This window comes from Pongo pygmaeus, chromosome 2 (assembly GCF_028885625.2).
Source record: "Pongo pygmaeus isolate AG05252 chromosome 2, NHGRI_mPonPyg2-v2.0_pri, whole genome shotgun sequence".
Taxonomy (NCBI): domain Eukaryota; kingdom Metazoa; phylum Chordata; class Mammalia; order Primates; family Hominidae; genus Pongo; species Pongo pygmaeus.
Genome location: NC_085930.1, coordinates 120,703,048 through 120,847,226, shown reverse-complemented (window position 1 = coordinate 120,847,226; position 144,179 = coordinate 120,703,048). Strand labels below are relative to the sequence as shown.

Genomic DNA, 144,179 nt, shown 5'->3' with positions numbered 1-144,179 from the left:
TTTCCACTTCAGGTTGTGTGTTGCTGTCTTGCTGTAGGGGACTTGGACTTGGAGACGAGAGCGAATAAGTTAGCGGGTGGGCGTGGTGGCTCATGGCTGCAATCCCAGCACTTTGGGAGGCCAAGGTGGGCCAGTCACTTGAGATCAGGAGTTTGAGACCTGCCTGGACAACATAGTGAAACCCCATCTGTACTAAAAGTACAAAAATTAGCCAGTGTGCCTGCAATCCCAGATACTCTGGAGGCCGAGGCATGACAATCGCTCGAACCTGGGAGGTGGAGGTTGCAGTGAGCTGAGATCATGCCACTGCACTTCAGCCTGGGTGCAGAGTGACTGAGACTCTGTTACCAAAAAAAAAAAAAAAAGAATAAAAAAGAAGTTAGGGATGGGCCAATTCCTAGGCAGTCTTTCCTTAGACAATCTCTGTGAGGTGGGCTATGATCTGCCAAATCCTAGCTCTGCATTCTTTTGTTAGTTTGAGCATGTTACTTTTCTCTTTTAGCCTTAGTTTTCTCTTCTGTAAAACATACTTCAGAGGGATTGGAAAAAAAAAAAAAAAAAGATGATGAATGCAAAGCACCTGTGTTCCTAGGTCATAGATAAAGGAAAGTTTTGGATATGCCCAATCAGAGTCTGCCTCTCTTTTCCTGGTAGAGCTGTTTATTTTATTCATTTAATCATAGTGAGATAGAAACTTTAGGGCACCAAAAGACAAAGGCTGGTCAAAGGGGCTTTACTGCCCCTTCATTTCCATCACAGGCTGTACCAAGCAATGGTGAGGTGCAATCCAAGTGACTTCCATATCTCTGCCTCAGGATGGGTCTTTCATTTCCTCAAAGTCAGTCAGAGCTCCCCTTATTCCAAAGTTGGAGAGAATATTCCCTCAGGACAGGAATGTAGAACCTCTGGTGACATCCAAACAAAACCCTCTTAGAATACCCAAAAGAAAGTTTCTTCCCATTAAGCAAAAGAACCACAGAAAGAAAGCCAGCATGATTTCTATTTTTTTTTTTTTTTTTTTGAGATGGAGTCTTGCTCTGTCACCCAGGCGGGAGTGCCATGGTGTGATCTTGGCTCACTGCAACCTCCGCCTTCAAGGTTCAAGCGATTTTCCTACCTCAGCCTCCCGAGTAGCTGGGATTACAGGCATGCACCACCAGGCCTGGCTAATTTTTGTATTTTTAGTAGAGACAGGCTTTCACCATGTTGGCCAGGCTGGTCTCGAACTCTTGACTTCAGGTGATCCGCCTGCCTCGGCCTCCCAAAGTACTAGGATTATAGGTGTGAGCCACCGCACCCGACCAGCCAGCATGATTTCTAAACAAAGATGGGTTTAACTGTAAATTTTCAGACATTAGACTCATGTCTTTCTTGTTGCAACATACCTAGCCTAGGTGTAATTTGCTCAGAAACAATAGAAGTGGGTTTGCTTTGGGGGTGATGTAGATGTTTTGGAATGAGATAGAAGGGTGGATTGCACAATATTGTGAATATACTAAATGCTACTGAATTGCACATTTAAAAATGGTTCATTTTATATTATGTGAATTTTACCTCAACAACAATAACAACAAGAGTGATAGGAACTAGTCCAGCCAATATCTGTCCCACAGTAGGTTCTCAAATTCTATTGAATAAGTAAATTAATTTCATCTGCTTCTCATGAGAAGGAAAAATACAGGGTGAAGCCAAAGGGTCTTTAGACCTTTAGGGAGATTATTTGCAAGAAACTCTTGTAACAATTTGGAACGATTTCTGTTGAAATAGTTGCCTATTTTGTGCCAAGCAGAATGCTAGTTTATGGAACTAATAAAGGGATAAAGAAGTAAGTTCTGCCACTCATGGAATTCACAATCTGATAAAGGAAACACAGACGCAGGATTAACTAGACTGCAAGCAAGACAAGTATGATAATAGAGCCACAAGAAAGATTCTTTGGGACTCCAGAGGAAGGATAAGTTGATTAAATTTCAAATTCTCATAATATGATTAGCTTTTGAAGTAGACCTTGTAGGAGAGGCATGATTTTGATGAAGGGAAGGGAGAAAGGACTCCCTAGGCTGATGAAATAGCATCTGAAAAGGCAGAGTGGTGTTAAGAGAGCACTGTGTGGTCAGGGTTGTAGTTAAAGTGCATGGGAGTCGGGCAGTGGAGCAAAGTAGGGAAAGGTGAGACCAAAGAAAAGTACAGACCTAAGAGGCAGCAGCCTTGAGTTATGGACTGAGTCAGCTGCCATCCTTCTCTGGGCTTGAGACTGTCAGGGGGTTAAGGGGCGCTGTCCACACACCCACCAGTTCAGGACTGAAGCACTCACTGTACTAGTCATCAGGAATGTTGGCCCTGATAGCTCTCAGCTGGTCTCCCTTCATGAATCGTCCTCCCTGGGGGCAGCTCATATTCAGTGACTGGATAATGAGAAGATACAAGCACTTGCCCCTTGCCTAGATTTGGGATAACTCTGAAGGGCCATTGCTACTCCAGAGCTCCCATAAGATTAGCTGAGGCCTCTGTTGCAACTTTGTTGCAGTTCAACTTTTCCCACTGTCCAATCTGCCTTCTTTCTTCCTTTCTGGTTTTTTTTTTTTTTTTTTTTTTTTTTTTTTTTTTTTTGAGATAGAGTTTTGCTCTTGTTGCCCAGGCTGGAGTGCAGTGGTATGATCTTGGCTCACTGCAACCTCTGCCTCCTGGGTTCAAGCGATTCTCCTGTATCAGCCTCCTGAGTAGCTGGGATTACAGGTGCCCGCCACTAAGCCTGGCTAATTTTTTGGTATTTTTCAGTAGAGATGGGGTTTCACCATGTTGGCCAGGCTGGTCTCAAACTTCTGACCTCAGGTGATCTGCCTGCCTTGGCCTCCCAAAGTGCTGGGATTACAGGTGTGAGCCACCACACTCGACCCCAGTCTGCTTTGTTTATGTCCTTACAGGTGTGGTTTCCAAGAGGACTCCCTACTAAATCTCCTGCATGCTAATCTCAGAGCCTCAGAGCAAGCTTCCAGAATCCCAATCTAAAAGAAGGACTTTCTGATCACACTGGGGACAAATGAGCACCTAACATAAATGGAAACTGACCTAGGAGCGGGAAAATGAGGAGACATAATCTTTGCATCAGGGATGTGCTTCATTCATTGCCTTCTAACCATCAACCTCACTTAACAGTTGGCTCCTCTATTTTCCTTTAGTCAGTCTCACTTTGGCCCCATAATTTGCCTGTCTCAAGCCCTGAGGCATCTTTTCCTACACACCTTATTCCTGTTATCGTTACAGCCCATCTCTACCCTTGGTCATGCCACAACAACCTGTCATTCTATATCCTGTACCCTACATCCAGTCAGAGATTGTCCACTCCATCTCCAGCCTTTCTTGACTTAAATGAACCAGACATAAACTCCACCCACTTTTTGTGGTCATAATATTTTACCCCTTGAAACCTTACAATAGCTCCAAATTCCCCTTTCAGAAAATCAGAAATCCAAGTGCTTTTATATATTGACACTCATTTTACCCTCTTCTTAAAGTAGATAAGGTTGATTTTATTACTCCAAGAAATTAAGGTTCAGGAGAAACAATATTTTAATCATGAATTAGACTCACTCCACCAAAAATACCCACCACCTAACTGCCTAGTAAAATGGCTAGCACAAAGCTCAATTATTTTTTACTGAAAGAGTGGATTTCCTTATCTCTTAATCAAGTACTCTACACTGGCAATTTAAGTTTCTATTTAACTACACAAAGTTCACTAGTCCTATCTCCAAAATCCCCGTTGTGTTTCTAATAAGACTTTATGTGAGCAAGTTCAAAGATTGACTGAATTGTTCCAGAAATACTGGTGGGCTTTAGGTCAAAAATTACTTTATTAAGACTTTTCATATTGAACATAACTGCCAAAGTCTGCATTTTCACCTTTTCTGAGAAATTGTGAAACAGCAGCAAGAAGAATGAATTTTAAAGCCCCCAAACTCCATTTGCACCAGACTTGGAGACAGAGATCATTTTCAGACTCCAAAATACCTGGATGGTCTGCCCAAAGCAGCTGAGATCAGGCGAAACCTGTGTGGGAAAGGGTGAAGTGCAGAGTGGTAAGAGATGCAGCAGGGACAGACGTCAGCAACACGCCAAAGGCATTTCCTGAGCAGAGGGTGCACAGTGCGGTGCAGGAAGAGAGGTGATCAACACTTGGGTCAGAAGTTCTCCTGGCCCCAGTTTGGTTCAGAGAAGCAGAGGAGGCAAGTCTGCCAAATTTCAAATTTGCAGGAGGCAGACAGTCTGTCTCTGTGGCAGCAGAAAAGAAGAGAGCCATTGGGCTGTGAAGACAGCTAGCCTGGAAAACTGCTGCCATCGCCTTCCTCCTAGGCAGAAACACAAACATAAGCACATTAAACAATGCAAAGACAAATACTAAGAAAAATGACACCATTGACTGTAATCTGGAGAAGAATACTACAGAAATATAGGAAAATACAGAAAAGATTTCATTATCATGATAAAATATGTCTATCTCAGCTGAAAAGGCATCATGGGCCACTCCAGAGGCATTCCAGCTAGCTAAAAATAGGAAAGAATGCCTGTGATCACCACTTCTATGTAACATTGCCTTGGAGGTACCAGCTCCACAAGATAAGGGGAATAAGGTAGAGGTATAGAAAGTGGCAGTGGCTCATGCCTGTAATCCCGGTACTTTGGGAGACCAAGGCAGGCGGATCACTGGAGGTCAGGGGTTTGAGACCAGCCTGGCCACCATGGTGAAACCCCGTCTACTAAAAATACAAAAATTAGCTGGGCATGGTGGTGCATGCGGGTAGTCCCAGCTACTTAGGAGGCCAAGGTAGCAGAATCGCTTAAACCCGGGAGGCGGAGGTTGCAATGAGCTGAGGTCGCGTCATTGCACTTCAGCCTGGGCGACAGAGTGAGACTACATATTAAAAAAAAAAAAAGAGAGTCTGAGAAGCTGTCACAGCCCAGGGGAGCCTAAGGAGACAACTACATGTCATTAGTTCTGGATCAGAAAAAGGACATTAGCTAAACATTAAGGAAACATGAATAAAGAATGGACATTAGTTAATAATAATGTATCAATATTGGTTCAGTAAGTATAACAAATGTAGCTTTCTAATGTATGGTGTTAATAACAGGGGAAATGTGATGTGCAGTAAATGGGAACTTTCTGTGCCATCTTCACCAGTTTTTTGGAAATCTAAAACTGTTCTAAAATACAAAGTTTATTTAAAAAATTGGAAAGGGGAAGGGAAAATATCTCTAGTTCCAATAATACTGTTGAATAATTGGAACACCCAAGAGAATTACCTGAAAAACTATTATTAGCAATAAGATAATTATGCAAGTTAATAAGGGAAGATGTTAATACATCAAACACAATTACATTTATATTTACAAATAACAATCAGAAGATGTGGGATAACAGACCCACATTATGAAAGAGAATAGAAATAAATAATAATTAAAATATATATTATCTATACATAGCATGAAATAGATAGAAAATATATGGGAACAGCTTAGTCTAAAACACTATTACAGCACTAGGCCAGAAAAGGCCTTATACAAACAAGCTCAATGGTATAAAAAACACCAGTTCTTTTCAGTTCAATTATTAAATACAATGTTATTCTTCAAGACATATTAATAAACTTTTATAAATTACATACACTGATTTAAAAGCTTACGTAAGAATGAACGACAACAAAAAATAGCCAGGACCACTCTGAAAAAGAAGAGCAATGAGGATATGCATATTATAAATTAATATGTATGTTAAATTAATTAGCTAATTAAAATATACAGCAATGTTGCAGAAAGTCAAGTGAAACAGAATGGGAAATCTAGTTTAGTATGAGATCAAAATACACATGAGAATTTAGTGCATATTAAAGATGGCAACTTTAATCAAAGGAGGAATACAATAAACTATTTATTCAGAAGTGGGCCAAATGTATTGGCATCTGGAAAAAAAATTAAGCTTGATTCATATGTCACACTATACATGGTTAAATTCCAAACAGAAAAAAATATTTAAATGTAAAAACTGGAAAAATAAAAGTTCTAAAAGAAAACATGGGACAATTTCTTCACAATTTGTGCATCAGGCAAAGCCTTTCTAAAAATAACTCAAAATTCAGAAGCCATAAAGGAAAAGATTAATAAATTCAACTGTGTGAATTAAAAATATGCATGACAAAAACATCCCTAAAGAAAAAGTCAAAAGACAAATGACAAACAGGGTCATCTGATTGCAGTTAAATGCAATTGAACTTTTTTCAAATTACCAAGTGGCACATGGATGTTTGTTACATTATTCTTGGTACTTTTCTATATGGTTGAAATGCTTAATAATAAGTAAATTAACATATACTCATACTATGAAATATGGTGCTATTAAAAAGAATAACTTTCAGCTATATACCTATACCATTCACAAATGTCCATAATATCTTAACTGCATTTTGAAAACCTGGAAGTATAAACCCCAAACCGTTAGCCATTTTATAGAGGAAAAAATTACGCTTTGTATGTTCTAGGCTTCTTTATTTCTTTAAGCAAACATGCATTACTTTCATAATCTGCCAAAGCAATAGCAATATTTCCATTTTAGGAAAAAAAGGAGAACTTTATGATGATGGAGAACTGACTAAAATAAACCACACAGAGATATTCTAGAATATAGGGCTCCCAGGTGACTTGAGCACGTGGATGTCATCCTGATGTAACACCTGCCCACAGAGATGGGCAGTGCTTTGAAGAAGATGCTGACGTCAGTCCTGAGGATGAATAGCTGAGTTTATGGTATGAAACAGGTACAAGATAGCATGCCTGCAGAATGTTTGAATTCTTTTGATCATGCTTGATATAAACAGATTATCATTGGAGGCCAGCAGGCAGGAAAAAGATCTACGCCGAGACTAGACTGTACAACCACCTCTCCATGGTTACCTTGGTTAGGGAGCTTCCTCCTAATTGTTTTGATGTCACAAGAAAAATGTCACACACAAATAAAGTGAACGACGGTTCACATGGAGCATTGTGTGGTCTAGTTGGGCTCCTCTTCATGGAATGACCAGGGAAGAATTTGAGGGAGTTTGTGCAGTGGACAAAGGGTAAATATATGAGAGAATGGATTTGAGTTGTAAATACAAGAGCTGTTTCTAATCTGAGTCCTTAAGAACTTCTTGAGGGTTACAGATCTATTCATTCTATTACTAGAAAGACTTCCAATTAAGGTGCAGTAAAAAGTTCACAGTTTGGGGATCTTCCTGTTTTCCAAAACTAATTGAAATGTGATAGACAATATATAACAACAGAAGTCTGATTGATGTCTGGGTACAAATGCCATTTTGAAAAACTGTTAGACAACTCTGTGTAAAGTTGAACATATACCTATTTTATGATCCAATAATTCTACACGTAGGTATTGATCCAAGAGAAATGAAAACTTTGGTCCATAAAAACGACTTGTTCAAGAATGTTGGTAACATCACACTTGATATGATTTGGCTGTGTCCCCACCCAAATCTCATCTTGAATTGTAGCTCCCAAAATCCCCATGTGTCATGGGAGGGACCCAGTGGGAGGTACTTTGAATCATGAGGTTAGGTTTTTCCCATGCTGTTCTTGTGATAGTGAATAAGTCTCATGAGATCTGATGGTTCTATAAAGGGCAGTTCCCTGCACACGCTCCCTTGCCTGCTGTCATGTAAGATGTGCCTTTGCTCCTTTTCCACCTTCCACCATGATTGTGAGGCCTCCCTAGCCATGTGGAACTCTAAGTCTGTGAAACCTCTTTCCTTTATAAATTACCCAGTCTCAGGTATAAACTTATTAGCAGCATGAGAACAGACTAATACAGTAAATTGGTACCAGGTAGTGGAGCACTGCTGTAAAGATACCTGAAAATGTGGAAGCGACTTTGGAAGTGGGTAACATGCAGAGGTTGGAACAGTTTGGAGGGCTCAGAAGAAGACAGGAAGATGTGGGAAAGTTTGGAACTTCCTGGAGACTTGTTGAATGGCTTAGACCAAAATGCTGATAGTGATATGGACAATAAAGCCCAGATTCAGGTGGTCTCAGATGGAAATGAGGAAGTTCTTGGGGACTGGAGCAAATGTGACTCTTGTTATACTTTAGCAAAGAGACTGGTGGCATTTTGCTCCTGGCCTAGAGATCTATGGAACATTGAACTTGAGAGAGATGATTTAGGGTATCTGGTGGAAGACATTTCCGAGCGGCAAAGTGTTCAAGAGGAAGCAGAGAATAAAAATTTGGAAAATTTGCAGACTGATGATGTAATAGAAAAGAAAAAAAAACATTTTCTGGGAAGAGCTCCAAGCCTGCTGCAGAAATTTGCTATGTAACAAGAAGCTGAATATTCTTCACTAAGATAATGTGGAAAATGTCTTCAGGGGATATCAGAGACCTTTGTGTCAGCCCCTGCCATTACAGGCCTGGAGGCCTAGGAGGGAAAAATGGTTTCCTGGGCCAGGTCCAGGGCCCCCTTGCAGTGTACAGCTTAAGGACTTGGTGCCCTGTGTCCCAGCCACTCCAGCCATGGCTAAAAGGGGCCAAGGCATAGCTCGGGCTGTGGCTTCAGAGAGTGCAAGCCCCAATCCTTGGCAGGCTCCATGTTGTGTTGAGACTGCAGGTGCACAGAAGTCAAGAATTGAGGTTTGGGAACCTCTGCCTAGATTTCAGAGGATGTATGGAAATGCTGGGATGTTCAGGCAGAAGTTTGCTGCAGTAGTGAGGCCCTCATGGAGAATTTCTGCAGTGCAGAAGGGAAGGTGGGGTTGGAGCCCCTACACAAAGTGTCCACTGGTGTATTGCCTAGTGGAGTTGTGAGAAGAGGGCCACTGTCCTCCAGACCCTAGAATGGTAGATCCACCAACAGCTTGCACTGTGTACTTGAAAAAACTGCAGACACTCAGTGCCAGCCCGTTAAACCAGCTGGGAGGGGGCTATACCCTGCAAAGCCACAGGGGCGGAGCTTCCCAAGGCTGTAGGAGCCCACCTCTTGCATCACCATGACCTGGATGTGAGACATGGAGTTAAAGGAGATCATTTTGGAACTTTAAGATTTAATGACGGCCTTATTGGAGCCTGTAGCCCCTTTGTTTTGGCCAATTTCTCCCATTTGGAACAGCTGTATTTACCCAATGCCTGTACCCCCATTGTATCTAGGAAGTAAGTAACTCGCTTCTGATTTTACAGGCCCATAGGTAAGAAGGGAGTTGCCTTGTTTCAGATGAGACTTTGGACTTTTGCATTAATGATGGAATGAGTTAAAACTTTAGGGGACTGTTGAAAAGGCATGATTGGCTTTGAAATGGAAGGACATGAGATTTGGGAAGGGCTGGGGCAGAATGATATGGTTTGGCTGTGTCCCCACCCAAATCTCATCTTGAATTGTAGCTCCCATAATCCCCATGTGTCTTGGGAGGGACCTGGTGGGAGGTAATTGAATCATGGTGGTGGGTTTTCCCATGCTGTTCTCATGATAGTGAAAAAGTCTCACAAGATCTGATGGTTTTATAAAGGACAGTTCCCCTGCATACGCTGTCTTGCCTGCTGCCATGTTAAGACGTGCCTTTGCTCCTCCTTGCCTGCTGCCATGATTGTGAGGCCTCCCCAGCCATGTGGAACTGTGAGTCCATTAGACTTCTTTCCTTTATAAATTACCCAGTCTCTGGTATGTCCTTATTAGCAGCATGAGAATGAACTAATACAATACTTAATGGTGCAAGATGGACTGCTTTCTCCCCAGGATCAGGAACAAGACTAGGATGTCTGCTTTTCCATTTCTACTCATATTGTATTGGAAGTTCTTATCAGGAAAAAATCAGCAAGAAAAAGAAATAAAAGGGATCTAGATTGAAAAGGAAGAAGCAAAATTATCTTTTTGTAGATGATGTGATCTTATATGCAGAAAATTCTAAGAAATCCACTATAAAACTATTAGAGCTAATAAATGAGTTCAGCAGGTTGCAGGATACAAGATCAACATACAAAAAACAATTGCATCTACTTTGGGAGGCCAAGACAGGAAGATCACCTGAGGTCAGGAGTTAGAGACCAGCCTGGCCAACATGGTGAAACCTCATCTCTACTAAAAATACAAAAATTAGCCAGGCATGGTGGTGTGTGCCTATAATCCCAGCTACTAGGGAGGCTGAGGCAGGAGAGTTGCTTGAACCTGGGAGGTGGAGGTTCAAGATGGTATATGAATTATATATCTCCCTCTACCCACAAAATGCTTAAAAGGTAACTTAACTCTTTGTTTGGGGCTTAGTCCTTTGGATGTTAATCCGACTGGGCTGGTGCACCTAAATAATTAATAAATATCCTCCTGAACCCCATCGGTCTCTCTGATTCCTTAAAATCCTGCTACATTTCTGGGAGCTCACCCACGAATGGAGACAACAGATTTACTGTCTCCTTTGTCTGCGGAACTAGAGCTTCAGGGCCGGGGGAGACCTGGCATCCAAGGTGCACCACGGGGGAGGTTCACCTGGACGGAAACCAGCTCTCCCTGCATCCCAGCACCCTGCCTGGTAGCACAACGGAACCGGGGATGGGGCTGCAGGACAATACCAGCTCTTCAGGAACCGTGGTAAGGAGCAAGGGCCCAAGGCAGGGAAGCCTGTCCCATAAGGACAAAGGGGAGCTTGATCACCTCCCGGGGAATGACCACTAATCCAACTCAGAGCGGCTGGGGGCGCCAGGAGTGGCTTTCCAATTTGGATGAACCTCGTGTCCCCACTAACAAAGTGAAAGTGGCTACCAAGGTGTACATTAACCGAGATCAGGAGGCAAAGAAGGAGGCTGATTGGAAGTTTAAGAAAGGTTAATTTACTAGCAGCAGCACTTACGGGAAGAGAAGCTGGCTTTGCAAGGAGGCATGGACATGGGCGTGAATGTAGTCGTGGAAAAGGCTGGTCTGGACAGGAGTTTAAAAACCAGCAGAGGCCACAGAGAGATTAATGTGCACGGTGCAAAAGGAAAGGACATTGGAAGGATAAATGTCAAAAGAATAAGGAGAATGGTCAAGGCCATGGTATGAAAAACAACACTGGCCAAGGGCCACTGCACCCAGGAGAAACCCAAGACCCCCTGCACCTGCTGTGGAAGGCAGGGTATAAAGTGTCAAGAAAAAAAAGCTCAAATCTGCTCTAAAAGTGTCCAGCATTTAAGCTTTTATATAAGCCAAGAGAAAAGATGGCTTAGCAGTGAACAAAAGCAGGCTGTTTGTGCACTTCCTAGTCCAACCACCTGGCGTCAAATAAGAGAGTTCCTAAGGGCAGCAAAGTTCTGCTGCATTTTGATCCCAAATTTCTTGTTCATGGCTAAGCCATTATACGAAGCCACAAAGAAGAGGAAAGAAGGAGCCCCTCCTCTAGGAGGCCAACCAGGAGAAGGCTTTTAAAGAAATCAAAGAAGCCTTGACTCAGGCCCCAGCTTTAGGACTGCCAGATCTAACTAACTAAGCTTTTCTTCTTGTATGTCCACGAACGAAAGGGAGGCCATAGAGGTTCTAACTCAAGTCATAAAGTCATGGCATCACCCAGTGACATACTTATCCAGGCAATTAGATTCTATGGCACTTGGATGGCCTCCCTGTTTTAAAGCACTAGCTGCCACTGCCCTACTGGCACGGGCAGCTAATACACTGACTTTAAAAACTATGAATACCCTAAACCTTAGCTCCTCAAGTCAGTTCCAGGAGGCCCCCTTCATTGCTGTGTGGATGTGGTAGACAAAGTGTTCTCAAGCCGGAGAGATTTGACGCATCGGCCCCTTGGAGACCTGGACATTGAATATTTTACTGATGGAAGCAGTTTCATACTAAAGGGAGTCCGTCGTGCTGGGTATGCAGTGGTGACTTTGGACTCAGTAGTAGAGGTGCAGTCTGCCTACAGAAACTTCTGCTTAGAAAGCAGAGCTAATAGCTCTGAAAAGAGCTCTCTGGCTAGCAAAAGGCCAAAAGACAAATATTTACACAGATTCCAAATATGCTTCTGCCACTTTGCATGTTCATGAGGCTATTTATAAAGAAAAAAAGACTTTTAACTGCTGGAAGTAAAGAAAGTAACAAGGAAGAAAGTCAATGGCTCTTAAATGCTGTATGGGCCCCAAAAGAGGTGGCAGTGATGCACTGCAAGGGGCACCAAAAAGCAAGAACACTAAAGGCTAAAGAAAGTAGAAAGGCAGACAAAGAGGCAAAGCAGGCTGCAATGACAACTCCACCTTCTAAAGAGAAAGCCTTAGCTATGCCTCTCCTCCCGGAGATTCCCCTCCCAGAGATCCCAAGCCCCACTCCAAATAAAAAGGCTTGGTTTGCCCAGGAAAATAACTACATTGAAGGAGGATGGTAAAAATTCTCCAGTGGGAGGCTAGCCATACCTGAAATGGTGGCCCCCAGATTTGTAAAAGAGTTCCAGCAAGGAACTCACATGGAAAAAACAGCACTAAAGACATTATTAAGGCATCATTTCCATGTGCCATGACTCACTGCTATTACTCGAGCCATTTGTAAACAGTGTTTAACTTGCACTCAGAACAATCCACAACAAGAGCCTACTTGGCCCCCAGGAGTTCAGGAAACAGGAGCCATGCCCTGTGAAAAACTGCTTATGGACTTCACCGAATTGCCCTGAGAGAGAGGCTATCAGTACATGCTGGTGTTCATTTGCACCTTTTCAGGATAGGTCGAGGCCTTCCCCACCTGGTCAGAGAAGGCACTAGAGGTGACCAAGGTGTTAAGAGACATTATTCCCAGATTTGGACTGCCTCTAACTCTAAGATCAGACAATGAACCAACATTTGTGGCTGAAATAGTTCAAGACTTAACTCGACTATTAAAAATAAAGTGGAAATTACATACAGCCTACAGGCTGCAAAGCTCAGGTAAAGTGGAGTGCATGAACCGAACACTCAAACAGCTGCTGAAGAAATTTTGTCAAGAAACTCACGGTGGAATCAAGGTCTTGCCCATGGTCCTCCTCCGAGTCAGGTGCACCCTCACCTAACAAACTGGGTATTTGCCCTATGAGATTTTGTTCGGCCGGCCACCCCCCATTATAAGTCAGATTAAAGGTAATCTCTGTAGACTAGAAAAACTAACTTTAAAAAGGCAAATGCAGGCTTTAAGTAAGGCCATGCAAAAGATGCATGGTTAGGTATGGAAAAGAATGCCTATAAGTCTAACAGACCCATATACGCTTTCAAACCTAGGGACTTTGTTTAGGTTGAAAAATGGAATCCAACCACTCTAGAACCCATATAGGATAGGCCCCGTATTGTGATCATGTCTACTCCCACTGCTGTTCAAGTTGCAGGTGTCACACGTTGGATTCACCATAGCCGGCTGAAACCAGTGGCAGCAGTGACTCCCGATGACAACCAGTGGATTAGCCAGTAAGACCCAAATCGCCCCACCCTAATAGTCCTACAGTGAAACCTAACCACCGGTAAGAAGGACAACTGCCCTGCTCTGACCACACTGGATGCTAAGGTCTTACTCTAAGCTCTTACCCTATGAATTCTGGTTTGAGGTTCATATTAAATCGGAGAGAGAAAAAGAAAGAGAGTTTATAGCTCAAACCAAATAATCCCCTCCCTCCTATAAAGGGCCTATTTCCTTGTACTTTGATGCCTGCCATGCCACGTATGTTCATAATCATAAAAAACCAGAAGCAATCTGCAATGGTTTGACACAAGAGAGGCTTAGCAGCAACAGTGCTAAACATCTGTATGGAGAACCACAAATCAGATGCCCAGACTGTAACATTCAGTGGTCTACGCTAACACAGCTCCAACATTTATATTCAGGAAGGACTGCTCTACTAAGTAGTATGTCAACCAAACCAGATTGTAAGACAAGGACATGCAATCCTTTAGATTTTACTATATTAAAGCCAGAGCTACCTTTTTGGTCTATAGGACAGACAGCACTACTATGAGTTGATAGACAAGGAGCAGGCCTTGGAGTTCCACTACTAATTTTCAAAAAGACTAGAAGGACTCAAATGCATCCAACCCTGCAATTCCGGGTCCATAAGTCATTCTATGAGCATTTTAATCAGCCAGTGCCCGAGCTTCCTCCATCAACCAAAAACTTATTTGCTCAGCTAGCTGAAAACATAGCTGGCAGCTTAGGAATTTCCTCATGCTATGTATGTGGAGGAACTAATATGGGGAACCAGTGGCCGTGGGAGGCAAAGGAATTAATGCCACAAGATCACTTCACTTCGCCTAACCCTGCCAGTAAGCCAACAGCCTCCGCCAGTGTTTGGTTGTTAGAAGCCTCCATAATTGGAAAGTACTATATCGCCTGATGGGAAAAGGCTTTCACAGAGGCAGTAGGAGAAACAACCTGCCTAGGGCAACAGTATTATGATGAGACTAAAAACAAAACTCTATGGAGAAACGCGCAGAACGACTCCTACTTACCAGATCCAAACGCTTTCTCTTGATTCTCTACTCTAAGCCACTCTTGGCATCAGCTAGAGGCTGCAACTGCTTGGAAGGCACCCTCTGGCCTATATTGGATCTGTGGAACACGGGCATATCGGCAACTGCTGGCTAAATGGACAGGAGCATGTGTGTTAAAAACAATCAAGCCATCCTTCTTTCTAATTCCTCTAAGGCAAGAGAAACTCTTAAGATATCCAGTTTATGATAAAAATAAAAGAAAAACTAGAAGAAGCATAATCACAAAAATAGACACAAATATCAGAAAGAATATGGACATAGGAAACTGGAAAAATAATGAATGGCCTCCTGAAAGAATCATTAAATACTATGGGCCAGCTACCTGGGTGCAAGACAGGTCATGGGGGTACCGTACCCCCATCTATATGCTCAACCACATCATAAGGTTGCAGGCAGTCCTTGAAATCATAACCAATGAAACATCAAAGGCACTAGATTTATTGGCAATCCAAGCAACACAAATGAGGAATGCTATATATCAAAATAGGCTGACTTTAGATTACCTCTTAGCCTCGGAAGGAGGAGTATGTGGAAAATTTAATTTAACCAACTGTTGCCTAGAAATCGATGATAATGGCCGAGTTGTCATGGAAATCACAGCTAGAATGTGCAAGTTAGCCCATGTTCCAGTTCAGACTTGGTCCAGATGGTCCCCAGATTCCTTGTATGAAGGATGGTTCTCAGCCTTTGGAGGATTCAAAACCCTCATTAGTGGGTTCTTGCTTATTCTTGGCACCTCCTTCATCCTCCCTTGCCTTTTACCCTTGTTTATTAGTAGTATTCAGTCAACTATGGAGGCAATAAGTAGCCTGACACACTACCGCACAGTTGATGACATTAACCAGATATCAGCCACTGCTGTTTAGAAGAAGAAGCTCAGCTCCATGAGGAGGTGACAAATAATGGTGCTTTCTATTAGCACCTCTGTTATAAAAAGCACCAAAGGGGGGAACAGAACAGGAATTAAGAGAAATTAAAGAGTGTGTAAGCAGAAACTCAGCTGTATGTAAGAAAACCCAATTCCCCCTAAGAAAGAGAAAGAGCTGGAGTCCTTAAAAACTGCCTGTTTTTCTGTGGCTAGTGAGCCTTATCTCTCCTCCCTTCCCAGGCATTGTGAAGACCCTGTTTCCCTGGCTGTGCAGCTGCAAGGTCACTAGACAGATAAACTCAAGTCGCAAAACATGTTTTTCCTTGAAAAGTAAGAAATGATGTAATGCATGTCTCAGTTGAATAACTGTCTTTGTTTCTCACTTCTGTAGTATGCTTCCCCCTGCACAGATCTCCCCTCACCCATGAAATGCTTAAAGGTAACTTAACTCTTTGTTCGGGGCTCAGTCCCTTGGATGTTAATCCGACTGGGCCGGTGTGCAAAAATAATTAAGAAATATCCTCTTGAACCCCATTGGTCTCTCTGATTCCTTAAAATCCTGCTACAATAGAGTGCAAGGGAACACTCTGGATGATGGAAATTCTCTTATTGGATGTGGGTGACCTCTGTGTGTGTGTATATATATATTTGGTTAGTGCAAACATAATTGCATTTTTTTTTTGAGAAGGAGTCTCACTTTGTTGCCCAGGCTGGTATGCAGTGGTGCAATCTTGGCTCACTGCAACCTCCAACTCCTGGTTTCAAGCGATTCTCATGCCTCAGCCTCCCCAGTAGCTAGGATTACAGGTGCATGCTACCACATCCAGCTAATTTTTCTATTTTTTAGTAGAGATGGGGTTTTGCCACATTCAAGACCAGGCTGGTCTTGAACTCCTGACCTCAAGTGATCTGCCCGCCTCAGCCTCCCAAAGTGCCGGGATTACAGGCATGAGCCACCACGCCTGGCCTAATTGCAGTTTTGGCCATTACTTTCAATGGCCAAAACCACAATTATGTTTGCACCAACCTAATATAAATTTATCAAAACTCATTGTAATATACACTTACAAGTCTACATGTTTTATGGTATGTAAATTGTACATCAATGAAAAATAAATACTATTTCAAACAAACAAATAGGATTAAGCATCTTTGAGGACAAGAATTAGGGAATAGAAGCAAAGTGTTGAGCAAAGCTGAGGTTGTAAGTCCTCTGGGTTTTGGCACCTGAAGCAAGCAGCAGCTGCCAGGAGCTCAGATCCTGCTCCTGAGTAACTCTGCTCCATCTAATATGGGGAGGGAGGCTGCAGTCAGAGGCTAGGGCAAGGCAGAGCTACTCCTCATCTGCAAAGAGACAAAGAAACTGCTGGTTGGCAGCTGTAGGCCTTGTTAGGCTGGAGGATAAACACAAACTCATGACTAAGATTTGAAGCAACCCCTAAGCTCACTGCTCAACAACTAGAACTGTGGTATGCCCAAACCATTACAGGATGTGAGATTCAAACCACTAACAGAAGACCTGATTTTGGATTGCAACTCTAGGCTGCTAACTAGAAGGAGTCTTAGACTGGGTTCCTGAGAAGCAGAACCTGAGGCAGGGATTCTAGCGCCAGTGATTTATTGGAGGTGCTTCCTGGAGAGGGGGAGGGAGGGAAAGAAATAGGACCAGGAAGGGGAAGAAGCTAAATAAGAATGTGCTCTGTATTAGGGTTCTCCAGAGAATCAGAACTAATATGATATATATCTATATCCATATCTATATCTATATCATTAATCTGTCTGTATCTATATCCATATCTATAGCTGTGTCTATATTATCTATCTATAGCCATAAATTTATAAATATCAAAAAAATTTGCTTACATGATTATGGAATCTGAAATGTTCCAAGGTCTGCAGTTGCCAAGCTGGAGATACAGGAGAGCTGAGGATGTGGTTCCAGCCTCAGTCCAAAGGCCTAAGGACCAGCAGAGCCTACGGTGTAAGTCCAAAAGCTGGCCATCTTGAGACCCTAAAAGAGTTGATGTTTCCATTAAGAGTCTGAAGGCAGGAAAAGACTGATGTCCCAGCTCAAGTCAGTCAGGCAGGGGGAGTCCCCTCTTACTCATGAAAGGGTCTATTCAGACCCTCAATTAATTGGATGAGACCCACCCACATTAGGGTGGGTGATCTGCTTCACTCAATTTACTAATTTAAATGTTAGTGCCATCCAGATACACCCACACAGACACACCCAGAATGCTGTTTGACCAAATGTCTGGGCACCGTGTAACCTAGTCAAGTTGGCACATAAAATTAACCATCACAAGTTCCCTGCTGGAGTCTAGCCCTAGCTTGATCTCATGGAGGTTTTGGAGCATGAATTACGTGACAGAATGAATCCCACTTTGAGGCAAAGGGTGTCACCTCTTTATTTTTATTTTTGAGACGGGGTCTCACTCTGTCACTCAGGCTGGAGTGCAGTGGCACAATCATGGCTCATTGCAGCCTCAACCTCCCAAGCTCAAGTGCTCCTCCCACCTCAGCCTCCTGAATAGGTGACACTACAGGCATACACCACCATGCCCATATAATTTTTAAATTTTAATTTGCAGAGATGGGGTCTCACTATGTTGCCCAGGCTGGTTTCAAACTCCTGGGCTCAAATGATCCTCTCACCTTGACCTCCCAAAGTGCTGGGATTACAGGGGCATGAGGTACTGCCCCTGGCTGGGTCTGGCCTTTTTTTATCCATATGTCAGTGAGGCATCTTCCCATTAAACAAATAGTTCTCTGGGGGAAGGGAGCAACCAACCCTCACAGCAGTTAGGGGAGTTGTGCACAAGCAGATATAGGTTTTTCTGGTAGGACATCAACAATACCCAGTACAGGGGCAACTTCAAAATTTCTATACAAAAATGGATTAGTAGAAAAGGAGAGAAAGAGGGAAAGAGAGAGAGACTGCGAGAGAAAGAGCAACAAATATTTACAAACAAATAGAAAATCTCTCATTTAAAATGAGTGTGCACACCACAGTTCCATAGCCCAAGGAAGAAATATAATTCTAAAACAATGAATGAGATCAACAATCCAAACAGCATCTCACCTGAGATGAAATCACCGTAATAGGATAGTGTGGAAAGTACTTTTAAATAAATATGCTGATCTATCTGGAGGAGAATAAAGTAACACCCACTAAGAAAGAACAAAAGACTGTAAAACATTTGCTGACACCAGGGAGGTGGCTCCTGCCCAATGGTGTTAGGAGAGAGAAACATGGGTGTCAAAGGTAAACTTCCTTCTAGAACTGAACTTCATTTTTATTTTCAGACCTCATTTCCCCCAGAAGGCAGGGGCTTAATCTCAGTCAATTCAGCATTTCACCCATCCCCCCTTTCCTCAGCAATATCTGGTGTTGCAATTTTGCAAGTGTGACTCTGGTCTTTGTGATTTGCTGATGTCAGCTCCTCCCTGTAACTGCATCCTGTCTGGGCCTCAACCATCCATCCATGAAGTCACCTGCTAAGTTGATCCATTCCCACATACTGGGCCATGTCTCACTCAGATCCCTTGGCACTCCTTTTGGGACGTGGGAAATGCTCCATTTTCTCTTGCTCTTCTCAGTGGCCTCAGAAGACTTACTGGAACTATCGAGGCCTTTTCTGCTTCCTGCTGCTCAAGCTGGTGTGGGAAACCATCCTACTCTTTCCCCTCCATGGCTGGTTCATGAGAACTCTTGCAGGCTGCCTTGGTCCACATGCAGACACAACCCACACTGTGTTGCGTCTGCCCTTGCACTGTGATGGGGAACTCAGGGATCTTGCTTCCTCCCCAAGCTTGACATTGGAAACGTGGCCCCAAAGGCCTATTTTCTCACATCCCAAAACCTGAGTGAGGATTTTATTGTGCTTCCTTATCACAAGGGCTTGGCCATGGGAGGCAGCAGTGCCAGGACTCTTCTCCGGGAAGCTCCCAACTCTTCTGCTTCCTTTCTGACTCCTCTCTCCCTCCCCCTTAGCCCGTGGAAGCCTCATGCTTCTTAGGGCCCCTTCCTCAGAAGCTGGACGTGGAGAAGAAAGGCAAGGATGTGTCATTTCAGGAATATAGATGGGACAGGTTTAATTTTAAAATTATTAGAAATTCAGAGGTGGGGGTGGACAAAGAAGAGAAGAGTGAAGACAAAAGGATGATCAAGAAAATGGATGGTGGTAGAATATCTTTTACAAACTGGGATACTTGATAGTCAATACTATTGAGCTTGTGCTGTGACACTGTAGACCGCACCTCCTCCTCCATCTCTTTAATGCTTCTGTCAAGTTTTTACACATTAAAGAGGCCTGATGTGGATAAGCTTTTTGTGAAATTCAAGGGACTCTGTTTCACATTTGAGTCAAGATACTGCAAAAGAATGTGTAGGATGGTGAGATCGTTCATGAACTGAATGGATTCAGTGGAGGCAGAGGCAGAATGTCAAGACCGAGGAAACCATGAGAAAGTGAGCCTTCCAGGGGTTCACAGAAATTGTGGGAAGGTCTTAAAGACAAACCTTATCTAGATTTTTCTTTTTTTGAGACAGAGTCTTGCTCTGTAACCCAGGCTGGAGTGCAGTGGTGCAATCTCGGCTCACTGCAATCTCCACTTCCAGGTTCAAGCAATTCTCCTACCTCAGCCTCCCTAGTAGCTGGGATTACAGGGGCCCACCACCACACCTGGCTAATTTTTGTATTTTTAGTAGAGATGAGGTTTCTCACCATGTCGGCCAGGCTGGTCTCAAACTCCTGACCTCAAGTGATCCACCTGCCTCGGCCTCCAAAAGTGCTGGGATTACAGGCGTGAGCCACTGTGCCTGGCCAAATCTTATCTAGATTTTTAAAGCAAAGGGGCACCTCAGCTGACATCTGTGTTAGACATGCTGAAAGGAAACATGTAGACTCTCTCTCAGTCTGTGAATGGAGCATTGGAAGCCTTGACTGAGGACCTACTATGGGCTAGATGTGCTGTCCTTGGTACCATGAATATGAGAATTAAAATCCTATGCCACTTGTCATGAAGGCTCCCTCAGTCAGTGGTAAACAAAGAACTATAATATTGTAAGCTAAGCGCCATAGAGAGGGATGTCATCCGAGAAGATTGACAGCCTCTGCACTGACACCGTTCAGGGGAAACTAGCTCTTGGCAGGCATGGGAGAGTTTACTATCTGTTCTATTCATGTCCTCTTCTGCCCCCAAAGCCCACAGAATTTTTTGCCAACATGGTCCTAATCCTTATGTCTGAATTTCTGACACAGTGCCATGGATATTTACACGCCCTTTGCCTAATTAAAGCAGGGGCATTTCTCTTCTCTTTTGGTTATTGTTATTATCGCTAACCATTGTTTAGTGATCACGGGACTATACACTGCAGAAGGTAGGTGATGACCACGTTATGATACTGTGGTTAAGCTGATGGGAGAGTAGAGGTAAAGTATGAAGAAAAGGTGTCACCAGGACAGGAAAATACCCATTATCTCAAAAACGTTTGGGTGAGAGAACTGTCTTAATGTCCACAGTTGGGGTGAAAAACAACAGGCTCCTTTTGGAGGGGGGCATTTGCCATAAACAAACTGATTGTGAGATTCTTAGCACATTCGGCATGAAGATAAAAGAGAGTTAGGAGACATTTTCTTTAAGTGAGAGTTGCAAAGAACAATCCATCCTCACCCTTTCCCACAGAAACAGCATCAAAATTAAAAAACAAAAAAACAAATTTCCTGTTTCAATTGTTGAAGAGGGAGAGAAGCTCTTAGATCGTGGACTCCTGCAGCAGAGGGATTCATGGGACTCTGATACAATAGGAGTTTCGTAACAGACGGCAAAAAGTCCACGCCTGCTTTCTTCCCTTTCCTTCAACGGTTGAACAAACCCAAGGCAGAATAATCTTTGCAACAATTCGGCAGAGAGAGGCAGCTGTGCCTGATGGAGGCCTTGCTTGGCCAACGGAAGTAACATTACATGTGATAGATCTGAGATGGTGGTGAGAGGGAAGGGAAAGGAGAAGGGGAAAGAAAGAAGTAGAAGAGAAAAGGCTAGCCTTGAACCCTGGTTTTCTTTTCTTTTTCTTTCTTTCTTTTTTTTTTTTTTTTGAGACAGAGTCTCTCTGTCGCCCAGGCTGGAGTGCAGTGGCATGATCTTGGCTCACTGCAACCTCCACGTCTCGGTTCAGGTGATTCTCCTGCCTCAGCTTCCCGAGTAGCTGGGATTACAGGTGCCCACCACTACACCCGGCTAATTTGTGTGTGTGTGTGTGTGTGTGTTTAGTAGAGACAAGATTTCTTTTTTTTTTTTTTTTTTTTCTGAGATGGAGTTTTGCTCTTGAAGCCCAGGCTGGAGGGCAACGGCGCAATCTTGGCTCACCGCAACCTCCGCCTCCTGGGTTCAAGCCATTCTCCTGCCTCAGCCTCCCGAGTAGCTGGGATTACAGGCATGTGCCACCATGACCGGCTAATTTTGTATTTTTAGTAGAGATGGGGTTTCTCCATGTTGGTCAGCCTAGTCTCGAACTCCCAACCTCAGGTGATCCACCTGCCTCGGCCTCCCAAAGTGCTGGGATTACAGTCACATTCATTGTTTCAGAGAGTGGATCCAGACTTTCCTAATAAAGAAAGATTTCTTTAGCTCTTAGGCTAAAATACTTACAGAGGTGAGGAAACACTTTTCATCCCTGAGTTTATCAACTTACTAGTCTTTGAAAATAAAAAACTGTTGACTTTGTTGATGTTCTCTATTGAATACGTATTTTTCTATTTCATTAATTTCTGCTTTTACATGTATTACATGTATTTCTTTCTTCCACATTAAAAAAATTCTTTTGGTGTTTTTTCTTTTTCTTTCATAAGAAAGTGTAGAATTTTGTTGTCAAAAAGGCACACTTGGCCGGGAGTGGCAGCTTACACCTGTAATCCCAGCACTTCGGGAGGCCAAGATGGGAGGATTTCTTGTGAATAAGACTTTGAGACCAGCCTGGGCAACATAGTGAGACCCTGTCTCTACAAAAAATAAAAAATTAGCTGGGCAAGGTGGCATGTGCCTGTTGTCCCTGCTACTTAGGAGGCTGAAGTGGGAGGATGGCTGGAGCCCAGGGGGTCAAGGCTGCAGTGAGTTGTGATGGTGCCACTGCACTCCAGCCTGGGTGACATAGTGAGACTCTGTCTCAAAAAAAAAAAAAAAAAAGAAAAGAAAAGGAATCTTTTAAGAGTTTAAATTTTTTCTCTGAAAAAAATTAATTAAAAATTTTAATTGACACATAATAATTGTACATATTTATGGGTACAATGTGATGTTTCAATATATGCATACTTTGTGTAATGATCAAATCAGTATAGTTAGCATATCCATCACCTCAACATTTATCTTTTTTTAGTGAAAACTCAAAATCCTTTCTTCTAGCTATTTTGAAATATTCAATACATTATTGTTAACTATAGTCACCCTACTGTGCAATAAGGACATTAGCACTATTCCTCCTAAATAATTTTAACTTTGAAACTGTTAATCAGCTCTTTCCATTCCCTCCTTACTTAAATTTTTTTTAAAATACAAGATCTTGCTATGTTGTTCAGGCTGGCCTGGAATTCCTGGCCTCAAGTAATCCTTGCATCTTGGCTTCCTGAGTAACTGGAATTACAGGCATGAGCCACCACACTGGGCCCTCCTTACTTCTTGAAGATGTTTTGCTCATTAAATTTCAGACTTTCTTCTCTAATAAACACATTAAAGGCTATAACTTTCCCTCTAAATATAGCGTTAGCTGTATCTCACCAGTTTTGATATGTAATGCTTTCTATATTCCTCAGCTCAAACTATATCCTAAAATCCTTAATTTAAAACCATCAGCTTTGGGAGGCCGAGGTGGGTGGATCACAAGGTCAGGAGTTCGAGACCAGCCTGGCCAGCATGGTGAACCCCTGTCTCTACTAAAAATACAAAAATTAGCCAGGCATGGTGGCATGTGCTTGTAATCCCAGCTACTTGGGAGGCTGAGGTAGGAGAATTGCTTGAACCCAGGAGGTGGAGGTTGCAGTGAGCCAAGATCACGCCACTGCACTCCAGACTGGGCGACAGAGTGAGACTCCCTCTCAAAAAAAAAAAAAAAAAAAAAAAAAACAACCAAACAAACAAAAAACAAAAAAACCATCAGGTCTAGGCGCAGTGGCTCACGCCCCTAATCCCAGCACTTTGGGAGGCTGAGGCAAGTGGATCACTTGAAGTCAGGAGTTCGAGACCAGCCTGGGCAACATGGTGAAATCCCATCTCTACTAAAAATACAAAAATTAGCTGGGCATGCTGGCACACACCTGTAATCCTAGCTACCTGGGAGACTGAGGAAGGAGAATTACATGAACCCAGGAGGCAGAGGTTGCAGTGAGCCGAGATCGTGTCACTGCACTCCAGCCTGGGCGACAAAGCGAGACTCCGTCTCAAAAAAAAAAAAAAAAAAAAAAAAAAAATCTGGGCCGGGCGTGGTGGCTCACTACTGTAATCCAACACTTTGGGAGGTGGAGGTGGGCGGATCATGAGGTCAGGAGTTTGACACCAGCCTAGCCAACACAGTGACACCCCATCTCTACTAAAAATACAAAAATTAGCTGAGTGTGGTGGCATACGCCTGTAGTCCCAGCTACTCGGGAGGCTGAGGCAGAATCACTTGAATCCGGGAGGTGGAGGTTGCAGTGAGCCGAGACCGCGCCATTGCACTCCAGCCTGGGTGACAGAGTGAGACTCCATCTCAAAAAAAAAAAAAAAAAAAGAAAAAGAAAAAGAAAAAAAGAAAAGGTCTTCTGTATCTCTTTTTACGTTGGATATTTTGCCTGATACTGACCGGGCACGGTGACTCACATCTGTAACCCCAGCACTTTGGGAGGCCGATATGGGTAGATCACTTGAGACCAGGAATTCAAGACCGGCCTGGCCAACATGAGGAAACCCCGTTTCAACTAAAAATACAAAAATTGGCCAGGCGTCACGGTGCATGCCTGTAATCCCAGCTACTCGGGGAGCTGAGGCAGAGAATCTCTTGAACCTGGGAGGCGGAGTCTGCAGTGAGCTGAGATTGCGCCACTGCACTCCAGCCTGGGAGACAGAGCAAGACTCCATCTCAAAAAAAAAAAAAAAGAAAAGATATTTTGCCTGATACTAACAAAGTTACATCAGTTTGTTTTTTGGTTTGTATTTGCATGGTATACTTGTTTCCATCTTTTTACTTTCAACCTCTTGGTATTTATATGTTTTCAAACTGATTTCTAGTAGACAACACATAGTTTATTAAGGACGTAGTCTGACAATCTCGATCTTTTAACTATTGCATATACCCTATTTTATATTAATGTGGCTTCTGATAGTCCTGTATACATCTTATTTCAGCCAGGTGCGGTGGCTCACGCCTGTAATCCCAGCACTTTGGGAGGCTGAGGTGGGTGGATCAACTGAGGTTGGGAGTTTGAGACCAGCCTGACCAACATAGAGAAACCCCGTCTCTACTAAACATACAAAATTAGCCAGGCATGGTGGCGCATGCCTGTAATCACAGCTCCTTGGGAGGCTGAGGCAGGAGAATCTCTTGAACCCGGGAGGTGGAGGTTGTGGTGAGCCGAGATGAGACGATTGCACTCCAGCCTGGGCAACAAGAGTGAAACTCAGTCTCCAAAAAAAAAAAAAACTTATTTCATAGATTATATTTATACTACCTGTTGCAGGTTTCTTTTTCTCTCATTCGTTGCCTTTTTGGGGGAGTATATTTAATTTTCAAAGTTTAAAATTAACCAATTACCTTTGCCCTTATTACAGACATTACCAAAACAAAGACAAAAACAAAAACAAACAACGACAACAAAAAACCCCAAAGACAAACAACAAAAGTAGAAATTTTAACGCTATTGCTATTGTTCCTGTCTTATAATTCTTGTTTTTACAAGTTGTAATTTACACAATTACAATGTTATATTGTAATTCAATCTTATGAGGTCCAATAACCATTTTTACTGCATGTCATGAATTTAATATTTGTTTACATTTATACACAGGTTTACCACTCTGTTTGCTTTTCAATCTTTTTTACATCCTAGAACTTTCCAGAATCATCTTCTTTCTGACTGAGGTACATACTTTAGTGTACCCTTCAGTGAGAGTCTCTGTTTATGTTTATCATAAAATGTCTTTATTTTGCCAACATTCTTGAGGGAGAATTTTCATTGGATATAGAATTCTAGGTCAGCATTTGTTTCCTTTCAGTATATTGAATATATCATTGTATTATCTTTGGTCTTCTGCTTTTACTCTTGAGAAATCCTCTTTGAGTCTACTGCCACTCCCTTGAAGTGGCAGTAGACTATCCTCTGGCTGCTTTTAAGATGCTTCTATTTGTTGCTGGTGTTCTTCAATTTTACTTTGACATGTCTAGGTGTGAACTTCAGTTTAAATGTTTGGTATTTGTTGGGCTTCTTGAATTTATGGACTGGTGTCTTAAACACTGATTCTAGAAAATCCTCATCCATTATTTCTTCAAATACTACCTCTACTTCATCTTATCTTCTCCTTCTGGAATTCAGATTAAGCACATGTTTAATCATTTCACTTTATCCTCTGGGTCTCTAAACCTTTCTCTCATGTTTTCCTTTTTGTTTGTTTTCTATGCTACATTCTACATCATTTCTTCTGATCTACATTCCACTTACTGATTCTCTCTTCTACTGTGTCTAACCAATTCCCAAACCCATATGTTGTGTTTTAAAATTTGGTTATTTTGCAGTTCCAAAAGTGCTATTTTGTTCTTTTGCAAATCTGTGATGCTTCCTTGTAGTTTTCTCTTCTTGTAGATATTTTCAAGGTTGTTTTATTTAAGTATTGTAGGAATGTTTATTTTAAAATATGTCTCATAATTTCAATATCTGAGGCCTATGTGGATTTGTTTCTATGGTCTTATGTTGCTTTGTTCCATTGTGCCTTTGATTATATTTGGCTGGGGCTACCCTTTGACCTTGAAAACAATAATAATAATAATTCTTATTATTTTTGAGATAGGGTCTCACTCTGTTGCCCAGGCTGGAATGCAGTGGTGCAATCATGGCTCACTACAGCCTTGACCCCCTGAGTTCAAGTAATCCTCCTACCTCAGCCACCTGAGTAGCTGGGACTACAGATGCACCACCACCAAGCCCAGCTAATTTAAAAATTTTTTTTTTTGTACAGACAGGGTCTCCCTATGTTGCCCAGGCTGGTCTTGAACTCCATGGCTGAAGTAATCCTCCCACCTCAGCCTCCCAAAGTGCTGGGATTACAGGCCTGAGCTGCCACTCCTAGCCTGACGTTGAATATTATTTGAGAGGATTTCCCAAGTTTAGGATAAATATACCCTTATTCCAAGATAATTTTGAGTTTGCTTCTGTCAGATATGTAGCCACAATATTAGTTCTGTATAATGCTCTAATTAATCACCTTAAGTTTATTGGACTAATCCTGTGACACAAATTTAGAACATAAGTCCACAGTAGGGCTAGCCTGTGCTTACAGCCTATCAGGGATGGGTTGTTAGTTATTCCTGCCTTGCTCAGCATCAAGGTGCTTGTCCCTACACCCCCCTGAGAATTCAGAGGGGTTCCTCTGAGGGGAATTCAAGGGCATTGCTCAGGGGGGAATTCAAGGGGTTTGCTTTCCATCTGTTATACTCCTACCCTGACAAGTGCATCCCCCAGCTAGAGCCACTCAGCTTAATGTGGGTCAGCTTCCTATTAGACTTCTCAACTTTGGTAAACCCTTCCAAACAGAGTTTTTAGTTTTGTACTTATTTTACTTTGGATAATAAAATGCAAAAGTGGCTGGGTGTGGTGGGTCATGCCTATAATACCAGCACTTTGTGGGGCTGAGGCAGGAGGATCACCTGAGCCCAGAAATTTGAGACCAGCCTGGGCAACGTAGTGAGACCAAGTTTCCATTTAAAATTTTAAAAATTAGCCTGGTATTGCTGGGCGCGGTGGCTCACGCCTGTAATCCCAGTACTTTGGGAGGCCAAGGCAGGTGGATCATGAGGTCAGGAGTTTGAGACCACCCTGGCTAACATAGTGAAACCCCGTCTCTACTAAAAATACAGAAATTAGCTGGGCGTGGTGGCACGTGCCTGTAGTCCCAGCTACTCAGGAGGCTGAGGCAGGAGAATCACTTTAACCTGAGAGGCGGAGGTTGTGGTGAGCTGAGATCGTGCCACTGCACTCCAGCCTAGGTGACAGAGCGAGACTCTGTCTCAAAAAAAAAAAAAAAAAAAAAAAAATTAGCCTGGTGTAGTGGCCTGCATCTGTGGTCCCAGCTATTTGGGAGGCTGAGGCAGGAGAACTGCTTGAGCCCAGGAGGTTGAGGCTGCAGTGAGCTGTGTTCATGCCACTGCACTCCAGCCTGGGTGACAGAGTGAAACTCTGTCTCAAAAAAAAAAAAAGCAGAAGTGTCTCTGAATGATTTATTTATCTCTTTCTTACTATTACATCAGCTTTTTAATGCTGTACGACGGAGGATTTGTCAGTTTTTTTGTGTTTGTATAAATTTTCTTCATGTATTTTATTTTATGCATCTGCATGTTTAGAATTGATGTATCTTTATATTTTTATTATTATTATTTTTTGAGATGGAGTCTCGCTCTGTCGCCCAGGCTGGAGTGTAGTGGTGCAATCTCAACTCATTGCAACCTCTGCCTCCCAGGTTCAAGCGATTCTCCTGCCTCAGCCTCCCAAGTAGCTGGGATTACAGGTGCCTGTCACCACTCCCAGCTAATTTTTTGGATTTTTAGTAGAGACAGGGTGTCACCATGTGGGTCAGGCTGGTCTCGAACTCCTGACCTCAAGTGATCTGCCTGCTTTGGCCTCCCAAAGGGCTAGGATTACAGGTGTGAGCCACTATGCCCGGCCTATGTTTTTAATTTTATGATGTACCTTTATATATATTTTATTTTATACATATGTGTGTTTAGTATTGATGTGTCTTCTTAATAAATTGGAATTCTATCACTTTTGTGATAACTCTGTCTATATATATTTTTTGAGATGGAGTCTCACTCTGTTACGCAGATTTCAGTGCAGTGGCATGATCTCAGCTCACTGCAGCCTCCACCTCCCAGCTTCAAGCGATTGTCATACCTCAGCCTCCCAAGTAGCTGGGCTGGGACTACAGGCGTGCAACACCATGTCTGGCTAATTTTTGTATTTTTAGTAGAGACAGAGTTTCCCCATGTTGGCCAGGCTGGTCTTGAACTCCTGACCTCAGGTGATCCAGCTGCCTTTTCCTCCCAAAGTGCTGGGATTACAGGTGTGAGCCACCGCGCCTGGACAACTCTCTATTTTTAATGATGCTTTAAAAATTAAAATGTGTTTGTTTTTCTGTTATCACTTGCAAGTGGAGCTTTAAGTTAGTGTCTGATTTTCCATGTTCCCTTTTGCCCGCTTTGGCAATTATGGAAGCAGTGCCTCAGGCGGTAGCTGCTCTGTCGGCTGCTCCTGCTCATCGTTCAGGTCTCAGTTTGGAGACCTGTAGCAGATGCTGCTGATGCCCATCCAAATTTCCTTTATGGACTGGGTCCCAGAATGAAAACACTGGGCAATAGAGACCCCAATTGATTGGCAAAGGACATGTAGTAAGGATAAGAAATAAATCTTTTTGTTTTAAGCTACTAAGGTTTGGGTGTTGCTTGTTATGTAACATAACTTAGCTTATATTGACCAATACAGAAATATTGGGCAAATACTTCAAAAATATTTTCCTTCTTACACAATCATACAAGACCCTTCACATTGAGCTCCCTGATATTATTGCAGCCCCATGTGTTCTCAACACTGCCCATCCCCGTCACCTATGTTGCTGTGAATGGTCTTGCTCTCTCTTAGTTCTGGCCATCTGCATAGAGTGTTTCTCTTTTTTTTTTTTGAGATGGAGTCTCACTCTGTCTCCCAGGCTGGAGTACAGTGGCATGATCTCGGCTCACTGCAACCTCTGCCTCCCGGGTTCAAGTGACACTCCTGCCTCAGCCTCCCAAGTAGCTGGGATTACAGGTGTGTGCCATCACACCCAGCTAATTTTTGTGTTTTTAGTAGAGACAGGGTTTCACCATGTTGGTCAGGCTGGTCACGAACTCCTGACCTCAGATGATCCGCTCGCCTTCGCCTCCCAAACTGCTGGGATTACAGCCATGAGCCACTGCTGTAATAGACTGTTTCTTTAACCTAGAATACTCTTCCCCTACTGTTCACCTGACCAACTATTGCTCATCACTCAAGTCTCAGTTTAGAGACCGATAGCAGATGCTGATGATACCCACCCAAATTTCCTTTATGGACTGGTGTACCCAGTCCCCAGCTACTGTGAGCATTGGCTGCTAATAGCACACAGATGCCCTCTTCTCTTTTTTTATGGCCAACTCCCTACTACTTCCCCACAGTACAACTAGTCCTCCCCTCCCACCAGTGGCAGCCTGCAGCCAATGGCTGGCTGACATGGATGGAAGGTTAAAAGACTGGCCCTCTTGACTCAAGGTGCATCCAACTTTGTGGTGAAATTAATGTGTGTGAGTTTCTCTGGAACTAGCAGCCTGATCTGACCTAGGCTAGATACATGAGGGAGCCAAGCCAACGTCAGTGGAGCCTGTTCCAGACCAGAAGAACCACACAGCAGAATCATGAACTAAACAGTTGGTTTAAGCTGAAAATAGTTTCCTTGCTTACCTTTACTCTCTTGCCCTGCACCCTTCCCTCACTCCCTTTCTCCTTAGAGCATCCCCTCTGTAAACCACGTGGACACAAAGCCCTGTCTTTGGCTCTGCAGTAAGACAGAATGCCTGGCTACCCAGGCCTGGATTGTGAATCCCTCTTGTGCTGCTCTACCACTCTGTACTGTCTCTCACTACGGTGCCCATGAGACTGCATTGAACTGTCTATTTACTTATCTCTCCTACTAACTAAACCTTTGGAAGGCATAGGTCATGTTTTTATTATTATTGCTATTGATAGTATCTCAATACTCTTTTAAAAAGAGACTGAGAGATGGGGTGATAAAGTGGTTATCATTTTATTCTCAATGCCTAGCATGTATTAGGTACACCTTAATAGTTGAATGAATGAATGAGTGAAAGTTGTCCTGGATTTAACAAAGAGATGCAGGCTACAAGCATTTTTGTAGAGAATATTGGAGCTTAATAACATTTCCATAAAGAATGGATCTTAGAGGCTGGGTACAGTGGCTCATGCCTGTAATCCCAGGATTTTGGGAGGCTGAGGCAGGTGTATCATTTGAGGTCAGGAGTTTGAAACCACCTGACTAACATGGTGAAACCCCATCTGTACTAAAAAATACAGCACAATTAGCTGGGTGTGGTGGCGCATGCCTGAGTCCCAGCTACTTGAGAGGCTGAGGCAGGAGAATTGCTTGAACCCAGGAGGCGGAGGTTGCAGTGAGCCAAGATTACATCATTGCACTACAGTCTGGGTGACAGAACAAGACTCCATCTCAAAAAAAAAAAAGGATCTTACAGACTTTTAAGGTGCAAAGACCGAGGACTTAAGTGATAGGCTCACTGAAATGAAGAAGGGGAAATTTCAATGTATAAAAAACATGGGAGCAGAAAATGGCAAAATTGGTCACTAAGAGAAAGAGGAAGAGTTGGGACCAACGTGTTGTCGAAGTGTCCTGCTCAGTGAGGAGGGACTGAAAGTTCAGTTCACACCTGCTGTATGGTATTCACATTCTACATATGTTACTATTCAGATAACATGGGCACTGAGGTTTTATATCAGAGTGAAGAGTTGGCTGCTTTCAAAAGCATTGCTCTATCTGAATTCTTGAGATGGGTGGCTCCTTCCTAGCTATTAAGAGGCAAAATTCTCGTGCCCAGAGTGGAAAGAAAACCAGACAGTTAATCTCAGTCTCTTTTCTCTATCCTCCACTTCTGTCTCCTCAACAATCAGAATTCCATTTTTTACCAGGTTGGCTTCTGTAGAGTTTGCAATGAACTGAGATGAATCTGCAGTGACTTCAGGACAGGATCTGGAATATGTATTTCAATAATATCTTCCTGTTATCAGCCTATCAGGCAATCACAGAAGCTTTTAATAGAAAGCTAGATAAAACTAGTCCTCCACCTAACAACTGTTTTTTCTACAAGCTCTTTTTTTCTTGTAGATATTTAGTACTGCAAAAATCCCATCTAGTGGAAGGCCTTGGCATGGTAAGGTTTGGTTCCAGGTAATCACAATTTTGGAGTACAAAACCATGAAAGACTTATCAAGATCACTGGGGTGGGGGTGGGGTGCTGGCAGCAGCACAGTGAACTCTGGTCCACTACAAATAAACTCTTCAGAGAGTTTCTTGAGTATTTTACCATATTTGTTCTTTGGACTTTGCAAATGGCTTGTTGATATCTGCCGATCATGGCGACAGTGGACAGATGAACCCAGTTGCCCACCAGGGACGTTGTGATGTTCTTAGCATCAGAAGGCCTCAGGTTGATGTCAGTCTGTGGTGCTTCTCTGCCCTCTCTCATGTCTCCTCAGCCCCTGTTTCACCTCAAGGAAGAGCTCCCCTCCAGAGAAAAACCGAGAGTCATCATTTGCCTGCTCAACTATGAATAAAGTTCCACGTACGTTCTCTCTGCTCACTTCTTTCAGAGGCACTTCCGGCTCACGAAACTCTTCAGCTAAGTTCCTGGGGAATTTGCTGAGTGTCAAAACACGAATTAAACCAGAAGAGATATGATAGTGGGTTTTCTCTGAGAGGGATGCCCAGCCTTGTGAACAAGCCATCTTCCAGTGTGGAGGATTGCTTGCTCCCTGACCTGTGTCCACTGGAGACCCACATATACCAGGCATTCTGCTCACCAGAGACACACACAAGACTTATGGGTCAATCACCAAAACCTGGGGCCACAGCTCAGACCTGATCTGTCATATCAGACAAGGCTGAAATATTGTTCTTCTATGTTGTGAGTTTTCTCAAATACAATACAAAACTTTCTCCTTGCAGCTCAATCAAGGCAATCTGCATAGTGACAAGAGTGTGGGATTTGGAGGCAAGAGACTTGGGTCTGAGTTTCAGGCCCCTGATTTTGTGTAAATCACAATTCTTCCTACCTCTTGATTTTCCTAAACTGTAAACTGAGCTGCATTCCACCCGCCCTATTTCTTCAAAAGGTTCTTATAAAGACTGAATGAGATACTGTATGCAAAAATAGCACATTAAAACCACTTTATGAATGTTATTATTCTTATTAAGCACCATCAAAGTTGAAGACATGAACCTAGGAACTTCAGAGGACAAAAGATGTGTGAAAATAACCAATTTTTCAGGATACTACCATCTGGTTGGAGATAGCTCTGATCCCTGCGTCTCTCCTGCCTCATCTCTGTTCATTCCAACCCCAGTCAGATTGAGGTACATGTCACCAATTTCTGGAATTCTCCATTGTCTCTCCAGACCCTGGATCTCTGCAGATGCTGCCTCCCTCTGAGAAACACTTTCTGCTCTACTCATGCCTATCTTTTCTCCTTCTTCTCTTATTATTCACCTGGCTCAACTCCAGGAAGCCTGCCCTGACCAGTCTCTGTTCCACATCAAGTCTAAGACTGGATTCAGCATGCTCACAGCACTCTGATCTTAACCCTGTCATTGTCTACCCCTCACAATGCTACATTGTTCATTAATAGATGATCTGTGCGCTCCCTGAGGGGCAAGAAATGTGTCCTACACAGTGGCATGGGGTTTAGAGTAAGTATTGAATGAATGTCTATTGGGTAAATGAAAAAACAAAACAAAACCCACCTACTAAAATAGTTAAATGCTGAGGGGCTTATCCATCACACTAGAAGGGATATGCCCTGAAATCCTGGGGACTCCTCACTGGGCACTTCTTGGGACACTTCCTGATTTCAAAGGCCCCAGAAAAGAGGTCAGGTGGTCCACGACAGTCAAAGCACTCTGGTAGAAAGATCCTATTGTGGTCGGGCGCGGTGGCTCACGCCTGTAATCCCAGCACTTTGGAAGGCTGAGGCGGGCAGATCACGAGGTCAGGAGATCGAGACCATCCTGGCTAACATGGTGAAACCGCATCTCTACTAAAAAATACAAAAAATTAGCTGGGCGTGGTGGCGGGCGCCTGTAGTCCCAGTTACTTGGGAGGCTGAGGCAGGAGAATGGCGTGAACCCGGGAGGTGGAGCTTGCAGTGAGCCGAGATCGCGCCACTGCACTCCAGCCTGGGCGACAGAGTGAGACTCTGTCTAAAAATAAAAATAATAATAATAATAATAATAATCGTATTGCTTAGTAAAAATTAAAGAAAGTTGAAGTAAATTGGACAGACTGCACCTCTTGATCAGAAATCAAATCAAAAGATTTCACCCAAAGATAAGAAACAAAGAAGCCACACTGAGCTTTGTGTGCAGTGCCCATCATCTCATACCTCCATAAACTCTGACTGGTGGGGGGTTCACACAGTGGATTTCCTGCCTGTGTCCAGTTAATTCCCCTCAGTTAATATCTGGTGAGACCACCGGGGGCCTGGCAATTTGCAAAAGAGACAAAGGGATCCAATTCACTAAACACAGGCTAAATGAACCACTTAGCCAATGGCCTCCTGCTCCTTACCAGTGGGGCCTTGGACCTCAATTCATGCTTGCTGGGCTTTCAGACCTTTAGTGGAATGGACAGAAATACACAAATTGGAGTGTGCTACAACATAGCACTGGATGCACATGTGATGATTTCTTAAAAATGGCCACAAATTCTTTGTCATTTCTCCCATCCAAGGATGGGGATCTGTGTTTCCTCCCCTTGAATCTGGGTTATGACTGCTTTGACCAGTAGAGTACAGTGGACTGATGCTATGTGACTTCTGCATCTAGGCCTTAAACGGCCATGCAACTTCCACCTGCTTCTGTTGCAATGTTCACTCTCTGGAAGCTCCCTTCTGGAACATGCCATCAGAACCCGGCTACTGTGTTACAAGAAGCCCAAGTCACATGGAAAGACCACTTGTAGATGCTCTGTTTACTGTCCTAAGTGACCTTAAACTTTAAGTTGTCCCGGCCCAAATACCAGGCAAGTGAGTGAAGGAATTGCCAGATGGTTCTGGTACCCAGCAGAAGCCCCAGCGTCACAGAACAAAGACAAGCCATCCTTGCTGGGCTGTCCAAATTCCTGATCCATAGAATCATGTGCATAACAAAATAGTTGCTTCATGCCACTTAAGCAGACTTACTGGTTTATTATGCAGCAACAGACAACAACACACATTGCAACACATGATGATGAGAAATGCCCTGTGGGCAAGGAATTCAATATGTTGGCACTGGAAAGTTGCTTACGTTTTGAGAATAAGCCAACAGAATCTTCAAGGAATCAGAGCACTGAAGAAGTCCACACTGGGGCCTTTAAGTCCAAACCCTGGATGTCGAGTCTTTTCCGTAGGCTCACGCTGCCCTCCAGCAGTCTCTGGTTAAAGCTGGAGAGGCTTGGTGAATGATGCCCCTTCACCTTTTCTACAGGACCTCTTCCTCCCCTTCGGGTCTGGTCTGTGTCGTGTTTTATACTAGACTGTCTCCTTCACCTTTGTGTCCTCAGCCAAGCACAGTGGCTGGTCAGGAGGAGAACAAGTTGTCGAACTGAACACAAAGGGATGCAGGGAAAGGATAGAGCATCCTAGGTGTCATTTCTTCCCTCTTGTCCCCCAGGTTTCCAGATGATCAGTTACCTGCTTCTGTGGTGGAATATGATAGGAAAGACTCAAACTAGCATTTAGTAAGCAGCTGCTACATGGCAAATGCTATACAAGGTACTTTTATGATGACCTCATTTAATTTTAAAACCCCACAAGGTGGGCACCACATTTAGGAGAATAAGAAATTTAGACTTACACAATTCCCTTGCCCGAGACCATGCTGATGGAAAGTGATGGAGCAGGAATGTGACTCTGGGTTTCTGTCCTCAAAGCCTGTCCTGTTGTATCTTAGGAGACAGTGCTGCTGGTTTGGGAGTTTGGAGGAATGAAGCTGGTGGGAGGCCTGCTCACATGTGGGAAAGCCCCTTGTGGTGCAAACAGAGCAACTGTCTGGTGAGGAATCAGTTCAGAATCTTCACCGGGCATTCACAGACAACCAGAAAGCTGCTGGGCATCCACTTCTAACAAATGTCAGGGCCAGTGGGCTGAAGGGCAAGGGACACCTGGGGAAGTATTGCTCAGTCAGACCAAGAGCAGGGGCTAGGCCAAAACCCAGAAACCACCTGGCCCCACTGTCTGGACATCGGGGCGATTTTCCTTGCAGCCCATGTGCTGATGGTCCACACCGGCTGTGTGTGCTACCACAGACCAGTCAGGATCCCTCAGACTGACTAAAAAGGTGATTTCAGAAAATGACTTCTTTTTCATAAAGGAGAGAAATAAAGACCACATGAGATCATTTCCTATTTGTGTCATTTGACAGAAGACATATTTCTTTTTGGGGAAACAATGAAAAAAAACCCCACCTCGGATTAGCACTAAACAATTTCATTCTGAATAAACTGGATTTGCTGAGAAACAAAGATAAACAGACTGACAATGACAGATAAAGAAAGTAGGTAGTGTAAGGTGGAGAAGGGAAGAGAGAGAGGACAGGAGGGATGATAAATCTGCAAATTTTAAGTGTAATTCTTTCTTTTTTGAGACAGGGTCTGGCCCTGCCACCCAGGCTAGAGTGCAGTGGTGTGATCTCAGCTCACTGCAACCTCTGCCTCCCGGGCTCAAGTGATCCTCCTACCTCAGCCTCTTGAGTAGCTAGGACTACAGGCATGCACCACCACATCCAGCTAATTTTTTTTTTTTTTTTTTTGAGATGGTGTCTCACTCTTGTCGCCCGGGCTGGAGTGCAGTGGTGCAATCTCAGCTCACTGCAGCCTCCGCCTCCCACTTTCAGGTGATTCTCCTGCCTCAGCCTCCTGAGTAGCTGGGATTACAGGTGCCTGCCACCATGCCCGGCTAATTTTTGTATTTTTTAGTAGATATGGGGTTTCACCATGTTGGCCAGGCTGGTCTCAAACTCCTGACCTCAGGTGATCCACCTGCCTCGGCCCAAAGTGCTTGGATTGCAGGTGTGAGTCACCGCACCTGGCCTAATTTTTGTATTTTTAGTACAGATGAGGTCTTGCCATATTACCCAGCCTAGTCTCGAATTCCTGGGCTCAAGCCATCCACCCACCTCGGCCTCCCAAAGTGCTGGGATTACAGGTCTAAGGGTAATTTTGCCTCTTCTTCATTATTCACTGTCTTCAAAAAAGATATTCTGAAATTGTTTAACAGTTCCTTAAACAGTTCAATATAAATTACTATATGACTAAACAATCCCACTCATGGGCATCTATCCAAGGGAAATGAAAACGGATGACTACACAAATAACTGTATATGGATGTTCATATCGGCACTCTTCATAATAGTCAAAACTGGAAACCATTCAAATGCCCATCAGCTGGCAAATGGATAAACAAAATGTGGTACATCCATACAATGGAATGTCATTCAGCAACACACAGGAACACATTCCTGAACATGCTACAACATGGAACAAACCTCACAGTATGCTGAGAGAGATCAGACACAAATGACTGTATATTGTGAGGCTGGGCACAGTGGCTGAAAGATAAATTTAATATAAAAGGTTTAGATAGTAGGTAATAAAAGTACTCCCCTTATTATTTTCCAAAGGTAGCATCCATAGAGAGAGTTACATTTTCAATCAATTCATGGACAGATCTGAAATAAGGTTATTGAGAGAAATCAAGAATGACTGAAGGCACATCTTATTTTAGGAAGAACATTGTAGCAGGCAAAATGTGTGCCCATGAGAGGCAGTATACAGCTGGATGGGTTGAGGGGAGTCCAGAGTCCAGGTGGCACTCTCTATGTATTAAGATTCTGTTTTCCGGCCAGGCGCAGCGGCTCATGCCTGTAATCCCAGCGATTTGGGAGGCCCAGGTGGGTGGATAACCTGAGGTCAGGAGTTTGAGACCAGCCTGGCCAACACGGCAAAACCCCGTCTCTGCTAAAAATACGAAAATTAGCTGGGCACGGTGATGCACGCCTGTAATCCCAGCTACTCTGGAGGCTGAGGCAGGAGAATCGCTTGAACCCAGGAGGCAAAGGTTGCAGTGAGCCAAGATCATGCCACTGCACTCCAGCCTGGGTGACAGAGCAAGATCTGTTTCAAAAAAAAAAAAAAAAAGATTCTGTTTTCCAAAAACATCCTGGGTAAAGGGTGGCAGAGTGCTGTAGGTGGGAAAACCCATCCAAATTCCCTCACATTGGTAAGACAAAACTCTCTGGCTTTGGAGGGAGGTAGGCCAGGTTTGAAATCAACTCTGCCTCTCGCCAAAGTTTTAAATATTTTCAATTGTAAAATGGACTTATTGCTATTTGACCTTACAGTGTAGTTCTGAAGACTGAATGAGTGAAATATAAGGCAAGTGTACACGCTGATGAGGCGACCACACTCCACTGCTCGTGCCTTCTGGAGATTCTCTGCTTGTCTCTAGGGCAGGGGAACTGCAATTCACCAATGTACATATGCTTTAAAGGAGCCATTTCACATTTCTTTCCAAAGCTTATCACTGTTTGGCCATGGCTCTTGAGTATCATTTTATGTTTTTGGTAACTGTGCAGCGGAGGAGTAATGAAACGAGGGTATGGGTCCGTGTAGCACCTCCTTCGCCCTGTGATCTGCCCGAACATCAAATGGTGCAGAACATCTAGAAAAAGGTACTGTGGAAAAACGTCCTTAACTAAGTTCCAGTGTTTGTTTCAGCTCATCTATGCCACCTGCAGCTGGCTCAACCAGTGTTTAAAGACTCACTGTTCAATCTCAGATATTTATTATTTGTGCCTATGACAGAGGGAAAAATATACCATCAAGAAAACATTACAGATTGACATAAAAAAAACTTTCCTTTCTCCCTCCTTAAAAAACAAAACAAAACTACAGGGCTGGGTGCAGTGGTTCATAACTGTAATCCCAGAACTTTGGGAGGTCAAGGCAGGAGGATCACTTGAAACCAGGAATTCAAGGCTGCAATGAGCTACAATCATGCCATTGCACTTCAGCCTGGGCAACAGAGCAAGACTCAGCCTCAAAAAAAAAAAAAAAAATTACATATTCTCGGTATATAATTAAAAATACAGATAAGAAAAAGCAAGCAATCTCTCAAATACTTACCATCCAGATATAATTATATGAACATTTTTGAGTTATTCCTAACCTTTCTTATGCAACACAAGCATGTATTAATATTTATGTATGCAATGTGTACCCGGACACTAGAGCCAGACTACCTGGGCTCAAACCCTGTCTTGCCACGTACATCTGTGAGATCTGGTAAACCGGCAGATGACAGTATATTCCTCAGTGTTCTTGTGAGGGGCAAGTGAGTTAAACATAAACTCAGAACGGTGCATGGTGTAGAACAAATCCTCAACAAACGAGAGCTACTGTTCCATGTCAGGACAGGAATATCAGAAACACCACGTCCTTTCCTAGCTGTGCACATACACAGCACACACGCACGTGCATGCCTGACTACTGACATATGTATAGGCCTGTACTGTGTGAATATGTGAAGTTCTTAAGTTGAAACACACAAAATGGGATCCAATTTAAGGTAATCTGTTTTTTCATGCATCAAACAATTTGCATATAAGTATAGATCTCTCACCATCTTAGTGGCTAAAATACTATGCTTCTATATAGATACACCATACTATGTACACTGTGCAACTGTTAATCATTTAGATTGTTTGCATAATTGTTTTGAGCTGTATTTATAGGTTACCTAGTCCAAAAGCAAGTCAAATAACGATCAGAAAAGCAGCAGTCCACAGATCAAACCAAGACTATTTTCCATCCTTTTGAACTTCGAGTTAGTGAAGTGGTTTATTCAGCCCACTCAAGTCTAGTTATGATTTAAGTCAGACCATATAATTTAATACCTGCACATTCAAAACAGTGATATCATCATTTGAGTATAAATTTTATTTAACGAAAAGGCAACATGATTCTTCCAAAATAAAAATCACTACCACCTTTAAAGCTTCCATTCCAGCCCTGCAGATATGTATGCACGTTACTGTGCTGTCAGCCCCTCACACATTCCAGGTGGTCCCTGAAGGTGGGGCTTTGGCACTGCAGGGATGCAGGGAGACCTCGGGTGAAAATGTACATCCTAAATTCCTTTTCCAGTTCCACATTCCAATCAGTGAAATGTGGCATGACAGGGAGGATCTGTGTAGAATCCCTCAAAGACACAGGCTTTCATCATCATACATGGTCCAGCCATGAATCTTTGTTTTTTTGGGGGGGTGAGGGCATGAGTCTTTTTTCAACAGGTTTGGAGGGATGATCGTAGGTCACAGATGAGCCAATAACTGGCCTGTCCACGAATGTCACAGCACATAGTTCTGGATCATCACTGCTGCAGGGTGCCTGCTCCAGTTCCAGCATGGTGATGGTGTTTGGGGCCGAGGTCATCAGGATGTGCTGGGGCACAAACAAGGTCAACTGAGGGCCCCGGGCTGGCCAATAGCGGCCAAGGTTAAAGCCATTAATCCAGACCTGGCCCTGGAGAGAGAGAGACAGAAAACCATCAACCCCAGATGCACCGAAAGCCCTGGGGAAGGTGGGGGCCCTGATGCAGGGCAGGCCAGCAGCAATGGAGGAAAGAAATGCCCCCAGAAAGGCGAGGCTGACAGCCAGGCCCACGTCAGCCTTGGTTTTAGCTTCTTGCTGGGATAACTGGCCAAGGTGGGAAGAAGGTGGATGGGGGATAACAAAAACCTGCCCCAAAGACCCACTCCTGCTTCAGGAAAATACAGGTTTGGTCCCTCTGACGGGCTTCAGTGGCCACAGATGTTGGTACCAGAGAACAGTGTGGAAATTTCTGAATTTCATCCTGGTTCCCAGGTGCTGCCTGTACCCACAGACCAGCCTCTCCCTGACTTTTCTGTACACAGAAGACAACTGCTGAACTGCTTCCTTAAATAGATGTTTTCCTTCTTTGTTCTCCTTTCCCAGAGGCAGGACTTGACCTCACTATCTGCTGGTACACCTGGTGAACACAGGGAACAGAGGACTCCAGGGCCTGCATCCTGAGGTCAGACAGGTACCAGGAGTGGTCCCCAAAACAACCCCTCAAGAGGGATAGGGGGTTTGGGTGAGGGAGAGGAAGAGGTTTATCCAGTTGGGTGTCTATATTACTGCTATGTTTTAAGGACTCTTACAGGAACCCTCAGAGTTAGGGTGTGGACTCCATGTTTGGTTCAGGAGCAGAGGTGATGCTATGGGCTGCATAAACAATTTTTTTAGTAGGGGAAGCTGCTTCCCATAACAAAACTGAAAGTGGAGGATAAACTCCTAAGAAACAGGGACCATGTTTAGGTCTATTTACACAACCTCTCTGTATGTGCTAAAATTTGCTCAAAGGGGCTGAGTGCAGTGGTTCACGCCTGTAATCCCAGCACTTTGGGAGGCCAAGGCAGGCAGGTCACCTGAGGTCAGGAGTTCGAGACCAGCCTGGCCAACATGGTGAAACCCCCGTCTTTACTAAAAATACAAAAATTAGCCAGGTGTGGTGGCACATGCCTGTAATCCCAGTTACTCAGGAGGCTGAGGCAAGAGAATCACTTGAACCCAGGGAGGCAGAAGTTGCAATGAGCTGAGATTGCGCCACTGCACTCTAGCCTGGGCAGTGACAGAGCAAGACTCTGTCTCAAAAAAAAAAAAAAAAAAAAAAAAGATTTGCTCAAAGCTCAGAGGCTAGGATCAACAGCTGGCTGAATAGATGGACCATTCTATTACAAAGAAAGAAAGTGAAGAAGGGGAGATCACATACACGCAAAAGAAAGAGAAAATCTGGGAGAAGAAAGGAAAACATAAAGGGAGAAGGAAGAGGAAAGAGGAATGGAAGAAGGGAGGGAGGCAGGAAAGAAACTGTGACCTACAATGGCCCAGATATCCTAGGAGACAGCCTGGAGGAGGCCCAACCATGGCTGACACCTGCTGAGCCCTAATCCTCACCATGTTCTGCAACACAACTCTGCTGCTCACTCCAGGGCTCCTCAGTCTTCTTAAGTTTGGGTATTTTTCAGCCTCCAAGTGTCCCCTTTACTTTAGATCCTTCTGAATTTCCTACCTGGGTTCATATCTGTGTCCTGCCACTTACTACCTGTCTGATCTTGGGCTGGTCTCAACTCAATTTTTCATACCAGTCATTGGGGACAATGATGATGAAGGAACAGTGTGTGGCCTGTAAGTGGTAGCACTCCTTACATGATTAAAGTGAAAAGATGTTGGTGTTCACATGTCTACAAAAGAAGGGGGTCTGTGATTAAGAACCACCTGTCTGTTGGATTAAGTCATTTAGAAAGAGGACGACAGTTTTGCAGTTCTCAGAACTATTTCACTCTTGTTTTTACCCTGGGATATGTTATCTCATTCCATCCTAAAAGGTATATACAATGACAGCTTTACCAGGTTTTTATCAGCTTAAAATCTGCCGGTGCCTTGTTTTTGCAGTATTAGAGAACAGTAGCACTTTACTTTTGCGGTCAAGGGGGAAGACAGAGAAGTGGGAGGGCATTACGAGCAGCACCCGAGGAATGGCACGCACCACACAGGCTTCATGCTACGGTGAGGACACAGGCCAAGCCAACTCCTGACCAAATAGGAGGTGAACAAAGTGGAGGTTTGGTCCTTTCTCAAACCTCAAGTTCCATTTCATAAGCATCCAAGAGACGGGCCCTCACGTGCCGGGTGGACTGTGCACCTGGTAGGTAAGCTGGGAATTGTTTTCCCTGGATCCCCTTCCCTGGATGGTTCTGGGTTAGCATTGGTCAGAAGTGGCCCTTGCTTGAGATTGGGAGGGTGGAGAGAAGCAGCAGCCATTGCTCTGGGGAGTTTATCGTGCAGTGGTGCAATCCTGGCTCGCTGCAGCCTCCACCTCACAAGTTCAAGAGCTTCTTGTTCCTCTGCCTCCTGAGTAGCTGGGAATACAGGCATGTACCACCATGCCCAGCTAATTTTTGTATTTTTGGTAGAGATGGGGTTTTGCCATGTTGCCCAGGCTGGTCTCCAACTCCTGGCCTCAAGAGATCCACCCACCTCGGCCTCCCAAAGTGTTGGGATTACAGGCGTGAGCCACCACGCCTGGCCTTTTTCTTTTTCTTTTTTTCCTTTCTGAGGCAAGATCTCACTCCAGACACCCAGGCTAGAATGCAGTGGCACCATCACGACTCACTGTAGCGTCAACCTCCCACCTTAGCCTCCCACATAGCTGGGACTGCGGGCATGCTCCACCATGCCTGGCTAATTTTCGTATTTTTTTAGAGATGAGGTTTCGCCATGTTGTCCAGGCTGGTCTCAAACTTCTGGTCTCAAGTGATCCTCCCACATCAGCCTCCCAAAGTGCTGGGATTACAGGCGTGAGCCACCTCGCCTGGCCATGCACATGTTTCTTACAGGAGGGGAATGCTAGGAATGGAATTGCTGGGTCATAGGATATGCATGTGTCCAACTTTAGTGATACTATAAAGAGTAGCTATTTTTAAAAAAAGTGTGAAGGAGGAATTGAATTTTCACATTTAATTAATTTAAACTTAACCATATGTGGTTAAAAATGAACATTCTTGTAAAGAATATTATACAAGGCCAGGTGTGGTGGCTCATGCCTATAATCCCAGTACTTTGGGAAGCGAAGGTGGGCAAATCACTTGGCGTCAGGAGTTCGAGACCAGCCTGGCCAGTATGGTGAAACCCTGTCTCTACTAAAAAGCCAGGCATGGTGGTGGGTGCCTGTAATCCCAGCTACTCAGGAGGCTGAGGCAGGGGAATCGCTTGAACCTGGAAGGTGGAGGTTGCAGTGAGCTGAGATTGCGCCACTGCACTCCAGCCTGGATGATACAGCAAGACTCAGTTAAAAAAAAAAAACAACAAAACAAACAGAAAAAACCCCAACAATATTATACAAGAAGCTACTGAACTGGACTACAGAGCTAAGGTATGGTGAGATCCTAGTGACTTCATTATTAGACCATCATCCTTCCATTTCTCTCTATCCTCACAGTCTGACTTCCAGAGCAAGTCATAAATCAATGTTGTCTTAGACTGCTGCAGCCTCCTCACAGTCTCTTGACTTTATTAACTCTAGAATCTAGGCTCTGCATAGCTGCCAAAGTGAAAATCGGATTCTTTTCACACATTACTGTTTCGAACCTCCTTCCTGTGGTCCACAGCCCATACATTCCTCCTTTCCTCCTTGTGTCTGCCGCACTCCCCCTTGCTTACTCCACTCTCCACTACTTTTCGTTCTTTCCTTCTCTTTCTTCTTCTTCTTCTTCTTCTTCCTCTCTCTCTTCTCTTCTCCTCTCCTCTTCTCCTTCTCCTACTTCTCTTCTCCTTCTCTTCTCCTCCTTCCTCTCTTCTCTATTCTCTCTTCTCTCTCTCTCTCTCTCTCACATCTTGCTACATTGCCCAGGTTGGACTCCAGTCGCTATTCACAGGCACAATACAGCCTCAAACTCCTGCCCTCAAGCGATCCTTCTGCCTCAGCTTCCCGAGAAGCTGGATCTTCAGATGTGTATCACCACACACAGCTCCCCAATTACTTTCAGTTAGTTTTGCTTGGGCATCAGCTCTTCCCCATGTGCAAACACTACTCACCTCAACCTGAAGCCTTCTCATCACTCAGGCAGGGTCACGATCCTCTTCCTTAATGCTGGGCTTTCCATTCCAAGTCACTCACTATCCTTTAATTTTTTCTTTTTCTTCTAGTTATTATCATGATTTGAAATTCATATCTTTTGTTTGATGACTAGTTTATGAGCTATTTCCAGCTATAACACAGGCTGTAAGAAGGGAAAGGCTTTGTCCATTTTGTTTGAGGCGAGATTCTCCGCATGCAGGAGAGTGATATTCAATATACACTTAGTAGCACTCATGGCTGCTGCTACTTGTTGATAATTCTGCCAAGAAAAGATTCGCTGAAGAGGTGACATGAAGCCCTTCTGAAAGAATTCTTCACGTTCCTCTGCTCCCAGTTTAAGAGCTTTAAAGAATATTGTTCACTAAAAGAAAAACATTTGCCTTCCCTCCTTGATTAGAACCAATGAAAAACACTTTAATATAATTTAACTTTAAAAATTCTATTTAAAAATATATACATTGATTTTTATTTCTCTTAAAAAGTTACGCTTTTGCAATTATTTTTGGTGGGGAGGTATGCACGTGTTGCTGAATATGATCTAAAAGTAGATACACTCTTAATGAAGTCAGCCCCATGGGGACCAAGCAGTGGTTTCTGGGGCTTCCTAAGGCAGTCTCAGTTAAAACAGTTCCATGACAAAGTGACTTTCTCTGACCACGGCTTGACCCTGGCAGACTCTCCACCCTTTGCTGTAATCACCAAGGCAATAATAATAGTTTCATAAATGTGAGGTTCCTGGAAATGCCTGACCTACTTTTTTGTTGATCAGACAGATACATGTGTTTGTCTGTCTGTTTTAAACTATCTGGATAAATGGAATTTAAAACAAAAGTCTCCCTCCCTCCCTCCCTCCCTCCCTTCCTTCCATCCTTCCTTCCTTCCTTCCTTCCTTCCTTCCTTCCTTCCTTTTGAGGCAGGGTCTCACTCTGTCATTCAGACTAGACTGCAGCCGCACTATCATAGTTCATTGCAGCCTCGAATTCTTGGGCTTAAGCAATCCTCCTGTGTCAGCCTCTCGAGTAGCTGGGACTATAGGTGTGAAACTATCGGGGGGAGGTATGCACGTGTTGTTGTTAGCCATCATGGCCAGCTAACTTAAAAACCATTTTTAAAAATAGACATAGAATCTCACTATGTTGCCTAGGCTTGTCTCAAACTCCTGGCCTCAAGTGATCCTCCTGCTTTCACCTCCCAAAATGTTGGGATTACAGGTGTGAGCCTCTGTGCCTGGTCTCACTACTGTTTTAAGTTGTAGTTTAAAATTTTCCAAAAATTTTTGGGAGCTCCTTTAAAAGCAACAATAAGCTCAGGGTGAATGCTGCCTTTGTCACACTCTGAAAGAAAACATTTAGACACTTGCAGGACTTAAAATGGAAAAGACAAAGGTCCAGTTCCCAAGGTTAAAGGCTCTTACACACCGAACTCATGAATCACTGTGATGCTCCCCTGGGAGAAAGAGAAGAAAAAGAGGAGAATTGAAAAGAAAAAAAGGTAAAAGCCTCTTACAAGGCTTGCTTAGAAATAAGAGGTTAAATAGATCTCAATGAAATACACAGAAGATTAATTCTCCCCTTCCTTCAGAACCCCAAAAGGCTCTGCAGCTGACGCAAATCATACTTTTTTGCTTCCTCCTCAGTCTTAAAGTAATAAAGTTAAATAACTTTATGGTTTCTCTATATTTTGGGACAGGTCCAAATAGAACTGAAGCCATCAAATACACAAAATAATAGCATAAAAGATAAATCATTTCTCATCAAATCCCAAATAAAAATTCTTTTTCCTTCTCAACTTCCAACAGTTCCACCATTGCTAGACCTTTTTAATATAATAGCTTACCTAACAACAGTCATCAAACCACCTCACATATCTGGAACCAAGCTAGGAACTGATAAGCAAAAACTACTGCCTCATGTCATATTTGTTATAAAGTTCACAACCTAAAAATTGAAGAAGACCTTCTTTCACTTCTAGCCTATTTACCCATTTAGAAAAGTTCTAACAAGTTTTGTTGCTAAATTAACATAATATTTGTTGAGAGAAGTCTGATGGTCTAGTTTCAAAGTTCACGGGACTTGTGCAACTGGAAACAGTGAATTAGACGGAAATAGTAGGTCTTGTAGGAGGTAAGCATAACTGCAAATTAGACAAAAAAGAAGTTTAACAAGCATAGCAAATTTAGGATGAAAGTAGGGTCCAATAGTGTTAAGACCTGTGGGATATTGAAAAGATGGCCCCAATTCTTAGTGGGTCCCTCTATCAAGAAGTAGAATCTGTCTGGGCATGGTGGCTCACTCCTGTAATCCCAGCACTTTGGGAGGCCAAGGTGGGTGGATCACCTGAGGTCAGGAGTTCCAGACCACCCTGGCCTACATGGTGAAACCCCATCTCTACTAAAAATACAAAAATCAGCCAGGTGTGGTGGCATGCGCCTGTAATCCCAGCTACTCAGGAGGCTGAGGCAGGAGAATCGCTTGAACCTGGGAGGCGGAGGTTGCAATGAGCTGAGATGGTGTCACTGCACTCCAGCTTGGGCAACAGAGTGACACTCCATTTCAAAAAAAAAAAAAAAAGCGGGGGGGGTAGAACATGTTTCTCCATTCCTTGGATCTGGCTGGTCTAGTGACATATTTTGGCCAAACAACATGGAAGAAGCGACATGTGAATCCTGACTTTGGCCTTAAGGAGCCTTGTGCATTTGCATTCTTTCTTTGAACCATGCTCAGTCGCCATGTGAACAAGCCTAGGCTAGCTTGCTGGATGATGAAAGAGAGATGGTCTCATCTTCTCTGTTGCCTCAGCTGACAGATGGCTAACACCCAGGTGGTCATGCCCAGCTGAGACCAGCAAAACCACCACTTGGTCTGCCAATACTCAAAATCGTGAACTAAATAAACTGTTGTCGTTTTAATCCACTAAGTTTTGGGTGGCTCGTTATGCAGCAGAAGCTAACTGATACACATCTCCATGGTCAGAAGGTGCCTAAGCATGCTACTTTTCAGGAAAGTGAGTGACGTTTAAAAACTCAATTTAAAAATAATAGAGCCATCCACTACTTAGTCAGTTCCACTTTCACTGATCAATCACCAAATCCCATTGGGGCTTCCTCAGCCATGTCTGTGCCTTTCTCAGGATTGCTGAGAACAGCTGGGTGAGAAGACACCTGTGAGCACTCAGTACAATGGACAGCACATGGTAAGCTCTCAGATGTGGCTGGTACTATTACTATTTCCTGAAGCTGGACCGCCCTCCCTCCCTACTGCCACACTCAAGTCCAGCTCTGTTCCTTCTCTCTGGACCACTTCTCCAGCAGAAGAGTAGCTTTCAGGGGTAACAGGGAGAGAGTTCTGTTTTATACCTATCAGGCTGGAAGTGCCCATGAGACCCCCAAAGGTGGGCTCCAGAGCCTCGTAAGAGATGAGCTGGAAAAGGAAATGTAAGCATGTCCAGCACATCTGTGAGGACAATCCCCAAAAGTGTAAGAAGAGAGCCCAGGACCAAGTCCTGAGGACTGCAACATAGAAGCTGAGAGAGAAGCCTGAGAAGGAACAAAGAGAGGGAAGAAAACCAGGAGAAGTTTGGGCACGCAAGTCAGAAGAAGCAATCCTCCCACCTCTCACCGAGTAGCTGGGACTGCAGGTGCCATCATGCCCCTATAACCATCCTATAGTTATCTAGGGGCTCCATCCTAAGTCACCTCATTCGCATAAACCCAGGTGGGATTGAAAAAGGCTAGTTACAAATAACAAAAGACACTCCTACCACTCAGAAAATTCCAAGGGTTTTAGGGCCCTGGAACCAGGGACAAAGACCAAATATATTTCTTACTATACTATTCCCTTGAAAAATATCAATCCCTCTGCACAAAATGTCCTTCCCACTAGGAAGACCAGACCTTTCCCAGCAATCTTAAGCACTTATAATTTCCTCCCCTCCAAGGCCCAACTGCATGGTTTACATATCTCTTACAGACTCTTATAATCCTCTTGGGCTCTGTCTATACCTCTATCTCTCCAAATGGATTGAGACCAAGTGACTAACATTGACAAGGTTTTAAAAGTTTTACATACTGTTTTCTGGCATAATCATGTCTCGGTGCAGCCTTGATTTGCTGGGCTCAAGCAATCCTCCCATCTCCCACCAAGTAGCTGGGACTACAGGTGCATGCCACCAGGCCCAGCTAATTAAAAAATTTTTTTTGTAGAGATGAGGTCTTATTAAGTTGCCTAGGCTGGTCTCAAACCCCTGAGCTCAAGTGATCCTACCACCTCGGTCTCCCAAAGGGCTAGGATTACAGGTGTGAGCCATCGCGTCAGACAGGAAATTTCAAAAGCAAGATGCAATAAATAGTTAAAAGAAGGAATTTCTTTCAACCGTTTATTATACATTGTTTTATTTCATAATTATTTTACATCTTGAAGGTGGGATAATTCATCTTTAAAATACAGAATTACTTTTGATCAGTATTCTATTTTGATTCTCGACTCTTCAAAGCATAATTTTGGTTAAGGAAAAATGGACACTATCCCACTCACTACCATACTCTGTCATGCACCTAAACCTACCACAAAATGTTAAAGGCTGGAAGGCTGCATAGGATATTGACAGGAGACTTATCCACACCCAGCTGAAAGAGAGAGAAATAGCACAAGCACTGCTGCAGTGGCAGAACATGACATTTCAGGTTTGGCATATAGCAGGGGTCCCCAAACCCCAGGCCACAGACTGGTCCGCCGCCTGTTAGGAACCGGGTCGCACAGTGAGAGGCGAGCGAGCATTACTGCCTGAGCGCCACCTCCTGTCAGATCGGCAGCAGCATTAGATTCTCATAGGAGCAGGAACCCTATTGTGAACTGCACACGCAAGGGATGTAGGCTGTGCACTCCTTATGAGAATCTAACTAATGCCTGATGATCTGAGGTGGAACAGTTTCATCCCAAAACCATTCCCACTCCCCCACCCCCTGCCACACAGTCCATGGAAAAAGTGTCTTCCACGAAACTAGTCCCGATATCAACAAGGTTGGGGACCACTGGCATACAGGACACATCGTGGAAAGCACTGGAGAACGCTTCCTATCTAATGGACTTTCTAGTCAGATAAGAACTCAGTGAGGTCAAAGCGTTGCCCTGTGTCAAGCAGAACATGCCTGACCCCTTTCTACTGAAGTCCCAGTTGATATTCATTCACATCTGGCATTAACCAGAAAGCCACATCCGACTCAAGTAAAGCCAGTGTAAACAAAAGTGATTTTTTAATCTTATGAATCGCCCTTATCAGTGACTTTGCTCTCTAAATTAAGGTAGTTTCTTTACAGCAAAATGAATAGGAAGAGCATAGAGTCCTGTGCCAGGGCCTTTGACAAGGGCCTGTCCTGATGAAGGATGTGGGAGTTAGTGCACAGCCTTAGGAACAGCTGGGGCTTCAGGGATCATTTTGTCCATCCCTACACCACAACTGCCAGCTCCCTGCATTCAAACCATGTGCTAACGTGCTCATTCTTTCAAATGTCAGAGCTTAGCACTCAGTGTGGGAGTGAGATCTGCCTGTTCTAAGGTGGTTGATCATTTAGAAGCCCCAGAGCTGGCCTGGGACTGTCCTCAGCAGCAGGGACCACTGTGCACCAGAAAACAGAAACCACATTGGTTCTGTGTTAGGTAGGATGTGTATGTACCCTTGGACCTTCAAACGCATTCACTCCAAAGTCCACAAACTTCTTGGATGGGCCTTGTGTGTGTGGAACTTTATTGACATAGAATTCATATACCATACAGTTCAGCAGTCTTTAGTACACTACAGAGCTGCACAACCATTACCAAAGTCAATTACAGAACATTTCATCACTCCATTAAGAAGCCCTGTACCCTTTAACATTCTCTTCCCATCCAACCAAAACTCTCTTTTCCCTGCTCTAGGCAATCACAGATCTTCCTGTCTACATGAATTTGCCTGTTCTGGACATTTCATGTAAATGGAATCATGCAACATACAGTCCTTTGTGACTGGCGTCTTTCAATAGCCTAATGTTTTCAAAATTCTTCCATGTTGTAACATGTATCAATACTTCATTTCTTTTTATTGCTGAATCATATTCCATTGTATGGATGTACTACATTTCATTTATTCATTCCTCAGCTGATGGACATTTGGGCTGTTTCCACCTTTTGGCAATTATGGATAATGGTGCAATGAACACTTGTGTACAAGTTTTTGAGTGGACATATGAATTAGATGGGCTTTTGGGGGTCTGGACCCTTTGACACATTCACAAATACTGTGTGGAGATGTACTTTCAAGCCTGGAGATGCAGAGCATTCATCAGACTGACCAAATAAGTAAAGAGCCCCAGCCTAGATAATGAGTAGGAGTTCCTCACTGGTTCTCAATGCCGCCTGCTTTTTCACATGGGCCTTCAAGACACGCCTGGGGCTCAGGTACGTGTGCCACTGAGCACTTCTGTACCTCGTACAAGTTACTTAGCTCTCTAAGCCTCCAGCTACTCATCTGCAAACTGCAGATAAGGATCCATGTACCAGAGGTGCCTCTTTTGATGGCTACGGAGATAGTGTCTATAAAGTGTTGAGCAGAACACCTGGGTCAGTAACTCTTGCATGTGACACCTTTAAGACTTGGCCAAGATGAACCTCTCTCTGACCTCCAACACATCCCACACTTTTCCACTGGTCTCTACTGCATTAGGAGGGGAGAAAAAGAGGGATCGAGGGAACAAGAACATGCTTGCTAGCTAAAGGGGGAAGATCCAGAGAGGGCTTTGTGTTTAGGTCCTAGAGCTCCTAGTTACCACTTTTTGGCTGAAAAATGGGACTCGGCAGAAAGATGGAGAGGCTGACAAAATGCAGGTAGAGGAAATATGAGAACAGGGTCTTGCCCTGAAGGAAGAAGGTGGGGAGGAGATTCAGAATTCAGACTTCCTCCTAAATACCACTGGGCAGGAAATGAGGGTGGAGGCAGAGAGATAAGTCTGACAGGAAGCTGAGGGAACAAAGGAGTTACACCTGATAGCAGTCAAGAAGGATGAGGTCTTCAGTGGAGAGGGTGGAGAGTCAGGTGGCTTAAGGAGGGTGGTGAAGGTTGAAAAGGCCAGTGGGGGAAAGGAGCAGAGAGAGACCAAGGACTGCTGGGCAAACCTGAGGGCTTCTGGAGGCTGGCAGCAATGAGGGGATGGTAGCCACAATGAATGCGCTGAGAAGTCCCTTAGCTGTGCTCAGTGACTGGTGAACCAGCAGAGACACCAGTAGTGGATCCATTCTACATGGAGGAGGAATGAAGGAGGCAGAGTAGAAGGGCAAAGGGGCAAGGGGCAGGTGGACTGATGACTCTTAAAAAAAGATCATGGTGGCCGGGCGCAGTGGCTCACGCCTGTAATCCCAGCACTTTGGGAGGCCGAGGCGGGCAGATCACCTGACATCAGGAGTTTGAGACTGGCCTGACCAACATGGAGAAACCCCGTCTCTACTAAAAATACAAAATTAGCCAGGCGTGGTGGTACATGCCTGTAATCCCAGCTACTCGGGAGGCTGAGGCAGGAGAATCGCTTGAACCTGGGAGGCGGAGGTTGTAGTGAGCCAAGATTGTGCCACTGTACTCCAGCCTGGGCAACAAGAAGGAAACTCAATCTTAAAAAATAAATAAATAAATAAATAAGATTGTGGTAAGGCCTAGGCTTGGTAGAGGAAGAACTGCGGCCTTAATGGTGGAATGTTTCAGGTCATTAATAAGATTTAAGGCCGGGTGCAGTGGTTCACGCCTGTAATCCCAGCACTTTGGGAGGCCGAGGCAGGCGGACCATGAGGTCAGGAGTTCAAGACCAGCCTGGCCAACACGGTGAAACCCCGTCTCTACTAAAAACACAAAAATCAGCCAAGTGTGGTGGCAGGTGCCTGTAATCCCAGCTACTCGAAAGGCTGAGGCAGGAGGATCACTTGAACCCAGGAGGCGGAGGTTGCAGTGAGCCGAGATTGTGCCATTGCATTTCAGCCTGGGTGACAAGAGCAAGACTCTGTCTCAAAAAAATAAAAAAAAAGATTTAAGAGCAAGGTTGGTAGGCATGAGAGTTTGGTGCATAGAAACATGCAGCCAGAGAGAGGATATTAAAGCCTAAAATTCCAAAGGTATGTTCACCAAGATATATGCCTGTGCTGGGCCATAAAACAAGTCTAAATATATTTAAGAAGACTGTGCAGCCATCATTCAAGTTAGTTTCAGAGCATGTCCATCAGCTCCAAAAGAAACCCCATGCCCACTAAACAGTCACTCTCCATTCTCACCCTCAGCCCTAGGCAACCAGTAACCTACTGTCTCTATGGATTCACCTTTTCTGAACATTTCATATAAATGGAGTCATACAATATGTAGCCTTTTAGTTTTGGCTTCTTTTACTTAGCATAATATTTTTCCGATTCATCTGGGTTGTGGCATGTTATCAGTACTCCGTTCCTTTTTACTGAGGAATCGTATGGATATACATGCTTTCTCCACTTGTCAGGTGATAGACATCTGAATTAATTCCAACTTACAGTTACTATAATACTGCTATAAACACTTGCATGTAAGTTTTTATGTGAACATGTTTTCCTTTCTCTTGTGTATATACCTAGGAGCGGAATTGCTGGGTTCTATGGTAATTTATGTTTAGCCCTTGAAGAAATTGCCAAACTATGCTCCCAAATGTACCTTCTTATCTTTCTACCAGCAATGTGGGAAGATTCCCTTTCCCCCATGTCCTTTCCAACATTGCCTATTGTCCCTCTTACTATTTAGCCATCCTGGTGAGTGTGAAGTAGTATTTCATTTTGGTTTTGACTTGCATTTCCCAAATGATTAATAATGTCGAGCATTAATCAGCCACTAATTTTAGTTTATAATAGACATTTTACCAAAGAAGGTATACAAATGCAAATGTACTTAGCCATCTTATACCTTCTTTGGTAAAACATCTATTCAAGTTCTTTGCTCATTTTGTGACTGGGCTGTTTGTCTATTATTGAATTGTAAGAATTCTTCACATATTCTAGATATAAGTCCTTTGTTAGATACATGATTTGAAAATTATTTTTCTCCCAGTGTGTGGCTTGGATTCTCATTTTCCTAATAATGCTTTATGAAGAACAAATATTTTTAATTCTGATAAAGTCCAATTTATCAATTTTTGTTCTTTAAGGATAATGCCTTAGGTGTCAAATCTAAGAAGTCTTTGCCTAACCCAAGATCATGGAGATTTCTCTCCCTAGAGAGAAATTTTAGAAGTTTTATAGAGGAATTAAGTTACAAATTAATAATTACAAGATATTTTTACAAACCCAAAATATGTGGAAATTAAACAGCATACTTTTTTTGTTTGTTTGTTTTTGTTTTGTTTTTGAGACAGAGTCTCGCTTTGTCACCCAGGCTGGAGTGCAGTGGCACGCTCTTGGCTCACTGCAGCCTCTGCCTTCCGGGTTCGAGAGATTCTCCCACCTCAGTCTCCCAAGCAGCTGAGATTACAGTTACCCACCACCACGCCTGGCTAATTTTTGTATTTTTAGTAGAGATGGGGTTCTGCCATGTTGGCCAGGCTGGTGTTGAACTCCTGGCCTCAGGTGATCCACCCACCTCAGCCTCCCAAATGCTGGGATTTACAGGCATGAGCCACCACGCCCAGTAAAACATACTTTTTAATAATCTATGGTTCAAAGAAGAAATCATATGGGAAAGTAGAAAATATTTCTAACAGGCTGGCTGTGGTGGCTCACGCTTGTAATCCTAGCACTTATCGAGGCCAAGGTGGGTGGATCATTTGAGGTCAGGAGTCCGAGATCAGCCTGGCCAACATGATGAAACCCCGTCTCCAATAAAAATTAAAAAAAAATTAGCCAGGAATGGTGGTGCGTGCCTGTAGTCCCCGCTACTCTGGAGGCTGAGGCAGGAGAATCGCTTGAGCCCGGGAGGCGGAGGTTGCAGTGAGCAGAGATCACACCACTGTACTCCGGCCTAGGTGACAGAGTCCATCTCAAAAAAAAAAAAAAGAAAATATTTCAAACAGAATAATGAAAATACGTTTCAATACATTTTAAACAAGCAATACATAAATAAATAAAAGGGCATTTTATTAAACACACACCATGTACATCTTTTGCCTTCTCCTCCTCCAGCTATTAACATAATTTTCTCCTCTTCTTCAGAGTTAAATTTCTCAAAAAGAATGTTTATATTCAAGTATTCCTGTTTGTATTCCTTACCCTGCTCTTCTCTACAGAATGCAATCTGGCTGGGAGATGCTTCACTCCACTGGAACAAGGCTTATTGATTCCCAAGGGCCTTCTTGCTTCTAAAACCACCGAAGTGCTTCTGTCTTTATCTTATTTGTCCTCTTGGCAGCACAAATGCTGGTTTTCTTCCTACTTGTTTGGTCTCTCCTCTTCACTCTTCATCATGTTTTTGTCCCTCAAAGATCAGCCTTAGGTCCTCTTTTCTTTCCTCTACATCCTCTCTCCTTGAAGGACCTCATCCAGCCCATGTTTTCAACAATCATCTATACAACAATGATCTTCTACATAATCCCTGCCCTGAATTCCCAGCCTATAGATCCAACAACCCTCCTCCAATACTGTCTTTCCCAGCCATTCTCCAAGGCCTCTGCTATGGTCTGAATGTTTGTGTCCACCCAAAACTCATCTGTTAAAATTCTAGCCCCCATGGTGATGGGTTAGGAGGCGGGGCCCCCTTTGGGAGGTGATTAGGTCATGAAGGTGGAGCCCTCATGAATGAAATTAGTGTTCTTATAAAACAGACCCAAGAGAGCTCCTTTGCCCCTTCAGCCATGTAAGGACATACAGGGTGCTGTCTATGATGAAATAGACTCTCACCAGACAGCAAATCTACTGGTGCCCTGATCTTGAAGACTTCCTAGCCTCCAGAACTGTGAGAAATAAATGCCTGTTGTTTATAAGCCACCCAGCTTATGGTATTTTGTTATAGCAGCCCAAATAGACTAAGGCAGCTTTTCAAACACAATTGGTCTAAATTCAAACTCATGACCCCCCTCTCTAAGCCCAAGTCCCCTTCTGAAGCTGCTTCTTTCAGCAAATGGTACCATTCTGCCCAGCTGCAAGCTTGAGACCTGAGTCATCCGAGACATATCCCTCTCCCCAAACCCTCCTGTCCAATCCATTGTCACAATTTATTGATCCAACTTCAAACATCTCTCAAATAGTTGATGTCATCTCCATCTTAGATACCACCATCCCAGTTTCTCAATGAGACTATGGTCCAGCCTCCTAGATGGTTTCCTCGAATCTGTTAAGTGTCCTAACCCAAACCATTCTGTACAATGGGGTCAGAGGAGCTTGTCAGATCACAGTCTTACCATGTCACTCTCCTGCTTCAATGGCTCTCAACACAAAGACAAAACTTTAACGTGGCCTATAAGGCCTGTCCCAATCTAGTCTCTACCTACTTTCCACACTTGACATTTTCCCCTCCAACCCCATGGCCTTTGCACATGCTGTCCCCTCTCCCAGGAACACGCTTTCTTCCCTTCTTGCCGTGTTAATTCTTACTCACCCTTCATATCTCTGACAAGCATCACTATCTTAGGGAAGGCTTCCCTGACCTCCCTGACAAGGCCAAATGCCCCAATTATTATCAACCCCATAGCCCTTCTTAGCATCCATCACAGCTATGGTTTTACTTTTTAATATGAGTCTGCCTCTCCCACTAGACTGAAAGTTCCATGAGGGAAAGGACCATGTTTGGTTTTATTCATGATTGTATCCTTAGTGCCTGGCACACACCTTGGGCACATAGTGGCCACAGAATGACAAGTGTGTTGAATGAGTGATGGTAAGGTGATCTAGGATGAAAAGAGGACATGAGGGAAGGAGAAGGCGGTGAAGGAAGATATGCCAATGTCTTCAAACAACAAGGGGGAGTGACTGGGAAGTGAAATGGATGAGGAAGAGTGGAGGAGCAGACAGATCATGGCAGGAGCCCCAGGGGTGTGGGGCTGGATGCAGGTGGGGATATTCTGGGAGCACTGGGCTTGAAATAAATGAAAACCAGACTGACTCTCCCAGAGGGATCCACCACTTTGTCCAGACTGGATTGTCCTCAAGATAAAGAGAAAGCACCCCTATAATCAGTATCAAAAGGGGTCATGATTCTTCTTGGAGGAGGCAGGATGGTGTCATTCACTACAGGAAGCCAATGACAAGGGGGCAGATGGCAGCACCTCCAAGCTGGCCACTGAATCCCTGAAGATCTGCCACAATCCGCCTCCTGAAGAACGTCTGAAACGCCACACTCAAAACCATCACACGATATCTCACTAACGGCTCTTTGTGATTCTTTCTCAGACACTAACAACCAAAAGTTTAGGCCTGAATTCAAACCCTTCCCATGAAGACACGTACCTTGGTCCATCCAGGAAACTGGATAAAGGTGTCCTGGGGCAAGTCTGGGATCCCACTGGGAATGGAGAAGTTCCCCACATAAAAGGCCGGGAGCGTGTAGTTGGATGAGCTGTGGGCCCAGGCTTCATCATGGTGGCCACTGTCACGGTGTCCCCAGCCCCCCAGGTGGCTGCGCACTGCATCCTCAGTGTCCAGTGGAAAGATCGTCCAGTCCGTGAGGATATTGGAACTGAGGGTCAGGTTAGAAACCAAACCCTGCAAAGGAGAAACAGAGCACAGTGAGCTGGGGAGGGAAGGAAAAAGCCTTCACATGTCTCTGCATTCCAGGGAAATGGGAAAAGCAAACCAGGATACAAAACACCAACAGGAAATGAACCTCAAAATATGTGTACATCGAAGTAACACAGATCTAACTGGAGGTTGAATTACAAATCCTTGGGAAGAGATATATTCCCCGAACTATAGCTTTCTCCTTTGCAGGTCATGATGTCTCTACAAAAGGCCCAGAGTTTCTGATTCTACAGAAAGGGCATTGAGCTGCTAGAGTGATTGATCCCAAATTCCCAAATTTTCAGAGTTTGGCTGAGAGCCACTGCTAGAATAGAGAAAGATGGGCACCAAGAAAGATGGGCCAGGCGTGGTGGCTCATGCCTGTAATCCCAGCACTTTGAGAGGCCAAGGCAGGCAGAACACTTGAGGTTAGGAGTTCAAGACCAACCTGGCCAACATGGTGAAACCCCATCTTTACTAAAAATACAAAAATTAGCTGGGTGTGGTGGCAGGTGCCTGTAATCCCAGATACTCAGGAGGCTGAGGCATGAGAATCGCTTGAACCTGGCAGGTGGAGGTTGCAATGAGCTGAGATCGTGCCACTGCACTCCAGCCTGGGTGTTAGAGCGACATTCTGTCTCAAAACAAAAAGGGATCCAGTCTCTACAAAACATACAGAAATTGGCCTAGCGTGGTGGCGTGCACCTATAGTCCCAAGTACTTGGGAGGCTGAGAAGGGAGGATTGCTTGAGCCCAGGAGACAGAGGTTGCAGTAAGCCAAGATTGTGCCACTGCACTCCAGGCTGGGTGACAGTGAGATCCTGTCTCAAGATGGAATCTGGGGACAGAAGGAACGAGTGAGTGGGGGATACAAAGGAATAGTCATCCCACTGCGGATGGAGCAGGCAGGATGGATGCAGCCAGGAGCAAATATTGGCCTTGAGCACCTCAGCCGTCATCACAGGGAGGACCACACCCGAGTCACTCACCTGTTATGAGGTGAGTGATAAGTGAGATAACATACATGAGAATACTGTGATACCTTAAGAGGATAGGAAGGTAATGATGACGATGGCAAACCTCAGACCTGAATTCAGAAGCTGCTCTATTTGTTCCACACAGGCCAGGGCTGGGCTGTCAAGGCTCAGCTAACTTCCCCTTCCCTGGCTTGTATGTGGGGAACTTCCCCATTCCCAGTGGCATCCCAGATACCAAGTCTCGACTGCCCATTTAGTAATTTGATAAATATTAACCAGATGGCTGTATGTCAGGCTCTTTGACAGGTGCTGGGGACCCAGAGACTACACAACAGAGTCGAGTCACTCCCATGGGTCAGTGTGGCCTGTGAGAGCCAGGCAGGAGGCCACGAAGTCCACCCTGAGCACAAGAACTATGAGAGAGACATTTATAATGGAGGCAAAGGTGGCCTGCACACAGCTATTCCCTAAGTTCCCTAAGACGTAATTGCCTGATCTCAAGATGGTCAGGAAATAGCCCCAGACACCTGTCCTGTCCTAGCCTGGGTGGTGCCATCGTTCCCTTGATGAGGCATTCTCTCCTCTCGCGGAGGTTGCGCTCCCTGAGAGAAGCCTGTCTCTTGACACCTTTGCATTCCCCAAAGCACCTGGTGGGGCATCTCGCGGAGTGGGAGCTTAACAAATGCTTGCTGAATAATGCTCTAAAAATATGTGTTAGAAAAACTTATTTGGGCTACACATCTGGACACAGGAGTAATCAACAGAGGTGAGAGCCAGTGCCCCAAGGGAAGAGGCTTCCTACAAGTGAAGAGTTTGCCATGGACTAACCATCCAAACCCATAGAACAGGGCAGAGCAGAGGCTCAGCTGGCTTTACTGACAAAGGAGTGCCTTCAGTGAGCTTGGTGGTCTTTTAAAGCAGAGGAAGAGCATGGTGGAGGGGCTTCCTCTTTCTGTTTCTTTCTATAGGATGACCAAACTCAAACACAGGGGAAAGGTTCTGTTTGCAAAGCTCAACTTTCTCATCACCTACAGAGGAAAACAGCTCTGCAAAATAGCTCAACTACTTCTTTTTTTTTGAGACAAGGTCTTGACTAGAGTGCAATGGCACCCAGACTAGAGTGCAATGGCATGATCATAGGTCATTTTAATCTCCAACTTCTGGGCTCAAGCAATCCTCCTGCCTCAGCCTCCTGAGTAGCTGAGACCACAGGTGCACGTCACCACACCTGGCTAAGTTTTTAATTTTTTGTAGAGGTCTATTTTACCCAGGCTGGTCTTGAACTCCTGGCCTCAAGTGATCCTCCTGCCTTGGCTTCCCAAAGTGCTGAGATTACAGGTGTGAGCCACCACACTGGGCTTCAACTTCTAAGCTGTCACCCCTCGAACCTTAGTCTTGACAGTGTGGTTTGTCCTACCTTAAAATCATTGATATATGCACCATAGTTCACACGTCCCATGTTCTCTACCAGAAGGTCCAGAGTGGCTCCAGCTTTCCCTGTTATGTTCAGAGTGATCACATTGTTTCGCTCAAGGACTCCCTGGGGGATCTGTGGGGTTCAAGACCAAATGACAATTGAATTGAGGGTAAGAAGGTCTGCAAGGAGAGGCAGCATGCTCAGTTAATTTAGCACTCATTTTCTTGCCTTGAAGTGTCACCAGACTTGGAAAGAAATGCTTTGATAGCATCTTAGCCCAAGTTACCGGCCAGGTCGGAAAGTTCCCCCAATCACTGCTTCCTAAACAGGAAAACTGCCAGACACAGCTCAGAGCACGGAATGGTCTAAGCTGGTTTCCTTTGCCCTGGAATGTTTTACTGCCATCTACTTTTAGTGGAAAGAGGAGGGAGGCAAAATTCCAGGGGAGGGTTCTTACTGGAGGAGCTGCTTCGTGTTCTGACAGCACAAAAGTCACTCACAAAAAATTGCTTCTGAACAACATGGAGAGATAAGACAAAATCAGATAAACGAGATAAAATCAGAGAGTTAGGTGGAGTATTCTCACCTCAAAATACTTGACATGATGCATTAACCACGAAAATTATATAACAGAATGAGGAAAAACAACAGGTATTTTATCAGCAACATATTCCTAACTTTTTAAAAGGCTGGACTTTAAAAATTGACCTTACAATGATCATAATTCACTAAGACAACACCCAAGTTAGAAGCGAAGAAACAGTCACCATCAATAGAGCAGAATGTCTTAGTAATCTGCTCCCACTGAAATGAAAGCTGTTGATTATAAGAGAATGGGAAATATTTTAACATCTTCTGAACAAATTTTCTTGGTGAAGAAAATCTTTTCCTGTGTTCCTTCCTGTGACCATTTTGGTGAGAGGACTGGAAGTCCCGAAATGCATCTGCTTTTGTTATGAAACATGGTTCTTTGTGCACTTCAGTAATAGTTGTCATGAGCAGTCCTTCAGAATATAATTTCTCATGTAGGATAAAGGCACGAAGTTCAACAAACTTTGTACAGTGGTAGGTACAAAATTGAATTGGAAACGGACCCCACCCTTACGGAGCAAAGAAGGCACAGGAACATCAGTCAGAGAAGGGCGGCCTTGACTGGGGAGACCCAGAAGGCTTCTGAGAGGGTGGGGCATCAAGCACAGCCCTCTGGGTTAAGATGGTGGGTAGGGTGGATTCCAGCAAATGGCACATGCATGAGGCCTCACAGCAAGCAAGAGGCACAGCTAAGGGTCACCAAGAAGAGGGGTGGAGCCTAGTGTGGTGGCTCACGCCTGTAATCCCAGCAATTTGGGAGGCTGAGGCAGGAGGATCACTTGAGCTCAGGAGTTCAAGACCAGCCTGGGCAACATAGTGGGACCCTGTCTCTACAAAAAAATCAAAACATTAGCCAGGCATGGTGGTGCATCCCTGTAGTCTCAGCTACTTGGGAGGTCGAGGTAGGAGGATCACTTGAGCCTGGGGGGTTGAGGCTGCAGTGAGCTGTGATTGCACCACTGCACTCCAGGCTGGGCAACAGAGCAAAACCCTGTCTCAAAAAAAAAAAAAAAAAAAAAAAGATGATGGGTAGAGCCTGAGGTTGAAGAGGTGAGCAAAGACCCCAAATGCTGTGTTAACAAGTGCAGGCTGCTCATCCCCACCCTCACTGGGACAAAACGCACAGTTCAGAGACAATTCTTACCCCATCCACAGCAACATATGCTCGATCGTGGACTCCATTGAAGGGTGAAGAGAGAGGTGCTGGGTTGCTGCAATCTTGAGGAAGTGTTGTCCGGTACAGCACAAACCCATAATGCTGGTTAGAAAAGGATTTAAGAAAAATACATCACTATTGCCATTCATTTAGAGAACTTGGTTACCCTAGACATGTACGAAAGCGATGTTCTGCAAACCATAAGGAATGAAAATCTTCCTCCACCTCCAGAAAAAATTAAATTTGAAAAAGGAAACTGGCTTAAATTTTTAGGTCATTGAATATCCACCATAATAGCAAACTGCAAGGAACCACAAACAGTGTCTTATCAAGCATCCCTTTCCCATAAGAGGAACTTGGACGCTGAATGGGTTAAGTCTCTTGCCCAGGGTCATACAGGGGATTATATCATACATAGCAAAAGTTATGGATGTTAGCTCCAAAAACAAAACTAAGTAAAACCAACAAAAAAACAAGGTAAACAAACAGCAAAGCCAAGAGATGAAGTTCTGCTCAGCAAAACTGTCTCCAAGTTCTTGGGCTAAATCTGCTTTAACATACAAAACAAAAGGCAATGAGCTGGGTGCAGTGGCATGCACCTGTAGTCTCAGCTACTTGGGGGGCTGAACTGGGAGGATCTCTTGAGCCCAGGAGTTTGAGGCTAGTCTGGGCAACATAGCAAGACCCCATCTCTAATAATAATAATAATAATAATAATAATAATAACAACAAAGTCCATCAGAACTGTTTTAAGTGGAGGAACGGGGGAAAGAAACAGTTAAGAGACTAGATTGTAACCGACCACTAAGTCAGAAAATATTTTTAGATGCTGACATCCCTGGTCCAAAAGGAAAGCCTCAAACAATCAGCCTCAGCAGTAACGGAATTATTCATAGATTATAGTTATTGACATAATAATCCACAGAATTATAGTTATTGACTTTGCTTATTTACTTCCTGCTGTGGACATTATTAGCAGGGCTGAGCTGGGACAAAATCCTCAGTTATGGAAGAGAATGCAAATAGTGGTCCAGCATGGAACAGAGAAAAGGTTCCCTACTTCTAGGGCCCAGAAAGAAAGAAAGTAAACTTCAGGCAAGTGGAAAGGTGACTGGGAGTAGCTGAGGAGAGCATTAATCCACTTTCCTGTGTTGCAGGAATGAGCTGAGCACAAGAAATGCTACTAAGACCACACAAATCTTCGAGCACAAGAACACCTCCCACCTAGACTCCACATCTCCATCTCCTTCTTGTTCATTTACTTACTTATTTTGAAAACTAGCTAAAGTGGTAACTTTCCTCAAGGGCTGAGGAAAGCTTTGTCAAGGGCTTCCAGAAGGACGGGTAGAAGCTGTGACGCTCCCCAGGCAGGTGTGGCTGAGGCTCAGGGGATCTCTGCAGAGACAGTAGGCTGAGCCCCACTCCCTGAAGTCTGTGCCCTTTGGGGTTTTTTGCTGGAAATAGATATTCGGTGGACTTGCCCCAGATCTGAAATAGCCAGGGCCCAGGAAGCCCCACCCAATCTGAGAGCACTACCTTGGCCAAAGATCAGAAAGCAGAAGGGGTCTGAGAAAGAACAATGGCTGCACGTGTTCATATAGTAACCTGGAACTCCCTCTCCAGGCTACACGTGCTCTAGGATCATTGTCTGAAGTGCTCAACAGCCCTGCTAAGCGCAGGTAAGTTCCATTTATAGATGTGGGTGCTAGGACTGCAGAGTACCCTATACGACATTCATGAAACAGTGAATGTGTGTGTGGTGGGGGGACTTAATTATTCATTTTATTGTAAAATAGAATTGTTGGAATAAAATCACAGGTGTAAAAATAGCAACTGACAGCAAACTTCACTAAACTAAGATTAGATATGCTGTTATTATTTTGCCTTACTGTTCAGACTCCTTCCAGAAGGTGGTCGCCACAGAAAATCAGAAAGGAGGACGTGGATAACCTTCCATTTCAAAACACAGGGCTGAGATCCTAAGTGATGAAGCTTAACATTGCAGTGAAGGGACAAGCTGGTCTCACAGGCATCCTGCTATCATTCCCTGAGAAGGACATATCACTTTTGTTGTGTTCATGTCCAAAATGTTTTACTGAATCTAATTAGTGAGGCAAAGTCTACAAACACCCCAACCTTTTCAAAAATGTCCATGTCATGAGAGAGAGACTTAGGAGCAGTTTCAGACGGAAGAACACTAAGGAGAATATAATTAAAGGCAATGTGTGATTATGGATTGGAAACTGGATTGAGAAAAGATTAAGCTGTAAAGGACGTTATTGCAATGACCAGGGACACTTGACTATAGAATTTATATTAGATAATAGGATTGCATCAATATTAAATTTCTTATGTGCGATCATTGTATTGTGGTCCTGCAGGATAATGTTCTTTTTCTTAAAAGATGTATGCTGCAGTATTCAAATGTGGAGTGACATGGTGCTGACAACTCAAATGGTTAGAAAAAGAAAAGCAGTTGACTACATACACAGAGAGAAAAAGGCAATTAAAGCACTGTTAACAATCGGTGAATCTAGGTAAAAAGCATATGGGTGTTTATTGTACTATTCTTGCAACTTTTTTTGGATTTAAAATTTTCCAAAACAAAATGCTGGGAAAAACTTTAAAAAAATAAAGATGAGGCAGTGTCTGGAGATCAAACACACACACATATACAAACACTGAAAAAAAAAAAAAAAGATGTGCTCTGTTCCCTTCAAAAGCAGGAAAAAGAATCTCAAAGAACCTAGACTACCAAAAAACACAGTCCTTATGCCATTGAGCTAAGAACAGACAAATAATTAAACTGTCTGTTTTGAGTATTAAAACAGTGATCTTCCACTGATGCCTAGAAATAAAGACTAATTAGATTGGTCAGTGAACTCAATTTATAACTTGTACAGAATTCTATTGAAGCAGGTTGGGCTACCTCCTGTATGAGTGAGAAGAAGTGGGGCAACAAATATAGGCATGATCAGCCCACCGTGCAGCACTTCAAGCTAAAGAGAGCCTGGAAATTCATGGTTCATTTACCTGGGATCTGATGCATTTGCTTACCATTTTGGCCCCTGAATTCAGAATGGGCACTGCAAGGCAGTGCAGAAAGCACACTTTTGCAAGTAGAGAAAAGGCGAGGTATTACCTTTGAAGGCCTACCTGTTTCACCTGGATAAATGTCAAGGGATAAAGGCTTTTGATGGGCCCAGAGGGACACAGAATGTCCAGAGCTGCTCCCACTGTCTTTAACTGAAAAGAAACAAAAGCAGCATTCACACACTGCACCCCTCACTGGTCATCAGGTTAGAGAGTAGCGTCATTTCCTAATCATCAAAGACATCAGTGGGTTTGACCAAACCCCTAAATAAACCTAAATCATTCAAATTCCACTCAGTATTGCTTCCCAGTCTCCTTCAGTCCTCTCCATCTACTCTCTAACTCCTGATGAAAACTATGAATGATAGTAGTCTTAAAAAGGTTTCAAAAATACCTATTCAGAAGTTCAACCTGCTCAGAGACCTATAAAAGGCTCTTAAAATGAATGAAAACCAAGGCTCAGATGCTGCCTCCTTATAAACCCTCTCTGAACACACCCGAGTGAAACAACTAAGAAGTAAAAGTAGCAACCAGAGGCCAATTACATTCAACTAAGATTAGACACACCATTATTATATCACCTTAATATTTAATACTTCCTAGTTACTTCACCCTCCTCTGAACTTGTGTGTGGCATATCTTCCATGCCTGTATCACTTTTCAGTTGCTCATCTTTGTCTTCCTCACCAGACTGTCAGCTCCTTAAGGATAAGATATGTTCCATACTCAGCCCCAATGCCCAGAACATAGTAGATGCCTGGTAAGTATTTATTATATTCAATACAAAGGATTGTGTATTCTTGCAACCCAGGATACTTATTCTGATGCAATAACAACAATGATAATAACAGCTACCAGTCATTGCCTGTCTACACGCTCCAGATGAGATACAGCGTTTTACATGCACTAGCTCACTGAATACTCACAGCTACCCTGTGAGGCAGGCACTACTGTCCCTGTGTTGTAGAGACTCACAGAAGTCCACTTGAGTAATGACAGAGCCAGAATTTGTAGTTAGATTTGGCTCCAAACCCCAGGATTTTCCATGACTATAGTACTGGTTAGGACTTCTTTTTTTTTTTTTTTTTTTTTTTGAGAGAGTCTCACTCTGTCACCCAGGCTGGTAGGCTGGAGTGTAGTGGCGTAATCTTGGCTCACTGCAGCCTCCTCCTCCCAGGTTCAAGCGATTCTCCTGCCTCAGCCTCCTGAGCAGTTATGTGTCACCATGCCTGGCTAATTTTTGTATTTTTAATAGAGACGGAGTTTCACCGTGTTGGCCAGGCTGGTCTTGAACTGCTGACCTCCTGACCTCAGGTGATCCTCTCGCCTCGGCCTCCCAAAGTACTGGGATTACAGGCGTAAGCCACCATGCCCAGCCCAGTTAGGAATTTCATAAACACTTCCCATGGTTACCTTGCTGATGTGCAGCATCAAGGAAAAAAATCTGATTTATAATTTCATCAAGCCAGCTACTCATATGGGTGTTTTCCCACCTGAACACTAAGAAATTCAACTCACGGTAAAAACTTATTTTCTATATAACTGTGTTCTACATAAACTTAATTCAGTTATATGCTGATTTGCTATCTTCAATTGTATATATTTATTTAAAAATAAAAAGTCATTTCTGCTCATACAATTTTCCTTCACGGGAAACAGAATGTGCTTTTGGTACTAAGCTAGCTTTGTTTTAGCAATGTTGTTGTTTTGAACATTTGGAGCTATTTTCTGTCGCATAAAAATAGATTTGTCATGGCTCTGAAACAAACAAACCAAACTTTTCCTTCAGTAGCTGTAGCAATGAACAAGTAGAAGGTGCTCCCTTTACAAGAGTGACTGAAGTCTGATTAATCTAAAGAAAGATCCTTATCAGACAGAAAGACCACATTCTTTGTAGAATGTAGCACATGTATCTGACACTAGGTGGAAAATGTAAGAACTCAACCAACCAACCATGTCAAAGGGCTTCTTGGATGGAAAAATTATATAATCGTGTTTGGCATTTTGCTTGAAGATAAAAACTTACGATACTATTTTAGGATATCGAGATTCTTAAGAAATAGGTAACGGTTCTTCTTTTTTTTTTTTCTTGTGAGTTAATACATGTAGGAGTTAGGGATTATAAAAGGGGAAAACCTGAAGACACAGATGGTCAAAACAAATTGACTTTGGCTATGTCACTCCTCTGACTATTAAGTAATACCTCTCTTCTTTTTCGCTTTTCCTAGAATACATTGCCCTTAACTCCTATTTATGATTGATTTCTAGCTTTTCCCCCAGTGTCCCCATTTAACGTATAAGCCACAGACCATAAAAATTTGGACATGACTTTGAGATGGAGGGAAGTATATAATTTAGGGCAGAGATCTATCAAAATGCCTGTGATTTTGGGGAACTCCTAAAAAAGGTAAATTACGACAAAGAGTCTTGACAGCCATAACAATGAGGTGGCATGTTATTTCCACAAAGGCACTTGACACTGCTTAAACCACTGATAAAGGAACCAAGATGACCCAAATGATCCAAGAATGCCGACTACTCCCACCTGTGTCCCATCTGCTCATCCTGTCAACAAGCATGAGTATCTTCTCACCTCTCTCTCCCCATTTTCCCAGAAACATCGTTTACTCCATTAGGCTCGCAGAAAACAAATTCGCAGAAAAATAACAAACCAATTCCTCCAGCACAGCGCTTTCACTCACTGCTACTAAATTCCATTTTCTCACTCCCATCTCTCACTTTCAAAGTTTCTGTTATTTTTTTTCTTACCTTTTCCAGAGCGACCTTTCCATATGCAAACTTTGGTGTAGATGGAGGGATAGGACCTTCTGGTACTTTTTCAAACTATAAACGAGAGTAGAAAAAGAGAGAAAAGAAAAAAAATTGGTAAACCTTCAGAAATATATTCATAAAATTTATTATTTGAAAGGAAGGTCAAAGACTCAATAGTGCCACTGCTTTTTTGGAAAATCAAAGGAACTAGAGACTTCTTCCAAAGCAGGATCTGGTAAATTTTTTACCTCTAAGTGTATGTCTGTGTTTTAAGCTTCAGGAATATCCACATGATTATAAACTGAAAGACCTCAAAACAAAAGGGCAAAAACAAGTAGAGAGAATGAGGGTAAATGGCAGAAGGCTAGGGAGCGGGAGGAAAAAAGGAAATAGGTACGTGATAGACTCTGAAGGGAGATAGCCTATCATAGGAAAAATATTAATCTTATTGCTAAAGTTCTGTATCAATGTTAAATTTACTGTGGTTATGAGAGAGTATACATCTCCATATTGTTATGAAACATATAACGAAGTATTTAAAGGTAAAGGCCATGATGTATGCAATTCTCCAATGATTTAGAAAACACACACACACAGAGAGAGAGAGAGAGAAGAAACAAGCCTATGCACAAGTGATGAAGCAAGTAGAGTAAAATGTTGACACAGATGAGTCCGGGTGGAGAATATACAAATGCTCTTTTTTTTTTTTGAGATGAAGTCTTGCTCTTGTTGCCCAGGCTGGAGTGCAATGGCATGATCTCGGCTCACCGCAACCTCTGCCTCCCAGGTTAAAGTGATTCTCCTGCTTCAGCCTCCCGAGTAGCTGGGACTACAAGCATGCACCACCACACCTGGCTAATTTTGTATTTTTAGTAGAGATGGGGTTTCTCCATGTTGGTCAGGCTGGTCTCGAACTCCTGATCTCAGGTGATCCGCCCGCCTCAGCCTCCCAAAGTGCTGGGATTACAGGCGTGAGCCAGCACGCCTGGCCACAAATCCTCTTTTTTTAAACTACTTTTATTCTTGTAACTTTTCTGAAAGTCTGAAACTATTTTTAAAAATAAATTCTTATTAAATGTTAAATATTATATCTGGACATATACACATGTACACACATGTATGTGCATGTATGTATACAATTATGGAGTAAGAAGATCTGGGAGAAAGTCCCACGTCTTAGAAATGTCTGTAGCCATCTGTGGCTTTTCAAGTAGAGTGTACTGTGAACTCTCAAGATTCTTCTATTTCTTTCTTTCCTTCTTTTTTTTTTTTGGTTTCCCTTTCTAAAAGTCACAATGCTGGCAGCATCGCCTCTTTGTGGCCCAGAGCAGCTGCTGCCATCACGCTGGCTGTGGCGGAAGGAGGTCGTGGGCAGTGGCGGTGGGAGCAGCTGCAGGGCCAGTAGTGGCGGCGGAGAGGACCCCTGTGCCCCATGTCCCCGAGGCAGCTGACTGTGCTGTCCCCAGCCTCACAGGGCCAGGCAGGACCCACTCCCAGGCCCGGAGCCTCTGCCGCTGCTGACCCTGGCTCCGCGTTGCTGCTCTTGCCTGCTGCTGCTGTGGAAAGGGTACAGCAGGAAGGAGGTAGACAGTCCCTGAAGCCTGCCACGATGGGACTGGGCCGAGTCACCCGCTGATGGGGGAGCAGCGTGGTTGGGCACGGAGGGGCGGACAGAGAAGGGCCCCGAGGTAGAGCTGTGCCCGGGGCAGTGTCACGATCCATGGAGCCAAGCAGGAGCTGGGGGTGGCTGCAGCTACCAAGCTGCAGCTGCAGACGGAAACACCTCTGCACTCTTGGGGACCCAGGAAGGCCCCCATCCCCCAAAAGGCTAAGAGGTGTCTGCTCCCGCTGCCTAGCCTCTCTCTTCTCCCAGCGCTACTCCGATCTCGGAGCAAGGATGGGGCTGAGCCCACGTGCTGTCGCATGCTGGCTGGGTGTGCAAACGTTCAGGGTCGCACTGACATGCCAGCCCCCTGCCACCTCAGCCCCCTCTGGACTCTGGGCACCGATGAGCACAGGAGGGAGGCCGAGGGGGCGCTGAGGGCAGCTCAGCACTGGCCTGTAGGCGTCCCTTGGCACAAACAGCCTGGGCGCCATGAATGGTGGCAGGAGGTAGACAGGCTCCTGGGTGGAAGGGGGCGAGTCCCTGGTGAAGCCCCACCTCCAAGCTGGGGAGGGCCCGAAGCCTGGGGTTCGGGCCACTAGTCTCATGGACCAGAGGGGTAACTTGTGGTGCTTTTCCCTGGGCCTGCCAATGGCCGCCATGGTCCAAGCAGCACTTCCTTCCCGCTGAAGCCCATAACAACTGCGGGCTCAGCAAGACTAGAAGATGGAGAGACAAGGGGAGACAATCAGCTGCAGAGAGAAGCTATCCTCTCTGCTGAGAGGATGGAGAGAGGATGGGATAATCTACCCACAGAGAGGCACTACCCTCTCTGCTGAGAGCTGAACACTCCTTGGGACACCCTGGCTATGGAGAGGAGCTACCCACTGTGGGTCTCCTCTGAGCTGTTCTATCACTCAATAAAGCTACTCTTCATCTTGCTCACCCTCCACTTGTCTGTGTACCTCATTCTTCCTGGATGTAGGACAAGAACTCAAGATCCGCTGAATGGTGAGGCTAAAAGAGCTGTAACACAAATAGGGCTGAAACATGCCCCTTGCTCACCACGTTGTGGGGGAAAAGAAGGAGAGAAGAGCTATGGTCCTTTGGGGACCCCAGACCTGGGAGCTACCCGAGCTGGGGCTGTGACTCCCTCTTTGGGGCCCTGTGGTTCCTGGCATCTCCAAGCTTCCGGGCACTACTGTATACCCTGATGCCAGCCAGAGAAGCTGTCTGCAGTGCGCCTGGTCCAGCTGCAGCCTTGCAGAGAGCTGGCGCCTGTGCGGGCACCTGGAGCTGCTCACCCTGCAGCAGCAGCAGCCAGCGTGTCTGACCGTGCACAGTGGCTCGACCCCACACTTGCTCACACACACCTTGCCGCTCCATGCCTGACTTGCCCTTGGCAGGTATGGGATCCAGGCAGGAAGCATGAGCCGAGTGCAGCCTGCCAGGCCGAGTGGGCAGAACAAGCCCAGTGGGCCCGAGCAAAACTTGGGCAAAGGCGCCACAGGCCACAGAGGTTTCCAGCCAGAAAAGTGACACCCCAAAGATCCTGTAACAATAATAAAAACTAATAATTTTTAAAAGGAGGAGGTGGCTCACGCCTGTATTCCCAACACTTTGGGAGGTTGAGGCAGGCAGATCACTTGAGGTCAGGAGTTCGAGACCAGCCTGGCCAACATGGTGAAACGCCATCTCTACTAAAAATACAAAATTAGCCAGGCATGGTGGCACATGCCTGTAGTCTCAGCTACTTGGGACACTGAGACATGAAAATCACTTGAACCTGGGAGGCGGAGGTTGCAGTGAGCTGAGATTGCACCACTGCACTCCAGCCTGGGTGACACAGTGAGATTCTATCTCAAAAAATAAAATATAACATAAAATAAAATAAAATAAATAAAAAGAGGAGGACAAAAGACTGTTATAGTGAAAAGCAACAGTCCCCTGCCTCACTTTTCTCTTAGTTCTGTCTTTCAGAGGAAGCCATTTAAAAATTATCATTTTTTATTATTTTATTTTGAGATAGGCTGTTGCCCAGGCTGGAGTACAGTGGCAAAATCACGGCTCACTGCAGCCTCAACCTCCTGAGTTCCAGCGATCCTCCTGTCTCAGCCTCCTGAGTAGCTGGGACTATAGGCATGCACCACCATGACCTGCTAATTTTTACTTTTATTTTTGTAGAAATGGGGTCTCACTACGTTGCCTAGCCTGGTCTCGAACTCCTGAACTCAAGCGATCCTCCCACCTTGGCCTACTAAAGTGCTGGAATTACAGGTGTGAGCCACCACGCCCAGCACATTTTAAGATTATTTAATTGTTCCTATTTTTGCTTCTTCTGGTCTCTAAGTAACATATGTGTACTGCTTTTTCTTATCATTGATTTCTTTAAGACATAAGAATACAGCCCAGAAGATAAAGAAAGTTTATCTTCCTTTCTTGCTGTTATGGTTATATCACCATTTTTAGCTTCTCTCCTAGTTATCTTTGTACCTTTAAAATAATATCCTTATATCTTTATTTATTATTTCCATCAATTAGCATATTACCCTATGTCGCCTCTTTTTTTGTTTTGTTTTGTTTTTTTGAGATGGAGTCTCGCTCTGTCACCCAGGCTGGAATGCAGTGGCGTGATCTCCACTCCCTACAACCTCCACCTCCCGGGTTCAAGTGATTCTCATGCCTCAGCCTCTTGAATAGCTGGGATTACAGGTGCATGCCACCATGCCCGGCTAATTTTTGTATTTTTGGTAGAGACAGGGTTTTGCCATGTTGGCCAGGTTGGTCTCGAACTCCTGGCCTCAACTGATCTGCCCACCTTGGCCTCCCAAAGTGCTGGAATTATAGGCATGAGCCACAATGCTTGGTCATCTGTCACCTCTTTATTCTCAATGTCCTAAAATTTCCTAGTGATACATCTGATTATGTATCTTCTTTGCATTCATTATGTTCGACAACTCAGAGATCCCTTTCAATTTTGAAAAACTTCTGTATTACTTCTTTGACATTTTTTTCTCCAATTTTTTCCTTCTTATTGGTACCAAGTTGGACATCCTAGATTGTTCCTCATTATCTCTTATCTTTTCTGATTTCCATCTCTGTGTTCTCGTTCTAGTTTCTAGGAGATTCTTCTTAATATCCAAGAACTCCTGTTCTCTAGTAGCTTCTTTTTCAAAGTATCCCATTCTTACCTATGGATGTAATATACCTCTGAAAGATAAACTTGATGGATTTTGTTTTTTTTTTACTTAAGATCTCTCCTGTCCCCTGAATCCTTTGTTGCCTTTACAGTCACTTTTCTGTTTATTTCATCTTGGTCTTTCTCTTTCCTGTTGCAGGTTTTATGGTTGCCCTCAGTGTCTGGCCATGCTTGGTTGTTCATTCCTATTTAATGGTAATGCAAATGAATGCCCTGCATAATCGTCCTCGTCCTCTCTCTAACAGTCCTGCTCTGTGTACACGAGCAGGGCTTGTCCTCTGGGTTTTTGTTTTTGTTTTTTGAGACGGAGTTTTGCTCTTGTCGCCCAGGCTGGAGTACAGTAGAATGATCTCAGCTCACCGCAACCTCCGTCTCCCGAGTTCAAGTGATTCTCCTGCCTCAGCTTCCTGAGTAGTTGGGAATACAGATGCCCACCACCACACCCAGCTAATTTTTTTGTATTTTTAGTAGAGACGGGGTTTCACCATGTTGGCCAGGCTGGTCTTGAAATCCTGACCTCAGGTGATCCGCCTGCCTCAGCCTCCCAAAGTGCTGGGATTACAGGCACGAGCCACTGTGCCCAGCTCTGGGGGTTTTGTTTTAGGGTGCTTTGACAGAATCAGATGTAATGTGGAGGATCTTTAATCTGTTTACTTTTTTAAATGTTTTAAGGAAAACCCTCTCTGATTTTCTGACTGGTAGAAAGATGCCTCCCTGATGGACGGTCTGTGTTTGAGACTGAGGTGAAGAAGCGGAGGACCTAACAGAAAATATATAAGGTTTAATTACCCTTCTCACTGTCAGCTCCATGTCATTCCTATCCTTTGCCACTCATGTATTTCCAGGACCTGGGTCTCCATGGTTCTTTGAGACCAGTCTACTACCTGCTCTCTGTTTCTGTAACTCTATTCCACACTCACTAGGGACTGAGATTTCCTTATTCTACATCCTCAGCCACCACAGATCTTTCAAAATCTGTCATGCACGAACAACTCCCCTTTTACTGTCTCCAGTTTTAAAAAGATTCCCATTTTTTGAAAGAAGTAACATTTTGGAAGGGAGAAGAGATAAGAAGGTGGTCAGTCGGCCATCTTGCTCTGGAAAGTGCTTTGTACCCACAATATGAATCTATATCTCTGTGAAAGTTTTAAAACATAATATTAAAAGAAATAAATGTGAGATCAAAGAGTTACTATTTATCTTGGAAAGTTAAATATGTTGTAAGATCTCTTTCCCCACTTTCCCTGAAGTCTAGACCACACTCCTCCACTAGCCATTTACCCATCCCTTCCTCTTTCACTCCCCATTCTGGCCAATAAAAGCAGAAAACACAAATTCACAAAGAGGGACCTGAGAGCAGTATGATCTGTTTCCTGAGGTTCCCTACTTACCTGCACATAGTAGTGACCATGTCATATATCTCTTAAAGTTCAAGGCAGATTCCAATTTAACTAGGACTGCAATGTTTTCTACCACACTGGAAGAAAAAGTCATTGTATGGACATACTTGCTCAACCTACACTCAGCTCACTTTGATGCAGTGCTTAGGTGCCTGTACTGTCATCTCATGTACTACTTCCAAAGGCTCTCATACCTAGTTATTGTATTTCCTCTTTAGAGATACGACTGAGAAACTGGCTCGAGATTATAAAGGGAACAAGGCAGGGAGCTGGTACTGTGGCTCCAAGTCTAGCGCTGTTCCCACTGCTCTGCCCTGCCTCCTTATTGTTGTAACAATAGAATAGAAAGTATTAGGCCCAGCGTGGTGGCTCACGCCTGTAATCCCAGCACTTTGGGAGGCTGAGGTGGGTGGATCAACTGAGGTCAGGAGTTCAAGACTAGCCTGGCCAACATGGCAGAACCCCGTCTCTACTAAAAATACAAACAAATTAGCCAAGCATGGTGGCGTGCTCCTGTAGTTCCAGCCACTCAGGAGGCTGAGGCAGGAGAATCGCTTGAACCCAGGAGGTGCAGGTTGCAGTGAGCTGAGATCGTGCTACTGCACTCCAGCCTGGGTGACAGAGCAAGACTTCGTCTCAAAAAAAGAAAAAAAAAGGAAGTTTATTCACCCACAATTCCAAAAACAAAACAAAACAACCCCCAAAGCCAGCACAAAACCTTTTCTCTTCTGGTGTCCCTCCTAGATCCTCCCCTTATGTATACATATAACATAAACTTCAGAGATAATTTTGTAATTTGCTACTGCTACTTACTAGAAGTACTTTTGACATGGTTATATATTGAAAACAATTTTACTGATTGCATATTATAGCGTTTTGTGTGGATATGACAGAATTTACATAATCCTCCTTCCTACGTTAGGGGTTGAATTTTTCCAATTTTGATATCATAAATATCAAAATTTATAAGTTGCAACAAACAACTTCATGTCTATAGCATTATCCTTCTTTTAAATTTTTATTTTTTAAAAGTAACGCTCTGAGTGTGGGGTGACTAGGTCAAAGGATATGAGTATTTTATAAGACTTAAAATAGTGTATACCCACATTTTCACCAAGTATCCATACTTGTTTATGTCATTTACTCAAATTTTTTTTTTTTTTTTTTTTTTTTTTGATATGGAGTTTCGCTCTTGTTGCCCAGGCTGGAGTGCAATGGCACAATCTCGGCTCACTGCAACCTCCACCTCCCAGGTTCCAGCAATTCTCTTGCCTCAGCCTCCCGAGTAGCTGGGATTACAGGCATGCGCCACCACGCCTGGCTAATTTTTTGTATTTTTAGTAGAAACGGGTTTTCTCCATGTTGGTCAGGCTGGTCTCGAACTCCCGACCTCAGGTGATCTGCCCGCCTCAGCCTAACTGCTGGGATTACAGGCTTGAGCCACCGCACCTGGTTGTCATTTACCCAATTTTCTATGTAGATCTTGATATTCTGATCAGTGATATTAGCTCATTATAATACAGATATTAAGCTTTCATCTGTCTATCCCATTTACTACAATTTTCTAACTTTTCATTTTAATATTGGTGATTTTCATTGATACTAGTTGGATTATCATATAGCAAAATCCTCATCTTTACCTTAGCTAATTAATGTTTCAGAAAAGAAATAAACAAATATACCAAAATGCTATACTTCTAAACCATTATTTTTCCATAATAATTTGTGCTTTAATCAGAGCAATCAGAAATGTTGCTTCTCATACTTAACTGGACAAATTCAACACAGGAAGCTGCTGTTTTCCCTGTGGAATCCACTAGATTCAATGGTGACCAGCTTTTCCTTCACCAAGACCTCTAATGTTTTCATACATTCATCCAACAAACTCTTATTAAGAAAGTACTTTGTGTCAGGTCCTACGCTTTGTACTAGACTTATAAACAGCTCCTATTCCAGAGAGTGAGAAATGTGTATAAATCAGTTATATTAACACACCACGAAAAGTAGTATTTTCAATAGTAAAGACATGGAATCAACCTAAATGACAATCAATGGTAGACTGGATAAAGAAAATGTGGCATATATACACCATGGAATACTATGCAGCCATAAAAAAGAAACAAGATCATGTCCTTTGCAACAACATGGATGGAGCCGGAGGCCATTATCCTAAGCAAACTAATGCAGGAACAGAAAACCAAATACTGCACATTCTCACTTATTTATAAGTGGGAGCTAAATGATGAGAACACACGGACACAAAAAGGGGAACAGACATCAGGGCCTACTTGAGGGTGGTAGGTAGGAGGAGGCAGAGGATCAAAGAATGACCTATCAGGTACTATGCTTATTACCTGGGTGACAAAATAATCTGTATACCAAACCCCTGTGACACACAGTTTACCTACACAACAATCTTGCACATGTACCCATGAACCTAAAAGAAAATTTAAGAAAAAAAAAAAAAAAAAGAAAAGTAATGTTTAAAAGATTTCTACAACATAAGTGATAGAAAACAAAATGTGACTAACTTGGCTGACAAGTGGGTCAAAGAAGACTCTGCAGATACGGTAACTGAGGTGTGTCTTCATTTCCAGGTGAATAAAGGCAGAGGGTGCAGAGACCAGGAGGTATAAACAGTGCTGTTTCGTTCATGGAACTGTATATAGCGCCAACTTAAGGCCAGGGAATCACATCTAAGAAGGGAGAATTGAAAGATGAGGCTGGAAAAATATAGGGGCCAAGTCATGGAAGGTATCCTGACCACATCAGTGTTTTAGATGCTACACTTGATCTTAGCCAAAAGACTGAGAAGCAATCACATCAGTGTTTCAGAGAAATCACTCTGGAAGAGGGACTAGAAAAGCCAACTCTACAGGAAACGAAAAGACCAGTACTACAAGAGAGCAGGTGACACTTTAAAAGACTATTTAACGGTTGCTAAGTAATATTCCCTTTCTCATCTGTAATCATCAGACATAAAACACTGGTTTTCACCAGCACTATACATCAGCAAGAGACAGCTGTGTCTGCATATCAAGCCAATGTCATTCCAGTCATAAACAGAGCAGGATGATTAATCAGCCAGTGTAGACAAATCCTGGATCAAATTTCAAACTTCATTAAGCTTTTGAAGTACAGAAAAAATCACTGTGGCTGTTCTCCCATCCCCCCTTCATCACTCAGCCCAGTTACTACCTTTGGGAATCCCAGAATCCACTCCAATTATCAAGGTCCTCACTACCACTTGATTAATTTCTACAGTGACCCATTTCCAAAAAATCAGCGGAACTCTTACATTGATGGAATCCCTATAAAGAACAGAAATAAAACTCTTAAAATGGGTCTTAAGTTGATTTGACAGCATACAAAAATAAACTCACCACTGCCCCTCTCAGGAATCAGTAGGGAAGAGGAGGTCGCTGCCCTATATTTTTATGGTTCATCCTCGAGGTCAAAGTGTTAACCATGTTTGGTTGAGTTTTACCCACACCAAAGCAAATACCTTTTAAAATGCAAATGTCATGAGCTTTGCCATGCCTTGAAGATTCATATGAAGAGAGCCGCCTGGGGGCCTTCACCACTGAGCACAGGCTTATGCAGCCTGCTGGGAGATTATCCCCAGGAGTCCATGTCAGTGAAATCTATTGCCCATCACCACCTAATGTGTTCTTGAAATGGATTAAAGAGGAGACATATTCCACTTTTTGAGTCTTTGATGAAGGAAGGAGGCAGGTAGAGCTATATATAGGGGATATTTACCATCCAATTTCCTTTACTTGATGCAAGCAAATATTTTGAAGATCATTTAACAAATCAGCTAATGGAATGTCTACAAAGTCTCATAAGAAAGAGCCCACTGGCGCACAGGGTGCGTTGGCTCACACCTGTAATCCCAGCACTTTGGGAGGCCAAGGCGGGTGGATCACCTGAGGTCAGGAGTTTGAGACCAGCCTGGCCAACATGGCGAAACTCCGTCTCTACTAAAAATACAAAAATCAGCCATGTGCATTGGTGTGCGCTTGTAATCCCAGCTACTCGGGAGGCTGAGGCAAGAGAATCACTTGAACCAGGGAGGTAGAAGTTGCCTGGGTGACACAGCAAGGCTCTGTCTCAAAAAAAAAAAAAAAAAAAAAAAATATATATATATAGATAGATATATATAGATATCTCCACTGAATCTTGTAGTTAATTTTTCTTTCAAACCACAAATATCAAAAAAAGAGGGAAAATATGACATGTTAAGCTGCAATCTATCATAAGCTATTGAATTACATTCATTTCTTTTTTTGCTTTGTTTTGTTTTTGAGACAGAGTTTTGCTCTTGTCACCCAGGCTGGAGTACAGTGGCGTGATCTCAGCTCACTGCAACCTCTGCCTTCTGGGTTCAAGCGATTCTCCTGCCTCAGCCACCAGAGTAGCTGGGATTACAGGCGTGCGCCATCATGCCTGCCTAATTTTTTTATTTTTAGTAGAGATGGAGTTTCACCATGTTGGCCAGGCTGGTCTCGAACTCCCGACCTCAGGTGATCCACTCACCTCGGCCTCCCAAAGTGCTGGGATTACACGCATGAGCCACCGAGCCTGGCAATTTCTAAAGACTCTGTCTCCTTTGTGGGTTCTCTTACTCTGCCCAGTCGTTAAAGCTTGGGATCCCCTGGGTTTGTCTTTTGCTTGGCCCATCGCCCTCCTCAGTCAGCTCCCCATGTGCAGTCTCAACCTCTCCCTGGACTTTGGCTTCTATTTGCACTGATGGCCCCAGAATCTGCGCCAGCCTTTCAGACTTCTCCCTGGAGTGTCTTACTATTAAGTGTTGGTGCTTATGGAGAAATCTCTCTACCTGGATGTTCCCGGAAATACTGAGCTGAACAAGCCCAGAATTGAACGTGCTTCCCCTGTCCCTGCCAGGGCCTCCTCTGCAATCCTCTATCTCAGGTGCTGATCCCAGTACCCACCTAGTTATCTAACTAAGGTTTCAACCTGGACAAATCAACAACTCCTCATTCTTTCTCACATCTGTGTTCAGTCAATCACCAAATCCTATCAATTTTACCTCCTGAACACTTTTCTTTCCTAATTTAAATTTTTAAATTTTCTTGTGGAGATAGTCTCACTATGTTGCCCAATCTGGCCTTGATTTCCTGGCCTCTAGTGAACCTCCCACCTTGGCCTCCCAAAGTGCTGGGATTACAGGCAAGAGCCACTGTGCCCAGCCCTAAATGTTTTTCAAATTGATTGCTTCCTCTCCACTCCCTGATGCCCCTGCCATCATCTCATTCCTAGGCTACCGTGGCAGCTGCATCCAGAAGTGCCCCAAGGGAGGAATCCCACCAGCATGTTCATAGTGTCATGTTTTTGTAAAACTTGCAAAAGTAATATAATTTGACCACAACAAGCTAAGATCCTTGTCTCTTTCTGTTCCAGCTTCCCTGTGTCAAATGTCCTCTTCCTTTGGGAGGTTTTACAGGTTGCTATAGGCATTTTGGGGACCCAACTAAAAATCAGTTAAAGTAGGGATTTACTTTACATGGGTACAGTAGGATATACTGATATGATTCCTGGTTACTTCCATGAGTAGGTAAGTTATGATTAATGGATCATCCCTCCACCCAGTGTGCTGACTCACTTAGCATCATAGTGCAATACAATCATGCCTGAAGGCACCCAGCCCCAGAAGTACATGGGTTGTGGAGAAGCAAGGTTTGAAATGTATGGGGCCAGAACCTGTCTGTGAAAATTTCTTCCAAAAATTACAGCTCATATATGAACAAACTGGAGAGATAGTTCCCCAATTTTGATTACAATCTTAAACATTTATATAATATTATCAGTAACAAAATGTGAAGCTTTTCTGTTTTGCTAAACTATCAATACTAAACAAATTTCAATCAGCCAGGCTAAAAAGAAAGATTTCTATTCTCTCTAGAGGAAAAGATTACAAACATTGTGGCCATCTGAACAGGCAAACATTGTTGCTAAAAAAGGTGATAAAGAGGCTAAGCGGGGTGGCTCACGTCTGCAATCCCAACACTTTGGGAGGCCCAGGCAGGTGGATCACTTGAGGTCAAGAGTTCGAGACCAGCCTGGTCAACATGGTGAAACCCCGTCTCTACTAAAAATACAAAATTAGCTAGGTGTGGTGGCGCACACCTGTAATCCCAGTCACTCAGGAGGCTGAGGCAGGAGAATCACTTGAACCTGGGAGGCAGAGGTTGCAGTGAGCCAAGATTGTACCACTGCACTCCAGCCTGGGTGACAGAGCGAGACTGTCTCAAAAAAAAAAAAAAAAAAAAAAAAAAAAGATGGTAAGGAACGGGGAGGCACCACCAGGAGCTGCCACATCCCTAGAGCAGTCACGCTGCAATCATGGTGTCAGTAATTAACACTGTGGATACCTCCCATAAGGATATGATTCATGATGCCCAGATGGACTACTATGGCACCCGCCTGGCAACCTGCTCATCAGAAAAATCCATCAAAATCTTCAAAGTGCACAACAGAGGGCAGATCCTCATTGCCAACCTCAGAAGTCATGAGAGTCCTATGTGGCAAGTGGCCTGGGCTCATCCCACATATGGCAATACCTGGCATTGTGCTCCTATGATTGGAAAGTCATTATCTGGAAAGACGAAAACGGCACCTGGGAGAAGACCCATGACCCCTCAGGATATGACTCCTGAGTGAACTCTGTGTGCTAGGCCCCCCATGACTACGGCCTGATCCTGGCCTGTGGGAGCTCAGGTGGGGCCATCTTCCTGCTGACTTATATAGGGGAAGGCCAATGGGAAGTGAAGAAGATCAACAACGCTCACACCATTGGCTGCAATGCTGTCAGCTAGGCTCCTGCTGTTGTACCTGGAAGCCTCATAGACCAGCTGTTCAGGCAGAAACCCAATTACGTCAAGAAGTTTGCATCAGGTGGCTGTGACAAGCTCTTCAAGGATGGCCAGTGGAAGGAGAAGCAGAAGCTGGAAGCACAGTGACTGGGTTTGAGATGTGGCCTGGACCCCCTCCATCAGCCTGCCCACCGGCACAATCGCCAGCTACTCCTGGGATGGTCGTGTGTTCATTTGGACCTGTGATGATGCCTTGGGAAATACATGGTCTCCCAAATTGCTGCACAAGTTCAATGATGTCATGTAGCATGCGGGCAGGTCCATCACAGCCAACATATTGGCCATCTCTGGTGGAGACAATAAGGTGACCCTGAGGAAGCAGTCGGTTGACGGGCAGTGGGTGTGTATCAGTGATGTCAACAAGGGCCAGGGCTCTGTGTCAGCTTCAGTCATAGAGGGCCAGCAGAACGAGCAGTGACAAGACAGGCAGAGCCTCCCACCTGCCAGCTCCAGGACTGCCCCTTCCTGGGCCAACTCACCAAGCAAATGTGAGGAGCTCCCAACTCCAACAAGATTCTTTTCCTAGGGGTAGTTACAAATGCAACCACAGATTGATCATCTAATCTGCCTTAACATGATCAGAGATGGTTTATAATCTACTGTCCAGCTGAAAGCATTCATGTTATGAGGCAGAAACTACAAATGATGTTCAAATCTATTATTTTAAAATATTTTTAGCCATTTTTATGTAACTTTGGGTTCAGGCATTATTTGGGAGGTTTTGTTTCCAAAGTCACTAAATAAAGTCATATTGCTTATTAAAAAAAAAAAAAAAAAACAAAAGTTAAGGAATGAAGAATGGTAGAGGTTTCAAGCAGTTAATAAAACCAAATGACGTTTTTAAAAAAATGTTGTAGGCTGGGCGCAGTTGCCCATGTTTGTAATGCCAGCACTCTGGGAGGCCAAGGTGGGAGGACTGCTTGAGGTCAGGAGTTCAAGAGCAGCCCGGGCAACATAGGGAGACTCCATTGCTACAAAAAAATTAAAAATCAGCCAGGTGTGGTGGCGCACACCTGTAGTCCTAACTGCTCAGGAGGCTGAGGCAGGAAGACCGCTTGAGTCCAGGGGTTTGAAGCTGCAGTGAGCTATGATTGCACCACTGCACTCCACCCTGGGCAACAGAACAAGACACTGCCTCAAAAAAAAAGGTGATATTTGTGATTATTTTAATTAATCTTTTTGTTATGGACTGAACATTTGTGTCCTCCCAAAACTCATATGTTGAAATTCTAACTCTTAAGGTGATGGTATTATGTGGTAAGGACTTTGAGATGGGGTTAGTGCCTTAAATGAGATCCCAGAGAGCTCTTTAGCCCCCTTTTTGTAATTAAAGATACAATTAGAAGTCAGTGCTCTGCAGTGTGGAAGAGGGCCCTCACCAGAACCTAACCATGCTGGCATTTTCACCCTCAGAACCGTAAGTACCACCCAATCTATGGTACTTTGTTATTGCAGCTCAAACTGACTAAGACACTTGGAATTTGTAATGATTTCTTGATTCATTCTAACTACACATTCCTTTTTGTTGCCTCATCCAATAGCCATTTTGAAATGCATAGCCGATTATATCATTTTCTTCTTTAAACTACTTCAAAGGCGCCATTACCTATAATTCAAGCTCCTTAACTTGGTGTATTCAACAGCATTCATTTTCTGGGTGAAGTAGGAGACAGTGTCACCTGTACATTAGGATAAAGTGTAAGGGTGATGGTTTATACTAGACAGTGAGAAGAAGAAATGACAAAGGGCAAAAAGAGAACTAGAGATCATGAAAGATCCAAATCAGACTGGAAGTAAGATCCCTTCCCAGCCAGTCAATACTGAAGTTTAAAATTCTTCTGCCTGGCTCTGGTTCCAGAGTGTGACAGTCAGAATGGTCCCAGCAGTGGTTCACAGAGCAGGGCCTCTTAAACAGCCGCATACAGAGGGATTGAGGGTGATGGTGTAAGATTATCCCAGCCATCGATCAGAAGAGCAAGGGAAGATCAAGAAAAGTGTGTGGAGTTTCAGGGATAGCAGATGGTAGGAAGAAGTAGCTAGAAGTATGAGAGAATAAAAATGTGCTGTTATGATGAGGCCAAAAGTAAAGTGATATTTTATGCAATAAAGCTTATGTAAATATCTGTTTTAAAACTTGATTTGATTTTTTCCACATTAGGAAAGTTCACTATTTCAGAAAGAAAATAATTCTAAAAATAAGCCTACCAGCAGCTCCACTTCTAGGTATGTCCCTAGAGGAATGACAAGCAGAGACTTATCCATATTGATACTTGTACTCTGATGTTCAATGCAGCATTATTCAAATAGCCAAAAGATGGAAACAACTGAAATGGTCATCACCAGATGAATAAAATGAATAGATAATGAAAATATCATATATGCATACAGTGGAATATTAAGCCATAAAAAGGAATGAAATTCTGACACATTACAACACGAACCTTGAAAACATTGTGCTAAGTGAAATAAGCCAGATACAAAAGGACCAATATTTTATGATGCCACTTATATGAAATACCTAGAATAGGCAAATTCATAGAGACAGAAAGTAGACTAGGAGCTACTAGAAGCTGAGGAGAGAGTGACTGGGGAGCTATTGCTTCATGGTTACAGAGTTTCTGTCTGGAAGGAAGAAAAAGTTTTGAAAATAGATAATGGTGATGGCTGTATAACATTGTGACTATAACTAATGGCATTGAATTTACATTTAAATATGGTTAAAATGGCAAATTTTGTTTTATATATATTTTACCACAATTTAATTTTTTTTTTTTTTTTTGAGACAATCTCGCTCTGTCACCCAGGCTGGAGTACAGTGGTGTGATCTCGGGTCACTGCAACCTCTGACTCCCACATTCAAGTGATTCTCCTGCCCCAGTCTCCCGAGTAGCTGGAATTACAGGTGTGCGCTACCATGCCAGGGTAATTTTTGTATTTTTAGTGGAGACAGGATTTCACCATGTTGGCCAGGCTGGTCTCAAACTCCTGACCTTAGGTGATCTGCCTGCCTCGGCCTCCCAAAGTGCTGGGATTACAGGCATGAGCCATCACGCCTGGCCTGAAAAATTAATAATATACCAGAAAACACTGAATGGTGTACTTTGAATGGGAGAAATGTATGTGAATTATACCTCAACAAATCTGTTTAGAAAATAAATAAATCTGAAGTGGATTGTGAAATGAAGCAACAGTCTATAAAAAAAACAAGTCCACAGGCATTATAATCAAATAAAGTAAATCAGTAGTCCTGGCTGATAGAAGACACTCAAACTAAACATGGAACAGTAACTCTTATCTAGAAAAAACTACAGTGCTCACGTCACACTCTCTGTAACAGGATACCCTTTGGGTCTGGACACCACATAAAAACTAATAGAATGGCAGAGTAATACTTCCTCCTTGATTTTCTTGGGAGCAATTGAGCAATGGTGATTACCGCAGCTACTAAAAGGAACTGTCAACAGAGGCTTTGAGCATAAGTGGGCACAAGTTTCCAGAGGAATATTTAACTCGAGTTTGAAATTTTACAATGACATAAGTGAAGAAAAACAGTAATAAAAATAACTGCTATGTATTATTCTCTGAGAAGACATGCTAACTGTATTGCATAGATGCGGAAGGAGGGTACCTTGCCCACTGAGTACTGGAGTCAACACTCAAGTTTTGTTCTGTCTCTCTCTAAAGCTTCTCCAATTTGTGACTCTACCTCTCACACAATACTGGGCGACTCCTCAAAAAAAAAAAAATAAAGGCTCAGATTGGTGAGAGAGGTAACAAATTGCATATCTGCCATATCTTTAAAACTTGCTTAAAGGAGATTTCATTCTATTTGGAGAAACTCTGGAGTAAAAGGGATGCTTAAAGAGAAAAATTCAAATTTATCTCTTCTGTGAGCCCCTCCAACACAGGACCATGGTAGACTTATCACTCACCTCTAGCATTTAACACAGAAACTGTAAGACTGGTGTTGAATGTTTGTATAATGATTAAGTGGATGATCGACAGATCTCAGAAAAATAATTTGTGAAAGGTTTTCCCTGTGCTCTGAAGGTTAACACCTTTGTGGATAGCAAATTCTGGAGAATCTCTTAGGGAGTAAGTAAATCTCTGAAACTAGGTTTTTGTTGACAAATCTTCCTGTGGAAAACATCTAGAACAATTGTACAAGATGTTTTAAAATATCTGTTTGAAAGCATCAGAAAGCTACCAAAGCAGAAAGGAATTAAGTGGTTACAATTCCAAAAAAACGGAAAATGCCATGATGCAAGTCTGATATTTGTTACTAATTTTCCCATCAAGGTATTTGTCAATTCACAAGGGCCAACTGAGAGGCTAGAAGCCAAACACAACTTCTGGGAGTCTTCTAGGGCTGAGAAGATAAAAATTGGACTTCAGAGACCATAATGAAGAAAGAACCCTGGTAAATACTTCAAGCTCTCAGTTGAGACCCCTAAGAAAGTGAACCAGAAGCGGACCAACCCGCAAGAAGACAGAAGCCCACTTTCAAATTAGCTTAATCCCTGATTGCACGAAGATAATCTCTGTCTACTCTAACTGCCTGGTAGAAGTAAAAGTAAATCTCTTTTGGAAGAAAAAACATATATAACCCAAATTATCTCTTTCTTTTTTGTTTTATTGACCTCTAGATGAGAAAAAACCCAACATATAGGAGACAACACTATCTGATCAAAAACGAATAGAAAAAAAAGCCAGGGCCGGGCGTAGTGGCTCACACCTCTAAGCCCAGCACTTTGGGAGGCCGAAGTGGGCAGATCATGAGGTCAGGAGTTCGAGACCAGCCTGACCAACATGGTGAAACCCCATTTCTACTAAAAATACAAAAATTAGCCAGGCGTGGTGGCGCACACCTGTAATCCCAGCTACTCAGGAGGCTGAGGCAGGAGAATCGCTTAAACCCAGGAGGCGGAGGTTGCGGTGAGCTGAGATCACACCACTGCACTCCAGCCTGGGCAACAGAGCAAGACTCTGTCTCAAAAAAAAAAAAAGGAAAAAAAAGCCATTGAAACAGACCCACAAGACTTCATGGTATTGGAATAATCTGAAAAAAGCTTAAAATAACGGCAATAAACATACAACAAAACAAGATGAGGAATTTCAGCAGAGAACTGGAAACAATTTTTAAAATCTAATGGAAGCTCTAGAACTGACAAATGCAATCATTGAAATTGAGTCTATAATATGGGTTTCACTCAGACAGTTGAAAAGAGGATTAATAAACTAGAAGACAGGTCGGAATAAAATCTAAACTAAAATATGTTGGGGGGAAGGATAGAAACAATGGAAGTACTTAGGAGATACCCAGAACACAGGAAAAAACGTCTAACACACATATCACTGGTGTTCTGAAAGGCAAGGTGGGAGAATGAAGTAAATGTAACATTGGATGAGATAATAGCCAAGAATGTTCTAAAATCCACAAAAGAAATAATGCCATAGATTTAGGAAGTTCAAACACCCTCAAGCAAGATATATATAAAGAAAACTATGCATAGGCATACCATAGGAAAGTTCCTAAAAATCAAAGATGAAAAGGAAATCTTAAAAGCACTAGAGAAGAAAAGACCTATACCATCAAAGGAAAACCAGTGACAGGTGATTTTTCGAAAGAAATGATGGAGGTCATACATACAAATATGGAATGGTATTTTGCAAATGCTGATTTTTAAAACTGCATAAACTGATAGAAATAAAAAATAGCGCTAGGAGTAGCTTAGACATAACATCTATCTAAGCCGTTCCTAGATCCTTTACCCTCGGAAACTGTGATATAATAAATATTTGTTATGTTGAGCTACTAGGTTTAGGGGTACTTTGTTACATGGCAATAGGTAGGGAGAAAACAAATCTTTGAAAATTCATATTCACAGTCAGCCCTCTGATATATTTGTAGCTAAAATTCACACTGCTTCTGTAGTACAAAAAAATCCCTCAATTTAAGATTTTAATTTAAGGTGTAATGTTCCCCGGTACCTGCCAGAAGCAAACGCTAATTCTCTCTGGAAGAACCCACGTTCACCCCAAATCTCAAATAATTCCTAAAGATAAAAGTTCCATGAGTGAGCCCAGGAGTTCAATACCAGCTTGGGCAACATAGTGAGACCATGGCTTACAAAAATAAATAAAAAATAAATTAGCTAGGCATGGTGGCACATGCCTGTAGTCCCAGCTCCTCAGGAGGCTGTGGCAGGAGAATCACTTGAGCCCGGGAGGTTGAGGTTGCAGTGAGCCATGACTGCACCACTGCACTCAGCCTGGGCGACACAGTGAAACCCTGTCTCTAAGAACAACGACAACAACAACAACAACAAAAACAACAACAAAAAGTTCCAAGAAATTAAGCTCAGTCAAAATCACAACACACACACAGAAACAAGACATCATGAACAAGAGGTCACAGAAACAACAAAAAGCAGAATGAGACACAGAAAGACTGCATACTGAAATGATCGAATAGAGATATACAACAGAAGTGTCTCTAGTATGTTTAAAGAAATAAAAGAAGAACATGTATACATAAGGAAAAAGCAAGAGAATTTAAAAATGGCTGAGTAAAATTCGAACTGCCAATGTGAACTTATAGAATGAAAAATATAATTTAATAATTCAATGGAAAGGTTTTAATCTTAGAATTTATAGCTGCTAAAGAGAAAGCAACAATTGAAGAACATATTTGAAGACAATCAGAATGCTGCACAGAGAAAAAGAGATTACGAGCCGTGGAGGCTAGAATCAGAAGGTCTAACAAATTATCTAATAGAAACAAATATTTGAAGACATAATGGCATAAACTTTTTAGGACTAGTGAAAAAAGATACCAAGCCACAAGTTCCAAACTACCAAGTGGGATAAATGAAAAGAAAGCCACACTTAGATTCATCACAGAGAAACTATACAGCATCAAATATAAAGAGAAAATCTCAGAAGCTGTCCAAGAGGAAAGACAGATTATCTTCAAGAGAGTGACAGAGTACAGTAAACTGACTTCTCAGCAGCAACAACAGAAGCCCGAAGTCAGCATGCTGAGAGAAAACTATCAGTCTAGAAAAACTACAATTTGAGGCCGGGCATGGTGGTTCACACCTGTAATCCCAGCACTTCGGGAGGCTGAGGCAGGTGGATCATCTGAGGTCAGAAGTTCAAGACCAGCCTGGTCAACATGGTGAAACCCCACCTCTACTAAAAATACAAAAATTAGCCAGGTGTGGTGATGCACGCCTGTAATCCCAGCTGCTTGGGAGGCTGAGGCAGGAGAATCGCTTGAAGCTGGGAGGCAGAGGTTGCAGTGAGCCAAGATCTCACCACTGCACTCATTCTGGGCAACAGAGTGAGACCCTGTCTTAAAAAAAAAAAAAAAAAGAAGAAGAAGAAGGAAAGAAAAACTGCATTTTGAAAATGAGGGTGAAAAAAATTATCAGACAAAGAAAAATTAATATAAGTTGCTTACTAAATGAAATTCTAAAGAATATACTTCAGGCAGAAGAAGCAATAAAAGATAAAGAAAAGTGTGGTCCTGGGACAAAGGTACCCGACCTTTGTCTCAAACTGTGCATTCATATATCCACTGCCTACTCTACATCTCCACTAGGACATATACTAGACAAGTCTAACTTTGCACAGCCAAAACTGAACTCCTGATCTTCCACCCCACATAAATGGTAACTCCATCCTTCAAGTTGCCATTTAAAACACTTTAGAGTTACCCGACTCTCCTTTCTTTCATACTCCCCATCTGAAAATTATATTAGCACTAGTTTCATAATATATTCTGAAACTGCCTAGTTCCTACTACCTTCATAAGCCACAATCACCTCTCACTGAGATGGCTGCAAAAACCTTCTAACTGGTCTTCCTACTCTACCCTTGCTGCACCTCCCAGGGTCTAATCTCAACACAGCAGCTGGAATCTGCTTTAACAACGGCTCTGCTCAACTCCTCAATGGATTCCCATTACATTCAGAGTAAAGGCCAAAGTCTTATGATGGCCTGTAATGCTCCATGTGATCAGTTCCCCATCTATCTCCCTGACCTCATCTCCTACTTCCTTTTTTTTTTTTTTTTTTTGAGACCGAGTCTCGCTCTGTCGCCCAGGCTGGAGCACAGTGGCTCGATCTTGGCTCACTGCAAGCTCCACCTCCCGGGTTCACGCCATTCTCCTGCCTCAGCCTCCGGGGTAGCTGGGACTACAGGCGCCCGCCACCATGCCCGGCTAATTTTTTGTATTTTTAGTAGAGATGGGGTTTCACCATGTTAGCCAGGATGGTCTCGATCTCCTGACCTCGTGATCCGCCCACCTCGGCCTCCCAAAGTGCTTGGATTACAGGCGTGAGCCACTGCGCACAGCCTCTCCTACTTCTTACCCCTCATTTACTGGGCTCCAGCCACACTGGCCTCCTTGCTAGTCTTTAAAAATGCCATACACCTTCCCATGTTCTCACTGGCTGCATTCTGCCTGGAATGCTCTTGTCCAGGCAGAGATATCCCACATGGCTCTCTCACCACGTTAAAATTTTTGTTTGAGCTCCACCTTTTCAGGAAAGCCTACATACACCAAGCAGCTAAAACTGCACCTGGCGCATGCAGAGTACTTGATGAATATTTGTTAAATCATTTGCAAATAAATGAACTATGTGGGTCACGTGAAATACTATCTGAAGCCATTATAGTAATGCCCCATGGGTTTTATTTTTTAAGGAGAGAACTAAAATACATGAAAACTAAACCCAGAGAATTAAAATACATGACAATAATAACATAGAAATCAAGAGGGCTGTAATTGGAGTTACAGTAAGTTAAAGAGGGATGCTCTTTAGAAACTTGCTGCCTAAAAACAAGCAAAACGAATCTCTGGTGATAGAGGTGAGGACAGCCGTGAGCTCAGGAATGGGTATGTGTGTCAATGACTAGAGAGGGACATTAGACGGGCTTCCAGGGAGCTGTGTGTTGGTCACAGGGCTGCACTCCCATTGTCTAAATTCACTGAGCTGTATACTACGAGTTGTTCTTTTCTGGGGATATATATGTCACACTTAAATGGTAACCACTAAAAAAATTAGAATGCAGTGAATAACTTCCAAAGTAGAAGAGGGGGGAAAGAAATAAGAGGAAAAAACAAAACAAAAAACCTCAATCTAAAAGAAAGCAATAAAGGGAAAGAAAAAGCCAAAAAGGTAAACGAATAGAAATTATAAAATAAGATAATTGAAATTAATCTATGTATATCAAGAAGTACAATGAATGAGAATGTATAAATATATCAGTTAAAAGACAAGAAATTTCAAACTAGATATTTTAAAAATTCAATTATATCCTATTTATAAGGGACAGATGTAAAGAGAACAAAGGATATAAAAAGGATGAAATTAAAGCATTGGGAAAGATACCTCAGAAAAATACCAAGCAAAAGTATGCAGGTAAACGGTGTTAATGAATAACAGACCAAAAAAAAAAAAAAAGGCTTCCAGGCAATACAGGCAATAAGCCTTATTAGAAATAGAGGGTTATATAATCCCTTTACTATTAAGTAGTGAAGGATTTAATTCTCAATTTGCCCACCTAATAACATAACCTCAGAACTGGCAGAGCTACAAGGGGAAATACATGAGGACAACTCTCACTAAATAGTAGACTGAGCTGACAAAAAATTAGGAAGCAGATCAAAGATATCAATTATCAATGGCACCATTAATAAACTTAATCTGATGAACATGTATGTAGAATATAGTCAACAACTGTAAAATATACTTTCTTTTTACACACACATTGACCATTAATATTGGTGTATGTCAGGCTCTAAGACTAGGCTCAGCAGCTTTCAAGGGATTGGTATCGCACAGACTATATTCTCTAACCAGAATGCAAAAAGGCTAGAAATCAAAAAAACAGGAAAGTACTTATTTCCAGTAATTTAAAAAACACATATCAATGGTGAAGAGAAATCAAAATAGATATGTTTAGAAGCAAACAGTAAGAAACAGATTGCACATCAAAACTTATGAGATAAAGCCACAGCAGTATTTGAAGGAAATGTATAACCTTAAATATTTATATTAGAAAAGAAGAAAGGCTGCATTAAAAAGCTAAGCTTCAGATAAAGGAAGGAATAATAAAGATAGGAACAGAAAGTTTCAAAACAGAACAAACATACAAGGGAGAGCCTGGGAGACATTACTATAAATTCTGTGGAGATTAAACCTATAATAAAGGAATAACATAAGCAACATTTTAACAATACATTTGAAAATTTAGATGAAATGGACAAATTATAAGTGTGGTAAGTCTAGATTGTATTTTTTATATTAAAAAAATTTGTAATATTCATTTGAACACATGCTTAAAATTAAGACGACATCATACTTAAAACAAAAAAAAACCATACCATTTATAGGCAGAAAACCTTTGTTTTTTTAACTTCAAAACTCAGGTGACTGAGCATAAAAACTGTGGGTTTTTTCTTTTAACCCACAGCGGAGACAGGAAACCCCACCTAGGTGCATTAGGTGCCTCAAAAGGTTACAATGCTAGCAGGACTAAGCAGTTCAGGTGCAGTCCAGAAACAGCAATCACTTGCTCCAAATAGAAAAATGAAGCTTCACTGACAGCTGACATCTGCACCACGCTTCACAGTATCTGAAGATTTTTTCTCCTATGTACATCAGCTGTTTAAGTAGACACACATTTTCTTACATTTAAGATAAATAATAGTTAACGGCTACCACTTATTAGACATATATGTGTCACAAACTGTCCAGGATGGCTTACATACGTTCTTTTCAATCTTTACAACACAACCAGATGCTGTAATCCCAGTTTTACAAATTAACAATCAGTAGACTGATTTGCTCATAGACTCACTCTTAACCACGTGGGTACAAGATACAAAGCCAAGTCTAGCTGATGCCTCCCTTCATCCATCCTTTTAAACAGGAGGGCTCCAGGCAGGAAGTTGTCCACAGAGCCACAGTGAGTTCAAAAGAGGCTCTGTCCAAGATCAGCCCACCACAGCTCATACAAAGAACCCACCTTCTGGATAATGTTTCGCAGAGCAAAATACTTCTCAGTGAGGTCCCCAGCCTCACTCAGTGGGGCATCATAGTCGTAGCTGGTGGGCTGTGCTGCATAGGGTGAGTTGGCCCCTAGAAGACAAAAATGTGCCGCTAGTTATTACTGATGGCCCAGCTCTGGGACAAGTTCTTTGGGATCCATGAGCTCAGCACTGTAGAGAGAGAAAACCAGAAGACACATTAAAACCAGTTGTTGGGAGACACAGATGTGACCCTCAGGATGCAAGGTTTAGAGGAAGGAATTTCTTTTTACAGGTAGCACTTACCAGGCACCTTAGAGTTTACCAAGCACTCTTTCTATCCACTCTCTACAGAAGCTCACAGCTGTGATTCTAACAGGTATCACCCCCACTGGACAAGCAGGGAATCTGAAGCTCCCCACAAAAATCTGCTAACACCTCACAAGGAGTAATGGCAAAGCTTATGATATGACCCCCATCTCTGACTGTTAATCCTGTCAACTCTGAACTTTTTCATGTCCTCAAGCTGTGGCTGAGAAAAGCTCAGCGGTGAAGACACAGATGACTAGGCCATGGATCAGCAGAAAACCCAGGGCTTATTAAACCAAACACAGCGGGAGATGACAGCAGACCCACATCAGCCACAGAGGTTCAAACGTAATCCGAGGGCCTTTGTTGCATCTACAAAGACTGTCGATGGGGCTGTGGTGCACCTCTTGGATCCCCCTTTAGAACCAGGGCACTCACTCATTCTCCCAGGGCTGTTGTCTGCTGACATTTCTCAGATGTGTCCATCTCTGGGTGCTGGCCTGTGCTGAGCTGCCTCACCCAAGGTTACAACCCTCAGGGATAGTCCACATCCAACAACTGACCAATGTGCCTCGAACAGCCAACCCAGCTGCAGAGCTCCCTCTAAGATTGGTTGAGGTCACTTGTGAAGCTGCATCATAGCCCCACTTCTCCCTCTCTATCTTACAGGCATTGCTCCAGAGAGCACAACCAATAAGCTTTCTGCCAGGTAATCTCAGAGTCTGTTTCCCTGGGAACTTGACCTACAACAAAGACCAATGGATAGTGCCAATACTGAGTATACAAAAGGACTAGAAAAACAAATGCCCCTGCAGTTACTGTGCAAGGGGTGGGGTCTAGACCAGAGGATCCCGACCTTGTCAGGGATGATGTTCACAGGTATGAGGTTGTCTGCAACATTGGGTGGTACTTCAAAAACTTACCCATGCTTACGTGTCACATGGAGAGCTTGTTAAAACAGATTCCTAAGCCCCATCCCAGAGATTCTGATTCAGCAAGTCTAGAGTGGGGCCTGAAACTGCATTTCTAACAGGCGTCCAGGTGATGCTGATGCTGCCATCCATAGACCAGCAAGGCTTTGTGTCTTCCTCCTCTACTTTAGAGAGCATATTGCAATGCAAGTGTGTGAGAATGAAGTTATTTTAGGAATAGTCTTTTGTCCAACCTAATTTGTACATCAGTGAGGCACAAAACATGATAGTTTACCTAGGATTAGTAATAAATTCCTTGGGTGCAGCTCACCAATGATGGAGCCACCTTGGGTGACCTACTGGTGGTGGAGGTGATAGATGAGCAAGGCTGATGATCAGATCAAGCAGGTCAGCTCCAAAGACTTTTTCATTAGTTCTCTGCACAGAATCTAAACTTTGAAAGATCTGGACAACTCAACCAACTGAATTGATCTAGTCATACCATTTCCCCCATTTCTTATTAATCAGAGACAACTCACAGCCAACAGGTCTGCCTGCCTTAAGGGATTCATAGGTTAAAACACATCCCTTCCTGTGAGACACAAAGAAAAAAAAAAACCCACATCCGTTACTGCAAGGAACTCACCTTCTTTGTGGCCCTCGTCTGCTTCTAATGTGGTAGTCACCCATGCTGTGCTGTGTTTCTTATTTGTTATGTCTCTTTCCACACTACACTGCTTGCACCTCAGAGGCAGAGACTGTGCCTCACTTGCCCTTGAGTCCTTAGCCAGAGCCCAGCATGGAGGGGGTTGCCAGGTTGAGTTGGGAAAGTGTGACCTCTAGAAGTACACTTTACAGGCCGAGGGAGCCCAGGCTGGGAAGCTGTCCAGTGGGTTTAAGGATGGACTGGAAGCCTAAGTCTTTGTTCTAGTTCTATTGGCAGAATCTTACTTTGGGTGTTTTTAGACCACCATAGGGCAGCATCGCAGAGAAATGGTGCAGATTCAAGCCTCCTCTGGCCACGTAACAGGGTGTGAGGTGGGAAGGCGAAAGAAATGGTGAGACTTTGCATTCATCAACATTCCACATTATGTGAGAAGTACAGGAGCGCCTGGACCCTGTAGGCAGCCATCACACAGCTGTGGACACACACAGGTGTGGAGGAAGGCGACACACACCTGCACAGGCAGGTGCATGTTCCTGTGGGTGGGATGGACAGTGAACTCCCCACTCCCGATGCTTTTCTCTCCCTGCTCTCCTCTAGGAAGCTGGCCTGAAGAATAGCTGCTAAGTACAGACTGGCCTTCTCTCACTTCCTCAAAGAGACAGGGCAAAAAGGCAGCTTCAAGGAGGCTTGGCAGAACACAGCGGGGTGGGTGTGGGGGCTGGCTCAGGGGGTCCAGGGTGCAAAGGGTGATCCAAAGGGCAGTGACTCTGGCTCACCACCACCTGAGTTCCAGTCTAAGCTCCACCCCTTGCCAGTTGAACAGAAAACGTGTGGACTTTTTTTTGGATTCAGCTATTCTCATCTGTAAAGTGGCGTTGATAATCTCTAATTAAGACGAGGCTAATATGCAAGCTAAATAAGGCAACAGAGGAAGAAAGGGGAATTCTATGGATTATGGCAGAGGGACGGGCAGGAGAGAGGATTAAGGACAACGTTTATGTTCTGACAGTTTCTATAATGTCCAATTTTTTTCTAAGATGAATGTGTTATTTTAAGTATAACAGTAAGATTTTTAAAAAATTGTGTCATGAACCATAAAGTTCCAAAAACGATGCCTTTTTTCCTGGATTGGATGACTGGTCTCGATCCCATCAACGGCAGCTAGGGGGAATTCCCATCTACTGAGTGAAAAAGGCACCCACCAGGTCTCGACTGTTTCTCATAAGACGAACACACAGGGATGATCTAAAATATCAATGACCAACCTTGGCACACTATTATCTTTTCTTTTTTTTAAATTTAATTTAAGTTCCGGGATATATGTGCAGGACGTGTAGGTTTGTTACATGGGTAAACGTGTGCCATGGTGGTTTGCCACACCTATCAACTGGTCACTTAGGTATTTATTTTATTTTATTTTATTTTTGGGACAAAGTCTCGCCCTGTCACCCAGGCTGGTGTGCAATGGCGTGATTTCAGCTCACTGCAACCTCCATCACCTGGGTTCAAGTGGTTCTCCGGCCTCAGCCTCCCGAGTAGCTGGGATTACAGGTGAGCGCCACCACAACCGGCTAATTTTTTGTATCTTTAGTAGAGACAAGGTTTCGCAATGTTGGCCAGGCTGGTCTCAAACTCCTGACCTCGTGATCCACGCACCTCAGCCTCCCAAAGTGCTGGGATTACAGGCGTGAGCCACCGCGCCCAGCCTGGTCACCTAGGTATTAAGCCCTGCATGCATTAGCTATTCATCCTGATGCTCTCCCTCCCCTCACCCACCCCAGAGAGGCCCTGGGCACACTATTATCTTATATGCAGTGACATTTGAGTTTTGCAATATCTTCATTTCTTGGCTCTACTAATAGTATTACAATTGATAATGCTTGTAAGCAATGTCTTCTCCTAGCCCATCTCAGCCTGCAAAAAAGATAGCAGTTCAAAGGAGAAACTTCATTAAGAGCTGACAGTATCCAATTTCAGATCCTGAGAGATTTAGGCCCAAACTAAGCCTTCAAAACTCAACAGCTGGGCATCCTCCATGATTCAGAGAGAAAAATGCAAATATAGAGACAGGTAGGGAATGAAGCTTAGCGAAAAGCCAGTACAGCGTCATTTGTCTTTGCAAAAAACAACAAAAATCAAAGACGTTACAGAAAAATTTTGTCATAATTTTTCCTACACAAAAAAATATAGAAATGTAAAATGGTGTGGCCTTTTTGGGAAACACTATGGCAGTTCCTGAAACTCTAAACATAGAGTTGCCATATGACACAGCCGTTCCACTTCTTGGTATACACCCAAAGGAACCGAAACAGGAATTCAAACAAATCCTTGTATGTCAATGTTCAAAGCAACACTATAACCAAAATGTGGAAATAACCCAAATGTCCACCAATCAATGAATGGATAAATAAAATACTGTACATCCACACAAGGGAATACTATTCAGCAATAAAAAGGAATGAAGCACTGGTACGTGCAACAACGTGGACGAGCGTTGAACACATTGGGCTAAATGAAAGAAGTCAGACAGGTGTATATATGTGGTTCATTTATACGAAATGTTCAGAATCGGCAAACCCGCAGGGACAGAAAGTGTATTATTTCCAGGGGCTGGGAGGAGGGAGAGTGCGGAATGAATGCTAATGGGTATGGAGTTTCTTTTTGGGGTGATAAAATGTTTCTGAATTAGATAATGGTAATGGTTACACAACTTTGTGAATACAGTAAATACCACTGCATCATATACTTAGAAACTGTAAATGTTACGGTTTGTGAATTATACCTCAACAAAACAATTAAAAGAAAGAAAGCACAGTAGAATATTTGAACAAATAAGCTACAGTTAGAGACTGTGACTGAAGCCTGCCCCACTAGCCTGGTTTAAAACAGTAAGGCTTCTAAATGCTCACATTTATTTCCCTTAAAAATTATTTTGTCCAGGCGCAGTGGCTCATGCCTGTAATCCCAGAACTTTGGGAGGCCGAGGCGGGTGGATCACGAGGTCAGGAGATCGAGACCACCCCGGCTAACATGGTGAAACCCCATCCGTCTCTACTAAAAATACAAAAACAAAAATTAGCTGGGCGTGGTGGCAGGCGCCTGTAGTCCCAGCTACTCTGGAGGCTGAGGCGGCAGAATGACGTGAACCTGGAAGGCAGAGCTTGCAGTGAGCCAAGATTTGCACCACTGCACTCCAGCCTGGGCGACAGAGCGAGACTCCGTCTCAAAAAAAAGAAATATTATTTTAAAAAATTACATCAGTAATCCTTACATGTTAGAAAATTTAGGGCCAGGCATGGTGGCTCACGCCTGTAGTCTTAGCATTTTGGGAGGCCAAAGTGGGAGAATCACTTGAGGTCAGGAGTTCAAGACCAGCCTGGCCAACATGGTGAAACCCCGTCTCTACTAAAAATGCAAAAACTTAGCCAGGCGTGGTGGTGCACGCCTGTAATCCCATAATCCCAGCTACTTGGATGCTGAGGCAGGAGGATCCCTTGAACCTGGGAGGTGGAGGCTGCAGTGAGTTGAGATTGTGCCACTGCACTCCAGCCTGGGTGACAGAGTGAGACTGTCTCCAGAAAAAAAAAAAAAAAAGAAAAAGAAAAAAAAAGAAAATTTAGGAGAGGATAAACAAAAAAAGAAAATAAAATTGTCTGTGGGCACACCCCTCCCCAAATTAATCAACAGAAACATTCTAGCATAAGTTTCTACAGATGTTAAAGTGCTCTTACCATTCCAATAGGCAAAATTGGTCCCACCTATAAACATGTACCTACAGAGAAACAAAAGAACACGGTACTTCACTGTGAGCCCACGGCTACTGAGGGCACCCTCCCCTCACGCAATGAACACTCACAAGTTCACACTCGCCCCACGGGCAAGTATATCATAGAGGGAGGAAGCCACTGCTTCGGTCTTGATTGTGGAATGAGGTTGGCCCCAGTGGTCTAGCCAGCCAGTATAGAATTCAGAATTGATCTAAAACAAAAAAAGAACGTAGCCCTTAGGATAGACTTATGACCTTCCAGTGCCAGGGCTTCCCTGCAATGTCCCATCTATGACAGGTGTAAAGGCGGTTGACATGCACTGCTTAACCCAGAGGCACCCCCCAATGAGCACTTCCAATACCAGCAATGCCTATGTTCAGTCCTCAGGTTCTAACCTAAAGTAGATCTCATCTTATACAATGCAAGTATTCCTGAAAAGTGGTGCCTACATTAAAATTTAGATAGCTGATCCCCTGTTTAAACACAGTAGGAAAGTCTTGCTGGGCAAAGAAACTGGGTAGCAAAATATTTTTATAGAGTAACAGCTCCAGGCTGGGCGCAGTGGCTCATGCCTGTAATCTTAGTACTTTGGGAGGCCGAGGTGGGCAGATCACAAGGTCTGGAGATTGAGACCCTCCTGGCCAACATGGTGAAACTCCGTCTCAACTAAAAATACAAACATTAGCTGGGCATCATGGTGCACCCCTGTAGTCCCAGCTATCAGGAGGCTGAGGCAGGAGAACTGCTTGAACCTGGGAGGTAGAGAATGCAGTGAGCTGAGATCGCGCCACTGTACTACAGCCTGGCAACATAGCGAGACTCCATTTAAAAAAGAATAACAGCTCCAAATTCAACCTTTGTATGAATCCAGATTTTCAGATCTCAGGCTGATTTATAACGAGGAAGACTTGTCCCAGTATTCTGCAAAGCAGGCCTCAAACACTTCATGTTTTTCTTGGGCATTGCCCTGCCAAGCCTTGGTCTAGAGAACAAAAAAGAAGTCTGGACCTTCTTGTGGGGACTTCTTGTTTTAGGTTCCAGGAAATAGCTCCACCCAAAGTCTATGAATGCAGGGTCTGCACTGCTCACTAAGCAGAGACTAGACTCAGAAAAGGCTGTTTTATAAATCAGGCTTATACACAGGTGGGGGCAGTCTGATCTAGTGCAGAGAAGGCACAGGATATTAACCCCTTAAACTGGGCTGAGTGACAACAAGAATAGCAACTTCAGCCAAAGACGGGAAGAACGGAGACAGAAGGATTGATAGATTGTTGACACCCACCTGCACCTTGCCACCATCTCCTCCTTCTAGCAGCTACACTGTGTGCCATGAAGCCCTGCAATTCTGTGTGGTCAGCAAACCTACACCCTCAAGGCCACTTGGCTGTTTATTAAAAATAAGAATCTCAGAGCCAGGCACAGTGACTCACACCTGTAATCCCAGCCCTTTGGGAAGCCAAAGTGGGATCACTTGAGGTCAGGAGTTTGAGACAAACCTGGCCAACATGGTAAAACCTCGTCTCTACTAAAAATACAAAAAAAATAGCTGGGCATGGTGGTGCACACCTGTAATCATGGCTACTTGAGAGGGCTGAGGCACAAGAATCACTGAACCGGGAGGTAGAGGTTGCAGAGAGCCCAGATGGCACCACTGCACTCCAGCCTGGGCAACAGAGCAAGACTCTGTCTCAAAAAAAAGAAAAAAAAAAAAAAAAAGAAATGAGAATCTCAGGCCCCAGCTCAGACCCAGCAGATCAAAATTTGCTGTGTTTATGAACCACTTGAGGATTAACAAGATCCCCAAGTGATTTGTAAATACTTTAAAGGTGGAGAAGCTCACAAAGAGTCAATTAACACAGACTTGAACTCAGATCCTGGCCTAGCCACACACTGGCTATATGACCCTGGCAAGTGACATAGGTTCCCTGAGCCTCAATAAAAATGGAGACAATGAGACCACTTGTGAGAGCTGCCCTGAGGACCAGATGAGACCAGGATGCAGGACCACAGAACCTGATGTGTAACAGGCCATTCATGTTGGTCCCCAGTCTGTTCCACCCCAGTGCAGAAGCTCAATTTCAAATAGAAACATTGCTTCTGCTGTCATTCACATGTCCAGAATGGCTATGACTCCACAATCCCATTAGCTGCTGACCCCAGAGCCAAAAACATCAAGGGCCTACTACCCAGTTTCAGCAGCATGTAACCTTTCTTTCTTAACAGCTGCAAACAGTCTCTCCACACCTCACCCTCAATTCTTACCAAGGGTCCTTTGGGCTCACACTTCCTCTGGCTTAGGAAAGCATCTGTGATGTTGCTGCCTGAAAATTGTAAGAGGGAGAAGGTAGGTCAGTCATGGAAATGACAAGAAGTTAAATAAACAAGAGCCCTTCATGGGACTCGGGCCTGAAGCCCTGCTATGGTCAGAATGTTGGTATCCCACCAAAATTCTCATGTTGGAACTTAACACCCAAGATGATAGTATTAACAGGTGAGGCCACTGGAAGTGATTAAGTCATAAGGGCTCCACCTTCATGAATGGGATTAGTGCCCCTATAAAAACAGACTCCAGCCTGGCACGGTGGAGACCACTTGCCATCATGGTGAAACCCCATCTCTACTAAAAATACAAAAATTAGCCAGGCATGGTGGCACACACTTGTAATCCCAGCTACTCAGGAGGCTGAGGCAGGAGAATTGCTTGAACCCGGGAGGTGGAGGTTGCAGTGAGCTGAGATTGTGCCACTGCACTCCAGCCTGGGTAACAGAGTGAGACTCCATCTCAAAAATATTTTATTAAAAAATAAAAAAATAATAAAAAATAAAAAATAAAATAAAATAAAAATAAATAAAAAGTGGCTCAACGGAGCTTCCTGACCATGTGAGGGCACAGCAAGAAGGCATGGCACCATTTTTGAAGCAGAGAGCAAGCCCTTGCCAGACACTGAATCTGCTGGCATCTTAATTTTGGACTTCACCACCTCTAGAACTGTGAGCAATAAATTTCTTTTGTTTATAAATTACCCAGTCTAAGGTATTTTGTTATAGCAGCCCACACTGACTAAGACAGGCCCCTTTCCCTTCCCACACCCCATGGGCCTGGAATACTTCCAAGCTAGCTTCAGATTGGACCCATTTGAGGATGTGTGTGGACCAGAGAACACTGCTTCCTCTCTGAGGAGGTCCCCGTGGCCTTTCCTGTCTGCACAAGAGTTCCCTTCACAGGGCTGTCTTCTTTATCTGTGTTTCCCCAGGGTCTGGACACATATCTTGTGGGCTTATCTCTCTACAAGAACATCTGTTTGACCTGGATGCACCCCACAGGATGAGCCTGGTTTGAAGATACTTACAGCCTCAATAACACCATACACATGCTACTGCCACAAATATTTGCAGTTAATTAACAAATCAAAGGGATGTGGGGGCTCTAATTGTGTTTACCCCCGAATAATGGAATATACTCTGGATTCTAATTTGTACATCAGCCATTCCAAACCACTTGCTCTCAAGTTTTCCTCATGAAATGTCCCATTAGGGTTGTCTTGTCTTGCCTCTCGTGTCTTCTATTTTCCCTTCCTCTAAAACAAAAAAGAATTTCTCCACAGAGAAGGAATGGGCTGCCAAACATTGGGGAAAGAGGAAGCATGAGCAGTGTCCACACCAACCCGAGCAGAGGATGCCCTGGCCCCACACTTCACAACCCAGTTCCCACAGCAGGTATCCCAGGGTGGACGTGGCCCCAGCCAAGACCCTCTGATAACCACTTGCTCTGAGATGGGCCTTTGGTTTCTCTGTAAGGCCAGCTTTCAGGACAGAATATGCTGATCGAGAAAGAGCAGAATCTCATTAGCTGTCTTTCTCACTATTAAGCATTAGGTGGCATTCAGATCTTTAAACACTGTTCTCATGAGACCCACCAGGCAATGCCCCTCTCCCACACAAAGCAATGAAGCTGGCAAAAGCCTCAGACTGGAGGGCCCGTCTGCCCCAGGCACCCTGGTCTTGTAGTTGTCTATTCTCCAACCCCTAGCAGTGACAGTCACACTGTCACCTCACATACAAATTATGCTTAAAACACAATCATAATCACCTTCAATTTGTTCCTCCCAACAGAAAAATGCCGTGCTTTTTCATCGCTGTGACGAGAAGCCTGGCCAAAGCAGGAGGAAACCGGCATGTAACTTCCTCTGCAGCGCTTTGTATTAGGTTGGTGCAAGTAATTGTGGTTTTTGTCATGTTTTTTTTTTTTGAGTTGGAGTTTCGCTCTGTTGCCCAGGCTGGAGTGTAGTGGCGCGATCTCAGCTCACTGCAACCTCCGCCTCCCGGGTTCAAGCAATTCTCTTGCCTCAGCCTCCTGAGTAGCTGGGATTACAGAAGTGTGCCACCACGATTTTTGTACCAGCTAATTTTTGTATCTTTAGTAGAGATGGGATTTCACCATGTTGGCCAGGCTGGTCTCAAACTCCTGACCTCATGATCCGCCTGCCTCGGCCTCCCAAACTGCTGGGATTACAGGTAGGAGGCACTTCGCTGGGCCCATTTTTTTTTTTTTTAAAGGCAAAAACTGCAATCACTTTTGCACCAACCTAACCAACCTAACGGATGAGTCCTTTTATCACCAAATGCTCTCGAAACACTCCATTCACTTAAGGTCAGTTCTTTTCTGTTCTTCTCTTTTTTGATAAGGTAGAAGAACCTCTTTAAAAATGTGACTACAGACCGGGCGCGGTGGCTCACACCTGTAATCCCAACACTTTGGGAGGCCAAGGCAGGCAGATCATGTGAGGTCAGGAGTTTGAAACCAGCCTGGCCAACATGGTGAAACCCTGTCTCTACTAAAAATACAAAAATTAGCCAGGCGTGGTGGCAGGTGCCTGTAATCCCAGCTACTTGGGAGGCTGAGGTAGGAGAATGCTTGAACCCGGGAGGCAGAGGTTGCAGTGAGTCAGGATCATGTCATTGCACTCCAGCCTGGGCAACAAGAGCGAAACTCCAACTCAAAAAAAAAAAAAAAAAAAAAAAAGCAACACCAGGCTAATTTCCTCATTTCAGTCTTCTGTACATCCCTCTCAAGAGAGGCAAACATTGGCTGTGCAATGCGCATGAAGTGCCTTTTACCTCAGAGGGGAGAACATCAGGGTCTTTATGCTACTCAAGGAACTGGTCTTTTTTGTGTGTGTGTATTTTTTTTTTTTTTTTTGAGACAGGGTCTTGCTCTGTTGCCCAGGTTGGGGTGCAGTGGCACAGTCACAGCTCACCGCAGCCTTGAACTCGTGGGCTCAAGTGATCTTCCCACCTCATCCTCCCTAGTAGCTAGGACTACAGGCACTTGCCACACCATGCCTAGCCTGTAACTTTTTATTCTGCAGTAATTTCAAACTTACAGAATGTTGTAAGACTAGTACAAAAAACTCTCCTATTCCCTTCACCTAGATTTCCCAATTGTTATCATTTTACTAGATATACGCTATCAGTTTCTCTATAAAAATATACATTTTTCTGAGCCATCTGAGAATAAATTGCAGATGTGATGGCTCTTTATCCCTAAATACTTCAGTGTTCATTCTCTCAGAACAAAGGCATTCTTTAAATAAACACAATATACTTATAAAAATCAGGAAATTACACTGATACAATACTCTTACCTAATCTACAGACTGTATTCAAAGATTGCAATTTCTCAATAATGTCTTTCATAGCCACACACACACAAAAAGTCCAGTCAGACATTTAGCTGTTGATATGGTTTGGATCTGTGTTAGATCTGTGTCCCCACCAAATCTCATGTCGAACTGTAATCCCCAGTGTTGGAGGTAGGGCCTGTTGGCAGGCGACTGGATCATGGGGGCAGAGTGCTTGTGAATGGGTTAGCACCATCCCCTCAGTGCTATTCTCCTGATAGTGAGTGAATGAGTTATGAGATCTGGTTGTTTAAAATTGTGTAGCACTTCCCCTCCTATCTCTTCCTCCTGCTCCGGCCATGTAAGACGTGCTTGCTTTCCCTTTGCCTTCTGCCATGATTTTAAGTTTCCTAAGGCCTCCCCAGAAGCTGTTGCCACCAGGCTTCCTATACAGCCTGTGAGTCAATTAAACCTCTTTTCTTTGTAAATTACCCAGTCTCTGGTATTTATTTAGAGCAGTGCAAGAATGGACAAATACAGCTGTCATATCCTTTATGAAAGCTGCTCTTGTAAATGAAGTCTCTCTTAATATTACTTATGGCCAGAAGCATCCTAACCACATTGCCCACCCTTCTGTAACTTTCACTTGCAGCATCTCCATAGTTTACACGGCACTGTGTAAGGAATCTGGCACAGCCTTTGTAGCATCTGCCAAACCACCTCCAGCCCTGACAGTTCAGTGTTCTAAGTTATGCAGAAAGATAACAAAGTGTAAGGTAAGTTCCTAGCCAGTGGCTGACCTCAAGGTTGGCTATGGCCAAGGCATAACCCCGAGTGTCCTGCCAAGGTGGGAGGACAGGGAGGGCAGAAAGAGCAGAGAAGCGCACCCCAGACACAGCCTAAAAGGTGACTGCCTCAAGGTAGAGCTTCTCACAGCTGGAGCCGCCCACCTGCTTCTTCATCTTGGGCCAGCCCAGCCCCTGAGACAGCAGTACTCCATGTTCCAGGCTAGCTCCACCAGTGCTGAAAATGCAGCTACCCTGGAAGCTCTTGGCCTACAGATTACCCTCTGTTACTGAGGGGTGCAAGTATTCTATTCTACCTGTTCCTTGAAAAATGAAAATGTGAAAAATCTCAATCTGCCCATGACACTTAAAACAACAGCTGCCCAGAGCAACTGACTGAGTAAAAAGCTGATTTTAAGCTGCAATTTCTGTTACTACAAACACCAACCTGTTCCAAAGTCCACTGTGGTGTAGAGGCCCTGCAGAGCCCCACATTTCAGGAATGTTTTATGTGCTCCATCAGTGGTGAACAGAACCACATCATCCCCCAGATGGTGGCGAAAGCACTTCTGCAGGAAGCGCAGGTAGTCAAAATCACAGGCAAAGTAGCTGCCATATTCATTTTCAACCTGTGAGTGAAAAAAGAGCAGGGAAAAATGAGGAGATCCTAATGTAGCCACCCTAATGCAAGCTTTCGTGTGGGAAAATATCTGAGCATCTGCTAAGATGACAAGGCTTAATGATTGCCAGAAAAATTTCCTTCATTCAGACCTCAAAACTGACTAAAAGAAAAAACACCAACAATTCACCATAAAAGTTTGCCTCCTATTAACACTCTCCCACCACTGAGAAGTAAAACAAAAAAACACCAAACTGGTGTTCAGATTGTAGTGGTATTCTTCCCTAGAATAGAAAGTAGATACTTTAAACATCACATAAATAATACCTTCCCATGGTAGAAATGCTAGAAAAATGAAAAGAAAACAGGAAAAGTATCCATTAATTCCATTGCCCAGAGATAATCACTGCAAGCATTTTAGTAAACAGCCTTCTGGATTTACACAGACCCACACACTCCCCAAATATACACAAATAATATACAGCAGTGTTTTCTTTCCTCAAAACTGGCATCATATTATATGCACCAGTTGTAATTGTGTTTTCCCTTAATACACTATGCAAAACCTCCATGGCAATAAGAAGGGTGAATGCCAGGGACAGACACAGCATGTTTATTTGACCTGCTGTCACACACACACTGGTGTTCAGTTTGTGCTCAATAACATCAGTGGTTCTCAACCAGGAGCTCTTTAGCCCCACAGGGGACATGTGGCTATGTCTGGAAATGTTTGAGGTTGTCACACCTTGGCGGACATGCTCATGGCATCCAGCGGGTAGAGGCCCAGGAATGCTGCCAGACATCCCACAGTGCACAGGGAAGCCCCACAATGAAGAATTATCCGGTGCAACATGGCAATAGTGCTGAGGGTGAGGTCCCTGCTCTGAAGCATGCATTCCCAATGAGGTGGGTAGCATCCCCAAGGGGGTAAAAATTGATGCTTTGGGAATAAAAAAAATTATTCCTTATTTATATAAAACATATATATATATTATATACACACACACACACACATACACACAGAGCAAATAAACCAATATACAATATCTCAGGTATTAAAATTTCATGGTGGAGAGGAGAAGGCAATTAGAAAAAAAGTTTAAAAGGGATCCTTGGGGGCAATGATGGAAAAAACAGGTTAAGAAACATTGCTCTCAAGCAATAAAACAAACGAACTTCAGCTCTACTCAATACACCAAAGAATCTTAGGAATATAATGTGAAGTGAAAGAAGCATGACACTGAAAAATACATACAGTACAATCCCCTTTAGAGAAAATTCAAAACAATCAAAACCAAACTATAAAATCTGAGTACACACATAGGTGGTAAAAGTATAAAGAAAAGCAGAAAACCGATGGTCATAAGAGTCAGGACAGTGGGACGAAATGGTGTATGATCAACAAGGACACCTGGGAAGCTTCTAGGGCACTGGCCACATGCTGTTTCCTGACCTTGGTTGGTGTTTATGTGGGTGTTCACACCGTAGTGATTCATTATACTGCACATTTACGTATGTATGCTGTATTTCATTTATAAAAAATTAAAAGATACCCAAACATAAAACTTTAACATGCACATAATACAAAAATATTTGTGATCCTGGGAATATGTGATCTTTAAACATAAGCACAAGAAACTGTGAGTCCCAGAAAAGAGGTGCTTAGCCTGAGTGCCTGGGAGAGATTGTTAGGGAAGGTTCCTTGGAGGGACAGCCCGAGGTAGCTCTAGAAGAAAAGGCTCTGAACTTGGGAAGGGAATGGGTAGAGGGTATTCCTACATATTTGACATCACCAACAGCTCGATTTCATCCACGTGCAGAGTTGGAGAGTGGGAGAAGAATGGTGAGTGACGAAAATGAATTAAATGCTGCCGTCATTATCTGCACAGTCCTGCTTCCCACATGGTTTCATGAATGATCCTTCTCTCAGAGAGGATCCCTCTGGCAATACTTTCAGATTTGGGGTTCGAGAAGTAAAACAGACTGTAGCACGCATGCCCAGGACACAGACTTCACTGGTCATGAAACCATCCTGGAAGACGAAGTATTTGCTGCTTATAAGAGTAGAAAACTCCCATTGATGAGTTCCATGAAAGTTCCTTTTGCAATAATTTAGATAAATGCTAAGAAAAGCTTTGTAAATACTGGCAAGGTTCTTTTCTCCTCCTTTATAAGTGCTACTTACATGACTGTGTCTCCTTTTTATCATCTGGCTGTCAAGAAATTCAGAGCTAAAGATCTTAAAAGTCAGCTCCAGCAACTAAATGGTCTCACAGCTTCTGCACCTCATGTTCTCTTTGGTCCACCGCCATGCCCCAACCCAACCTTGGTTTTCTTATCATCTTGCTTTTCCAGGTCTTATTTATCCATTATCATCATTGTATCATATACCCTAAAATAAACAGGTTTGTAAAAAATGCGTACACATAATTTGGTTAGGTTTTGAGAGAGCAAGAAAAGCACAATTGCGAGGCAGCTTAGAGTTCTAGTCACGGGCACGGCTGGCAAAGGCCCAACTGTCTACATGCAAATCTGAGCTCTGCCACTTCCTACCCATGGGACTCCACCTGTAAAGTGTACCTAACTCGATGGGTTATCATGAGGATTAACTGAGTCAATACATGACTAGAACTTTGCACAGATCTGGCATCTAGTAAGTGCTCAAAATGCTAGCAGCTAAGACTCTACTCAAGTTCTATGTTACTACCAATTAGGAAAAAAAAAAGGTGGGTGAAGGCTGGGGGTGGGTGAGACACACAAATGAAAAGGCTTGAAAAACCCATAGAAAAAGTTATGGCTAGGTTCAGAGGAACACTGATGTTTCTAGAGCAGGAGTCAATAAACTTTTTAAATAAAACACCAGGCTAGGCATGGTGGCTCATGCCTGTAATCCTAGTACTTTGGAAGGCTGAGGCGGGTGGATCACTTGAGGTCTGGAGTTTGAAACCAGCCTGGCCAACATGGTGAAACCCCATCTCTACTAAAAACACAAAAAAATTAGCCAGGCATGGTGGCAGGTGCCTGCAATCCCAGCTATTTGAGAGGCTGAGGTGCGAGAATTGCTTGAACCCGGGAGGCAGAGGTCGCCATGAGCAGAGATTGAGCCACTGGACTCCAGCCTGGGCGACAGAGAAAACAAACAAACAAACAAAAAACCACCAGAGAGTAAATATTTTAGGTGTTGCAGCCATAGAGGACTCCATCTCAACTACTCAACTCTGCCACTATAATACAAAAGCGGCCACAGACAATATATAAACAGTGTGGCGATTCCAATATACTTTTACTTATAAAAAAATGTAGGTGGCAGCCATAATTTGCAGGTCTTTGTTTTAGAGTAACTGTCTCCATTCTGTAAGCTCCTTAAGCACCAGAGACTTTTAAAGATGTTGATCTTCCAAACAGTCATAAATAGGCTTATTACCTCATAATGAATGCCCTGTTAATTGGATGAAGTTAAGTTGTGGGTGGAAGGCTGTCCACTCCTAATTATTTTCACCTTGGATATTATCAATGGCTTTAGTTTTTTCAGGTAGAAACTGAGATAAACATCCACATATGCAAACCATCATAGGTGGCACTGGCTCAGCTAATCCCCCCAAAAGAGAAACATCTGCATATCTGACTGAATCATGACGATGAATAAAGGCACAGACCTGGCTTCCTGTATCTGTAACACAACAGTGTTGAGGGCCCTAAATGTTCTCAGACAGGGATTTGAGCCTTCTGGTCTGACTCATTTTTACCCTGGCTGCAAACACGTAGCTCCTCCCTGGCCATCTCAAACTGTGAGCACCGAGAGAGAAAACCAGCATCAAGAATTGAGGAAAGCCACCATTTTCTACCCTTTGACATGAATTAAGACAGAGAAAGAAATCAGCTTTTACAGAAATCTTTATGTTTTTGAGACAGAGTCTCACTTTTTTGCCCAGGCTGGAGTGCAGTGAGTGGTGTGATCACGGCTTACCGCAGCCCCAACCTCCCAGGCTCAAGTGATCCTCCTGCCTCTGCCCCCTGAATGGCTGGGAACACAGGTGCATGGCAGCATACCCAGCTAATTTTTAAATTTTTTGTAGAGATGGAGTTTCACTATGTTGCCCAGGCTGGTCTTGAACTCCTGGGCTCAAGAGATCCTCCTGCCTCGGCCTCCCAAAGTGCTGGGATTACGGGCATTGAGCCATCAGCCTTGGCCCTTTTACAGAAATCTTTACATATAGAAATACTGTCTACAGGCCTGGCACAGTGGCTCACGGCTTTAATCCCAGCACTTTGGGAGGCTGAGGTGGGCGGATCACGAGGTCAAGAGATTCAGACCATCCTGACCAACAAAGTGAAACCTCATCTCTACTAAAAATACACAAAATTAGCTGGCGTGGTTGCCCGCACCTGTAGTCCCAGCTACTCGGGAGGCTGAGGCAGGAGGATCACTTGAACCCGGGAGGTGGAGGTTGCAGTGAGACGAGATCTCGTCACTGCACTCAGCCTGGTGACAGAGCGAGACTCTATCTTAAAAAACAAAAACAATAACAACAATGGAAAGAATTACTGTCTACAAATCCCCCAGTTCCTTCTTATCAAAGCAATCAGCTTCTATTCCATTCCAGAGCCGTTCGGTGGGTATGTGACGTGCACAAACGCATGATGTGCTCTCATGGCTACCAGGCAGAGGCATGGAGGGCCAGGAGACTAGACACACAGTGTGTCAGGGATGAAACTGCTCCCACATGTGCTTCACAAAAGGAGGGGCCAGTGACGGTTCTGAAAGTCCTACGGAAGCCAATATGTCAACTGGGACGGCTTCCAGACAGAGGGAACACGTATAGGAACTGTGCGTCAGAAGGTAAGTAGGACAAACATGAAAGATGATGAAAGAATTTTGAACGATATGAAAAAATGCTCATGACAAAGAATGAAGCAAAAAAAGCCACAGAAAATAGGTCACACAGAATGAACTTACTCTGTAAGAAAGAAGAAAAAAAAGGCATAAAAAATATTCAAGGAAACTCCCAAAATGTGAAGAGCTTTGCTATGGCTCCTGAGGTTTGAGTAACAATTATGTTTTTTCTGCTTTCTTATGTCTCTCTATACTTATTTATTTTGTAAACAAAGGGCAAAAATGATTAGGTGGGATTCAAGCATGTGCAGATGGGAACGGGAGAGGATGAGGATAAGGAGGACAGAGTCACCTGGCAGGACCCAGGGTCAAGTTAAAGTCATCTGAGGTTGCTAGGGATGGACACAAGAAGAAATATCACCACAACAGTCAACCTCATTCTCCTCTGCAGGATTAACACTTGATTATACTTTTCGTGGCATTTCCAAAACCAAAAGGGGCAGAAAAGTTGTGAGCAGAAATTCAAAGTGATTCAAGGAGAAGCAGACTGAAAAAAAGGGGGCATCAAAAGAGGGTTTGCACCTGAGACCAGAAGAAAGGAAGACTACACAGCCATGCAGAGCAAAGACGCACCCAAGTTTCAGACTTGATATCTTCATGTAGGAAAATGTGGTTCCTATTAGCTTAACCAGTACAGACTCAAGACGGTAAAAGATAGGGGCATGTGGGGCGACTCACACATCCCTCTGTGAGCAGCAACCTGGCCTCTCTCAAGAAGACATCTCCTCCCACCACAAAGCCTCAGAACGGATACCCTGGCCAGTGCAGCCCTCTCAGCACCTCTGTCCACCTACACCTGAAAGGCAAGGCAGTGCCCAGCTCCCACCCTACCATGATCCATCCCCACAAGCTGCCTATAGTACTGTTCATAAGAAGGAAGCCTGGCCCACACTCCCCTAGGGAGTGCCTCTTTGCATCCCTGGGATGTCCAGGATGCAGTCACTTTTACATAACTTTACTCCTTTCCATAAAAGCATCCTTGGTCATGGCAGGGCATGGTGGCTCATGCCTGTAATCCCAGCACTTTGGGAGGCTGAGGTGGGTAGATCACCTGAGGTCAGGAGTTTGAGACCAGCCTGGTCAACATGGTGAAACCCTGTCTCACTAAAAATACAAAAACATAGCCAGGCATCGTGGTGCACGCCTGTAATGCCAGCTACTTGGGAGGCTGACACAGGAGGGTCGCCTGAACCTGGGAGGCAGAGGTTGCAGTGAGCCGAGATCGTGCCACTGCATTCCAGCCTGGGCAACAGAGCGAGACTCTGCCTCAAAAAAACAAAAAAAAAAACCCAAAAACCTTTACTCTTTTCCATAAGAGCATCCTTGGTCACAGCCGGGCACAGTGGCTCATGCTTGTAATCCCAGCACTTTGGGAGGCCAAGGCGGGCAGATCACCTGAGGTCAGGAGTTTGAGACCGGCCTGGCCAACATGGCGAAACCCCGTCTCTACTAAAAATACAAAAATTAGCCAGGCATGGTGGCATGCGCCTGTAATCCCAGCTACATGGGAGGCTGAGGTGGGAGAGTTGCCTGAACTCAGGAGGCAGAGGTTGCAGTAAGCCGAGACTGCCCCACTGCACTCCAGCCTGGGCAACGGAATGAGACTCTCTCTCAAAAAAAAAAAAAAAAAAGAAAGAAAAAAAGAGTATCCTTGCCATCCTTGGTCAATGTCCAATGAACATGGTTTTATGTTTCACCTAAGTAATTTTACCAACACCAAAAACTGTTGAAGTTCAATGTACCCCACAGTATATTAGTCCTTGCAGAGCCAAGAACACATGGAAGAAGGAAAATGGGGCAGGAAGCAAGAGAGGAAACATAACAGCCCCAATTGACCACGTCTTTTTCCATTCCAGGGTTATCTGACTGCCAAGGCAGTGTCGATACCAAAGTGTTTCAGTCCACGCTGCATGCCTGCTGCCAGAAAACAATATTGCAGGAGAAACAGAGAGACAAACTCTGGGATCCACAGAATTAGGGCACTATCCTAATTCTGCCACCTGCTGGCTGGGTGACCTTGGCCAAGTCACTTAATCTTTTCAAACTTCCTCACTGAAAAGAGGGTGGTTGGAAGAATTGAATAGCATTTACAAGGCACCCAGCACAAAGTCTGCCACATAGCAGGCCTTCAAAAATGGCAATGCCTTCCCAAATGCAATTGAACTAAAAGCACTATCTGTGGCATTACCTCTTAAAGAAACAGACCTATGAGGCTCATGTCTGCATCACTTCTATCATTTATGTAATGTAGATGGATGGGAACCCCTCCCCCAATTCATCCATGCTCAACTCCAGGGTTACCTGCACTGTTATAACTGGCCCTCCATTCTGATAGAGGAGAGGCTTCATCTTGGGCAGAAGGACTCCCAACCACTTGTCCACAGCTGCCAGGTAATCTGGAAAACAAGAAAAGTTTAACACAAGCTTGTCCAACCCCAGCCTGCAAGCCACATGCAGCCCAGGATGGCTTTGAATGTGGCCCAACACAAATTCGTAAACTTTTTAAAAACATTCTGAGTTTTCTGGCTGGGTGCGGTGGCTCACGCCTGTAATCCCAGCACTTTGGGAGGCCGAGGCAGGCAGATCACCTGATGTCGGGAGTTCGAGACCAGGCTGACCAACATGGAGAAACCCCGTCTCTACTAAAAATGCAAAATTAGCCGGGCGTGGTGGCGCATGCCCATAATCCCAGCTACTTGGGAGGCTGAGGCAGGAGAATTGCTTGAACCCGGGAGGCGGAGGTTGCGGTGAGCCAACATCGCACCATTGCACTCCAGTCTGGGCAACAAGACTGAAACTCTGTCTCAAAAAAAAAAAAAAATTATGATTTAGTACAAAGAGACACCAGTGCAGCCTTATTACACCAGGGCTGGCAGCAGAGATCAGGATATACAGGACTCGACAAGTACCTTCTGAAGTAAAAGTCTCATAAAAGTTGTCCTGCATGTCGTTGTCTCCTCAGCTGAGCTCCTCAGGGGACGAGGACCAGTGTGCCTGTATCCATCTGCTATGGTTGGAATGTTTGTCCCTCTGAAACTCATGTTGAAATCGAATCCCCAATGTGGTAGTATTGAGAGGTGGGGCCTTTAAGAGTTGTTGGGTCATGAGGGCTCAGCCCTCATAAGTAGATCAATCCACTCATGGATTAATAGATTAATAGGTTAATGGATTCATGGGTCATCATGGGAATAGGACTGGTGGCTTTATAAGAAGAGGGAGAGAGATCTGAGCTAGGACACTCAGCCCCCTCACCATGTGATGCCCTGTGCCCCCTCAGGACTCTGCAGAGTCCCCACCAGCAAGAAGGCCCTCACCAGATATAGCCCCTCCATCTTGAACTTCTCGGCCTCCATAACTGTAGGAAATAAATGCTTTTCTTTATAAATTACTCAGTTTCAGGTATTCTGTTACAAGCAATAGAAAACGGACTAAGACCATCCTTGCCATAGGACACAAAGCCTGGAGCATAGAACATATCCAAGCAATGTTTGCTGAATGAAGAAAAGAGTGACTGAACAGTGTATCCTCTTCTCAGTCACAGGAAGGCGTTATTTCTGTATAAAATGAAGTTCTAATAAATTATATATTTATATTGTCAAATAGGAATAATAAAAGTACATGCCATATAAACCTGGCATAAAGATTAAATGAGTTACCACATGTGAAAACACCAATAATATGCTAAGTGTGCAAAACATGAAGGTACTAGAGTAAGACAAAGAAAAAAACTATCATTTACACATTGCTCTATAAAAGTGGCCCAAAAATAGAAGGCACTGCAGCTACCAAGCAATCCAATGACACCATCCCAGAAACTGTCATTTTGTTTTTATTTTATTTTATTTCTTTTTTGAGACAGAGTTTCGCTCTTGTTGCCCAGGCAGGAATGCAATGGCGCAATCTGGGCTCACTGCAACCTCTGCCTCTCAGCTTCAAGCAATTCTCCTGCCTCAGCCTCCCGAGTAGCTGGGATTACAGGCATGCACCACCACACCCAGCTAATTTTGTATTTTTAGTAGAGACAGGGTTTCTTCATGTTGGTCAGGCTGGTCTCGAACTCCTGACCTCAGGTGATCCACTCACCTCAGCCTCCCAAAGTGCTGGGATTACAGGCATGAGCCACTAGGGCCGACCTTATTTCTTTTTTTGAGACAAAGTCCCTCTCTGTTGCCCAGGATGGAGTGCAGTGGTACAATCATGGCTCACTGCAGTCTCAACCTCCCAGGCTCAAGCAGTCCTCCCACCTCAGCCTCCCGGACTACAGGCATGTTCCAGCATACCTGGCTAATTTTTAAATTTTTTATAGAGATAGGGTCTCGCTATGTTACCTGGGCTGGTATCAAACTCCTAGGCTCAAGTAATCCCTCCACTTTGGCCTCCCAAAGTGCTGCGATTACAGATGTGAGTCACCATGCCTGGCTTGTCATTTTGATTAGCTAGGTGCTATCATTGGCTGTGGAATATGCTAAGTAAATAGGAAGAGAAAGCATCGAAGTCAGTTGGTCAACCGCAAACAGGGCTCAATGCCAATTCAAAGAATTACCAGTTTATCAGTAAGATCTGGTTAAGTAGTTCAAAGCCTAATTTCCTAGAGGTTTAGTTTGTTGTTATGCACTGGTCAGTGATAAACACTCAGACTTTCACTAAACTTTCAAAAGTATTTGTGCAGAGGTACCCCATCCTTCAAAATACCTCCCCCTTTTGATATAACTTGTTGAAGCTTTTTTGTTTGTTTTGAGACGGAGTCACGCTCGGTCGCCCAGGCTATAGTGCATTGACACAATCTCGGTTCACTGCAACCTCCGCCTCCGGGGTTCAAGCAATCCTCCTGCCTCAGCCTCCTGAGTAGCTGGGATTACAGGCGCCCACCACCACGCCCAGCTAATTTTTTGTATTTTTAGTAGAGGTGAAGTTTTGCCATGTTGGCCAGCCTGGTCTTGAACTCCCAACCTCAGGTAATCCACCCGCCTCAGCCTCCCAAAGTGCTAGGATAACAGGCGTGAGCCACTGCACCTAGCCTGAAGCTTTTATAAATCTTCTCAAGACATCTGTAACAACCTACCTGGATCGGAAGAGCGGAGGAGAATAGACTCTTTCTCTAGCAGCCAAGCAGGTAATCCTCCCTAGTTCAGGGAAAACAAGCCATTATAATGTCCGTTCCGTGAAGGGTGCTCAGAGGAGACAGAAATTACTATTAGCAGTTATGAAAAAGAATAACAGCTTCAAGGGACAAGGCGTATTTGAGCTGGGCTTTTTGGTTTATAACTTGCAGAGAAATTAGAAATTGGAATGTAGGACAATTAAGATCACTCTGCATGAATGCAATGTTTTAAGGACCAAAGCCCTTTTCATAAAGATTTTTCAATTTAATTTCACAAATACCCTGTGAGGTAGATAGAGAAGACACTATTAACTGCTTCTTACAGATGAGCAAGCTGAGTTATGTGAGTGACCACCAAGAGGAGAGCCCATGCCCTGACCTTGGCCTGTTTCTCTCTGCCTGGGCACCTTGCCAAGGTAAAAGACACCTGTGCTGGGTACAGTCTCAGGCCCCATGCTCTCTGGAATGCAGGTCTGCTTTAATTCCCTTTGCCCCAGAGCTGCTGCCTGCCAGCTCACATACACCAGGTAGAGCCCAGTCTAGCCACACTCACCATTTCCCACTCTGCACAGATGTAGGGCCCGGGCCTCAGGATAACCAGCAGTCCCAGCTCATGAGCCAGCCGAAGAAAATATTCCACATCATGGTCCTCAGAAAACTGGTACTGTCCTGGCCAGGGCTCATGAAAGTTCCAGGGCACATACCTGCCAAGACACACACAGCCCCTTCCTGGATACTTAGCAGAGTCAAGAAGAAGGAAGGGTGGGGAAAGGGCCTCATTAGGACTATTGCTAACACATGGATAAGAGGGAGAAGGCACTTAGGAAGAAAAATTGTCCAAGGCTGGGCACAGTGGCTCAGGCCTCTAATCCCAGCACTCTGGGAAGCCACGGTGGGTGGACGGCTTGAGCCCAGGAGTTTGACACCAGCCTGGGCAACATGGTGAAACCCTGTCTCTACAAAAAACACAAAAAAATTAGCCAGGGTGCATGCCTGTGGTCCCAGTTACCCTGGAGGCTTGAGGTGGAGGTTTGCTTAAGCTCGGGAGGTTGAAGCTGCAGTGAGCTGTGATTGTGCCACTGCACTCCAGACTGGATGACAGAGTGAGACCCTGTGTCAAAATAAAGAAAGAAAAGAAAAGAAAAATTATCCAGAATTTGGATATAAGGCAAAAGGGTGACTGCATTTCCTTTCCATGTTATAATGGAGGACTGTCCAATGGGCACACTGAGGCTTCCTTCATTCTCCAGGGGAAAAATTTTGTTTGACTTACTATTTACTATTGATTAAGGGAAGAACTTTGAAGTTACAGATTAATTTGTAGATTATTGCCTGGGAGAGAAACAAATGATTGTCATACAGAGAAGACAACTCCAAAGGTTACTCTTTCATTCATTGCCCTTTATGATATTAACCAGTTTTATCTCTAAAGATAACTTTATTTGAACATGCCTTTCTTGACTGACTATAAACCTCCCTTACTCAAATTCTCCTTTGAATTAGCTTTACTATCTAGCTAGTTTCCTCGGTAATAAGTGAAATAAATTTTTAAAAACTTTTATTTTAGGTTCAGGGGTACATGTGCAGGTTTGTTATACAGGTAAATCGCATGTCATGGGGGTTTGGTGTACAGATTATTTAGTCACCCAGATAATCTGCCTAGTACACGAGATGTATTCACCCTCCTCCCACCCTCCACCCTCAAGTAGACCCCATTGTCTGTTGTTCCCTTCTTTGTGTCCATATGTACTCGATGTTTAGCTACCACTTATAAGTGAGAACATGTGGTATTTGGTTTTCCGTCCCTGTGTTTGCTCAGGATAATAGCCTCCAGCTGCATCCAGGTTGCTGTAAAGGACATGAGCTCATTCTTTTTTGTGATTGTGTAGTATTCCATGGTGTACATGTACCACATTTTCTTTATCCAGTTAAATAAATTTCTGACATATGTCTATTATATATTTGTTTGTAAGTCAGGTTTTTAGCTTTTTATATTTGGCATAAATAATTGAATTGAGGTGCTCTGTGGAAGGGGAAAGAGCTCAAAAATCCAGATATCCTACATAAATTTCTAAACTGTCTGTAGAGAAAGATATGGTGTAGAACCATAAACCGCAGGACACACAGACCTTCCCGTTTGGCAGCCTCTTGGGAGGGGCCTTGTTATGAATTTTTACAGCAGCTCCCCAAGCTAGTCAAACTTGATGGGGACACTTCTTAAAATCAACAACAACAACAGAAAACTCCAGAGTTATATCAGCACTAATTCCTATTACATAAAAATCATAGCTGGGCACAGTAGCTCTCTTCTGTAATCCCTGCACTCTGGGAGGCCAAAGCAGTAGGATTGCTTGAGGCCAGGAGTTGAAGACCACCATGGGAAACATAATGAGACCTCATCTCTAAAAACAAAGCAAAACAAAAAAATTAGCTGGTGTGGTAGCAGTGCCTGTAATCCCAACTACTCAGGAGGCTGAGGTTGGAGGATCACCTGAGCCCACTTTAAGGTTTCAGTGAACTATGATTGAGCCACTACATTCCAGCTAGGTGACAGAGCAAGACCCCAGCTCTAAAAAGTTGTTTTAATAAATAAAAATAAAAATTATATATGCCCATGTAAGGCTTAGGAAAAATAAGAATATTTTGCTGAAAAGTAGTAAGAGACATATTTATTTTTTGAAGAAATAATTTTTAGTACGTGTAGGAAAAACTCCAACCCCTAGATCCTCTGACAAAAGATTTTGTCAGGAATCATGGGGCAGGAGGTAAAATGACAAAACCTTCTACCAGCTCCTCTGTCTACCTACAGACAGCATGGGATACAAAGTTAAATATGGAGCCATCCATTACCATCACAATGCTCTCTTTGAAGACCCTGGGTTGTGTCATTTTGCGTGTGTGTGATCCCATGATTTCAGGGTTCCCTGGAACAGTCTTGGTCTTCCAGAACTCACTGTTGGAATTATAAACAGGTGAACTTGGGTTCACTCTGCCAGTGGCCTTAGAACCAGAATAATGAGTGAGTTCTCCCTCACTATCTATCTTCGGAATCTGCCTCTGGGTTTTCTCACTCTTTATCTTTGAAAAGTTATCAGCAATCCACATCGGCACTGCAAAAGCCAGAGCAGCCAGCCACACCAACTTTCTTCCCTGTTAGTTAGTTACTTTGCAGTAGCAGAAGAGATTCAAAGAGGTAGCTATTGGAATAATTCTATACCCTGAAGTTATACAATTACTGCAGCAGAACCACAAAGCCAAACGGTTTCAGAAATCTACCTAAGCACAAGGCTTGTTCTGTTATTGGGGCTCAGAAAACAATACCCCAAAGTATGGCACCTCGGCATGCTAAGTACTTTGAACTAAAGGAGATTGGAAGGCCTTAGGAGCAAATCTTCTTTCTCTGACCTTCTACTGCTCTGCTGTCGCCCACCCTTCCTTCTCCCCTGAAGCAAGTCAAACCAGAATTCATCTTCCCCAGTGTGGGTCATAGAAATTAGAACCCCTCTCTCCCAAAGCAAGCCAGAAAACCTAGAAAGGTCACCTCTCCCTTCTCCCTTCTAGACCCTCATTGCAGAGGGGTCCTGCTCCATATCCAGAAGGAAGGAATGCCACCCAGAAAGGCCAAGAAGAATCTGTTGAGGCAGGCCTTGAGGGTTTCCCACGTCAGTCTACTACCATTAGGTCAGAACCTTTCATGGAATCTAAGTGTAAAAAGTTTTCCTTGGGTCTTCTTTTCTGAAGACTCTCATGTCAGATAAAACTTACATATCTGTTATGCTTTTCTCCTGTTAACCTAGCTTTTGGTATGACTACAGCCATACCTGTGCTACAGCTGCCTGCATGCCTTCCCTTCCCTTCAAATACTAGCTGAACCTCTGACCAAAGATATGGCCTTGGGCAAATTTCAGTTTCACCAGCTATAAACAGGAACAATAATACCTATCTCGAGGAAATGGAATCATTAGTATAAAGTGCCCTGTATCTGGTAAGTGCTCAATCATTGTTACTTCTGTTTGCTTCCCCCATCCTTTGCCTTTTTAAGCTATTTATTTAATGATTTCTGATGATTAAAATTGAAGATTGGAAGAAGTAGTTAATTATTTGAAAAAGGGCCAGTCCGGCTCATGACAAGCCCCTCCCAGAACATCACACTGGACCGTTTCCCATTTCTGAGCAATAAAATAGCCACCCTGAGAAATACAGTTGTATCCTCTCTCCAGAGTGGGTGTTCAGGCCTAGGTGAGAGCCACATGCCCTCCTACTTACGTCTGGATGGCATTCAGCCCAGCCATCTTCATCTTCAGCAGCCGGTCCTTCCAGTAGAAGCGGGGCACGCGGGAGTAGTGAATGCTTCCTGAGATGTAGCGAAATGGCTGGCCATCCTTGAGGAAGCAGTCCCGGCTATAGTCAATTTCAAACATCCTCTGGGTGGCATTCTACAGAGCAAGGATGGGGTCACATGAGAACTTCCACCTTCCGCATTTCAGAAGCCGATCCTTTGACAGTAGCAAGTGGCTCTCTGCCTATTTAATTTGTATAATGTGCTGATGGACTTAACACTTGTTTTCTGAGCTATCATACAAACCATTGCTAAGCCAGGTCCACCAGGGGTACTCAGGTAAGAGAAATCATCGAAGAGGATCCACATGCAGGATTCCATAAGGCTTAGCTTCTAGAGGCCAGCACTGAGCTGACAATCAGTGGCTGAGATGATATTCCACTGTGCTGTTCATGGGGTGGGAAACATCACACACACACACACACACACACACACACACACACACACACACACACACACACACACACGCATGCAAACACGCCATTGTTGCTGTGACCTGCCTGAGCACTGGATACACCTCAACAGTAATGTCACTGGGATAACCAAGACCCATTAAGAAAATTCTAAGTGTAAAATACAGGGCAAAAAGCAATGGATTAAAACTCCAGAGCCCAATGCCCCATCCTAGGTATTGCTCTGAATCCCAGAGTGACCTGGGTAAGTCCCATCTCTAACCCTACCTCTCTTCATCCATAACTATCCAGGGTATTGGACTAAAAGAACTTTAAGGCAATATTTTTAAAATTGTGGGCCGTGACCTGATTTGTGAATAATAAACTCATTTTTGGTGGCAATAAGCATCTTTTAAAAATGAAAGAATTGTCCAGGCATGATGGCTCACGCCTGTAATCCCAGAACTTTGGGAGGCCGAGGCAGGTGGATCACCTGAGGTCAGGAATTCAAGACCAGCCTGGCCAACATGGTGAAACCCCATCTCTACCAAAAATACAAAAATTAGCTGGGCATGGCGGTGCACGTCTGTAATCCCAGCTACTTGGGAGGCTGAGACACGAGAATCGCTTGAACCCGGGAAGTGGAGGTTGCAGTGAGCTGAGATCACACCACTGCACTCCAGCCTGGGTGACAGAGTGAGACTCTGTCTCAAAAAAATAATAAAATAAATAAAAATAAAAATCAAAGAATAGCAGGCACCGTTGCTTATGCCTGTAATCCTAGCACTTTGGGAGGCCAAGGCTGGAGGATCGCTTGAGCTAAGGAGTTCAAGACCAGCCTAGGCAATCCAGCGAGGCCTCGTCTCTACAAAAAAACAAACAACAACAAAAAAAATTAAGCAGGCATGGTGGCACACGCCTATGGTCCCAGCTACTTGGGAGGCTAAGGTGGGAGGATTGCTTGAGCCCAGAAGGTTGAGAGTGCAGTGAACCGTGTTCATGCCACTGCACTGCAGCCTGGGTGACAGAGCAAGACACTGTCTCAAAAAAAAAAAAAAAAAAAAAAGGCAAGAAAGAAAATAGAGGCTGGGTGCGGTGGCTCACACCTGTAATCCCTGCACTTTGGGAGGTTGAGGCGGGTGGATCATGAGGTCAGGAGATCAAGACCATCCTGGCCAACATGGTGAAACCCCGTCTCTACCAAAAATAAAAAAAAAATAGCTACTCGGGAGGTTGGGGCAGGAGAATCACTGGAACCGGAGAGGCGGAGGTTGCAGTGAGCTGAGATCATGCCACTGTACTCCAGCCCGGTGACAGAGCGAGACTCCATCAAAAGAAAGAATGAGAATGAAAGAAGGAAGGAAGGAAGGAAGGAAGGAAGAAAGAAAGAGAGAGAAAGAAAGAAATAAAGAAAAGGGTATATTACACATAGTAAAGTATTACTTTATAAAACTTTTGTTATATATACATATGTGGAGTTGTATATGTATGCATGTATATTTGGTTGCAATGTAAGACTTATTTCTATCAAGCACGATTTTAAGAAACACTGTTTTGGGGTCACTTCAGGAGCTAAAATGTTAGGATTTTGAAAGGCAAGACCTCAACGGGTGGTGGGGGTGGGGGTTCGACTGTTAAGCCGAGTGGAACACTGCCCTCTGGTGGATAAGGCAGCAACAGGCCACAGGTGCCAACAGAACCAGGGTTTTAAGAAGCCATCTAACTAGTGCTCTCCATTATGGGTTAGATTCCTTGTGCATCTTTAGGCTTTCAAAGGTCACAATACTAGCTTTAGTCACAGTAGCATCATAGTCCATGGTGGCTTTGGGGGTTGCCCTTGAAGCTGTATTTGGAAGCAACTGTGGCAGCATGAGTCCTAGATCACACATGCCTGAAATCCAACTGGGGAGCTGAAGTTAAACAACTCGGAGAAGAATTCACAGGGGCAAATGGAGAGCTTTACTGTATGTGAATTACATCTCAATAAAGCTAAATAAACACAAACAACTAAGAATCATTTTTAAAAGGGCAAGTGTCAATTTAACATCACTTTATTCTTCTAGTAAATAAGGCTTTAATTTCTGTTCAAAGGAAAAGTCTCCTAAACTCACAAAAATAGAAAAATTATTTCTTACACCAGGTGTCTCAATGGATGCTCTTGAAAACATTCTCATAGTATATACATGGCTAAGTGTCAAATAAGTGTTCCTCACAAGTTTCCTAAGTTCAAAGGTGGCCCATGAGGTGGGAACATTCATTAGACAGGTAGAAAGGAGGCCAAGCAACTTCTGGCAGAATTCGGAAAAGGGTAGAGCTGTTTGAAATCCACCTGTCTAAGTGAGAGAGTTCAGAGGAGCAGGAGATAAGGCTGGGAAAAGATGATGGTGGGAGACAATGGAATCTGGCCTTTGTCCCATACATGGTGGGACACCGTCTCTACCCTCCAATGACCTCAAAGTCTAGTCTAAATATCTCCCTACCATCCATTTACAAATATAGTATCACCAAGCACCTCTTATGTGCTGAGTAATCACAGACAAGAACCACACAGATGTGGCCACCACCCATATGGAGCTTCCATCTAGCCTGGAAGAAACCCAAGTGTTAACACAGTGAGGTTGAGGCAGTAAAGTAAGGGTTAGAGCAGAATGCTGTAGCAGAAATAAATGGCAGGGAACCCAGGCATGGCGGGGTTGAGGGGAGGGGCAAGGGCAAGTTTCTCAAAGGAAGAAACACCCCAAACTGTGTTTCTCAATCTTGGCTGCACAGCAAAATCATCTATGCAAGCTTTTAAAAATAGCAAAGTTCTTTGGGAGGCCGAGGCAGGTGGATCATGAGGTCAGGAGATCGAGACCATACTGACTAACACAGTGAAACCCCATTTCTACTAAAAATACAAAACAAAAATTAGCCGGGCGTGGTGGCGGGTGCCTGTAGTCCCAACTACACGGGAAGCTGAGGCAGGAGAATGGTGTGAACCTGGGAGGCAGAGCTTGCAGTGAGCCGAGATTGCGCCACTGCACTCCATCCTGGGCGACAGTGTGAGATTCTGTCTCAAAAAAAAAAAGAACAAAAAAATAGCAAAGTTGACCTCACCCCCAGACATTCATGTTTTAATCGGTCTTGGGAGGAACCCAGACATTGGAATTTCTTAAAGCTGCCTAGATGATGTAATGTGCAGCCAAGGTTGAGAACCACTGGCCTGAGCCAAGGCCTAGGATGAAGCGAAGTTAGCCATGGGGGAAGCTGACACAGATGGAGAAAACTGCATGTGAGGCCTGGGGGAGGGAGAGCAGGACTACAGGCCAGGAGCCACAGAGCCTCAATACAGTTGAAACATGGCAGCTGCTGAGGCAGAGGAGGAGGCCAGGGCCAGATCGAATGAGCCCTGAAGTCCAGATTCAAGGGCCCGGATTTTATGCTGAGAGCCATGGAGAACAACTGAAATGAAAGAATGATAGGACCAGATATGTGTTTTCAAATGTTTGGCTTTTTCCTGAACGGGCAAAAAAGGCAGAAGAGATGTGGCTGTGGCCCACGGTGGTGACAATGAGGTGGGCAGGAGGCAGAAGGAGGACATTCCAGGATGGTGGCCAGTTAGATGTCAGGCACAGGCGCGAACCTAAAGAGGCTCCTACTGTTCTTGGGGAGAAATCTGAGTGTCAAAATGAGAGACAGAGAGAGCGAGCATGTGAGAGACTTAAGAGATATATCAATTAAAAAAATATGACTACGTGTATATTAACACCTATCAGTTCATCATCATATACAGGGAGAAAAAATTCATTGGTCACTTTTGGAGACTGCTAGAGTACCAACTCATTACTCTGAAAAGTGATAAATACAGAGAAAGAGTCAAGCTGTTTACTTCCCCTTCACATAAAAACTGTATTTCAGGGTTACCAAAACATTGACAATGGAAAATTCTCCACTGGATCCCAGTTAATTAAATACAGAAGGGCCCGGACACAATGGCTCTTGCCTGTAATCCCAGCAATTTGGGAGGCCGAGGCAGGAGAACTGCGAGAGCCCAGGAGTTCAAGACCAGTCTGGGGAACATGGCAAGACCATGTCTCTATAAAAAAAAAAAAATTAAAATTAGTGTCTCCCTCATCCACTGCTGCCGCCTCCTTCTTCTCCCACTCCTGTTGCTGCTTGCATGCTCATTTGGTGCAGTCTTGGTACCTCTTTTGTGAAGCGGCAGCTGAGACTCAGGTGCTTGCCGTGGCAGACGAAAAGCCCAAGGAAGGAATCAAGACTGAGAACAATGATCATATTAATTTGAAGGTGGCAAGGCAGGAGGGTTCTGTGGTGCAGTTTAGGATTAAGAGGCATACACCACTTAGTAAACTAATGAAAGCCTGTTGTGAACGTTAGGGATGGTCAGTGAGACAGATCAGACTCCAATTTGACAGGCAACCAATCAATGAAAGAGACACACCTGCTCAGTTGGAAATGGAGGATGAAGATACAACCGATGTGTTCCAACAGCAGACAGGGGGTGTCTACTAAAAAGGGAACCTCCCACTTCACTCCAGAACTCTGTTCTTTATAGACCAAGACTACATTCTCAATTAGAAAACTGCAATTTGGTTCCACCACATCGTGACTACTACAGTATAGTTTTCTCTATTCTTTCATTTCCCCCCTTCCCCATTCCTTTATTGTACATAAAGTAACTGGTAAATGTGCACAAGTATATTGCTTTTTTTTTTTTTTAACTAAACAGCCAATGGTATGTTTTGACTGATATCAAGTGGAGATGAGATGGGGAAAAATACCGATTCGTAAAAATACCCCCTTTTCTTCATTAGTGGCATGCTCATTCAGCTCTTTATATTTCAGTAAGTTATTTTGCTGTTTTAACAAAAAAACAACAACATAAAAATCCTTGCATACTTTATTCAATTGTAGAATGTTAATGTTTTTCATTTAGCATTGTAAAACCAAGGACAATTTTATAACTTTGTTGTACATAGCTGTTAAATGTAGGGCAATTTGTCTTTAAGTAGGGATAAATTAGTCTAAAAAAAAAAGGAATCCTAGATAGTTTTTCCTTCAAGTCAAGAAGCTTGTTGTTTAAACTTCTTGTTTAAAATAAATAAACAAACAAAATTAGCCAGGTGTGGTGGCAGGCACCGGTAGTCTTAGCTACTCAGGAGGCTGAGGCAGGAAGATTGCTCAAGCCCACGAGGTCAAGGCGATGGTGAGATGTGATTGTGCCACTGCAGTCCAGCCTGGGTGACAGACAGAGACCCTGTCTCGAAATAACAATAAATGCAGAAGGAATAAAAGCATCTGAAAAACACCTTTTCCCCAACACTTAGTGAAATGGATTTAAGCTATAATCATCAATAGATGCTAAAACCATTAGAAACACTGATGGAAACTGTGTGAAGGACTGGGCATATATTTTGTGCTCCATCTGCTCAATTTCAGCCTCAATAAAAGTGGAATAGCCAGACATTATGTCTCTCATGCTATGATTTAACACGAAGTACAGTCTCATCTAGAAAGTAGTCCTCATTATTGAATCAAAATCACAATTGAACCCGAATCTAATACCATAAGGAAGCAATAAGCCAAATCCAAAATGTGGGACATTTTAAAAGTCCAATGATTCAGTTGTTCCAACAAATCAATGGTATTAAAAGAAAGAAAGGGAGTATTATTTGGAAACGAAAGAACTTCAGAGGAATAATGGCCTAATGATTGCATTAGATCATTATACGTGATATGATATGTGTAATAAGGTATGATACGATATTCGTAATATGAAATGATACGATATTCATTAGGTCAGTGTGAACCTGGTTTGGATCCTAATTCTTATTACTTTTTATTTATTATTATGATTTTTTAAGATTTTTTGGATACAGGGTCTTGCTCCGTCACCCAGGCTGGAGTGCAATGGCTCAATCATGTCTCACGGCAGTCTTGAATTCCTGGGTTCAAGCGATTCTCCTGCCTCAGCAAACTATGGCATATGTATATGATGGACTACTATTCAGCAATAAACAAGAACAAACTACTGGTATTTGTAATAATGTAGATAAATCTCAAAAATGTTGAGAGAAAGAAGCCTTACACAATTGGGTTCACACTGCATGAACCTATTTATATGAAGTCCTGGGAAAGGCAAATCTAATCTATGGTGGAAGAAAAAATCAGAATAGTTAACTCTGGCAGAGTGGAGGTAGGTATTGCCTGGCAAGGGGCATGAGGTAACTTTCTGGGGTAATGGTAATATTCCATAGCTAGATAAGGGTTTTGGATTATGCAGGTGTAGGCATTTGTTAAAACTCATCAAATGGTACGTTTAAGATATGTGCATTTCATTGTATGTAAATTTTACCTTGGGGGAAAAAGGGGCTACTAATAAACACTGACTGCTAGTTAATGATATGCCTACTGAAGTATGTATTTTAGCGAGAGGAGGGTATTGATATCTGCAACTTATTTTGAAATGCATCCAAAAAATAAGATGAATCGATAAACAGATGGAGGGATGGACTGATAGTAATATGTTAATAGTATAATCTTTCAACTCTCTCTGAAAAATTTTCCTAGCAAAATGTTGACACAAATAAAAATGCAGACTGATAAAATGAATTATGGTTTATATTGTATGTGTATTGTACATGCATGTTTGTATATATACAAATACACATACACGATCAAACGTTATGCAGCTCTGGAGAGTATGCAGCCCTTGCCATTGTGAAATGATCTCCGATGGATATCCCAGCACTTTGGGAGGGACATAGGGTGAAAAGAGAAGGCAGAGGAGGAGAATTTTTTGTTTTTGAGTCAGGGTCTTTCTTGCTCAGTTGCTCTGGCTGGAGTGCAGCAGCATGATCATGGCCTCAAGCGATCCTCCCACCTCATGATCGCGAAGTTCTGGGATTACTGGCGTGAGCCACTGTGCCCAGCCTGAAAAGTGTTTTTTTGGTTGTTGTTTTTTTTTTGTTTGTTTTTTGAGATGGAGTTTCACTCTTGTGGCCCAGGCTGGAGTGCAATGGCACAGTCTCAGCTCACTGCAACCTCCGCCTCCCCGGTTCAAGCAATTCTCCTGCCTCAGCCTCCTGCCCCCACACCCAGCTAATTTTTGTATTTTTAGTAGAGACGGGGTTTCACCACATTGGCCAGGCTGGTCTCGAGCTCCTGACCTCAGGTAATCCGCCGCCTCGGCTTCCCAAAGTGCTGGGATTACAGACGTGAGCCACCGCGCCTGGCCTTTAAAAGTTTTTAAAAACATGCCTACATCAGCTGTAGCTCTGTGAATGGTCTTGTGCAAGCTCAGTATGCTTTGTGCTGATTGTCTCAACTCACACTCAGATCTCATGTCTTTTTGCCTTCCTGCCCCAACACTGGGGGAACGGGTTCAGCCCAGAAGTCCAGGAGCACCAGGTAGTCCATGCCCCTGAGGGCAACCTTCAGCCAATGAGGGACAAAGAGGGTGGAGAACTGCATTCTCTTGTCTTTTAGGCAAATAATTCTGGAGACACTTTGTGCACTTTTCAGGAGACCTCAGAAGAATCATGTCCCGGTTCCCAGAGTGATAACTACAATATGCATTTTGACCCAGGCTGTCCCTTCTTTCCACCTGTCCCTTGCTCCTATGCTCTTGGATCACTTCTCAAACCACTTGCACCCAATGTTCTGCTTCTAGAGGGACCCAAAGTATGACCTTGGTACCAGGAGTGGCCTCAACAGCAGATCATCAGGATGTGAGTCTGCACCTTGTTGTCTCATGAATGTCAAATAGCAAGAACATTATAGCTGGTGCTAAGTGGGGTGGTAATGCCTCAAAGACAAATACCAAGGCCCTCAACTATGTGGGACCGGGAGGAGGCATGGAGAGAAGGGGAGCAGTCGGTATCTGCACTGGCTCCACCCATGGAGTGGGGCAGAGGTGGGGGTTACTGGTCATTTAAAGGAGTGTGAGGTTAGCTGGCTTTTATTAACAGATTTGGAAGTTTTGAAGACAGTGACTGTTTGATGGGCTCAGGTGAGCCATCCACCCAGGGCATCCTACGAATGTCAGAGGCTTCTGTGGCAATGTTTAAAGAGACTCACATCTCAGGCCAGAAAAGTAAGACCTAACCATGGGGGTCACTGGGAATGGATCTAGAGGGGGAAAATCCCAGGCCAGATATGGGGAAGTTACTGGTAGGGTGTATTCTCCCATGACATATATTCTATTGGTAAGAGCCCAGTCCCTATGCTGTTGGGAGGATCCTTGGAACCTAGACATGACGCTGGTCTACAGGAAATGAGATGAGGATGCCAGGACTGCCTTGGCATCCTGAGAAAGGTATGGAATGGCTCAAGAGGTGGGAATGTAAAAAGGGTGACCAGAGACCCCACTACCTGGCTCTATTCCCCAGGAGAGCCCAGAGAACTCTCCCTTCAGGAAGGCACTGGTGAAGAGGGCCCTGGCATACTTGGGAAGCCCCTCTCCCCCTCAAGCGGGGCCATCCTCCGCAGGCAAGAATGACAGACGATGCTGCCATGGGAAGGGGCGCCCTAGTGTAGCTGGGGATGATGAGGTTCTGGCATAACCAACATGGGACCGCTTAACCATCAGAAGCAGGAAGGCACAATTACCACAACCAGCAAGGTCACAGTGGCAACCAGCGTGTGCTGACCTGTGGACCAGGAGTGACCTTACGCAGTGGCTCATAAGCCACACATTTCTGTGGGGTGAGATGGCCAGGCAATCAGCAAGAGTACTGCTTGACATGTTTAAAAACTTGTGAGCAAAATGCTGATGTCAACAACTGCATGGAAAAGTGAGATTCCTTCATCCAATTCCCAGCATGGAAAAGTGAGATTCCTTCATCCAATTCCCAGCTTTGAGCCAGTTCTCCAACATACAGTCAACAAAATTTGACTGAAGGAAAGGTTGGGTGGATCCCCTTGAGGAAGCACCCTGCAATACCACCCCAAGTCCACACAGTAAATATTCCTCCAATCCTTCCCAACAAGACTCAGGGTAACTGTGTCCTAAGAAAAGGGGTACCCTAAGGCCACCACCTTCTGAGGACTATTGGATACAGTCTGAACTGACGTGGTAGCAACAGGGAACCTGAAATGCCATCACTCTCCCTTATCACTCTTAGGGAGGCCAGGGATAAAGGGAGCCTTGGCCCCAGTCCTTTTCACAGAGAGTCCAACATATCAGAGGATCCGTCACACAGTTATTTCCCTGGCTCTGAGTTCAAAGTGGGATGGTTTTACATAATGGCCTGCAGAACCCTCATCATGAGTAGGAGTCATCATGGATCAAGTGGAAGCTCTGGAACTGCCCACTCCCCACTCCCACTCAAGATAAATCTGAAGCAAGACCACAATCCTCTGGGAATTGTAGCTATTAGTGCCCCCTCCACAAAGACTTAAAGATCATTTCCATCATGTTCATCCAAATCACCCATGAGCCTCTGCCAGAAAAAACAGATCACGGTACACGATAGTGGCCACTTAATTAACCAAGTAGTAGCTCCAACAGCAGCTACCACGTGGGTGTGGTATTACCACTGGGACGGAACAACACAGCCTCTGATATTTGGTTTGCGATTAATGTTCTAATCTTTTCAAATCCTACTGATAAAAAGGATTGAAAACAGTTCGTGAGTGGGCAGGACGGCAGTATATTCTCCCTTTTGCCCGGGGCTGTGTCCACTGCCCTGCTGTATCACACGAGACCTGGACTGTCTGTGCATTCATGGACTGTCATGGTCTGAGAGATGAACACCACCATGTTATTTGAACCAGGAGAGCAGGGGACATGTCTCTGAAACAAAAACCTAGAAAAGCCACAGAGAGGGGATCAAGATGGACAGCTGCAGAAGCAGTATCACTTAAAAGACAGCTCATCATTGTTGACTGTCACAGCCAAAGTAAACACGGACAGTCCACTTCATGGACCCAAGATGATCCCTCTCAAAAGTTACGGACCTAAAAAAAAGACCCAGCTTCCTTTGAGCTTCCTCTGAGCTGTGGCACCACTGACAGGCGATCAAAAAAAGTGGGAATAGGCCAGGTGCAGTGGCTCACACCTGTAATCCCAGCACTTTGGGAGGCTGAGGCAGGTGGATCACCTGAGGTCAGGAGTTCGAGACCAGCCTGACCAACATGGCAAAGCCTCATCTATACTAAAAATACAAAAATTAGCTGGGTGTGGTGGCACATGCCTGTAATTCCAGCTACTTGGAGGCTGAGGCAGAAGAATCCCTTGAACCCGGGAGGTGGAGGTTGCAGTGAGCCAAGATCGCACCACTGCACTCCAGCCTGGGCAACAAGAGCGAAACTCCGTCTCAAAAAAAAAAAAAAAAAAAAAAAAAAGTGGGAATAGGAGGAAGAAAGAAGGAGGAAAAAGGAGACAGAGAGAAAGAAAACTGCCTTCAGAGTGTATTCCCCCCAAATGCAAATAATGCAAGATTTAACCTGTGTGCAAATTCCACCCTTCTAAATGAATTGGCGCAGGAATGCAATACTGAAGAGACATACTTTTATTTCATACTTGCAGGAGTGTGGAAGCATCAGTATTTAGTGCATGAGGTCACAGAAAACTTACAAAAAGCAATTCTGAACAAACCAAAATTCATAACTTCTCAAGGCTCCCCATTAACGCATCCAATACTGGAGGGAAAAAACCCAGCAGCACAAACAAAACACCAAATACATATCAGGAACCTAATACTGGCCAATGTAATTTTTTTAAAAGTTATTTATTCAGTTTAGATTATTTCGGTAATAAATAAGCATCTCTTTTTTTAAAAAAATTAAACATAACACAATATTGACATCATCCGGTAATGTGAACATCCCCCAAGTTCCCTAATCCTCAGGACTAAAAGTAATTATATTTGCATTACTTGTGCACATTCCTTGACTACAGAAATAGAAGAAGCTCAGTGACATCACACATTATGGGTCATGCTGATTATGTGAAGATGATCTGTCTTCAGGTCCTTCAGTATAACTCTGGTAAGCACCTACTCAGCAGATCTTAATCCCCAGCACCCTACACACCCCTACAACTCACCCCAGAGACTCAAGGGCCTAGGGAATTCCTGACATGAGCTGTTCCGCTCCAGGATGCCAGAGACCCAATCCTCTTAGCCTGCAAGCACCCTAAGGCTGAAGGAACATGGATAGAGGCAAGGGGAGAGGGAAGGGGATGGAAGGGTATTTGCATACCATGGGCTTCTCAGACCCTTCAGTTCATAGAACAAAGAGAAACAGAAGAAATATTTCAGGTGACTATGGGTCAAACTCTGATTACATCAGAGCTAAGAGCCTTCCAAATACCACATGTCATGGAAGCACCATTCCATCAGATAGGCTGGAGAAGGAAAACAGGTGCAGGCAATGGTGATAATCTATATGGAGATGGAAGAATCTGTGGATAATCTGCTCTAGCTTATGCATTCGATTTTTATTAACTTTATGTTTTCATGCCTGCCTTGTGCCAAAAACATTTTTGTTCAGCATTCCAAAAGATGATAAAGAAGGCAAATCGCAATGGAAAAGGAGAAGCGAGCACAGCTTTGGACTGATTCCCAATCCTCACGGACTCTGGACATGCACAGATTTAAATGTGCCCCCTCATCTCAGAGAAAAGGTAAATGTGCAGTTTAAAAAAATTAAAATTAAATTAAAAAAATATGTAATTTCTTTAAAATTAAAAACATATAGACCTAACTTTCCACACTACATTGACCATATCTGGCCTAAGGATAAAAATACAGCTTAAAATGCATTCAGGGAAAAAAACAAAAGCAAACTGCATTCAGTAGACTTCATCTTAATAACCATATTGACATTACTATTTTGGTTCTATTATATATGTAGTAGGATAAAAGAAGTAAGTAACTACATCAGGTTACTAAGAACCAAATTTTTCAGTGTAAAACAGAAGCAGGCTGGGTGCAGTGGCTCATGCCTGTAATCCCAGCACTTTGGGAGGCTGAGGCGGGTGGATGGCTTGACCCCAGAAGTTCCAGCCTGGACAACAAAATGAGATCCCATCTCTATAAAAAATAAACAAAAGTTAGCTGGGTATGGTAGCACATGCCTATGGTCCCAACTACTTGGGAGGCTGAGGTGGGAGGATTGCTTGAGCCCAGAATGGTTCAGGCTGCAGTGAGTAGTGATGGTGCCACTGCAGTCCAATCAGAGTGACAGAGCAAGAGTCTGTTTCAAAAAAAAAAAAAAGAGAGAGAGAGAGAAACAAACATAAAACCAAACAAAATTAAGAACCCCATAATCAGGAGATACAGGAAAATCTCTGTACCTTCCACTCAATTTTGCTATAGGGCTAAAACTACTCTAAAAAATATAGTCCATTAAAAAACAATAAAATCCATAATCTCTTATTTGAATTGTAAATACTAGTATACACTTATGATTTTTTTCTCTCTAAAAAAGTATTGCATTTCCTAGCAATATCCAAAGACACAGTTTGGAAATGATATCAGCAGGTAGCAATCTAACCTAAACAATCTAACCCATATAGCGCCTAAATTGTGATCTGCAAACATTTCCCACTAAAAGTACCAAAGCTGCTTCTTCAAGAAATTAGTTAATCCAAGTTTGTGGCATAAGATGTACAAAACAGCACTAGATTAAAAAAAAAAACAAACTATTAGGGTCTCATCAAAATGACAAGATGACAGGGCTCCAACCAGCTCAAGGGCAGTGGTTCACACCTGTAATCCCAGCATTTTGGGAGGCTGATTACAGGTTCACACCTGTAATCCCAGCATTTTGGGAGGCTAAGGACTGCTTGAGGCCAGGAGTTTGAGACCAGCCTGGGCAACACAGAGAGACTGTCTCTACCAAAAAAAAAAAAAGAGCCAGGAGTGGTGGTGGTGGTGCATGCCTGTAGTCCTAGCTACTTGGAGGCCAAAGTGAGTATATCGCTTAAGCCCAGGAAATTGAGAGTGCAGTGAATTACAGTCACACCACTGCACTCCAGCCTGAACAACAGAGCAAGACTAAGACTCTAAAAAGTAAAAAATGAAAAATGAAAAGGTCCCAACTGGCCAAAGATGGGCTATTTTGAGTATTTAAAGATGTAACACTTTGATGAACAAAAAAAATCAGAGATATAAAATATCTAAATTCCTAACAATATTTCACCCACCCAGAAGAAAAGCTTATTGGTCATTCTTGGAGGTTGCTGTGGTATCAGATCATTATGCTATAAACTAAGGAATCAAGTGAAAGAATCTGGTATCTGTCTTGCCTTTGTTATAGGCTTTTTCAGAGTAACCACACAATTGATGAGGAGAGCTCTTTGTAAAGGATCCATAGCCAGTAAATGCAGGAAAAAAAGGGTAGAATTTTACAAATCACCATTTTGCAATCTTTAGTGAAATAATGACATTAGGCAACAATCACCAATGACTGCTGAAACATTAAATGGAAAGATAATGCAGAATTTTCTAGTGGAGGGATCCAGCTGACAACACCTGAACCAACAGGTCAATCTTAGCATCACTGAAGCAATGAAGTCTTCCTACCCAAAAAGGGAAAAAGTTGAACCTGAATCCATCCAGCCTCCAGCTCTAACCTTTAGAGAGCTTTAGCTCTATGAGCTCACAGAAAATATGAACATGTTAAATGACACCAAAATCTAAAATGTATAAAAATTTAAGACATATGACCCAGATAACTTGAACAAATAAATGACATAAAATAAGGAAAAGGGGATGTTATAGACTTAAGGAGACTGAAGAAATAAATACACCACAGGCAAAATATAGACCTATTTTTAGATCCTGTTTCAAACAAAATAACTATAAAAAGACAATTCCATAAGAAGAAAAAAATAAACCCAAAGCTAGCAAAAGGAAATAAAATATTAGAGCAGAAATAAACAAAAGAGAATAGAAAGATAGTAGGAAAAAAAAGAGTTGGTTTTTGAAAAAAAAAATCAACAAAATTGAGAAACTTAACTAGATTTAAAAAAAAAAAGAAGATATAAATAAATCAGAAATGAAGAGGGGACATTATAACGGATGCCACAGAAATAAAGGATTGTAAGAGAATAGCATGAACAACTGTATGCCAAAAAATTGGATAACCTAGAAGATATGGATAAATTTCTAGACACACCCAGCCCACCAAGACCGAATCATGAAGAAACAGAAAATCTATACAGACCAATAGCTATTAAAAAGATTGAATCAGTCATCAAAAACCTCAAAGAGGCCGGGTATGGTGGCTCCCGCCTGTAATCCCAGCACTTTGGGAGGGGGAAGCAGCCAGATCACTTGAGGTCAAGAGTTTGAGACCAGCCTGGCCAACATGGTGAAACCCCGTCTCTACTAAAAATACAAAAATTAGCCGGGCGTGGTGGCACGTGCCTGTGGTCCTGGCTACTTGGGAGGCTGAGGAAGGAGAATCGCTTGAACCTGGGAGGTGGAGGTTGCAGTGACCCAAGATCATGCCTCTGCACTGCAGGCCCGGCGACAGAGCGAGACCATGTCTCAGCATGTGCGCGCGCGCGCGCACACACACACACACACACACACACACACACTCTCAAAGAAAAACCTAGAACGAGATGGCTTCACTGGAGAATTCTACCAAACATTTAAAGGAGAATTAATACCAATCCTCCTGAAACTCTTACAAAAGTTCAAGAGGAGGAACATTTCTAAATTTATTCTATGAGACCAATATTATCCTAATACCAAAGCCAGACAAATACACTACAAGAAAACTACAGAATAATAATATTCCTGGTGAATATTGATGCAAAAATCCTCAACAAAATACTAGTGAACTGAATTCAACAGTACATTAAAAGGATTATATAATATGATCAAGTGGGATTTATTCCTAAAGTGCAAGAATGATTTAACATATAAAAATCAATCAATATAATACACCAAATTAACAGATTGAAGGGCAAAAACCACATGATAATCTAAATTGAGGCAGAGAAAGCATGATAAGATTCAACACCCTTTCATGATTAAAAAAAAACAACAACTCAACAAATGCAAAATGGAAGAAAACTACCTCCACATCATAAAGCGCACATGTGAAAAGCCCATAGCTAACATCATATTCAATAGTGAAAGACTGCAAGCTTTTCCTCTAAGATCAGGAACAAGGCAAGATGTCTGTTTTTGCCACTTCTACTCAACATAGTTTTGGAAGTCCTAGTCAGAGCAACTAGGCAAGAAAGAAATAAAAGGCATTCAAATTAGAAAGGAGAAGTAAAATGATCTATTCGCAGATGATATAATCTTAGATGTAGGAAACCCTAAAGACTACACACACACACACACACACACACACACACACACAAACTGTTAGAACTAATAAATTAATTCAGCAAAGTTGCAGGATACAAAAAGCAACACACCAAAATCAGTTGCTTCTCTATACACTAAAAATGAACAATTCTAAATGGAATTTTAAAAAATTCCACATATAAAAGCATCAAAAGGAATAAAATACTTAGAAATAGGCCTAACTAAGGTGAAAGACTACACTGAAAACTACAAAACACTGCTAAAAAGAAATTAAAGAAGACACAAACAAATGGAAAAAACATCCTATGTTCATGGAGTGGAAGGTTCATATTGTTAAGATGTTCATACTACCCAAAGTGATTTACAGATTCAACACAATCACTATAAAAATCCCAATAGCATTTCTTGCAGAAATAGAAAAATTTATCCTAAAATTCATATGGAATCTCAACAGACACCAAATAGACAAAAGTCTTGAAAAAGAAGAGCAAAGTTGAAAGACATACCTCCTGATTTCAAAACATATTGCAAAGCTATGGTAATCAGAATAGCATGGTAATGACATAAAGATAGACAAATAGAGCAATGACAGAGAATAGAACACCAAGAAACAAACCCTTGTGTATATGGTCAAATGATTTTCAACAAAGATGCCAAGACCTCTTGATGTTAGAAAAGGACAATTTCTTCAGAAAACAGTGCTGGGAAAACTGGATATTCACAGGCAAGAGAATGAAGTTGGACCCTTATCTTATATCATACACAAAAATTAATTCAATATGGGTTAAAGACCTAAACATAAGACCCAAAACTATAACACTCCTAGAAGAAAACATGGGAAAAAAAGCTACATGATATTGAACTTGGCAATGATTTCTTGGATATGATGCCAAAATAAAAGCAAAAATAGAGAAATGGGCCTGCATTAAACTTTAAAACTCTGTGCATCAAAGGTCACAAGGAGTGAAAAGGCAATGTACAGAACAGAAGAAAATATCTGCAAATTACATATCTGATAAGGGGTTAATGTCCAGAATATATAAAGAACTCCTACATCTCCACAACAATAAATTAATTAATCTGATTTAAAGATAGGCAAAGGGCTTGAATAGACATTTCTCCAAAGAAGGCATACAAGTGGCCAACAAGCCAATGAAAACATGCTCAACATGGATAAACAAAATGTGGCATGAAAATATAACAGAATATTACTGTAGTCCAGCCTTAAAAAGGATAGAAATCCAGTCACGTGCCACAACCTTAAGGTCATTATACTAACTGAAATAAGCCCACCCCAAAAAGACAACAACTGCATGATTTCACTTATACGAGGTATCTAAAGCAGTCAAATTCATAGAAACAGAAAGTAGAACTGTGGTCACCAGGGGCTGGAGGAAGGGGGAAATGGAGCCTTGTTGCTCAATGGGTATAGATTTGCAAGATGAAAAAGTTCTACAGATCAATTAGATAAATTTCACAACAATATGAATATACCTAACACTTTTGAACTATTCACTTAAAAATGGTTAAGATCAACAACAACAAAAAGAACAAAAAAAATGGTTAAGATAGTAATTTTTTTGCCACAATAAAAAATATAATTGAGATAATCAGGAAAAACTAAACACTAACTCTTCACACAGTTAATTGCATTTGAATTCTGTACTCGTTTGTGACAGATATAGCTACTTAATACTCAGACAGTGGAAAGAACACTTCTTTAAAGAAGTCAAAAATCTGGCTACTAGCCCCAAATCTCCTAACTAGCTATTAGATGATATTCAAGAATCACTGTTAATTTCACTGGCTATGATAATGACACTATAGCTATGCTTTTTGAAAAAGGATTCATACTGAAGTAATTTTGGGATAACATTATGTTTTCTATGATTTACCTTAATATACTCCAGCCAAAAAATAAAGAGTACAGGCAGGGCAGGGGTAGCTGAGAAAGGATGGCAGAATAGTCTCGTCATGCTTGTTAAAGCTGGGAGAGAGGTACATGTACAAAAAGTTTAAAACAAACCAAACAAAATACGAGGGGAAAAAAAGCATGGATGGGTATTTGGAAGGAATCGCAGCAGGATCAATTTATTGTGATTTTGTAACAGCATCATATACTACAGATGCTATTGCTAATTTTCAAAAAGCATTGCATTTCAATTTGCATCTAACAGATTAAAAATAAAGAAAGAATGATCAAGCTTCAAGTAACGTTTCTCACCACCTCCCCCAGCCACAAACAAACAAAAAGAAGGTCAATGGTTTAAGAATGTTGAACAGAGGGACTAAAGGTATCATGGAGACCTGCCCACCAGGGCCAGAATCTGGACAGTGATGGGGAAATTTCTGCTAGAAAAATGTCCACCGAGTCAGGGAATACAAACCAGATATGAGAGGGTGTTGATGTTGTTTCTCAGATACATAGGATGGACCTGTTTTCTTTCTGCTAATAGAAAGCAATCAGTCAAGCAAGGACTTCAGAGTGGATGAAGGGTACATAAGACCACACAATGATGGCATTCAAGAGAAAGAAAAGAGGTAAGGATGCAAAATTAAAAAAAAAAAAATAGGACTTCATGAAAGCTAATTTCATCAAGCCCAGGTCACTGATGAGAAAGATGTAAAATCAAGAAACCAGTGAAATAACACGTAACAGTTGAGTCAAACATTACCAGCCACATCAAACAGTGGAAGTGAAATGGCACCATCTAGCCCACCTGGTGAAATCCAAAGCGAGAACTGAAAGGGAGTAAGGATGATTCACAAAATGCGGTCGGGACACAAGAAGAGTGAGTTTGGAAGGACAGTGAAGAGAGAAAAAAGAATAAGGAAATCACCAAAATTTCAACTCAAAGATACATTTTAAACTGCATGGGATGGCCCACTGTCAATACCGTGGCTGCCTGGGAACAAAAAGGGTGGTCTCCAGATCCCCCAGAACCCCACTATACACCAGGAGGATGAGGAAAGGAAGAAACCCCCTTTGCCTGCCAGAATGCGCTCGGGGGGAGGAAGGCAAACCCCCAGCAGTTGCTGCTTTGACACATCACCGGCCTCAGCAGCAGGCGGCTCGCTACCCACTCACATTCCCCAGGACTGGCTGCTCCATGAATCCTCTGGGCACCTGTGCCCAACATAGTTCCTTAGCAAGCTCCACTGGAACGTTGAAAAATTAACATTGAGTGTTTACTGTGCATACTGTGCCATGTGGAACTCATGCACAAGGCTTGATGGATCCCTCCTGACAAAACAATCTTGAGGTAGATACGATAATTATCCCTATTTTAGGGTTGATGGAAACCAAGGCTGAGTGAGGGAAAGTCACCCACCCAACGCTGCCCAACGAGTGAGCAGCAGGGTTAGCCTCTCCAGTCAGAGCGAGTGTCTTCACTCCCCATCGGAGGAAGACTTTCCATCACAAGCCTAAATCACCCAGCAGGAAACCGGCCCAGCCCTGTCTTCTCAGTGAGGCCTTTTCTAACACGGGTGCTTATCTCCATCTCAGGATCAAAGGATCTGTTGCTTCTGGCAAAAGGGCCAGGCCAACAGGGTCACTTGGACATCATAATCCCTGCCTGGTTTTTCTATGGGTCTAGAAGCCAGCAGGAATGGCCCTATCATTTTGTGGCCAGAGCCCAAGGGCAGCTCTTATAGGGTCAGGCAAGTGGGTGGGAAGCCACCTAGCAGGAAGAACAGTTTCTGCATTCCACAGCCAGGCCCAGGGAGAGGAGTCTGCAGGCCCTGCCAGAGGCACACAGCACTGCCACTCCCATGCAGGCCTCATCTCCCCCACTGACAGAGTGAACCCAGCTGCTCACAGAAAAATCAAACTCAAACCTGGGGTCGGAGGTAGAGGGTTCCAGTTTCCTGACTCTTCTCCAAATGTAAGACATCCTACACTGAAACTAGCTGACTCCCTTCCAGTCTCCGGTCCATGTAGGTATGGGTAAGTTGAAATCAGCCTCAAGCAAACCACTTTGAAAGAGCATGGGGTCCTAGGCCCTTGTTCGTTCTCTTTGCACTGTGAATTGGTGAACTGCATTTGAATCCTGCACTCACCTGCAACAGATGCAGCTACTTAATGACCACACAGTGGAAAAGCACCGCTTTTACTGGGAGGTACAAGACCTGGTTTCTAGCCCCAAATCTCCTACACATCTTGTCTTACTGCCTGTGCCCTATCTCTCTTTGCCTTGGTTTCCTCATCTCCTAATAGGGAAAAGCAGCCTGTCCCCAATGAGCTCCCCAAAGGGTTGTATAAAATGAGACAAGGGAAGCAAAGCCCTCTGAATTCCTAAGCAGCCATGTTCTCACCATCACCGACCATGGCGCCCACCGTTCTTCTCCCCGACCTTACCCCCGAAGCCCAGGAGCACAGACAGTTAAATAGCATCCCTCAAGGCCTGGAACAGGAGGAGCTTTGCATTCCAGTAGATTTTGCTGATGCCCTCAATAGAGGTGATCCTGATGGAACCAGAGGAAAAGAAAATATTCTTCTCTAGCAGCCAGAGGGCCCTTCCATCTTGCCTGTTCTCCCAAATTACCTGGCAACACTACCCCTTCCCCAGAAAGGCTCTGGATCAATGATTCTGGAAACCACTTAAGTCCTAAAGACAATTTTAAAACACCAGGAGAAAAATGCTCCTGCTCCTCTCAGCCCCACCTTCTAGAGGTATTCCTTTCTAGCAACCCCGAGGGGAGGTTCATCCCTGGGAGCTCTGCAGGAGAAGGTCCCCATTCCACACCATCTGGAAAATAGAGGGGAGTGCTCATATATGGACCTTTGTGATCTCACAAGTGCATCAAAAAAAGCAACTGGCCAAGGAAACAGTTAAACCAGCCTGAACATGCCAGGCAGCCCCACCATAAGTCACTGTTGGAGTCAGGCTTGTGACCAAGGGTGTGTAGGCAACGCTGAGTGGGCAAGGCTGGAGGGGAAAAGCAGGCAAACCACTCTGAAGCAGGACAGAGGGTCGAGGGCAAGGGCAGGGCAGAGGTGCACAGGGCAGGGCCGGTTCAGGAAGACCGCTGCAGGATGAGCTCTGTGATCTCGGCCCTGCTACCCAGCCTCATGGGTATCCCGTAGTAGGCTGTGCCTGGGCTGACATACACGAATGTAGCCTGGTCCACTTGGTAGAGACCAGCAAAGAAGGGATTCAGGAGGTAGGCTGCTACGTTCAAGGGGAAGATCTGCCCAGCATGTGTGTGCCCAGAAAGGATCAGGTTAATATCTGGCCGAGCCTGGAGAGCTCTCTTGGCAGCCAGGGGCTGGTGAGCTAGCAAGATGATTGTGTGGTCTGGGCTGCAGCCCTCCAGGGCCTTGTCAAGATCCATGCCATGGCCAGAGTAGTGCAGGATGTCTGCTTCAATATCATCCACCCCAGCCAAGCAGATCCAGTCCTCATCCTCACTCCCACCGCCACTGCCACCACCACCACGTTGGGCCCGTGTGGCGGAAATCTTCACGTTCTCATTATGAAGAGGCTGGACATGCAGGGATTCCAGAAGTGCAAACCAGTTGCTGACATCTGACGTGTAGTACTCATGATTGCCTGTGACGAAGTAGGCACCGAGACGTGAATGAAGCTGGCCCAGAGGAGCGACAGCCGTCCGCAGGACTGAGGCTTCTGAGTCGGAGAGGTCACCCACAATCACCGTGATGTCTGGTTCCAGCACATTCACCATCCTCACAAACATTTCCATCTTGGTCTTGCCCACTGTGGGGCCCAAGTGAATGTCTGAGAGGAGCACGATCTTGAGGTTGTTCATTGAGGCAGGCAGCTGATGGATGGGCACCTCCACAGTTTTCACAGCTGGGGGCTGCGCGGCATTCAGAATCCCGGCCACACTGAGCACAGCAGTCACTCCCACTGCCAGGGCAGGCCTGAGCACCAGCTTCCTTGTCTTGTCAAGGCTGCCCACGACCCTACCACTGCGCCAGGCCAAGAGCTGGTAGGCCTGCTCCATGCCGCTGAGGATGCAGAGGAAGAAGAGCATGATGATGTAAGCACCCAGGCAGGAGTAGGCCACCAAGGAAAAGAGATAGGGCTCTTCAGCCACTAAAAAGAACATGGTAAAGAAACTGGAATGGGCCAGGGCCAGAAATGCCAGAACCACCACCTTCCAAAGCTGAAAACAGGTTGACTCTGCAGCTGGGGAGTGGCAGAGGTTGCTCACTGTGCTGCGCCAAATGTAGAGGGAGCCAATGAGCAAGAGCGAGTTGACAAACAGGGCAAGCTGCAAGCGAAGCAGCCAACGCCAGGCCCTGAGCTCAAGGCTCTCTGCCAGATACGAGCGGGAGGCGATCATGGACACGAAGACAGTGACAGCAGCCAGGGTGGCCTTCGCGCCTAGGGACAGCTGCCTGAAGATGGCCATTTTCTCTGCTCCTAGTAGGCTCCCCCACCAGTTCTGTGCTGGTGGACTCTGGAAATGAGTTCCTTAGAAAGGACAGTGGCCAAGGAGAGGTTTCCAGGTCAACTCCGCCTGCAACCAGGAACCAGCATCAGCTTTGTGGGATATTAGAGCGTTCTTGTACCCATTCAAAATTCAAAGGCCACTTACATCTGCCCAACCCACCTTGAATCCAAGCCACTCAAATACCAGTCAGTTGCTAGCTATACTTTATTATTCAAAAAGAAACTCACAGCATTGTGACATGATGGGCAGTTTTCATTTTCTTACCATATGTTCTATACGTTTAAAGTTTCTCTACAGAGAGCATGTACTTGTTTTATAAAAACATTCCAAATCAGCGGTATTCAAAGTGTGGTCTGGAGAGAGCCCTTCAGGGGTCCAATTAGTCAAAACTATTTTTATTATAATTCCAAGCCATTACTGCCTTTTCCATTCTCACTCTGTCCTGAGGGTGGAGTTTTCCAGAGGCTATGTGACATGTGATATGGCAACAGATTTAGTGCAGAAATAAACGTGAAAATTTGACTGTCTTCTATTAAGAGACATTGAAAGAGATTTGCAGAAATGTAAAACAGTGCAACTCTTCACCCTAAAATTTGGGAGAAATACTATTGTTTTTCAAATATATATATTGTGTATTAATGTGTAATGATGTAGTATTTCTTAACAAATAGTTTAAAATATTCTCTAGGGCTGGGCATGGTGGCTGACGCCTATAATCCCAGCACTTTGGGAGGCCTAGGCAGGCAGATTACCTGAGGTCAGGAGTTCAAGACCAGCCTGGCCAACATGGTAAAACCCCGTCTCTCTTAAAAATTCAAAAATTAGCCAGGCGTGGTGGTGGATGCATGTAATCCCAGCTACTCGGGAGGCTGAGGCAGGAGAATCACTTGAACCTGGGAGGTGGAAGTTGTAGTGAGCCAAGATCGTGCCACTGCACTCCAGCCTGGACGAAAGAGCGAGACTCTGTCTCAAAAAAAAAAAAAAAAAAAAAAAAGGAATAAAATATTCTCTTAATTTCTAGGACAGCTAAAATTTAGTTAAAATTTGAGAACCACTGGGTCACGAGGTCAGGAGATCGAGACCATCCTGGCTAACACGGTGAAACCCCATCTCTACTAAAAATACAAAAAAAAAAATTAGTCGGGCGTGGTGGCCGGTGCCTGTAGTCCCAGCTACTCGGGAGGCTGAGGCAGGAGAATAGCGTGAACCCTAAAGAAATGTAAACAAGGAGATAATGGAAAGCTAGACTGCTGGTATCTTTCTTTAGCTGTGGGCACAGAAGCCCAAGAGGGACACCTAGGCACCTGAAATGAGAATTCCTGGGGTGATGCCAGCCTCCCTGTGTGGGCCTCAGGTATGGCAGCCACAGGGCATCCACCCTGACCCAATGACACTGCACAAGACTGATGAGCTCACCTCAGACAGATTGACCCTGTCCACCTGTTCCTGGTTCATAAATCCTTCTCTCTCTCCCTACCCCCACCCCCAGATACTGGTTAAGATCTGCCTTTCCCCCAGCCCCTTACCCTGCCACTGTTCTCCTGAACTGTGCCCTAGTTCCACCTTCCCCAGTGGTTCTCACAGCTGGCTAGCTCTGACTCCTAAGGTCCTACGGGCCTTTTGGACAAGAAAACTCTGTCTACATACTGGGGTAGGGGAACAACAGACGGGGTGAAGAGGGAGCAGCAAATAATCTGTGCTGACTTTTTCCCAAAATGAAAACATTTTCAGCAGCTGTTTTCCAAATATTTAAGATGTTCAATCTTGGTTGTAGATAAATGTACCACTTTTCTCTGCCCTAGGCACGTTATTGAAAGCGTTATTAAAGGGTGTAACTTACAAGTCAACAGTGTCAAATGCTACCAGCTCTGACTTAAAGCATACTGCAGGCTCAGCCCACCTACACCCTGGAGGAACCAAAGTTGGTCCGCGGAACGTGCAGAGGAGCAGCTTCCAACTACCCACTCTCCTTTCCGCAGGTGTGATGCAAACCTCCCCCGGCAGAACTTCGGAGCCCCTCAGCCAGTCGCCTCAGCTCGGACGCAGCGAGTGAAGCTGTCCTTCCTCTCCCACCAACTGTGCACGCCCCGCACTTCACCTATTCGCCTCGCCAGCCCTCCCCCGATCAACGATGGCATCCCCCGGCAGCCTGCCTATTCCCCACCTCAACCTGGACCCCTAAACGCCGAAGGAAAAGGGTCCCACAAATACAAAGAAAAACCCAAGCCAAAGGGCAGGCGACGGGGAGTGGTGAGAAAGGAACAAGATGCACGAAGAGGGAGAGCACCCAGAGGGGAAATAACCCAATGTTTCCACTGCAGGGGCCTCTCCTGACCCCATTTTTCTCCTTCCGGAGCGCTCCGCAGAGCACGAACTGGGAAAGCGAGGGCGCCCCCAAACCAGAGTTGGAGGCACCCTCTAACCCGCGCAACTTGGAATCCCCTCCCGGAAAGCCAACTTAGGAAATGTTTACACGCACCTCGTCTCACCACCTCGTTACAGATGGGGAAGTGGATCCAAGCGCAAAGGGCGGCCGGAGCGGAACGCACAAGCGACCGAGCTGCCTGGAAGGACGCGCGCCCCGCCCGGCCCGCCCCCGACGGGAAGGCCGGTCCACTGCCTGCGTTCCGCCGGCCGCAAGCCTGCTGGGGGGCACTTCGGGGCTCAGGCTCCCCGCCCTGCGGGACCGCGGGTGGCTGCGATCCCAGCCCGGTTCCCCGCCAGCCTGTCCCCTAGCAATGCCTCCCCGTACCCGGGTCCCGCAGACTTACGCGCAAGCCGCGCGTAGGGCCCAGAAGCAGCAGAGCCAGCAGCAGAGGAAGGATGCGAACCAGGAACCCCGGCATGACCACCAGCCTCCCGGCTCTGCAGTCGGCGCCCAGGCCGGCCGCTTAGCGTCACTTGACTAAGGACCCGCGGCCTGGCACCGCCCCTCGTCGGCCCTGCAGCCAGCCCTCGCGCCTGCTCAGCCCGGCGCTCAGCCCCGCGCTCCGCCCCGCGGTGGCCGAGCCAGGCGGGTGGAGGCGGCTAGGAGGCTGCGCGCGGCCGCGTGACTCCAGGATAGTACTATCTGGGTTTTGCAGGCGTCTTCCCTGGGAAGGGACCCCTTGGAACTGCAATCCGGAGGGCCTGCTTTCAGCAGCTTGATAACGCGCCTCGGGGATTGGACATGAATCATGGTCTCCCTGTTGCCTGGCTGCCTTGAGAGAGCAGAAGAGGAAAATTGTTAATCACTAAACCTAAACGCCCTAGATGGAATCCGCGTCTCATATACGGGCTCTTTGAAAACTCTAAGGCAGGGGTTAGCAAAATGTGGTCGGTCCCTGGAGCCACTGTATCAACTCACCTGGAACTTGTTAGAATGAAAATTCTGCTCACGCCTATTATCCCAGCACTTTGGGAGGCCGAGGCGGGCGGATCGCCTGAGGTCAAGAGTTCAAGACCAGCCTGACCAGTATGATGAAACCCCGTCTCTACTAAAAATACAAAAATTAGCCGGGCGTGGTGGCAGGCGCCTGTAATCCCAGCTACTGAGGAGGCTGAGACAGGAGAATCGCTTGAACCCGGGAGGTGGAGGTTCCGAGATCGAGCCATTGCGCTCCAGCCCGGGCAACAGGAGCGAAATTCCGTCTCAAAAAAAAAAGGTTTTTTTGTTTTTTGTTTTTGTTTTTGTTTTTTTTTAATAACCTTAGTTTGTGCCTTGGTGTTCCAAAAAGCCTTTTTACGTTGTATAACAAAGTAGCCAAAATTCTATTTGTTCACTCCTTTCTCCTTTCCTACTGGACATTTCCTTGAGAGACTGAGAAAGTATCAGAAAGGACATTTCATTGAGAGATTGAGAAAGTATCAGTCACTGGCTTTTCTTTCTTAGGTTTTTGTTTTTTGGTTTGGGGGTTGTTTTTTGTTTTGTTTTTGTTTTTTTGAGACAGGGTCTCACTCTGTCACCCAGGCTGGAGTGCAGTGGCGCGATCACGGCTTACTGCAGCTTTGGCCTCCTGGGCTCAAGCAATTCTCCCGTCTCAGCCTACCAAGTGGCTGGGACTACAGGTGTGCGCCACCACACCCGGCTAATTTTTGTATTTTTTGTAGAGACAGGGTCTCACCACGTTTCCCAGGCAAGTCTTGAAGTT

At 43.9% G+C, this 144,179-nt stretch overlaps 2 protein-coding genes and 2 pseudogenes across 5 annotated transcripts; 2 read left to right on the top strand and 2 right to left on the bottom strand.

Moving 5' to 3' along the window:
• Positions 1 to 34,591: 34,591 nt before the first annotated feature.
• GLB1 (galactosidase beta 1) lies at positions 34,592 to 143,069 on the bottom strand. 4 transcript variants are annotated; one of them, XM_054483791.2, is made up of 16 exons: positions 142,821 to 143,046; positions 117,884 to 118,053; positions 114,171 to 114,321; positions 113,579 to 113,639; positions 110,818 to 110,912; positions 103,452 to 103,632; positions 98,860 to 98,918; positions 96,687 to 96,808; positions 96,562 to 96,602; positions 90,943 to 91,055; positions 66,802 to 66,876; positions 64,096 to 64,185; positions 60,928 to 61,041; positions 59,193 to 59,324; positions 56,529 to 56,783; positions 34,592 to 35,100 (listed from the first exon to the last, which is right to left on the bottom strand). In XM_054483791.2, exons 1-16 carry the CDS (start codon positions 142,893 to 142,895, stop codon positions 35,050 to 35,052), a joined length of 1,785 nt encoding a protein of 594 aa, XP_054339766.1. In that variant the 5' UTR covers positions 142,896 to 143,046; the 3' UTR covers positions 34,592 to 35,049. The 4 variants fall into 4 exon arrangements, with proteins under 4 accessions (XP_054339766.1, XP_054339764.1, XP_054339765.1 ...); XM_054483789.2 differs by lacking the exon at positions 34,592 to 35,100 and adding an exon at positions 39,384 to 39,983 and having other exon boundaries at positions 142,821 to 143,069; XM_054483790.2 differs by lacking the exons at positions 34,592 to 35,100; positions 142,821 to 143,046 and adding exons at positions 39,384 to 39,983; positions 142,529 to 142,661.
• On the top strand, positions 79,342 to 80,320 carry LOC129034210 (protein SEC13 homolog; annotated as a pseudogene).
• On the top strand, positions 122,016 to 122,860 carry LOC129034168 (small ubiquitin-related modifier 2-like; annotated as a pseudogene).
• TMPPE (transmembrane protein with metallophosphoesterase domain) lies at positions 128,840 to 142,916 on the bottom strand. Its single transcript, XM_063662085.1, has 2 exons — positions 142,529 to 142,916; positions 128,840 to 140,115 (listed from the first exon to the last, which is right to left on the bottom strand). The coding sequence occupies exon 2, from the start codon at positions 140,005 to 140,007 to the stop codon at positions 138,646 to 138,648; it is 1,362 nt and encodes a 453-aa protein (XP_063518155.1). The 5' UTR covers positions 140,008 to 140,115; positions 142,529 to 142,916; the 3' UTR covers positions 128,840 to 138,645.
• Positions 143,070 to 144,179: the final 1,110 nt, after the last annotated feature.

Bases quoted from the DNA above. Each gene is read 5' to 3' on its own strand.
- GLB1 (XM_054483789.2), bottom strand. From the start codon at position 142,895: ATGCCGGGGTTCCTGGTTCGCATCCTTCCTCTGCTGCTGGCTCTGCTG. The intron at 118,054-142,820 runs GTAAGTCTGCGG...CTTGCTCTGTAG, and splicing joins GCCCTACGCGCGGCTTGCGC to AATGCCACCCAGAGGATGTT. The intron at 66,877-90,942 runs GTGGGTTCTTTG...TCTCGTTTATAG, and splicing joins TGCGAAACATTATCCAGAAG to TTTGAAAAAGTACCAGAAGG.
- TMPPE (XM_063662085.1), bottom strand. From the start codon at position 140,007: ATGGCCATCTTCAGGCAGCTGTCCCTAGGCGCGAAGGCCACCCTGGCT.